The 108,494-nt window shown below is 41.1% G+C and overlaps 1 protein-coding gene across 2 annotated transcripts; it reads right to left on the reverse strand.

Moving 5' to 3' along the window:
• Positions 1-1,955: 1,955 nt before the first annotated feature.
• Positions 1,956-103,331, reverse strand: Pls1 (plastin 1). 2 transcript variants are annotated; one of them, XM_059268382.1, is made up of 16 exons: positions 103,238-103,331; positions 43,400-43,504; positions 35,275-35,438; positions 33,815-33,944; positions 32,127-32,259; positions 30,217-30,298; positions 24,028-24,193; positions 23,802-23,944; positions 21,821-21,913; positions 20,937-21,132; positions 16,497-16,575; positions 12,464-12,578; positions 8,577-8,710; positions 7,618-7,741; positions 3,881-4,005; positions 1,956-3,649 (listed from the first exon to the last, which is right to left on the reverse strand). In XM_059268382.1, exons 2-16 carry the CDS (start codon positions 43,467-43,469, stop codon positions 3,514-3,516), a joined length of 1,890 nt encoding a protein of 629 aa, XP_059124365.1. In that variant the 5' UTR covers positions 43,470-43,504; positions 103,238-103,331; the 3' UTR covers positions 1,956-3,513. The 2 variants fall into 2 exon arrangements, with proteins under 2 accessions (XP_059124365.1, XP_059124366.1); XM_059268383.1 differs by lacking the exon at positions 103,238-103,331 and adding an exon at positions 70,551-70,692.
• Between the last annotated feature and the right edge of the window lie 5,163 nt (positions 103,332-108,494).

Below are 108,494 nucleotides of genomic sequence, written 5' to 3' on the forward strand. Positions count from 1 at the left end.
GGCGGGGCTCCAGGCCTGACGCGCCTCCCAAGTCAGTCGCCTCGCGCCTCTGCAGCATCTTTGAGCACCCAAGGAGGGGCATGGGAATCGCCTCTGTTCTTAGGTTGGGGGTTTAAGATAATTTGCTGCAGCTTGTTGTTGTTGTTGCTGCTGCTGCTGCTGCTGCAGCATAGAAAGTAAATACGGGGCAGTGTGCCATTGAGCTTTTAAGGAATTAACGTTTAGTTGAAATCCCCCACAGAATAGTCCTAGAGCCCGGCCAAGCCACCGAATTTGGGAGTTTGTGTTTACATTACCCTTGTTCCTAAAAGCCATGAAAAAATTTCTTATTATCTACTATGGTCTAACATTCCTTATATTACTGAAGTCATTTTATACACATGTATTCATATGTAAGTCAAAAGTGACTTATAACCATTGCATTACATGGATCACATCTAATTTTAAGAGATTTGTTATTTAGACATCAGCTGACTGACACATAGCAAGTGTGACTTGAAATTACATCTTTTCAGTAATTTCTACCGTTTCCTACAGTCAATGTTAGGGGAAAATCTGAACCTTGGTTTAAGTTTTAGATTTTTAAGACAATGAATAAATTTACTTAGGAGTATCTTAAATTTGAGGGTAATACTTCCTCTCCCATACAGGCTGCTTTGTCCCATTACTTTCTCTACCAACATTTTAATTTCCTAATTTTTTAAATCAACATTCTCTTTAGATGTTCACTAAAAGGCCTTAGTAGATGCCAAAACATCTTTTCAAACAGCCAGACACAGTGGGAGATGATCATGCCATGTTAATAAATGTACTGCCATATGGCAGAGCATAAATAAGGAATATGGGTTAACTTAAAATGTTAAGAGCTACCTAGTAATAAGCCTGAGCTATTGGCTGGACATTTACAATTACTATACGTCTCTGTGTGGTAGTTTGGAAGCGGCTCCAGCGATGGAAAAATTCTGCCTACATGTAGCACATTCTCCTGTGCTTTGCATTATCACTCTTTCTTGCTTTATTTATTGCTATTTCTTTATTGGCTGACTGTCTCCACTAGGATTTGAACATTGGAGACAATAAATTTGTGCTAGTGAATTTTATTCATTCAAATTACTTCATCACAAACTAAATTTACCATAATCATGTAGTTAGTCTTTAATAAAATTCTTCATATGAGGGCCAGTGAAATGGTTCAGTAGATAAAAGTGCTGTTTCTGCAAACTTAAAGACCTGAGAGTTTGTTTTTGTTGATTTGTCGAGACCGGGTTTCTCAGTGTAGCCCTGGTTGTCCTAGAACTTGCTCCTTAGACCAGGCTAGCCTCTAGATTTGCCTGCCTTTGCCTGGCGAGTGCTTGGATTAAAGATGTGTGCTACCACGTCCTGGTGAAAACCTGAGTTTAATTCCCATAAAGGTGTAAGGAAAAAACCCAACTCCACAAATTTGTCTTCTGAGCTCCACATTTGTATGCATGCATGCCCATATATACACATCATCCACACACAATGATAAAAACATTAAAATTTTATAATTTATATTTTTCTATTTAAAAAAATTTTTATTTTATTGGTGTTTTGCTTGTGTGTATGTCTGTGTGTAAAGATGCTGGATCCCCTGGAACTGGAGTTACAGACAGTTGTGAACTGCCATGTGGGTGTTAGGAATTGAACCAGGATCCTCTGGAAGAGTAGCCAGTGCTCTTAACCACTGAGCTATCTCTCTAACCCCTAAATTTCTTTTCTTATATGAAAGAAAAAAAATCTCACCTACAAAGGAATAAAGTTTTTGTATTACTTCATTTAGGTGTTGTATTCTTTTATGGGAAATAAGGTTATAACAAACCAATACTGAAGGTTCTACATAATTCTTTAAATGAAATAAATACACATTATACATACACAGCATTTTATTAAATATACTTTGTGAGAAAAAGAACACTTTAAAGTACTAAATTCCATGTAAATCAGATTATCTCAGTAAATATTATGGTGAAAAAAAATCAAAGAAGCATGATTTAAATAATCTCAGAAAAAGAGCAAAAGCATACTTACATCTTCATATAAGAAAACAATCATCAAAATATAAAAGGCAAAGAAATCTCTTGTAGAAGAATATATTTTAAGAACTCCACCTGTTAGTATTTCATTAAAAAAAAGTCTACCCTAAACACACAGACACTCTCCCTCTTCACATAGTCTGTTTTGATCAGTGGAAGAGGAGGATGTAGACAACTCATTCACACAGAGATGAGTGCAGCACTTTCCTTGCATAGTAGGATTGCTCGCTGGCACTAAAGTGGAAGATGGGAACATATTTCCAGCTTCAACTATGAGCCAGATTTCTCTACCGCTAAAAATTCTGAAGAAAAGAGGTTTCAAGTTTTAACTCTTCCTAAGGAACACAGCCCTTAAATATTTCCAGTTTACACAGGGCCGTCAAAAACATGAAACTATGATGGACATTAGCTTTTATAGGCTTTCTACTAAAGTTATTCGGTGGGCATATTCTAATTCTGTAGGCATCATTACGACTAGTACTGAAACTAGTAAGTGTAATGTGATGCTAACAGGGCCATATCAATGTCTGTTGAGATGTTCTATCCAGTGTTTGGCTGCAAGTACTTTGAAAGGAATTAGGTGAAAAATAACTACATGCACGTTCATAATTAATATTTGTAAAAGATACCTTCACATATCCAATATCCACAAGCTGAAAGGTGTAACACACATTGTAGGGGCAAAATAAATACTTAATGGCTAGCTGACCACTTAATACATGCAATTTAAGAAAATCTGGGTAATTCAGATGCTTTAGGGAAATACATACATGTAAAATCTTACCAACCTTTAGTATTATGCTACATGTCAGAAATAAAGCTATATTATCAAACCAGGACATGTAAAGCAGCAAAGCAGTTACAGTCAAACTTTAAAAGTTCCTACAGCTTATGCAAGAGAGTGAACCTTGGGGTTTACTCAAGAATCAGTTTTCATATTAAAAAAGTTTAATGTTGATGAACTATACTTATCTCTTTAAATTTTTATACGAGATAGAAATTTACAGAAAGGTTACAGTTTTAGATCACTTTACATAGGGAAAAAAACAAGAGGATTAAGTTGGATTATGACTTTAGGTATATTTGTGATCAAAATTAAATAACACTTCAAAAAAAATCCAAACACATTTAATAGCAGGACCTGACAAAACTTTATACAGGTCTTTTTCAAGCTATGAAAAAGAATGATTAGTCTTATTTTGGTAAGACCTTTAGGAAATAAAATAATTCAATTATGAAATAGCAGCTTGATATTCCTGTATTGGTATTGATTGTTAAAGTAATTGTGTTATCCAAAAAGGTTGACAAATTCTAACTAGTATGGACAGGACATTATTCATTTCTGAATACAGAACCATTTTGAGCACAGACACTCTGATTTTATACCCACTACATTTTAAAATTCTGTAAACTGAGACATTCGATGTGTTTAATGTGGCAGATCATAGTAGATGTTTCATCATTTGAGTCTGTTCAGTCCTTTTCCCATTAAGCAGGCAAACACTGTCATAACCATCTTTGGTTTGACATCTACGAGGTCATCAGGTAGCGCATAGATCCGGGCACCAATCTTCCGAGCAACTGAAATGGCGTACCTTGAAAAGACAAGAAAGACATCTTGGGATTTGTTATCTACCATGTTTTTGATTAATACATTTTAAGAAAAGAACCTTTTTATGAAATTAACTTTACAAAAAGGTTTAGGATGTGATCTTTTAAAAATATATTCCCCATACAAATTGGACTTTAAAAGGTAAAAACATCCCTTGGGAGATTTTAGGTGACGAGAAGGTCACTGTGGTCTAATACAAACCAGAAGAGCTTACTTAGCATTGTTCAGCTTGTCTTCATCAGTAAGGTTTTCTCTCTTGATCATTTCCTGACGAACCGCATTTGGTGCAATGGCATCTATTAAATCTAAAACAGGCAAACTTGTACTAATAGATTTATCCTAGGAAATAAAGATAAACATGCATGAACATCTTACCTTTAATTTTCACAAATGTCAGCCTCTTCTGGTCATAGTCACATAACTGAAACTAACTTATACATTTTCTTTGTACTTAATATTATACTTTTTTGCAACCAACACATATAGTAAACCATTTAAATATGATTTTCCTTCAGTCTTCATGTAAATTATACTGTATAGAGAGTTGCCTCAGACCTGAATATGATTTATGTGTGTGATAGTTCCTACTTGTGCCAACTGTAACATCTATCCTATAGAAAACAACTTTGAGATGGAGTTGATGCGTTTTAAATTAATAATTTTATTTTTTGTGGACCATGAATTCCTAAGACTTCAGTTAGTATTTTGAGAAAGAGCAGTCAAATAATGAAAGGGACCCTCATGTTTATAAATACAGCATTCTTAGTGATTTAAATGTTTTGTCATTATTTTTCACTCCGACATCCCAGAAACAAGTGAACAATATCCTCTTTTAATGATGAAGTGCATAAGTCCAAAAGATCAAAGGGCTAACACAGCCAATAACTACAAAGTATTTGAACTGTGACAGTCTAACACTAACAACCAAGATACTCCATTTGCAGCTACTTCCAGAGTGAATTAAAATGGACTTAAAATTGAAAATTAAAAATTAGGGGATAGACTATTGGAGTTAAAATAAAAAATCCTGACAGGAACTGATTTTGTAACTTGCCTGCTCATGGACAGATGATCTGTTGTTCTCAGCTTGAATAATGGCCTCTATTGCTTGCCTACCCCAAACTGGCCCACTCCTTAGCTCTCTCAATTTTAACAGAACTCATAGTTTTGCTGTGTCCATAGCTTTCATGCGGACATGAGCTTCAAGGAAAGCTCTTACCATCCAGTGCGCTAGGAATGAACCTGCACTGAGTGTAAATCATGCATTCAAAACAAACCTTATGTGGAAAGAATACAACACATAACCAGAGGTACAATATAGCTACATATTAAAAATTCATAGGAAAGGGCTGGAGAGATGACTGAGCAGTTAAATAGCACTGGCTGCTCTTCCAAAGGACCTGGATTCAATCCCCAGCACTCATGTGGGGGCTTACGACTATCTTTTAACTCCAGTTCCAAGGGATCTAAGCCCTCTTCTGACCTCCACAGGCACTAGGCATGCACGTGGTGCATAGACTTACACGTAGGCAAAACACCCACAATTATAAAACGTTGACGGTGAAGGGGTAGCTAAGAAAAACCCGGGGCCGTCTAAGATGAACGGAGCAGTTCTAGCCTATTACCACAAGGAATTTACTCGAGCCTAAGTTAATTAGGCTTTCAGAATCAACAGCTTTTTCTGAAAGTGAATGAGAGGATGAACCGTCTGTCATAACCAGCACTGTAACTAAGAGGAGAATCAGCTCTGGCTGTAGTTGGCGTATTATAAATGGCAAAGCACTAATGGGGGTGGGGGGGGGGGGGACTGCTGGCTCCAAGAGTCCCGAAGTCTAACCAACCTCTACATTTCTGCTATTGTAGCCAGTACCTTCCTCTTTAATCTAAACCAATTTACATTTCTACTCTTGAATCCAGAAACACCTTTACCTAAGCTCTGGGATGGGAATGCCACAGGATTCTTGGCCATTATTATAATGAACAATGTTTTTTTTTCCCCCTCTTATTTTTCATGTTTTACCCTGAAGAAATTTTTTACTGAATTAAATGCAAAGTGTAAGTTTCTAAAGATTTTATCAGATCTTTAAATAATGTTTCCAAGGAAACAGACCTATCTTCTAACTCCCCTAACTTGGACATTATCATTGAAAGTCATTTTATTATTGCAAAGGGATAGAGGACATTGTAAAAAATCCCTAGTTCCATATATAAGTACATTTATAACACTTTCCCTTTAAGTTAAGCATAAAGAAATTATATAAGCAAAAAGTCTCTAGAATCTTAAAAGCGAATGAAACCTAGAGCTTAGCCTGATTCCCAAGATAAAGAATTGTAGCATCTCTTTCCTTTGATTCGATACTCTATTTCATTATTCTTCCTGTTGTTTTTAAAAATAAAAGTGGAAAAAACAGGGATATGACCAAGAGAGTTTTCTAAAAGACTTATCAGGAATCCCTCCACATCTGATGCCCTTTATATATATAGGCAGTGCCATTAGTATAGCAAGCCCCATTTATTGAGCCCTTACTGTGTGCCAGACATGCTTTTAGGGCAAATTTGTCCCCCAATCTTGACTTACTCTGTTTTGTACAATGTGCTTTAGAAACGGTCCTCTCAACATTGCCTTTACTCAAGATGGATGATTCTAGCTTGTTATCTCCCTCTTTTGTCCACCAGCTCAAATCGTTCATCCAGCTGATGTTCAGATCAACTTGCTCTTTTTTCCTTTTTTAGGTTTTTAAATGTCTATTATACTGAGTTACTTAAGGCCATTTTCCTGAAGGTACATAATGCACTTCAAGCCTATATCCCACCATCAAATCTGTATTCTCTGTCACTCTCCACTGACTACTGAGTTAGAAAGGTCCACCAAACTGTACACTTGAGAAAATCAGTTGTATTGCTTGAATACCTATTTTACATTTAAATTGTTTTATTTTATATCTAAAACATGGAGACATCAGACTGAAAGTTACTTTAAAAAAAATCAACAAACAATAGTGTTTCTAGTGTCCTCCAATATATATATATATAAAAAAAAAAGATGTAACTGAATTAGGCCTCAGAGAACATCTTTCCCAAGACCTATTCTGTTAAAACCATCTGGAGCCTTGCTTTTTGTAGTGACTTAATTTATCAATGTATGATGTTTCTGCTACTCTCAAATACTGTTAAATATATAGAGCAAAGGCAAAGAAAGGAATAAAGATGGATAGGTGTCTTTAAAAATAGCTTAGTGTTCCATCTATTGGCACTTTTAAAACTGTTTTGAAAAACAGAAATTGCTGTGTTTTTTTAAACATATAATAAAAATCACAAACATAAGGGTCACTGAATGATATGTTCAAGCAGACATGCTTATTTGTAGCTAACACCAGCTTGCATGCAACAGCAAAACACAATGAAAATGCATGAAAATTAGTGGGTATGTTTGTCAGATGACATTCTCCGTGCTTTATGAATCATCCACAAATGCTCAGAAGAAAGTGTTAAGTGCACTATGAAGCCGGATGATGAGAATCGTTTTTCCTACCAGTTTTCTCAATCCCCACTTGAATCGCTTTGGCTGGCTCTGTATGGCTCGGAAATGATGCCAATACAATTCAGAGACTGCTGCTAGGGAGCACAAAACATTACAGGTCCTATATAAACAACCAACACTTGGTAGCTTCTTTTTTCATTTGACAACTGGATTTTTGGCTCAATTCTATTTCTAACATCAGATTACCACATTAAGTGCACTAACCTGCATTTATATTCAATAGATAACCAATCAAAAATATAAGAATTCAAATTATTTCTAGTTTACACATGCCAGATAATTATTACCCCTATTCTGGGTTATATGTTTCTTTAATAAAATACTAACATAATTCTGAACCTCACTAATGTAATTCTCATTAGAAGTCCTTTCCATGAAACTTAGATAAAACTTTTAAAAGATCTTGTTACCTTGAAGCTGGAAATAGAAGTGCTTTTGTTTGCACTTTTGAGAGTCTGATTGACCCATTTAATAATAATATCATCACTGACTTTTTCACCTTCTCCAAGATCTGATAACACCTTCAATGTGTATCTGCAACAGAAACAATATGAACTTGAGATAAGGGGATAATCTGTTTTCATATCATTTATATCAACATTTAAGAAATAGCCAGGTGGGCTGGAGAGATGGCTCAGAGGTTAAGAGCACTGACTGTTCTTCCAGAGGTCCTGAGTTCAATTCCCAGCACCCACATGGTGACTCACAACCATCTATAATGAGATCTGGCACCCTCTTCTGTATACATAATAAATAAACAAATCTTTAAAAAAAATAGAAAAGAGAAGAAATAGCCAGGTGTGGTGGTGTACGCCTACAATCCCAGCACTTGGGAGGCTGAAACTAGAGCGTCGAAAGTTCCTGTCTCCAAAAATTAAATTTCTAATTTTTGGTTATACTCACAAGTTACAAAGCTCACTAATAAAAACCAAACACTGCCAGACAGTATTTTTAAAATGTAAAGCAATTCCTTACAAGGCCATTTTAACAACCATTAGTAGAAAGTGATTGTAGCCGGGCGGTGGTGGCGCACGCCTTTAATCCCAGCACTCGGGAGGCAGAGCCAGGCGGATCTCTGTGAGTTCGAGGCCAGCCTGGACTACCAAGTGAGTTCCAGGAAAGGCGCAAAGCTACACAGAGAAACCCTGTCTCAAAAAACCAAAAAAAAAAAAAAAGAAAGTGATTGTATTACTAGAGATGAACCCATTGTAATTTTTGAGAATATATAAGCAAATCTTTTACAGAATTAACTTATTTCACATTGTATATTTCTTATGTAGGTTCACGAGGCTCCAACACTAGCTACGTCTTTAGTTCCAGTGATTCGCTGAAGGAAACTCGGGGTTGCTATCAAGACAGGTGCCTTTACCTTCTCATCAGCTGCCACACCAGTGCCAGGGTCAGCGTTGCATTCCCCTCATTTAAGTCCTGCCCAGCAATGCCAACCAGAGAGAATTTGGCCTCGTTCTTCCCAAGCTCTACTGCGTAGTTACAGTTTTCGATCTGGAAGGAAGCAGAACGGTTAGTATGAAAACAGATTGCAGAAACACTCCTAGACTATGCCAACCTAGTCCAGCCACCTGAGAAGCAACGGCAATGGCACTGTGTGACCAAATTTCATTTCACAACAACCCAGTTGACAGGGAAGTGACCAAAACAACAAAGGGATTCATCTAGATTATGAAAATGGCTGAATAGGGTTACGCTGTCCTCCAACCCCAAGTCTTGACTGCAAATCACACCGTTTATTAATGAAAAGTCTATGACTAAAAACTCTTATTTCACGCGTTCTTCTGAAATTCAGGTCCTTGCCCACTTGATTCAGCAAAGGCTTTGTCAGGGCGTTTCTTCCTAGATAAGATACTCTACCTTGGAGGGAAGTTTCTTAAGACAGGGTGTTCTAAAGGGAAGCTCCTTAAAATTCAGGAAGTCTCGGAAACTGACCAGATTCACTGGGCTCCTCCCTCCCCAAGTAAGGGTGCTGAGAGATTGCGCCGGAGTAGCTGACCTGCTTAGAAGAGGCTGAGACCAGCTGAGCTGCTGGGAAAAGAACACTCTCCGCCCCCTTAAGCTGCCTGCAGGCTGTGCAGTGTGGGCCAGGTTTCCAGCTTTCGTGAGCTGTCACCCAAGCTGGGGTGGGCACTGGTGTCATTTCCGCTCCTGTGAGTAACCCCTCACTCATACTCTTGTAAGTAACCCCAATAAAACTCATTGGCTCACCAATTTGGACTGTGGTGGTGTCCATACTTTGGCCTGTCATCAGTATTCTATCTGAAGTGAGAAGATGCTTGCTTGCTCAAGTCACCCCAGGAATAAATAGTGTCACCCCACAGTAGCTCAGTGGTAGAGCACTTTCCTAGTATGTGTGAGGCCTGGAGTTCAATCCCAAGAATCACAAAACATAACTAAATAGTCTTAACTATACCAGCCAATTAGCTAACCCTTCTTAACTTCCTTAAATTCATGCATGGACTATGTTATACTTAGTTTTTATGTGTTTTCTTTTGTTATGTATCAATTCCCTATAAAAATGTTCAGTACAAATCCCTACCATTCTCTCCACACTTCAGCTTTTTTCTCAGCACAGTGCCATCTACAGTAAAAAAGACGACTTATGAACACTTGTGGCAGTTTGAATAATGTCCCCATAAGCTTATATATGTGCATCTTAGTCCCCAGTTGATGAACTGTTTAGAAGGATTAGGAGGTGTGACCTTGGAGGAGGCGTGTCACTGGGTTTCAAAAGGCCACAGCAAGTCCAACATCTCCCTCTGCCTGCTGCCTAAAGATCAGAATGTAAAGCTCTCAGCTACTGCTCCAACACTGCCCATCTGCTTTCTACCGTGATGATAATAAACTAAACCTCTGAAAGTATAAGCAAACCTCTAATTAGATGCTTTTTGTTTGTTTGTTTGTTTTGTTTTTCGAGACAGGGTTTCTCTCTATAGTTTTGGTACCTGTCCTGGATCTTGCTCTGTAGACCAGGCTGGCCTCGAACTCACAGAGATCCACCTGGCTCTGCCTCCTGAGTGCTGGGATTAAAGGTGTGCGCCACCACCACCTGGATAGATGCTTTCTTTTATAAGAGTCGCTGTGGTCATGGTGTCTCTTCACAGCAACAGAACATAAGTAATACAAATGCCAAGTAAATCATTCCCCCTTCTACTTACTCATTAAAAACTAGGTTAAGTCCTTTCTAAATGTTTGTTTTGGTCCAGTCTCTACAGAGGCTTCTGAGTGATATAGGTATCAGAGGTACGCTTTTTCTGTTTTTTCTGTTTTTGCTTTAGTTGTGTGTATGTGTGTGTGTGCAGGTGTATGTAATGTGGCATATGCATGTCACAGCACTCGTGTGGAGGCAGAGGGCAACCTCAGGCACCAGTCCCCCCCTTCACCTTGTTATTCTGCTGGGTACCCTAAAGCTTTGGTGATTCTCCTGCCTCCTCCTTACACTTCCCTGTAGGAGCACTGGGACTATAGACACTGATGCTGCACGTCCAATTTTTATGTGAATTCTTGGGATTTGAACTCAGGTCCTCACGCTTGTAGAAAGGACCTTTACTCACTAAACCACCATTGCAGTACTTTCCCCTGAGGTATTTCTACTCTGAGGAAACTGTAAGCTCTAAAATCTTTTCTTTTTCTTTTTCAATTTTAGCATTTGGGTGTTTTGCCACATGCATGTAGTATCTGAAGAAGCAAGAAGAGTGCATGGGATCTTCTGAAACTAGAATTACACATGGCTGTGAGCCAGCATGTGGCTGCTGGGAATTGAACCCAGGTCCTCTGGAAGAGCAGTCAGTGCTCTTAACTGCTAGGCCATCTTTCCAGCCCCAGATCTTAAAAACTTATCACACAAGTAGAAATAAAAGGTGTTTACTAAATACATTTTGGAATAAATACTAATTAAGAAAAATAGTATAATTGGATTCTCTTAGTTTTCTTTCCTAAGTTAGTCAAGACTCCATTCATTTGAGCCAGAGATGCGCACACACACACACACAACTAATATAATTTTTTTACTAAAGAACTAATTCTAGTACTCATAATTATCCCTTCTTAGCATATTTAGTATAAATAAGCACTACGGGGATGTATATAATTATGATAAGTGAAATAAACTTCTAGTTTACAAAATACATTTATTAGTATGAACAGGAAGAGAGAACAGTAGGGATGAATGGGAAACTTTTCCAATTAACTAGGGTCATGGCTTCTGTGTGAAATGCGTTTCAGTAAAGGCAAATTCTTAGGAAAGCTGATGGTAAGAAGGGCGATGGGGTTGCTAGTTAGAGTCTAAGATGATGCCGATACAACCAGTAAAGAATAGGAAGCCACAAATTAGTGCTAATGCACAGGAGGGGGTGGAGTCTATCTGGGGTAGCATTTGGTTTTAAATCTGCTACACAGCGCCACACCCAGCTTTTTACATAGGTTCTGGGGACCGAGTTCAGGTCCTTGTGTTTGTACAGCAAGCACTTTCCCAACTGAGCCATTTTCCCAGCCCGACTTTCTAGTTTTTCATGAGATTAATAAGCTGAATTTTTAAGGTCAAAGGACTTATTAAACATTCTTGTTATATATTACAAAGATTCTAGAAGTGTCATACAAAGGAACACTTTTTCTACCACTTCATTTCTCAGCAACGTGCTTCCCACCACTGTCCATTTCCTTCACCCTCCACCTCTCTTCTAGTTTCCTGTGACAAAATTCAAACATTTTTTGGATTCCGACTCAAATACAACCTCCTGCATGAAGCCAGTTGGACAGGGTAAGGCGTGGCCCTTTTCTCTTCAAAACCCACAGTACCCATTTTGCTCACGGTCCCTGGTACGCGTATCTTAGTACCGTCATTTCTATAGCACTTCCTAGGCAGCAGCTCCCTGGCTTTTTCCTATCATGCACTGCCCTGTGTGGGTAGTAAGAAGGCAGAATACAGCTGATGAATAAATGAATGAGTGAGCAGTTAAGATTCAGCAAGTTGTGGCAATTACGGCAGAAGAGTGCACTTAGGCTGCGTCTCAGTAACAGAAGTACCACAACCTGCTAGAGATGAAAACACGGTAATGAAGTGTCGGCCTGGGAGGACTGCCTTGCAGACACTTAATAACCGAGCTGATAAAGAACCCGTTAAGCTTAGCACATCTGGAGGTGAAATAAGTCTATAGGGCACAAATCACACAGCGACATCTCTAAGACGAAACCCTTGGCTTTACATCAGAGCAACAAGCGCAGAGCTACAGTCACTCCACTCGCCTTCTTCATGTTGCCCCCGAGAGCAGGGTAAGGAGGCTTGTTGACCTGGCTCCAGTTGACCGGCACTCGGATCATCTCATAGAGCTGAAAGATCACCAGCGCATCGGCAAGGTCACTAAAACAGGAAGGAAACGCGTACAAGAGAGTGAAAATTGTCCCTTACTATAATGACACTACAGATGGATATGTGTCTTTAAAACACAACAGTTATTCAAAGCTTATAAATGACAAGGCATCTCATTTGACCTCAAACTCAACCTAAGAATCTGTCCAACTTTTTCATGTTTACAAGGCATTTGTACATATACACACACTTGGATACATGAACACACACACACACAGATTCTTATTACCACTGTCTTTATAAATTTGAAAACAAATGTCTAGTATTATAAAGACAATTGAGTCAACTATCCTTACTATGGACTCCTGGGCTGCCCTCAGATATGTTAAATTTGGTCTGAAAATACTGATATAAAAAGTTCTACAAGATACATTAAGTATTTAAAAGCAAGTGGCAGGATACGCATATAGTTTGATCTCAAAGTTTTATACATATGTAAGGACTGCTAAGAGCGACCACTTGTGAGGGAAAAGGGGAATATGAGAGGGAACAAGGGGGAATTGCATGTTTTATTTTATCCAATACACTTACATTGTTTGAGACTTATACAATAGAATGAGTTCATGTGTTGATTTTTTTTAAAACTTTAAAAATAGTTATAGGAAAATTACAGCTATTCAGTGGGTAGCTGTTCCTGTTCAATAATAAATGTTAAGAGGAACGATTTTATAAGGAAGTAGGAGTTCTGAATGTAAGAATACTAAAGAACACTGTTACTTTGGATTCAGACAAATACATTCTCCAAGAAGCTTAAAGTCTCTCAAGTCTGTTTTCGGCTCTTGATGTGAAGGAAATTAAGCAATATCAATGCAGTAATTAGTAGTTCTGGGAAGGAATGCGTGGCCTTTCTCCTCCAATAGCTTATCCACTGGCTGTGTTCTGCTAAGGTTCTTATCAGAGTTGTTTCCTTCTCTGGGCACACACCATGCAGCAGTAAATGAATGAAGTCAGGCTCTGTGCTAAGCAATAGAGACATCTAATGTACAGTTATTAAGATCTTAATGGACTATCTAAAAGCACATGAGCATTTTGTATGTAAAAAGATACCACTAAAGTCTTTGTGTAAGTTCTGGAATTTCACCTATTTTTTTTCTTTCTTTCTTTCTTTCTTTCTTTCTTTCTTTCTTTCTTTCTTTCTTTCTTTTCTTTTTACTTTAAATGCATTCACCCTCCTTCTTATTTACTATGGTATTATTTTATTATTCATGTTCTGCACATTAGAGACTCAGAGAGCTGAATAATTTCCAGGGACTTCACAACAAATTCCAGAACCAAATGGTGGTAGAAAAGTTCCAGGACTAATAGTTCCAAACATATATTTAATAGCTTATTTAAAGAAAAGAATATTTAGTTAACATCAGTGTTATAGTCATCTTAGTTTCTTTGGAACCAACTAAGTATATTATAGGTGGGTTACTAAGTGCTAAGGATGGGTTAGGAATATAACCAGACCCAAATTCACAGATATATGCTGCTGCCTATTGTTTTTCTATCACCAACAGTTTCTTTAAGATTATGTTACTTTGGAGATCTTCTGAAAGTGAAGTATCTCTTTCTCAAGAAAAAAAAATGCATATGCCTTGATTCCTTTACTAATATTTCAGGAAAGATATCATAATAATAACCAAACATCCTTTAACTAAAAATTTGATCAATTCTCTTTTTTCAACCATTGAGAACTTTAGTGTTCTCAACATTTATAAAAGTTATCTTGACTCTCAAAACTCTTAATCCTTTTTTTACATGTGTGTGCGTGTGTGTTCACGCGCACATGCATATACATGCATTTACATGTGTGGGAAGTGTGTACATATTCATGTACACATGGCCACCAGAAGACGACATTAGGTGTTGTTTCTCAAGAGCTCTCTACCTTGTTTTTTGAGACAGGGTCTCTCACTGGTCTAGCATTCGCCAAATCGCCTACACTGGCTGGACTGCCTCCTTCTGGTCTCTGCAGGCACTGCACACACATAGTACCAAGACAAACAAGCAGGCAAAGCCACCCATACTCATAAAATAGTAGTAGTATTCGTAACAGCCTGAACCTGGAAACAACCTAGATGCCCCTCAACTACAGAACAGATGAAGAAAATGTGGTACATTTACACAATGGAGTATTACTCAGCAGTTAAAAAAAAATGACATCATGAAATCTGCAGGCAAATGCATGGAGCTAAAAATATCCTGAGTGAGGTAACCCAGACCCAGAAAGACAAACATGGTATGTACTCACTCATAAGTGGATATTAGGTGTAAAGCAAAGGATAACCATGCTACAATCCACAGCCCAGAGAAGCTAGATAACAAAGAAGACTCTAAGAGGGACGCATAGTTCACTCTGGGAAGGGGAAATAGATGAAATCCCCTGGGTAAACTGGGGATGGTTAGAGGGGGTAGAAGGGAGAGGATGGGGGATGGGAACATGAGGGATTTGAATGGTTGAGTTGAGGGAGGGACAGAGAGGGCTAGCAATGAAAGAGATATCTTGATAGAGGGGGCCATTATGAGGTCAGGGAGGAACTTGGTGCCAAGAAAACTCCTAGGAATCCACAAGGATGACCCCAGCTAAGACTCCTAGCAATAGTGGAGAGGGTGCCTGAACTGGCCTTCTCCTGTAATCAGATTGGTGACTATCCTAATTGTCATCACAGAACTTTCATCCAGTAACTGATGGAAGCAGACGCAGAGGTCCACAGCCAACCACTGGTCCAAGCTCCAGGAGTCCAGTTAAAGAGAGGGAGGAGGGATTATATGAGCAAGGGGGATCAAGATCATTGATGGGGAAAGGTCTACAGCCAAGCACTGGTCCAAGCTCCAGGAATCCAGTTAAAGAGAGGGTGGAGGGATTATATAAGCAAGGGGATCAAGATCATGATGGGGAAACCCACAGAAACAGCTAACTGGAGATTGTGGGAACTCATGGACTCTAGACCAACAGCTAGGGAATCTGCATGGGACCAACCTAGGCCCTCTGCATGTGGGTGACAGTTATGTATCTTGGTCTGTTTGTGGGGCCCCTAGCAGTGGGACCAGGATCTGTCCCTGGCACATGAGCTGGCTTTTTGGAACCTATTCCCTATGGTGAGATGCTTCACTCAGCCTTGATGCAGTGGGGAGGAGCTTGGTCCTGCCTCAACTTGATATGCCATGTTTTGTTGACTCCCATGGCAGGCCTTACCCTTTCTGAGTGGATGTGGGGTGGTAGGAAGAAGGTGGGGGAGGGAATGGGAGGAGAGGAAACTGTGATTGGTATATAACATAAATAAAAGAATTTAATAAAAAATATATATTTAAAGAAAAAATAAGTACACTTTATTTAAAAAATGTTTAGCCATTAATGATAAGAAAATACATGTTCACTGTTAGAAAAAAAGGCCAACCCATATTAAAATATTCTCTATTCCTATTACTTAGATTTATATAATTTGGTATGTACTTCTCAAGACTTTAAGAATTCATTTACAAATTTATATATAGTCAATTTGAAACTAAACCAGATCATACTTAGACCTATTCCTGGTTTATTCTCAATAACATACTATAGACATCCTTTCAAATGAATCCATAAACATCTAATCACATCTCTCTCCAGTGCTGGAGTTTCAGCTGCCCTATTCCTGTAACAAAAGCACTAGTTTAATTGCTGTACATCTCTTCATCCAGCTGGAAGTTACAGACTTTTGTTCCTAAATGTCTATTAAGATAATAGTTAATAAATAAGGCAATGCTGGTTTCAATTTTAATTAACATTTTAATAAATAGCAGGGGACAGAAATTCTTAGCAAGGACAACAGCAAATGTTGGCTAAATTCTTGTGGTTTGAGAAAACATCCTCATGTAAACATCCCTAGAGGGGAAACTTTAGTTAGATTATGATGGCCAGGCTGAAACAGTCAGCTATTTTACCTGTACAAATGGTTGATGTATGGGTTGACCCCCAGTGAATTCATCCAGTTCCGAAACGTCCTCTCTTCCTTGCTCTCTCCTAGGGTAGACAAAAGCCCAAATGATGATTCAGGCCGAAGTGATTAAGAACAATTCTTAAAGCATTCTGGTAGGGGTAAACTGGCCACTTTGGCATAATTTCTTTAAGGGGAAAATAGTTCTCATCCCAACTATCCAGGAAGCCCTCCCTTTGTTCTCTCTCCATCTAGATTCTCTTAGTTGAGGTCTATGAACTACTACTGAGCCATGGGTTTTTCTGTCCAGAGATGCAACAGATAGTAGAAATGCAATTTAAGTAGCATAAAGTTACAACTTGATTTGGCCAAACATAAAGCCAGGCTTTTAGCAGGCAAGGTAACAGTAAACAGACTAGAAAATTCTACCTTTCTCAAATGCAGCCTTTCTACATTTGGGTAGATTATGGTTACACAGGAATCTTCCTGGACATACAAATTTAAACTTTCCGAATAATGAAGGTGAGAGATTTCAGGTGATATAAAACACATGCAGTGAGGGGTATCAACATTTTCCAGCTTTCTGAGTTACTTTAGATTGCTGCTGTTGAAAATTCACAAGGAACACAGGCATCACAACATTTCATTTTGTTCTGAGATACATTTCATCACTGTAAGTTACTGGATACCAAAAATAACCTCAAGGGGATAACTCAACAGGTATTTCTGCTTAGCCTGTCTCCCTGGGTGTACACCATCTGTTTAAAAAAAACCATGAGTATGGGATGCACAAGTCGGGGAGAGATGTGAGCTCCCCCTGCCTATCTGCCTTACAGAATCTACTGACAGCAAATGGTTCTAAGTGATTCTATCATGTCTTACTCTTTGACAAAGTGGGGGGACAATAAAATAACTCAGACTGTATCTTATCATCAAACTCTAGATCTAAAGTTAGAACCTTAATGCTTGTTAAAACATTTCTATTTCTCATCACTTATAATGCACAGGGCAGTGTAGGTCACTCTAGACTTTGGTCTATGAGAGAATTGCAATGTCATTTGGCATAGGAATCTATAGCCACCTAAACAACAGGATTTATTCTTAGTCATCTGTACAGTCAACTTCAAATGAAGTGCCACAGAGAGTATGAACCTAAATATCCACAAAGGAGCGAAACCTTACACAATCTAAAGGATTCCATTTATTTCCATGTAGATTTTCAATACTATTACCTAACAGTTACCAGAATCTATATAATTCTAGATTTATTAACCAAATAATTTCTTGCTTAAATTCTATCCCTTCTAATCTCAAAAAGTAACTGATTGGTCTGTAATATCTACTACACTACTTTATAATAAACAATCTACATGGGAAAAGTCAAACTAAGTGGTGAAAATTAAATCCCTGAACCACTTCCAACACAGCATAAACATAAGCACATTATGTTTACTGTTTGATACATGTGACTTCTTTCTCTAACTTACTGGTACCATATCAAGATACATTTTCTCCCCAGTAATTGGGAAATGTTTGCATTGTTTCTAGTTAGGAAAATCCAAATTATGTTTTTAATTATAAAGATCAGAGTGTCACAATTTTTTATTAAAATACTCAAAGTCTATTGAAACTATTGATACAATGGTTATTTGAAAAGACATTAAACTTACATTTAAAAGTTTAGAAACTGTTTTAAGTTTTAGAGATTGGAATTTTTTCTGTTCTCAACTAAAATTGTGTTATTTTGATTTTTAACACATGGAAATTAAAACAGATTTTCTAAGTGAGCATTTATTTACCTAGTGTCACTTAAGTCACCTTGGTAAGTAGATGCTCAAAGCTGGAAGCACTACGCATTTGTGCAGGAGCCACATAAAGCATTTCAAAAACATATGTATTGCAGACTAGAAAATGCTTTTAGATTGCAGACAACTAAAGCAATCGTGTCACTAAAAAAAAATCTTAATTTCTAATTACTCGATAGTGCTATAAAATATTTTGATTTGCAAGTCAAATTGGCAAAAGTTTTAATAAGACAAGTATATTTTAAAACTACATTATTAAGAAGACAGGAAGAGAAATATCATACTCAACACCCACTGAATGTGCTTTCCTCCTCCCACCCTAACCATTAATAAGCACACACTGCCGATTAAATGCTTTCATTCGTGATCAGGTGAAATCTCTTCTGTGACTCTTCAGAGTAAATATTAGGACTTGTGTTTTCTGTATATAAGAAAGCCAAGGCTCACGGGGGTTACTCAGATAGTAAATGGTGGAACCATGATTTGAACAAAGTCTTTCTAATTTTATGGTCTATTTATTTTCTATCACCACAAACGAATTCTCAGATAGTTCTCTCTGTATGTAGCATAGGCATTTGGCACAATTTGATACGAAGGTTTAACGTTTAACTGGGCCTTTAAATTTCATTAGTTCCCGCTAGACAAAATTCTCTGCCAATGAGACATACTAATATATGAATTTGGGGGTGTGATAAGTTCAAAGTGAAAATTTCATAAGGATCTGTAAAAAACAAATTTACAGAGGAAAATAACCCATTGACAGCCAAAGTCAAATGCATTATTGGCAGCTCTGTCAGGACATACATATGTTCTAAAGAAAGATGATTGATAAATATTTCCCACAGTATCCTAACCAGGATAGGGAATACTCGAGGAAATATGTAGCAACCGTGTTCACACTGAAAACTCTCAAAAGCATGCTGAACACTAGCAAAGGAACCCACACATGACAGAGGAGAGCGAGCAAGTTGGAAAAGGCATTTAGCAAAGAATTCAGTGACTATAAAAAGCAGATCATTTTTAATATGCCACTCTAAACAATGCCTTCTGTTGTAAGACACAGAGGGATTTTGAAGTTTTCCAGACTCAAAGACAAAAGTTTTCCTTTGTGACTTAATTTTTAAAGTTCTAGTTTTGCTTTCCCTCATTTTTTTCTTTGCTTAAAAACTGAAATCTACGTTTTTGATATTAAAAAGACATAGTTACATGTCTTTGTGAAGAATACAGTCCTCGTTTGGCGGGACTCTCGCCAAGAGTGCAGTAGGTTAAACATCTAACTAAGACCACCTTCCATCTGAAATTTAGTGCTCGTGATGCTGTCCTGCTGAAGGGACAGGACACTGGAACTCTAGCCGTGGCAGCCCAAGGAGAAAGACTGACTGACTCCCTCTGTCTCACTGGGGAGGACCGCGAGAACAGCCTGCCAGGAGGGCATGCAGCAACATTCAGTTCTCGTTTCCCAAAGCAGGGCACCTAAGCCTCAGGGCTGGCTCTCCCTCAGACAGCCAGCAAGGCTGCCACTGTTTTGACTCCTCGTTTCCATGTTAATGGTGTCCACGTGGGTGATGGTGTGAAAATGGGAGAAAGTGGAAGAGAGTCTGGGTGACAGAGATGAGGAGAAGGAACTAGTTATTGCCAATGTTTTTGTCATTAAGACAATTCATATATTGTAAGCGTCAATGACATTTAGACTATGCAACATAAATAATATGAAACAAATTATGTTATAAACTGTAAATAAATCCTTTCAAAGACAGTTATGGTAAAAAAAATTAAGATTTGTCACAGGAGAGAGGTAAAGACTTTACATCAAATCATGAAGTCTAATTGTCAAAACTAGTTTCTAATATGTTTACCACAATATCCCATTGTTAAAGAAGGCAAATTAGGTAGAGTGTACATAATCAAAGCCTTGCTCTACTTAATAATTTCATTTGCATTTCTTGCTTGTAGTCATTCATTTTAAAGTTATATTAAGACAACATAGCATGAAAATGCAAAACAATAAATATCAACCCAGATGGAAAGTATAAATACCACTAATAAAAGGAAAATTCAGAATGAATAAATTTATAGAATATAGAAAAGTACTAAATACAGTACCTACATTAGGAGGGGTCAAATCTGCATTTCATGAAGCAAAATAGGAAAGTATTATATTATGAGACAGATAACAACCACCTACATACAATAAGTAATGAATATGATAATTTTTTCATATACTCTAAAAACATTAAAAAGAACAATAATAAAGTCAAACTTGCTTTCAAAGGCAAAAATGCTATCAAGAACTACTTTTCCTAGTAGATAATTCATTTTCTATATTGGTGGCAGAGTTATGTTACGGGATCATTTATGAGAATCCTTCAAATGTCTGATAGTTTTCACTTAACTCTTCTGGAGAAATGGCAGGTTAGTAAGAGTTACTAGGCATTTCCTTATAACAAACCCAGCAAATCACACCCTGTAACTTGAACGTTCTGTGACTGTACATGCTCACACACACACACACACACACACACACACACACACACACACACACAAAATCGTATCTCCCACCACAGTCCCCTACCCAGGATGGTGAAATAGGACAATACCACAAAAGAAACGCAATAAGTCAACTCAAGGCAGAAAGAACGTACCTTCCAATAAATTGATATCAATGTCATTATTCTCAGGCTTGTGTAAGCATGGGTATGTGTTAAAGAGATTCGCTACAAAGGCTAGATTTAGCTTGGGGTTTCCGGAAACCACATCTGCAGGAGTAACAAACTGCCTGCAGCCAAGCTTATCTGCTTCCTGAAGCATGAATCCGGCACGCTTCAGGTCATTTTTCTCCTAAACAAGGAAGCAAAGCAAAAATGGTCAATATCAAACTTTTACTGACATCATTTTATAGCTATGATATTTACAAGGAATTGTATTTCCACAAATGCATTAAATAATAGCAGAATGTGAAAGAATCACAAACCAACCTCCCATTTTATTTTAAATACTTTAACGTCTCTTGGGGGGCTAGAGAGATGGCTCAGAGATTAAGAGCCATCAGCTGTTCTTCCAGAGGACCCGTGTTCAGTTCCCAGCACCTCCATGGAGGTTACAACTATCTGTAACTCCAGTTCCAGGGCATCCAATGCTCTCTTCTGGCCTCTAAAGGTGCCAGGAACTTACTTGGTGTAAAGAGGGCAGGAAGAGAAGGATGGAGAAAGAAAGAGGAGGAGGAGGGGAAGGGGGAGGGGGAGAAAGATAGAGTGTGTTATGCTATAAATCGCTGCCCTCACTATTCAAATTCAGAGTTAAAAAGTAGAGCAGAAGAATCACGAGGAGTTGGGGGAGTGGATGGTCACTGTTGGATAGGAACAGTTTCACAACGAGATTAAGAAAATCCCTTGAAAAAGACAGTAGTGATGGTTACAAAGAACTGTGGATGTACTGAACAGCACTGAATATACACTCGGAAATGATCATTTTTCTGTCATGTGTACTATTACTACAGTGTATAAAACTAGTTTTAAAAATCACTTACATTAAATCCTGAAAGATCAATGGCAATGGCATCGCCATCTCGGTCACCTTTAGGAGCAATCTGATTAAGCAGATGAAAATAGGCTTTTGAGTCCTTCAAGAAAAAAAGAAAATAGCATTTTTAAATGAATAAAATACAAAATAAGTTTAGGTGAAAAGTGTTCTCATCTCAAAACAAAACAGTGCATGAAACACCTTAGTGCATCATTACCCAGGGGTTCCTGAACACGCAATACTATTTTATACTTCCGGCTTCAGCAATGCTCTTACACCCCGGAGCTCCTAGCAATGCCATCCCCTATACCTGGAAGTCCCTCCCCTTACCTTTTCCATGTGTCTACATCCCCGACCATCAGAGTTGTCTGGGCTCAAGTCAAGCATTTGCTCTGGGAAGGCTTTGCTGGCCTCTCTAGACCGAACCAATGCCTCCCCTAAATTATACTGCACCCTTCCCATCTCTATACATAAACTGTGACCTCGTTAGATTACATCATCTAATGTAGCTATCTCCAAAGATGGCTGCTATATTTTTTCTCCAAACATACATGTAGCTCTTCCCAGCAGGAAGCAGAGGCCATCTCCCTCCCTCTTATTTAGGCTGGCCTAGCTATTCACACAGAGCACTGTGAACGTTCTGTGATTTCAAGCTCCAGATCCCAAGGAGCCTCTAGTTCCTCCCTCTTGAAGTTAACCTCTACCTAAAATGTCCAACTATGTGATATTCTCCGAGTATGAGGAAGCCCGAGCTAGCCATGTGGAAAGGCATGGCAGAGGAATGCCGAGACACAGGACTGATGCCTTTGTGCACCTTTCAGATTAGCCAAACCGACAACTAATCCCAGAAGACAAATGTAGAGCAGAGCCATCGGCGTACAAAATTACGAAGAATACCAAATCATTGTTTTAAGCCGGTAAATTCTGCCTAGCTCGCTAGGTCTAGTTGGTCAACTTCTCCAAAGCCAGCCTTTACATTGCCATGCCCAGTATAATGTCAGGAGATTCTTAAGGAGATTCAGACTAATAAGCTTTTAAAACAGTAGTTAGTGCCCGAAAGCCGAGAAAACTGTCACCATAGTGGCAAAACATGACCGAAGCCATCATATTTCAAGAGGAAATGTGAATAAAAGGCAGCACTATTCTACTTTTTTCCCAGCTCCTTTTGGAAAATAAATCAGAGGGAAGAAAAGTCACAGGGTTGCAGTTTGGCGGTGCCCAGGCCAGCACGACCTCGGGAAAGTTACTGGGAAGTGGAAGTGGATGTTACAGTTTCCTCCACAAGGTTCTCCAGTGGAGAGGAAAGTGTTGCCAAGCTCCTCTGGTTAGGAGACACACCATAAGATCCCATAGTCAACTGATCCCCATGACCTCAGACAATCTGATTTTCTATTAGCTGGTTATTAGCAAAATGGGAGGAAGAGTGCTGAACCCACAGGGCTCCAATCCAGCAAACAGATGCAGTAATTCCTAGTTCATTATAATTCAGTGGGCCAGTGACGGGAAAAACGCTTTCATCTGTTAAAGCTATCATCCCCTTAATCTCACAGCCAGTTGTTAAGTCTTATTTTTAAAAGTCAATAAACCAGTGTACTATTTTAAAAGATTTTTGTGAATTTAATTGGAAGTATCTAACTCAGACAGTAAAAGATAAACCCTCATCTTTCATCCCAAGCATCTTTGTGGATTCAAATTTAAGTCTGAACCCCCTATTTCTTATAGCCTACACCCTTATTTCATTGTAAAATATCTGAATGTTAAAATCTAAGCCCTGAGCCAGTGAGATGGCTCGGTGGGTCATGTACTTGCGGCGGAAGCCTGGTGTCTCGAGTTCCAGCGGCAGGACCCACATGGTGGTGGGAGAATCAACTCCCACAGTTTGTCTTCTGGCTGCCACACACACATTATGACATATGCTCCCCACCAAAATAATAGTAATAATAGTAATAATAATAAGAAGAAGAATATAATTTTTCAACGATCTCAACCTTAATGTCCTGGCTGAAGTTGTTGATGGTGCGCCACCCTGCGTTGGTCAGATGGTAGTTCACCCAGCGCAGCAGCAACTCCTCAGGGGTAAGCTTCATCAGCTCCTCTAGCTCCTCCCCTTCATTCAGCAACGCAATCAGGGCTAAGAGGGAAACACGGAGGAGGTGTCAGCGCTTCCTTCACAGGCTATCTACAACTGAAGGGTAATGTAGTTGGCGATCTTACCTTCATTCCTAGAAATCTCAATATCAGCAAAAAGACCGACTTTGATGATCTGCCAGAGAAGCCCCAAGACCAAGTGAGGCTTTCCCTCTTTGAGGTCCTGTGCACCAATGTTGACCACGGTGCAACCAATGGCCGAGGCAGAATTCAGGGCTAGGTTCAGATTTTCCTGAAATGCCAAAAGAAACACACAAGTGAGGAAATATTTCTAAAGTCTTATCCACAGTTGTTTGTAACAACTGACTGGAAAAATTTCAGATTTTTAAACGTAATATTTATACAACTAGACTACTAGTAGTAGTAGTAAAACTCGCATGGTGAACCGTCATCTAGATAGGCCAATGAACATCAGATTTCCATCTTCAGTCCACACCCTCTGCAAGCACCCACTTCAAGCCCTATGGCTGTATATCCTTTTGGTTATATCTGCTGTGTGTTCTAAAAGCACCTCAAAACTCAAAATGTCCAGAATACTCACTCAGCTTTTCTTGCCATTCTTCCTCAATCTTCCTACCATCCCTATTAACGTCGGTTCTCACTGACCTACTGTCTCGGTTGCTGGGTAAAAGCTTTAATCTTGCTGCCTTTCTTCCCAAGCCAGAAGCCCAAGCAGGGTCTTTGCTCCTCCTCCTGGCCTTCCACAGCCAGGCACCAATCAATTTCTATCAATAATCAGAGGTATTTACCTCTAAAACCGCATCTTTCTTCAGTAGCTTCCTAATTTTGAGTGACCATTCTCACGTTTCCCCTGCCCAACCTGCTGTCAGCAGAGCTCTAATATCAGTTGTTCCAAAGAAATACAAATACTATTCATCGGGTTTAAAACCTTTCTGTAGTGGGTGGTCATTCCAGCTTTGATCTGGAAGTTCCAACCCCCATTGATGCTTCCAGCAACTGTCACGCCTATAAGGCGGGGCCAAGGGAGGACCCTGGAGACCCGAGATATGGGCCAGCTCTCTCTCTGTTCCTGGACCCTGGACGCTGGAGGTTGACAGAGCAGAGCTCCAGAGAACACCGCTGGACTGCGATACACCTTCCCCAGACCCTGCGACCTACCTATCCCTTCATTTGTAAGTTACGCCACTAACAAACTTTCCTTTTAACTACGTGGAGTGGCCTTAATAATTTCACCAATACCTTTCATAAGTTTCCTGTCAACACTAATACTCAAATTCTCTCGTTCTCCATCATTCTGTTGCTTTCTTGCTCTCTCTACTCAAACTGTACAGGACCTGTGATTCTGAGTCAGTGCTCTCCTCCCACTATGTGGAAGACCAATTTCAGCTAGTCAGGCTTGGTGGCAAGCACCTTTACCTGATGAGCCGCCTTGCTGGTCTACCCAGTTGCTTTGAAAATTCTGCTTAAACACATCTAATCTGCATTCTTCTCCATATATCCTACACAAAACAGCATCACCAACCACACTCTGTACTCTTCCTGACTTTACTCGTATCTCTCTAAAATATTATATATTACCAGCCAAGCAAAGTGGTACATGCCTACACTCTAACACTTGGAAAGCAAGAGGAGTTCAGGGCCAGTCTTAGCTACAAAGCAAGGTCAAGACCTGCTGATTGACATGAGTTATTGTCTCAACAACCAAAGCAACAAATGAACAAAAAAGACAAAACAATCCTCAGACCCATTCACACAAACAAGGTAATGCAATGCAATATTAATATACCTACTTGTTTCTTGTTATATCTCCTCCAGTTGAGAATTATTTTATATTTTTTCAGTGCTAGGGTTTAAACACTGGCACTCACTCATACTAGGCCAACACTCTACCTCAGAATCCCAACCCCTGTACCAGTTAAGTGTAAGCCCTTTAACAGAAAAAGCTTTGATCTGTTAGAGTCTTTCCTCAAGCCACCAGGCATGAGTTATATACCCAATAAACATTTACTGAGTAAACAGATGAATGGGTAAGAGTGAACAAGGCATGGAGGGAAAGGAGACGGTCAAGTTCAAATACTTAGTGGGGCAATGAGAAGCTTTCAGGAATTGACTATGGCCTCATTTTCGCCTCTGTGGAGAAAGCCCCTTTCCTTGATGTATGTCGCTCTCCACATTGCATGCCCACTCATTACCTTAAACACATCTCTTCCTCTGAAGAATCTCCACATACAAAATTAGCCACCCCTTCCCTGGATTCTCATGTTTACATGGCATATGCACAAAGGAAATTATTAATACCTTTATATAATATTGCACTTTTAAACATGTTCTACTGGTATTTTCCTTTAGAAATTTCAGCATTACTAGTTTATTAGGGTTGGGTAAGGAATCTTTATCTTTAGAAAGTTTCTATTTAGAAGCATTTCTTTCAAGAATCAGATGTGCAAAGAGGTTTCAAATTCGGGGAATTTTTCAAGGAACTCCTAAGATAGACCTTAAGATGAACAAAGCGAGATCTGATAAGCTACACCAAGGTTCAGCCTCTTGCTTTCCAGAGATACTGTCGTATGGCAGCAGTAACAACTTCATTATGTGCTGCTAACAAGAGCAACAACATAGAGATTTTGGAGTGGAGTACTTCAGTGGCTTCCTGCTACAACATATGGTTGTAATTGACCTTGCCACCTCCTCCAAGTAAACTACTAAATCTCCCAAGGAACCAGAAGTGATTAGAGTCAGGGTTTGGAATTGTGTTTGTAATGATGAAAGTTCTTGCCAGTATACTCCTCCCCAAGGCACCAGCAGAATAGGAAAACCCTTCAACACCTTTAGAACCTCACAGTTTGCTTCAAACAAATCTGGAAGTGCTACCAGTACCTGGTAAATACTGTAACTGGAGGCTTATAAAACATTCAATAGCTTCAGATGCTTTTAAACACCCAACATCAATACAGTTTTCAAGACACATCCTCTCTGCAAATTTAGGCTTGACCACTGACGGTTTCCTAGCTCCTCCTTCCAGAGTATAAAGGATGCTTGTCTACTTGTGACTCCCCAGAAGGCATCAGCAAGGGGGAAGAACTGGGTTTGCAATGATTACAACAAACTTAATTTTACAATAACTCACTCCATATTTGTTGACACCGTGAAGTTGTGTTCAAAAGAAGTATGCAAGTCCATTAAATTGATTGTAGTCATTACTAAGAGTCACAACTTTTTACCACTGTTCTTGGTCTGGACACTGACCCCCACCCCACTTTGTCTACATAGGCATGGCATCTGCTCCACTCCACTGGCATGAACTGACTCACCCTCTGTCTTCATTAATATGATTTTTTTTTCTTCCGAGAGTCTTTTCCATAGGCACTGTCTAACGGATTTATTAAAAAGATCTCCTTAGAGCTAAGAATCTTTTGATTTCTCACTTCAGAACTTCCCCATTGCTTCTACCTACCAGTCTCACATTGTTATATTGATACCTTTATCCAATCTGAATCAGGATCCTCTCCTCACTTCTTACATCTTAAACCATACGCAAATCCTCAGATTCAGCCTTCACATTCCCAGGTCCAAGACACTATAAAGGCTTTGTAAATGGGGATTTCCTCTTCTTTCAATAAGCTGCAAACCCAACTTTGTCTTATCAATAGGTTTTGATGGTAATATGAGGGTATCAGCTTTTAGTTGTTGTCCATTTCCCTTAGTTTTATAACCACAATACATCACAGTCATCCTTCATCCTTTATGTAGCATGGCATCACATAAATGCAATGTCACAAGGTGGAAAAGGTATTATTACAATCTTGTCTTCTGAAACAAATAAATTAGCTTTTTTTTTTGGGGGGGGGTGTCCGTGTGAAACTAGCAGCACCTGTTTTGTTTGTTTGTTGAAGTTGGGTCTCAGTGTAACCTAGACAGTCCCCAAACCTGTTATCCTCTTTCTCACACTCCAGAGTGCACCAGTACCCCAACAGTAATTCTCTAGAATATAGCTTCTGCTCTAGACTCTAAAATCTTAAACAACCAAGGCAGATTAACATCCATGGTAATACTTTTCCCAAAGTTCCCACACTTGTTTCATTTTACATCAATATTCTCAAGCATCCTAAAAGCTTAGACTAATAATCGCATAGGAAAAATGCTCTCTCTAAAAACAAAAGTATATGATATTTAGCCCCTCAGCTCCATTCTGTGGCTACTGTGACATCCAAAATATTTTATGTTATTTAATGTACTTCACACAAGTGTACAAGGAAGAGCAAACAGTAAGTTTACAAAAACACAGGAAATACTGAGTTTCAGGTTCAGCACCATAAAAACTTACAACCCATGTGTTTCTAAAGCAGAAGGCAGATGTGAACATTTTCAGTATTTATGCTTATCAACTGTAAAGTCTGTCACAAAACGTGAGAGAAAATAATCTGTTGGCAACCACGTTGGAAACAGTCTTCAAGAATGGTATTTCTAGTAGTAGATACAACATCATTGGCCTGTTATCAAGGAAGGGGCAGGAAAGCCTTGTGCCTAGCACCCAGTTTTCCATTTCTCAAGGATGACAATAAAAAGGAAGGCCTTTCCAGTTCCAAAAACAGCTCTGTGTCACTCTGCTGAGGTCATCACCTCCTTTAGAAGGAATGTAACACAAATTTAGCAAAATCAAGGATTGCACATTCTTAATCTGCAAAATCATAGTGTATACCTCATTATGAAACTTCAGGAAGAGTTAGGGAATAATTCACACAATGTGTTTGTTATTGTTCTTTCTTTGTTTAGTTGGTTGGTTTTGAGACAGGATCTCTATGTCACACTGGCTGGCCGGGAACTCAGTATGCAGACCAGGCAGCCTGACACTCAGAGATCCACCTGCTTCTGCCTTTTGAGTGCTGGGATTGAAAGTATGTACCATGGGCTGGAGAGATGGCTCAGAGGTTAAGAGCATTGGCAGCTCTTCCAGAGGTCCTGAGTTCAATTCCCAGCAACCACATGCTGGCTCACAACCATCTGTAATGAGATCTGGTGCCCTCTTCTAGAGTGCATGCGGGCAGAACACTGTATACATAATAAATAAATAAAAAGTATGCACCACAATGCTTAGTCCCACGTGATATGTTTTAAACAAACTACTCAGTGAATATTAATTATTATGCTTAGCAGTTTTGAAAGGGGAAATTGGCATCTATAAATTCAAATTTTGGTAAGGCCTCTAAAGAACAATTAGCACAGGAAGAATAAACACTTTGTGAGACTAGTAAAACATGACCTTACTGCACAGGGTTTTCTCTCTCTCTCTCTTTTATTTGGTTTTTAAATACAGGGTTTCTCTGTATAACTGCTCTGGCTGTCCTGGAACTCACTCTGTAGACCAGGCTGGCCTTGAACTCACAGAGATCAACCTGTCTCTGCCTCCTGAGTGCTGGGATTAAAGGTGTGTGCCACCATTCCCAGCTCACAGTGTTCTCTTTTAACCTGTACCTCTTGACTGGGTTAGCATGCTGCGTGCCCTATGTACAATCTTCAGTGTGAAAGAAAAGAAAGGAGTCTGGATAAGGAGGAGAGAATAGAAGGAGGAAAGGAAAGAGAGAGGAGATGAGAGAGGAAGGAAAATGGACAGACACTGGCATCAAGTAAACGACCATCAATAAAAGAACAACTGTAATATAAATCAAATACTATTAACTTCAATAAAGAAACATCCAAACTACTTAAAATCTTAATTTATTTTATTATGAATTACAGCTGATTTTTTTTTTCTTTTTTCTTTTTTTTTTTTTTTTTTTTTTTGGTTTTTCGCGACAGGGTTTCTCTGTGTAGCTTTGCGCCTCTCCTGGAACTCACTTGGTAGCCCAGGCTGGCCTCGAACTCACAGAGATTCGCCTGGCTCTGCCTCCCAAGTGCTGGGATTAAAGGTGTGCGCCACCACCGCCCGGCTGATTTTTTATTTAATAAAAAATAAAGGGCAGGGCTAGCCGGGCATGGTGGCCCACGCTTTTAATCCCAGCACTCAGGAGGCAGAGGCAGGTGGATCTCTCTGAGTTTGAGGCCAGCCTGGTCTACAAAGAGAGATCCAGAACAGCCAAACTATACAGAGAAACCCTGTCTTGAAAAACCAAAAGGAGGTGGGGGTGGGGAGAGCAGGACTATGGCTCAATTGGCAGAACACTTGCCTTGCAATCAAGAGGCCCTGGGTTCGATTCACAACACTGAAAATTGTTTTAAATGGCAAATTATCTTTAAGTTCCCAACAACACTAGATATTTTTTAGCCTAGTCACATATTACCAGCAAGAGTACTCACAGAAACTGTGAATGGAGTGAGCTTCTTCTTATTGATAGCTCTTTCATCGATGGTATCTGGTTCAGATAAGTTGATCATTTTGCTGAGGAGAAAACAGGAATCATTTAGATGAAAATTCCTAGAAATGTTTAATTCATTGGGGCAAGCAGTCAGATTACTTTCGAAAAGGAATAGTAAGCCTTTCCATTTTATTGAGCTACAGTTCATGGCAGGAGCTTCAATTGAAAACCTACAATGTTGTCCCTGGCCTGAAGCACACCTGTGCTCTCCACAGCATCCACCTGCACGTTCTGCACCTGTCCTGAAGCACACCTGCGCTTTCTGCACCTGTCCTGAAGCACACCTGAGCTTTCTGCACCTGTCCTGAAGCACACCTGCGCTTTCTGCACCTGTCCTGAAGCACACCTGCGCTTTCTGCACCTGTCCTGAAGCACACCTGCACTTTCTGCACCTGTCCTGAAGCACACCTGCGCTTTCTGCACCTGTCCTGAAGCACACCTGCCCTCTCCACAGCAGCCACCTGCGCTTTCTGATATGAGTCTTCACCAGGTGGTCATTAATATTGGCAACCTGAAATTGAAACAAATTCTGAAACAGCCAACTTTCACAGAAATCAAGACACTGTTTCTCAGAGGTAAAGGAACAAAAGCCTCGACTGAAGACTTCAATAATTTAGACATTTTAAAAAGAAAGAATATGGATTTTGTCTCTATGTTTCAGAATACATTTTATCTTTGGAAACTAAAATAGGAAGTATAGATTTGATTCATAGACATTCTCTACAAGTTGAAGGAAGACATAAAAAATTAAAAATGGAGGCTGAGGTATATTTTTTTTATTTTGTTTTGTTGTTGTTGTTTTTCAAGACAGGGTTTCCCTATGTAGCTTTGGAGCCTGTCCTGGAACTAGCTCTGTAGACCACGCTGGCCTGGAATAGGTATATTTTATAGATACCGATTTCCTATACTTGTGGGTAGGTTTGGGGACTTTGTTTCCTTTTAAGTAAACACACACACAAACAATAACAACAGCACTGAAGACAATGAGCCATAGTATTGAGTTAACAACAGGAGTATGTGTATTTGTGTGTATTTGTGATATGTATTTTCTACTTTGGAAGTGTACTATATATTTTTTAATCAAAAAAAACTTTAAAGACACCTGCATTATAAGAAGATGTATGCTGGGACTTGGTGATGAAAAGATGGCTCAGCAGTTAAGAGCACTTCCTGGCCTTTCAGAGGACCAGAGTTCAATCCCCAGCACCCACAAGGTGGTTCACGAGCATCCGTAACTGCAGTTTCCGGGATCTGATTCCCTCTTCTGTTCTCCACAATCACCAAGCATGGGCACAAACACATGCAAGCAAAACACACACACACACACACACACACACACACACACACACACACACACAGGAGAGGAAGAAATCGAATTTAAAATGTTTTCAAAAAGAAGTGTGCTGTGACTGTATACATGTGGTATATAAAGATAAATGCACTCTTAGGAAGTTTACAGTGTAGTAAGCAAAACAGACTGAAAAGAGCCAGGGCTGCCATAAAATACTGCTTCATTTAGGTTTAACGAAGGAGTATCTTCCTCCCTCTCCTCAGGCTCCGGCCCCCGTCAGCACTCTTTTATGAAGAAGTGAAAAGAAACCACATCACCATTTTGCAATGCATTAAAGGGTTCAGAAGCTTCCTGGCAGTATCATGTTAACAGATACAAAAGGCACCATAAAATAAAATATTATATTACGGGGGAAATTCTGAAAACTACACAGTACTCAAATTTTTAGACAATCGTTACTAACTCCGAGAAAACAGATCTTCCGGATTGCGGTGTTCAGGGAATGCTCATCACGGGGGCAGTGAGAGCACATGGCTCCTATGAGTAGAAGTTCAACTCACCAAAGAAGGATGCCATCTGCAAGCGATTTGAAAAGGCTGCCATCGTTGGGGTTCATGGGCAGAAGATGGCTACAGTCTGGGTCATTCTCTAGAGCTTTGTTTATCCAGTTAACAAAAGCTACTTTTTCTTCCTCTGAAACAGAAAATCTCGGTAGGCAAACTTCATTTCACAGCATTTATCACACTACAAGAACCTACTTGTTCATTTCTATTAAAAGATAATAAATGACACTATTAAAATACTACTGAGATACTCTCAAGGATTTAATATATGGAGAAAGGGGGATTCATTGCACTTTTTCACTCAACATATTAGAAGGGAAGAAGGAAGGTATGCATCTTTAGTTAGTATAAAATGTATGTGGTTTGGGGGACTGGAGAGATGGCTTGGTGGTTAAGAGCACTGGCTGTTCTTCCAGAGGACCTGGGTTCAATCCTCAGCACCCACATGGCAGCTCATAACCGTCTGTAGCTCTAGTTCCAGGGTATTTGGCACCCTCACATAAGCAGACATGCAGGCAAAACACCAATGCACATAAACCAAAATTAAAATTTTTTAAAATGCAAGTGGTTTGATGTTAAAATCTTTCCAAATATGAACTGCTCCTAAAATCTCATGAATTAGAAACACACCACATGAGGTCAAATACATATACATACCTACATATAGATTGTTTAAGTCAGAGAAAAAGGTTAAGAAAAAAAAAACCCTTGGAAATAAACTCTATCATCTAAAAAGATTAAGACTGCTGTGATCTGGGCTTATAAAAGTATTGAATTAGAACTGGGAAGGTGTCCGGTGAGAGTGGGAGGGGAACAATATGGTCCAAATACATGATACATGTGTATAAAAAGATCACAGTGAAACCCAGTACTGAATATGAACATATGCTAAAAGTATGCATGCGTGCGCGCGCGCACACACACACACACACACACACACACACACACACACGCACACGCACGCACACGCACGCACGCGCGCACACACACACACAGAATTGATGTGTTTATGGAGCAAAGCTCTTGTCCAACATGCAGAAGGTTTCTCAAAAGCATTAATGTTGCTTTGGGTTTCAAACTGAGCAAATGATCCAGTGATCCTATCAGATTGGACACATCCCTCTACCCACTTGGTGGCTTGATGAAAACAGAATCAAGTATCTCCACTCTTGGAAAACAGAAAGGAACAAATCCTTACCATAAGCCTCTCCATCATCCCTAGATCAGCTTTACAAGTCAAGCCTGCCATCATGATGAGAAACCCGCTCAAAAGTGGTGACGAAAGCTTGGGACAGCTAAGTGGGACAGTACTTCCCAAGTATGCATGAGGCCCTAGATTTGATCCTCAGAGATCACTCCCTAAAATCCTTCACAAATACCCCAGACATCATAACTAGACCCATCCAGAGCTGAAATACAAACAGCATCTGCTTCGTTTTCAGTGCCTTTGACTTGACATATAGTAGGAACATACAGCTTTCAGTAATTCTGCTGTTTTTCATGTTGGTAATGCTAACCTTGGGATATATTTAAATCTGATGTCACAGTATAATTAATAATTGTTGCTTTTTTTCTCCCTCCAGTGTATATAAAATGATGGTATGAATCACAGTGGCAGCTTAGCCTGGATGACATGTGACACTTAGTAAATGAATTAAGGACTAAAATTCAGAGAGGTAGATTACCTGAGTAAGAATGCTGTGTACCCTCGCTGGAAATGGATGAAGTTCCCCCAATAGCAGTAATCCCTTCTCTCTTGTTAATTATTTTTCGGAATGTTTTGCTGATATCTTTGCTTTTTAACTCTTGCATTAGCTGGAATGGAAAACAAGTAAAATTAAGACATTCTAGTGACATGAAGGATATTCAATACTTGCATTTATTTGAAATGACACCAACATAATATGAATTGGGTGTCCTCATACTTAACACTTGTCTAAACAGATAATTCTGCCATTTTACCAATTATACAAACTGGACTAATGCTTGTAACCCAACAACTGGAACACGTTACAACTGAGCTGAAACTGAACACACTGGAAAATATTATTGACTAGCCAAGGTCTTTTATACTACAACCCAAGAAACCACTGCATGATGATGACTTTAAAATACTTTAGTGAAGGCAGACTCCTGCCTGAACATCAATCCATGTTTAAATAAATAAGTCAGCTTTGTAGGAAATACTAGAGGCCTACAAAAACAAGTTCTCCCAGTTATTCACTGGGCTCTAGAGACCAGCAAGGCTAAATTAAATCATTTCTCCATGCAATACCAGCCATGATTTTTTAATGCAAATCTAATCAGATCACTTCATTCTTCCCACTTCAGAGACTTCCTGTTGTGATTAGGATAAAAACAAAGATATGACGTGGCCCTCTACAAGACCAGATTCCTGCTCACTTCTCCAGCTGTACTTTTTACCTCACTTCTTCAGCTCTGGCCGTACTAATCATCTTTTAGATTGCTTGAGAGATCCAGCATCTCCGATACCACAGGGTCTCAGGGCACACTGCCACTACCTGCTTCCCACCTTCTTTGCCCCTCCTTTCCTATTTAACTTCTTCCTTCAGATGTCAGCTCCTCTTCACAGATTGAAGGAAACTTCCCTGAGTCCCTGGGTCCTCCAGTCTCCCGCTCAAGCTCAGCTCCATGCATCCTAAGTGCTCATGGAGCCTGTGCTGTCCTACCACAGCAGTCACCATGCTTGGCATTTCCATCCATTTGTGTGATCTGCCTTCCCCACCTGTACATACCACAAAAGCAAGCGCCATGTCTCCTTCTGCTCATCACATTATTCACAAGGCCCAGAGCTCAAATATTAATAAAGAATATAAAACTAGAAGATTCATATTTTACAAATACTTCTTCAATTATGCTAATGGTCAATAATATTCAACTTAAGTACAGTAATTCTAGGGCATGAACAACTATTATCTGAATCAGATTTCCACTCAATAGTCTCCTTTGCTCTATGATCTGTGGAAATCATTTTCACAATAGCATTTGTTATTAGCATCATCACCGTCATTTTAAAAGCAGTGTTTTGTCTGGCCTCTGCAGCCAGGTCAGACCAAAGATAACACTATGGAAAGTCTCCTTGCAGCAAATGATGAATAACTTAGAAGAGTACTGGATTACTTACAGACACAAATTCTTCAAAACTGATCTTGCCATCTTTGTTGTTGTCAGCAACCACTAAAATTTTCTCCACAATCTCGCGCACCTTGTACCCAGGAAGAGGAAGACTTGCCTCCTTAAACAGGTCCTGAAGTTCATAGTCGCTGACATAGCCACTGTTGTCAATGTCTGTAAAAACATATGGTCAACTGTCAAATGCAGGAAATCCAGCGCTCTGAAAGTTTGTTTCATGAGTAGCAGGAGCCTTTCTTCCTATACCTGAACAACACAGGGTGTGTGTGAATTAGTTACTTCTCTATTGCTAGGATAGACACCGTGACCAAGACCACTTAGGGAAGAAGACGTTTATTTGGACTTACAGTTCCAAAAGGTTAAGAGTCCATCATGGCAGGAGCAGGAACAAGCATGACCAAGAGAGTGAACTAAAAACAGCCTGAGTCGTTAACTTCTCAAAGACTACCCCTAGCAACATATGTCGTCTAGCAAGCCCACACCGCCTAAACCTTCTCAAACAGTGCTACCAACTGGGTGCCAAGTATTCAAATGCCAGAGACAATGGGGGACATTTCATTAAAACCATCATACTGTACAATACACTTAATCAACACTCATGTTTAAATAGAGTTCATCTCATAGATTTAGAGATCATGTATGTATTTTAAGTGTACAGTATGGACAGAGCTCTGACAGAAAACTCAGTTTTGACAATTGACTAAATTTCAGAGAAATAAGCCCGGAGAAGTGTCGGATATATATTAAAAGAAAAATATCAGCAAAGGTCAAGATGGAATAACCAATCAGACTTTGTGCTGATAAATTTATGAAATGAATCTGTTGGCCCCACATTTCTTATAAAATATCTATCTGCAACATATAAAACATATGTAATCAATAGAACTCAACTCCTAAAAACTGTATGTAATCACTTTTCTCTATGTTTTACTTTTGGTGGCAGTTTATTTATTGATAATTTATTGCTTGCTATAGATTTACCAAACTATTATGTATGTTCAATCACGTTTGATGACATCTTGAGATTAGGTAGTCAAGAAATTTCACCTCTACATTTAGACTTTTGGAAATGAACTTGTAAATCCTTTCTTATTATCACTAAGATGGCCTTGGGCAGGTTGTAGGGTTCCCTGGTGACTGGGAGCACCTCTGGACTCAGAACAGAGATAGCATAAAATAAGTCTACAGAGTTGGCAACACATCAAGTTGCCAAGTTGGCTGTTCTGAATATGGCACGGAGTCACCTCGTGCAGAATCTGTGATGCTAATTATCAGAGGCCAAAGTGCTAACCATTACACCAGACAACCATATATGTGAAGCTTCATCTTTACATCAACTTGAGAATTCAGAGCCAGGAACCACACCTCTGAGTGTGTCTAGGAGGTGTTTCTGCAAAGTTTAACTGAGAAGGGAAGACTTAGCCCAACTGTGGCCGGCACCAGTCCAGAAGCTGAGGTCCCAGCTGAACAAAAGGAGAATGTGAGCTGAACACCAGCACACACACCTTCGTTAATGTCCCCCTTTTCATTTTATTTTACTTTTACATCTTGCACTTTTCTCTTCCCCTTTGTAACAATATTATTTCCACATTTAAACAAATGTTTTGACTTCACCCAATGCTCTGCATTAGTTTCTCTGACTGGCACTGGAGAATGAGCCCTCAGGAGTAGGATGCTGAGTAAAAAACATCCCCAATAAAAAGAGAACAGCTATCCAAACTATCAGCTCTGTCAGAGCAACAAAGAAACAAAAAAGCAAGACAAGATGGCGTCTCCAAAAGATCATAACTCCCCAACTACTGAATTCAAAGGTATTGAAATGGAGGTAATGATGGATGAAGACCTCCTAAGTTCACTAATAAAAATGGTCAATGGGGCTGGAGAGATGGCTCAGAGGTTAGGAACACTGGCTGTTCTTCCAGAGGTCCTGAGTTCAATTCCCAGCAACCACATGGTGGCTCACAACCATCTGTAATGAGATCTTGTACCCTCTTCTGGCCTGCAGGAATACATGCAGGCAGAACACTGTATACGTAATAAACAAATCTAAAAAAAAAAAAAAAAAAAGGTCAACAACTTCAAATAGGATTTCAAACAAGCAGGTGCAGGAAGGAAGGAAATCAGTCCAGAACACAGCAACACTGACGACCAGGTCAAAAAACTATGGGTAAATCACCCATGTATATAAAAAGTCAGAAACAAGGAAAAGAAAGTCAGCAAAAATATTAAGGGTTCGGGGGACACTAAATGAACAGAAACTGTGGAAATTAAAACTTTATGAATCAAAAATACAGTGGAAAGCACCCAATGTCAACAGACTCAACCAAGCAGAAGAGAGAAAATCAGGGATGGATAACAATGTCGATACAGTACTATAGTCAAACATTAACAAATCAGAGGAAGGAGAGAGAATGACCATAATGTCTAAGAACTCTAAGATAGTGATCAAAAGATTAAAACTAATAATCGACAGAGTAGAAGAAACTCAGATAAAAATTAAAGATACAGAGAATCTATGTAATAGAATTGTAACAGGCAATTTCTGAAGTCTATAAAAAAAAAAGGACATCTAAACATAAGCAACACTGAGAACCCCCAGATAAGCATGATGATAGAAGAGTGTCTCCTTAATATATTTTCGTCAAGATGTTAAAAATAAAATATTAAAAGCTGTAAGGGAAAAATATCAATTCATCTATAAAAGAAAATATATTAGAATAATGTCAGATCTCTTACTGGTACCCCTAAAAGCCAGAAAGCATAAAATGTCCTATTTTAAGCCCTTAAATAACTGCCAATCAAAAATGCTATGTCCAGCACAGCTATTGTTTAAAATTGATAGAGAAATAGGAACTTTTCAAGACAAGCACAAATTAATACAGTTCACTAACCATCAAGCCCGCAGAGCAAAAATTACCTAAAGGAATACTAAGCAAAGAGAGGAAAGAGGAGCTGGGCACTGGTGGCGCACACCTTTGATTCCAGCACTTGGGAGGCAGAGGCAGGCAGACTGAGTTCAAGGCCGGGCTGGTCTACAGAGTGAGCTCCAAGACAGTCAGGGATGGAGAAACAGGACAGAGAAATCCTATCTTGAAGAGAGAGAGAGAGAGGAGGGAGGGAGAGAGAATGAGGGGGGGAGAACAGGACAGAGCACAGGAAGAGTAATTTAATGATAAGAGAGATGAGCAGAGAATCTACTGAGAATCTGCCTAGTTCAACACAGTAAGCCAGCAAAACCCTACTACTAATGGGGGGGGGGTGGTCAAGAATCTAGTTAATCCGAGAATTAATTGGCAAACTCATGGGAATTATCAAACATCTTTAAATAATAACCTTAAATGAAAATAGTTCCATATCCCAAAAAAAACGCGGTCTAGCTAATCAGGTTAAAAAAATAAGATCCACCTAAGTGCCATGCCTGGCTCCGCAGTGGTCGCCACTACAATGACCAAATATGTGATGGAGAGATGGGGAAGAGAGAGGAAATGGGAGAGAAAGAGAAGCAGAGAGGCTCGCACTCTGTGGAGAGAGGTGGAACTGGAGACTCAAGTGAGGAACAGGCTGGTGTGAGTAGCCTGTGCTGCCACCTGAGGCCAAGGTGATGCCCATGACTGTGTTTCCACCAAAGGCTATTCAGATGCCTGTGGTCTGGGCTGCTGCCTGAAGCCATGTTGATGTTGGAGCACTGAATTGAGCTGGTTCTGCTCCTCATCTATCACAGCACTCATGAGAGCTGGCCCCGCCCCTCACTGGGGGAAAAGTACAACGCACCACATCTAGGACCTTAAGTAGGCTCACCCCAACATCTACCCCACTTATGAGCTCCTGGAACACATGAAGGGGCCCGTCCAGAGGAGTCTGGGTGAGGGTCCAGCATTGATGGTGTACCAGAAGCCAGAGGCGCTGAACCAGACCAACAACTCATTGCGATGAACAACTTCAAATAAAGCCGTTTGGGCAAAAGGGTATATTGCATGACGCACAGAAGCTTCCAATGCCACTACGACGAATGAATATGTGATGGTGAGGCAGAAAAGACCGAGGAGCAAAGTGGTACAAATACGGAGGAACTGGAGACATGACAGCTATGACTGGTATGTGAGAGATGGCTGAGATGAACAGAGAAGCAGGTTGTTGCCTAGGGGGGTCAGCGAGATGTTTTATTTCTTTTTTTAATTTTAATTTTTAGTTTTCTTTAATGGGAGAGGTTACAAGGGTGGATATGGAAGGACTGGGAAATGAGTAGGACTGGGGTGCATGTGTGAAATTCCCAAAGAATCAATTAAAAAACATATTTCAAAAAACAAGATTCAACATTTGCTATTTCAAAAAAAAAAAAAAAATCATAGCTCACTGGCAAAAAAACATCCACAGACAGGCAGACGAAAGATGATGTCAATCTATCAAACACATAAGAAATCAAATACAAGCTGGCATAGCTACTTCAATGTCTGGTAAAGTAGATTTTAAACCAAGTTACTCAGAAGAGATCAAGAATGCAGCTACAAATTAATAAAGGGAATTATTCATCAAGATGATAAAGGGATTTTATACAAATATGTATATATATATGTATACAAATATATATATATATGGAGAGAGAGAGTGAAAGAGAGAGAGAGAGACTGAGACTGCATGCTGGGGTTCTCAGTTTCATAACACAGACACTAATAGCAGAAGTCAATTAGGTCCTGATACAATAACAGTAGAAGACTTCAATGCCCCCACTCATCTTTAGGTACATCCTCTAAATGAAATCAACAATAAAACACCAGAGCGAAACCATACCATAGGTCAAATGGACTTAGCAGTTATCTCATAACAGCTTTAAAAAACAAAAACAAAAACCTTAGCCTAACCAAGGAGACAAAAGACCTCTATAATGAAAACTCTGAAACTCTGAAGAACAAGTCTGGAGACACTACATGGAAGAAAGACCTCTCATGCTTATGGATGGCAGAATTAATGTTATAAAAATGACTAAATTGCTAAAAAAAAAATCTACATGTTCAATGCAACCTCTATCAAAATTCCAATGACATTTTTCACAGAACCAGAAAAAAAATCTTAAAATTCATATGGAAACACCAAAGACTCCTAATATCCAAATCAACCCCAAACAGAAGGAACAGTGCTGGAGGCCTTACAGCGTCCCAAACTATACTACAGAGCCATAACAACCAAAACAGCATGGCACTGGCACAAAATCAGACAAATAGACCAATAAGATGAAATCTAGGTCCCAGAAATAAACTCATACATCTATAGCCACCCAATCTTTGACAACAGTGACAAAAATACATTGGAGAAAGATCCTGCTGGGAAAATAACACCACCGTGTTAAAAAGAAAGAAAAAAATGTAGGGTCGTTATCGCTCACCCTGAACAAAAAATCAATTCAAGACAGATCAAAAACCTTAACATGAGACCCCAGACTGAAATCATCAGTGGGAAACACAGGCAAAACACCCTGAGATAGGCAAAGGGCTTGAACATACATTTCTTCAGACAAAGCATACAAGTCACCGTACAACTGTTTCAACATCTGTCCTTACTTGGGGAATACAAAACCACAACAAGATACTACTCGTAACCTTTAAGGGTGGCTGTCACACAGCAGTAACAGAGCAAGTACTGGTGAGGATGATCAGCAGTGAGAACACTTGTGTCATGTCGACAACAGAAAACAGTCAGCTGTACACCAGAAAGTTAAATGAGGCGCTGCAGTATGACCCTGTAAGTCCACATGGGGAGTACACCCTGCACTGACGGTGGGACACGAGCAGATATTTGTGCACCTGTTTTCACAGCAATGAAATAATCAGCAACCCAGCCGGCTACCAGTGAAAGCACTGGCCAGCAAAACGCTGTTGTAGACACACACACAATAGAACATTATTCGGGCTTTCAAGGGAAGACAGTATGACACATGCTGCATCATAAAGGCATCGTTTCACGCTAAGTGACAAAGCAGTCACAAAACCACAGATGCTGTATGGTTCTATTTGTGCAGGGTACCTAGAAGAGGAAAATTCAGACAGAAAGGAGAGTGGTAGTCTCCAGGGCTGGAGGAGAGGGGCGTGGGAGCGGCTGTCTAACAGATGTGGAGTTGAGTGCGGCAGGTTGAAAAGGACTTCCGGGAAAGGATGGTGGTACTGGATAATGTGGCTGTACTCGATCCCACTGAACTGTACACTCACGGTGGTCAAAACGGTCTGTGTGTTTTAACCCAGTTTGAAAAAGAAAACAGGACAGATATTTTTAACTTCCCGCTTTCCCCAGTGACCTCAAAATGCTCCCTCCAGCGAGGCTGCATAGGTGTGTTCTCTGTCGCTGAAGGAGCTGCTCATGCTTGCTGAGCTCAGGAGTCAGTCAGTCCATAAAGCCGGGCGGTGGTGGCGCACGCCTTTAATCCCAGCACTCGGGAGGCAGAGCCAGGCGGATCTCTGTGAGTTCGAGGCCAGCCTGGGCTACCAAGTGAGTCCCAGGAAAGGCACAAAGCTACATAGAGAAACCCTGTCTCGAAAAACCAAAAAAAAAAAAAAAAAAAAAAAAAAGTCAGTGAGGACATACTCTGCGGGTCCTAGCGGCTCCTCACAAAGCAGGCTATCGTGCTGTCCAAATTATTCCATCAGTGGACTGTCTATTCAAAATATCATTAATTAAATATTACAGGATTATGTTTCCATGAGTCAGAAAGATTAAAGTTGGCATGCTCGACAGAGAAAAATAGATGACTGACTCATTTCACTGAGGCCCGGGAAGGGTCTCCTTCATCAGAAGGCGTCTGTAAAATGACGGCGATGCCAAACCGACAGAGCCGTTGTTATCACCTGGTTTTGGATGCCTAAAATAGGAAAGAACAGTCAATAACTGCCCAACTCGGCTTGAGAAAAAAATGCCGAGCACAGCAGACAATATTCTAAAACATTTATTGCTAATAGCTTTCTGCAAATCATGCCATATGCGTGCAGTGTTCCAATGACAAGTGAGAATGCTTCCACTTCTGTCTCCAGGCGGCAGGGCAAGGCACAGAAACTTTTTTTTTTTAGAAGTGCTTAATTACACACCAATGATGCGTGAATCCCTTTTTGGAGACAAGCTTAGCTATATTTTTTAACAATTATTATTATTGTATTCTAAGGTTCGCCCTACATGAATTTTAGTCATCGTTCGGGAGGCTGGTGAGAGATCCAAGAGTGAGACCACCCACGAGCATGATATCCTGCTCCACCACCTGACTTGTTTTCCACAAAGTGCTTCCTTACCCAAGAAGTCTGCTGAGGACAGGGGAAACACTGAGCTCAGCTTTCACAGGGTTCACCTTTACTTGCATACATTTACAAACTAAGCAAAACAATAACAAAGAAAGAGAGAGAGACAGAGACAGAGACAGAGAGAGAGGGAGAGACAGAGACAGAGAGAAAGCATGCAAGCAAGCAAAGGGGTGCTCACATTCTCTCACATTCTCCTTGTTTACCTGAGTTTTCAAAGGGGAAAGTGGGAAACTGAGTTCAGACAGACAGCAAGGAAAAAAGGAAAAAAAGGGTTTCTAGAAAAGTACTAAGCTGCTAAGCTAATAATGTCAAAGACAAAACGCGGATGACTTCAGAGAGTGAAAGAAGAAAAAAGGAGACAGTCAGTCTTTGAAAACAATACGGAGCTTTTAAAAAAGTATGATGGGAGGGAAAATGAGACACACAGCCTTTAAAAACAAAACTACTTTTAAACGTTCTGCATTAAGGTAGAAAGTACTGTTGTCAGTGACAGAGACATGAAGGCAGAGTTCGGTTTATAGACAAGGAAGTGGTTCTGCATTTTCTCCTCTGTGATGAGGGATACCACGGGAAGTGTATTCAGTTACACTGTCACTCATTAACCTGGATTATCCTCTGCGAAGTCATGACCAAGAACTAAAGTCCAGTTCACCTAGAAATGCAAGCTCCTCGTTAGCTTATCTTTCAGAAAGAATGCTGCGAAATCCTGATTTTAAAAAAGGAAAGGAATGTCCTGGAGGAGAGCTGAGTGGCAGCAGAAGTCAAAGGCGTGGCTCCATCCCTGAAGTCCGGCAGCAAACAACAGGAACACCACGGCTTGGCTAGGCTTCCTGGACTTACCTATTTTATTAAATGCTTCTTGTAGCTCCTCAAGCTCCTCCCGAGAAATGGTGGTGGTACTGTTTTCCATTTTTAGACAAGAAAGGCTACTTCAGGTCTTTATATCTAGAAAGAATGTATCACAAAAAGAATATTAGCTCTTGGGGAACACTTGGCTAACGCATGTAAGGCATGGATGGAGGCAGCACAGTCTCTACAAGAAGGTCTCGTGACAAGGAACAAACAGCAGGGTCTCCTGGGGACACTTCCAGAACAGGCCAGGAAATAACAACAGACTCAGTATTGGGGGGTGCAGGAAGGGGGTAAGCCTTGTTTTTCACACCCTGTGCTTCCACAAGGCATGAACCTTCTCAACAGTCTGTACAATTTTCATTTATATTTTACCTGACTATTTCAGTTTGAAGGAAGCATAGCATTTGCAAAGATGAAGAAAGTAAAACTTAATGACATGTGTAACAGCCACAGAAAGGGTTCGAGTCTGCCCACGCAGAGATGCATTTATGGTTGAAATGTTCACCAATAATCCAACCAGAGCCACAGTCTTCCCCCTTCCCTGGGAGAGGTCAGTCCAGGTTAGTGGGGCCCTTCTCAGAATAGGGAAAACAAACTAAAAAGGAAAAAAAATGTGTAAAATTAAGCTATAAGAAAGTAAGAAGCGGGCTCGGTGGTTAAGAGTATTTGCAGAGGCCCTGGGTTCAATTCTCAGCACCCATACCGAGTGGCTCACACCTGCATGTAACTACAGTTCCAAGGGATCTAACACTCTCTTCCGGCCTCTGCAAGTACTGTACACACATGGTTCACATACAAACAAGCAGGGGAACACATATAAATAAATAAAAATAAGGAAAAAAAGATGGTGTTGATTGTATAAAGTACACACAGAAAATTTAAATTATATTCATCTTACTATCCAGAAATAGCACCTAATATCTTCTTTATCTTTTCTCAGATCCACTTTCTAAACACAGGTACCTCTGTGTAAAGGGGTGGTAAAATGTGAGCATACTGTCATATTTAGTATTAATGCATTATTAGTATGCTTCCATGTTGTCTATTGTAGCATGAATCTTTTTTTTTTTTTTTTTTTTTTTGGTTTTTCGAGACAGGGTTTCTCTGTGTAGCTTTGCGCCTTTCCTGGGACTCACTTGGTAGCCCAGGCTGGCCACGAGCTCACAAAGATCCGCCTGGCTCTGCCTCCCGAGTGCTGGGATTAAAGGCGTGCGCCACCACCGCCCGGCTTGTAGCATGAATCTTAAAAGGTCTTATTAATAAAAAACAAAACTGGAGCCAGGTATTGGGGTGGGTGCTGAAAGATCAGAGAAGCAGACAAGCCACAGCCACCTCATCTCGCCAATTCCTCAGTTGATCCTGTTTCCTCAGACTGGAAGCCTCTTAGTCCTCATCCAGAATGGATCTCATCTGAACTGCTTCCTCGAAAGCCTGAAAGCTTAACCAGCTCTAGTTCCTCGTCCTCACGCCTTAAATACTTTTCTGCTTTCTGCCATCACTTCCTGGAATTAAAGGCTCTTGTTACCACGCCTGGCTGTTTCCAATGTGGCTTTAAACTCACAGAGATCCGGATGGATCTCTGCCTCCAAAAGGCTAGGATTAAAGGTGTGAGTGCCACCATTTTCTGGCCTCTTTTGCCTGTCTAGTGTCTGTTCTGTTCTCTGACCCAGATAAATTTATTAGGGTGCACAATATTTTGGGGAACACAATATCACCACAGTTTAATATAAAATATTTAATGACCACATATTACTATCTCATAATTTACTTGGTGAACCTCGCGTTGCAGGGTATTTACATGTTTTCCAATTCTTACACACAATGCCTCAAAGAACATCCTTGTTCATATCCATGCTTGCTTCTGTACAATAAAAATCTAAACTTGTAAGTTACTTGCATGTTTAAGACGTCTGATACATAACAGTTCAACTTTTTTGTTTTGTTTGTTTTTGAGACTAGGTCTTACTATGTAGCCCAGGCTAGCCTGGGAAATCAAAATAATGCTGCCCCCTCCTCCTAACTGTTGAGATTGTGGGCATACACTACCACGCCCACCACCACTCCTCTTTTTAGATGACTTAATGATTCTTATAGTCGGCACAGACGATAAATATAAATTGTATTATGTTCCTCTCATGTATACCTAGTTATACAAGACAGTTAACATGTACAACAGAAAATAAGCAAATATTTGCACCTTATAAGGCAATAGAAACCGAAGCTTAGTGGGAGACCCCATTTCATATTCTTTTATACTTATATATGATTTCATTTATATGAGCTTCTATATGCCCAGATTTTCAAAAAAATCATACCAGTTATCAAAGTAATTCATTCGCTGAAATTTATCACTGCCAATTTAATATATCAAGTCATATGAAACACTCAAAAAGTGCTATGACCTAAATATGGCGCCTACTTCAGCAGCACATGTACTAAAACTGGAGTGATGTGCACACCAGCTTGTTCATAATCTTTGATGTGTTCTCAAAATGATAGGTTTTATTAGAGATTAGTCCTAATTTAATGTAATTATACGTGGTTTTAAATATTATATTGCCCACTATTTAACCTTACATTATTCTTTAAAACTCCAATGTTGGATGTCAGCACGTAGAAGAATGCAAATAGACCCATATCTATTGCCCTGCACAAAACTCAAGTCCAAGTGGATCAAAGACCTCAACATAAATCCAGTTACACTGAACCTGATAGGAGAGAAAGAGGGAAATAATCTGGAATGCACTGACACAGGAGACAACTTCCTGAGTAGAACACCAGTAGCAAGGACACTGAGATCAACAATCAATAAATGGGACCTCCTGAAACTGAAAAGCTTCTCTAAGGCAAAGGATAATATGAATAACACAAAACGGCAGCCTACAGAATGGGAAAAGATCTACACCAACCCCACATCTGACAGAGGACTGATCTCCAAAATATATAAAAACCTAAAGAAACAAGACATCAGAAAACCAAATAATTCAACTAAAAAATGGGATATAGACCTAAACAGAGAATTCTCAACAGAAGAATATCAAATGGCTGAGAGACACTTAAAAAATTGTTCAACATCCTTAGTCACCAGGGAAATGCAAATCAAAACGACTCTGAGATTCCATCTTACACTATTCAGAATGGCTAAAATCAAAAACACAAATGACAGCTTATACTGGAGAGGATGTGGAGCAAGGGGAACATTCCTCCATTCTGGTGGGAATGCAAACTTGTATAGCCACTTTGGAAATCAATATGGTGGTTTCTCAGAAAATTGGGAATCAATCTACTTTAAGACCCAGCTATACCACTCTTAGGCATATACCCAAAGGATGTTCAATCATTCCACAAGGACACTTGCTTAACTACGTTAATAGCAGTGTTATTTGTAATATCCAGAACCTGGAAACAACCTAGATGCCCCTCAACTGAAGAACTGGATGAAGAAAATGTGGTACATTTACACAATGGAGTATTACTCAGCTGTTAAAAACAATGGCATCAGTAAATTTGAAGGCAAATGGATGGAACTAGAAAAAAAAACAAAAAACAAAAAAACATCCTGAATGAGGAAACCCAGACCCAGAAAGACAAACGTGGTATGGACTTACTCATAAGTGGATATCTATAAAGTAAAGGATGACTATGTTACAATCCACAACCCCAGAGAGGCTAGAGAGCCTTCATCTAGTGACTGATGGAAACAGATGCAGAGATCCACAGCCAAGCACTGGGCAGACTTCAGGGAATCCTGTTGAAGAGAGGGAGGAAGGATTGTGTGAACCCTGTGTGTGTGTGTGTGTGTGTGTGTGTGTGTGTGTGTTGTGGTCAAGGCCATCACAAGGGAACCCACAGAAACAACTAACCTGGGCTCACAGGAGCTTACAGAATATGAACCAGCACCTAGGGAACCTGCACATAACTGACCTAGGCCCTCTACATATGTGTGACAGTTGTGTAGCTTGATCTACTCGTGGGACTCCTAGTGGTGGAAGCAGGGCTTGTCCCTAAGGCTTTGACTGGCTTCCAGGAGCCTATTCCTCACACTGGGTTGCCTGGCTCAGCCTTAATACAAGGGGAGGAGCTTAGTTCTACCTCAACTTAATATGCCATGCTTTGTTACACCCATGGGAGGCCTGTCCCTTTCTGAACAGAAACAGAGGAGGAATGGATGAGGGGGGGGAATAGGAGGAGGAGAGGAGGGAATGGAAGGGAGAAGGGAAGGAAAATTGCAGATATAAAATAAACGAATAAATTTAATTGATGAAAATAATAAAACTATAAAAAACTCTTAATAAAAATATTAAGAACCCCCCCCAGAAAAAAATTACAAAGATCTCATATCAGTCAGTAGGGGAGAAGATAAAGGTATAACTGGGTGATCCTACTCACTCAAGAGAGTTCCTTACATCTTAGCATTAAGCATTCATTTTATTAAATCCTCACTTTTAGACATTTTTCTAGAGTTATGAATTGTTTTTTTAGACAAATTCTCACTGTGTAGCTCTGGCTGTCCTGGAATTCATTATGTAAACCAGCTGGCCCTCAGAGATCCACCTGCTTCTGCATCCGAAGTGCTGGGATTAAAGGCGTGCACCACCATGCCTGGAGGTTATGACTCTTTATAGGCACAGTTATTTTGTGTTGAAAGAAATTAATTAGTATGACCTCTAAGCATAACTTGTTAGTTTTTCAAAATGCTATTCCAGTGGTGGTTGCTGTGAATCTCTGTGGTCTTGGTCATCTTGCATGTCTGAATCAAAATTATCTCTATCACTTAACAAAGTAATTCACTTAACAAAGTAATTCAGCCAATGGGCTCTCTACAATCTGGAATTCCTCTGCCTACTCTGTTACCAAAAGGATGGCCTCTCATAGTTATTGATTTAAAAGACTGTTTCTTTTCAATACCGTTACAAGAAAAAGACAGAGAAAGATTTGCTTTCACAGTGCCTACTTATAATAATTCTCAACCGGTTAAAAGATTTCAATGGAGGGTCCTCCCACAGGGAATGTTGAATAGCCCAACTCTGTGCCAATATTTTGTACAACAGCCATTGGAAGTGATACGTAAAAAATTTCCTAAATCTATAATTTATCATTATATGGATGATATTTTACTAGCTGACTCAAATGCAGATACTTTAGAAAGAATATTTGAAGACGTAAAGAAAATTTTGCCTTGCTGGGGATTACAAATTGCTCCTGAAAAGATACAAAGAGGAGATTCTATTAATTATTTAGGATATAAAATAGAGCTACAAAAAATTAGACCCCAAAAGGTGCAAATTAGGAGAGATAGACTACAGACTCTTAATGACTTTCAAAGATTATTTGGAAATATTTCTCATCTACGAACTATTGTTGGGGTAAAAAATGATGAACTGCATAATTTGTTCAAAACCTTAGAAGGTGACAAGGACCTAAATAGTCCAAGAGAGTTATCACCTGAAGCTGAGAAAGAATTGGCCTTGGTAGAAAAGAAAGTACATGAAGGGCATATCGATCGTATTGATCCAAAGCTGGATTGCATTTTGGTTATTTTACCTTCTAGGCATTCTCCTACAGGAATATTAATGCAGAGGGAAGATATTATATTAGAGTGGATATTTTTACCAAATAAACCAAACAAAAAATTAAAAACTTATGTGGAAAAAATCTCTGACTTGATTTGGAAAGGAAAATTGAGACTTCGTCAATTAGCAGGAATAGACCCAGCAGAAATTGTCGTACCTTTAACTAAGGAGGACATTGAAAAATTATGGACAAAAAGTGAACCTTGGCAAAGAGCTTGCAGTAATTTTTTTGGGAGAAATTAACAGCAAATATCCCAAAAGCGATAGAATTGATCTTATAAAGAGAGCTGATTGGATCTTGCCTCGAATTGTACGGGTAAAGCCCATATCTGGAGTTCGTACATTTTATACAGATGCCAACAAACAAGGAAAGGCAGGTTACAAATCAGAAAATTTAAGTAAAGTGGTTCAAAGTCCTTATAATTCAGTTCAAAAATCAGAATTATATGCTATTCTGTTGGTATTAATGGATTTTTCAGAACCTCTCAACATAGTAACTGACTCTCAGTATGCTGAAAGAGTAGTATTACATATTGAGACTGCAGAATTTATCCCTGATGCTTCAGAATTAACTTCATTATTTATTCAATTACAAGATACAATCAGAAAAAGGAGTCATCCTTTATATATAACTCACATTCGATCCCATACTGGTCTGCCAGGCCCTCTAGCACAAGGCAATGATGAAATTGATAAGTTATTAATAGGAAATGTGCTGGAGGCCTCAGAATGTCATAAAAAACATCATGTCAATAGTAAAGGTTTAAAAAAGGATTTTTCCATAACCTGGCAACAAGCCAAAGAAATAGTAAAGAAATGTCCTACTTGTTCCTTCTACAATCAAACACCATTACCAGCAGGATGTAACCCAAAGGGTACTCAAAGGAATGAAATCTGGCAGATGGACGTGTTTCACTTTGCAGAATTTGGAAAACTGAAATATGTACACCACACTATCGATACTTATTCAGGATTTCAGTGGGCAACTGCTTTGAGTTCTGAAAAAGCTGATTCTGTAATCACTCATTTGCTAGAAGTTATGGCCATCATGGGTATACCTGCACAAATCAAAACTGACAATGCTCCATCATATGTCTCTGTTAAAATGAAACAGTTTTTTGCTTATTACAATATAAAGCATATTACAGGCATACCACATAATCCTACAGGTCAAGCAGTTATAGAAAGATCAAACAGAACTCTAAAGGATATGCTAAATAAACAGAAAGGGGCAACAAAAACCCCCAGAAATAGACTGCATAATGCTCTATTAACTTTGAATTTTCTTAATGCCAATGAGAAAGGAACAACAGCTGCAGAGAGACATTGGATAATAGAAAAAACTACAGAATTAAATCAGCCTATATATTTTAAGGATGTGCTGACCTCAGAATGGAAACCAGGGTATGTGTTACATTGGAGACGAGGTTTTGCTTTTATTTCTACAGGAGAAGATAAGTTGTGGGTACCATCAAAATTGATAAAGGTTCGATTTGAACAAGAGAAACCTCTTAATTAGGTTTCTTAATTAAACCAACATGAACATCCAATTTAAACTAACTTATACCAGTAACACATGTCTTTTCATTTAATCAGATAATAACTTGCCAAAAAGGAACATCCCCAAAATTAGTCTTGGGGAAAGGTTTTTGTTTTTGTCTTTTAGGAGAATGAAGGTTAAGGAATCTGAAGAACACTGGACAAATAAGACAACTGAAGAAAAGGGACAAATCATCTATCCCAGGAAGCAGAGTGAAATGGCGTATGGGTATATATTATCTAAAAAATTTTATGTCTTCCTAAATGTTTGTTTCTGCTTTTCTCTAAAGATTTAACACTATTGGTCTTCTAATAGTCCCAGTCCAATTAAAATTTAAAGCTGACTTTGGAGTTGGAGAATGGCTCTCTCCTTCTTTAAACTCAAGCATGTTGTTAAAAGAAAAATGCAAACTCCCTGTATCATGCCAGAATAAAAGAGCCATCTTCTGCTATGAGACAGGAGAAAAGCCAAATTAATTAAGGGACTATTCTATTACTAATCTCAACTCTTTGATTCTATTCTGATTCTTTAAACTTTTCTTAAAGTATAAATTTTATATCAAAACTTACAAGATTAATATATATAGATATATAGATATATAGATATATATACATTTTAAACTTTGCTAAGATATGAATGGTCATATAGAGTACTGATTAATTCTAAAAAAAAAAGCTTCAATTAGCTGCATATATATGTCTTTGTGTTTGAGTCTCTTATCAGTTTTCTGCAGGAATTGATGGCCAGGCCTAACATCAACTGAAGTCTCCAGGAAGAAGTTGGGGCCCCACAACAACAACAATTCCACGTGGACAATAATAACATCACTAAGCTGACAAACATCATCTACAGATCAGCTTTGAACTACAAGGTGCTCAGAGCAATTTTGAGATGACTAGCTGAGATGATCCAGTCTCAAAGACGACTTGAATAAGGACTTGAGATAAACCCTGAACTTTGGCATTATACACAGAATGGATAATGAAGGATATAGTTACCTTTCCTAGAATTTGACAATTAACCTAAAATTTTTCTTTCAGGATAAAGATAACTTCGCCCATACCCAGCAGGAAGCAATTTTAAGAATACGACGCCCACATTCCCAAAGAGGTGGTGTGGGGTGGGTGGTTTTTTGGTCTTTTTAATGGGTTTTGGGTCTGGGATAATTTTCATTGTTTAGGGGGGTTGGTTACAAGTTGTTGTCAAGGGTTAGGAAAAAGACTAAGCAGATTAGATTTAAGGTTCTTATTTAAAAAAAAAAAGAGAGAAAGAAAGAAGAAGAAAAAGACAATTACTAGTTTTAAATACTTTACATTGGATTGGATTGTTTTATATTGTATACAAATTATATATATTGAAATTGATATTGTTAGAAAATGCTATATGTATATTTCTAATTGTACTTATATCGTTCATTTAACAATGCAATTTTCTGATCCTTGAATATTATTATTACTATTAGGATATAAAGAAATGATAGTTAGTAGTTAGACATTACAATAGAACTTGTAGTCATATTAGATATGTTTTAAAAATTGAGCAGATATATTTTAGATAGGTCATCTTCAAACCCTTCAGAGATCTACAGAATATGGCATTTAAAATGTTTTAATAACTTAGAAAATTTTTCTTTTTTGTTATGACTATGAGACATGTCGGCTCCTGGCAGTACCAATCTACTTCAGAGAAAATATGGGCATTGAAGAAACTGCGTATGGAGTTAGCTTTCATTGTGGCAAAAGTTAGCCACTGGACAACAAAGTATCCTCGAATCAACTGATGACAAAATGGACAGACAGGACATGAAACAAAGGACTACTGATTCTTGCCTAAACAAGTGTGGTTATGGCTTTATCAAAAGGCATCTTCTGAGGCCAGGACAATATGGCACCATCCCTGACGTGGCCTTCGCAACTCGGAAAAGGTACAGTGCCCTTTTCTTCGAAGGCAGCTGAACAGGCAGTGGGCCGATGGCTTCTGATGTGCTATGGAACAGCAGCTGAAACAGTTATTCTTGAAGAGTAACTAAGCTCACGCCTCTCAATAGTAGACTGGCATTTGATAGAGAGATGTGGAGAAGAACGGGATGCTGAGATGAAGCCATATGTACACAGCCAAGAAGAATGGAGAGCTGAACTAAAAAACCATCAACATTTTCCAGAATTTAAAATCCTGAATCATGACATGACATTAGTGGAATTCAGGTGTTTCTGGTGCATGGACTGCTCTCACCCAATGTGAGGTTGAACTGTTGACCTTGTGTACATCCTACTTCACAAATGAGTCTGTCAGATATGCTAAGCCTATATAGGCTGAAGATGATGCCCCAGCATTGCAGAGAAACCTCAGGTGACTGTCCAGGCAGTTGGCTGTTTCTGTCAACTCACAAATTTTTTGGAAGTTGCTTGCATGCACTTTCTGTTTTTATTTTTGTTAGCTAATATTATTTCCTTCTTGGGTCTCTGAGGGAGTTGAAGATTAGTTAGTTATAGTTGAAGGTTAGTTAGTTGAAGATTAATTAGGATAGAAAGTGAATTAGATACATTTTGGACTTAACAAAATAGGATAATGAAATTATCATCTCTGAATTTGTCAAATACAAATGGACTAGACATTGTTTAGACATTTATTATTTGTATATATTGTATATAGTTATTGTACTTTTGTATATAGTTTTTCTTTTGTTAGTTATAACCTTTTTCTTTTTTTTCTTTTTATTAAAATAGAAAAGGGGAAATGTGGTGGTATTTTACTTGTACTGAAATGTGATTTTAATTGTATGTTAATAAATAAAGTTGCCTGGGGGTCAGAGTTATAGAGCCATAGCAAGTGCGTGGCGGTGGTGGCGCACGCCTTTAAGGACCTGGAGGGCGGTACATACAGGCAATGACAAGGCAGTCACGTGTTTAGTTTACAACCAATGAGAAGGCAGAACATCTGGAGTATTTAAAGACGTACACACAGGAAGTAGGCCTCTTTTTCGGAGAGCTCTCTTGGCTGAAGCAGGATAGCTGAAGCAGGAAGGGTAAGGCTCTTAGTTCTGACCTCTTGGCTTTCTTCTCTGAATCGGCTCTGTGTTTCTTATTTAATAAGACGGTTGGTTACATCTACACTACAGTTTTAAAGGCTCTTAAAGCTTTGCCTAAATGCCCAACATGACTGGCTGGATCTACCTGCCTCTGAACAGTCTGAGGGGAAAAGCATTAGAAACAGACCTGAAGCCGGGCAGTGGTGGCGCACGCCTTTAATCCCAGCACTCGGGAGGCAGAGCCAGGAGGATCCCTGTGACTTCGAGGCCAGCCTGGGCTACATAGTGAGTTTCAGGACAGGCGAAAAGCTACACAGAGAAACCCTGTCTCAAGGGAAAAAAAAAGAAGAAATAGATCTGAATTGCCCTGAAACTAAGAAAAATGGCATGCCTTTTACCAGCCCTAAAGCCCCCAAAAAACCTTCAGGGGCCAACACTGTTTCCTCTGCTGCAGAGACACTTTGTGAGTTCCCAGAGGCTTTATTTCCCATCTCCCATCTCCCACATGCTCCAATTCTGAGTTCTCAAACTCCTCTGACTCGGTTTGGCCAGCTTTTCCCTCATCCACCCTCCAAAAGTCCCCTTTCCCTTACCCCCCCACCCCCACCCATCCCCTCCACCCACCACCCACCCCCACCCCCGTCCACAGGAACCTAAAGCATGATGTCAAATGTTTACAAAGAGCTTTCAACGGGCCTGGAATTACACCAAACTCCTCACACACATTAATCAGTTCTACTGACAGAGCATGCGCGATCCCTCAAACGTGAGTGTGAGGCCCACAAAGATTAAGTAGACTGCCTTGAGACTGTCTAGCCCTGCCCCACTTGCTGTTCACTCTCTCCTTCCTGACAGTGGATGCTGGGACCAGCTACCTCCTTCCCTGTCGCCATGACTTCCCTGCCAGGAAGAACTGTATCTCCTTGCAGGGTTCCGTCGCACAGGACACACCCTTCTTTCCTAAAGTTGCCTTGTCAGCGATGTGTTTACAGCAACAAGAGAAGTAACTACCACGGGAACATTAGTGTTTGGTCAGTAGATATTTAGAGGTCACCAGAAAAATCCCGTCTTTATTACTAAAAAAAGGAAGTGGAAAAAGAAAACTGCTAAAGGATGCATACAGCATGCCATTTATTATAAATCATAAAAATGCAACACTATAAATGTTGCTTATGATACCGTATGCATGCAATAAAGCTAAACACGTAAGAACCACAAACAAGTTGAGAAGAGTGGCTGAATCATGGAGAGGGAGGCAGGGTCGAAGTGTGGGGTAAGACTGACTTAATCTATGACTCTTAAAAAAAGGTATGTTTAAGGGATCATGGCAAAAAGTTTAATGTATGGTCAGTGTGGGAAGCTAGGTGCTAGTCCACAGAGTTACACTGTGTCTGTATTTTTTCAGGCTTTAAAAAATAACTCTTAATGTTAAAAAGTTCTTATACAGAAAAAAGATACTTCTTAAACCAAAGTCACAAACTACTAATTAAAAGAAATGGGTTAGGGCCGAGAGGATAGCTCAGTCAGTAAAGGACTTGCAAAGGCACGCATGAGGACCTGAGTTCAAGTCCCAGTACTTGCAAAGGCACACATGAGGACCTGAGTTCAAGTCCCAGAACTAAGGGTGGAAGGAGAGAACCAACTCTCCAAGGTTGTCCATCACCTGACTTCCTCTTAGCGCAACGCACACACAGACACAGACAGACAGACAGATACACACACATTAAGTAAAAAGAAGTTGGATGGCACCTGAAGAACTACATTTGCTGTTGTGCTCTGTCCTCCACATGGACATGTACACATGGGCACCTACACACATACAAATATGAACACACACACACACACACACACACACACACGCACGCACACGCACACGCGCGCGCGCACACACACACACACACACACACACACACACACACGCGCGCGCACACGGACACACAAAGAAAGAAATTGTCTGGAGTGCAGCCCAGGGGTACAGGTGGAGGAGAAGGTGTCTTAGTGCCCATGAGAGGGATGGGGGAAGCAGATGGAAAGGGGAAGGGAAAAGAGGCAAAACCTAAAAATAATCAACAAAATATAAAGACGACCTCTTGGCCATCTCTCTTTGAACAGGGGAAACTTTCAAGGCTTTGGAAAACTGCAAGTACTTCAATCTTCAGCAACTGCAAGCTAATATTATGACAGAATTTACTGAAATATTACATTCCGCTTAGTCTTTTCCCTCCTCCTTTAAAGCAGCAGCAATATCTTGCCTTAGGGTCCTGGAAACAAGATCAGTCAGAAATCCGTGGTCTCCTCCGTCCTTGGAAAGCATAAACCTAGGAAAAGGTTTACCGAGGTTGAGTGTTCAGGAACTGGGTTGGGGCTGGCAGACAAGGCGTAGATGAAGAAGGCAGGGAAAGAATGAGAGATTACTTTGAGGGGAAGGAAGGAACACTGGCAGATGCCAGCAAGGAAGGCTGCTGCCCTAGTTGGCAGCAGGCACAGAGAACTTCCACCAAAAAGAGCCTGCCGACTGAGCCAAGGGGTGATTCCCACAGCGCCCCTGCGGACTCACGAGGCGGACAGAACTTGAGCATTTCTGGTGAGAGGCAGTTCTGATGGTACTCTGTACCCTCCTCCACTTCTCTTATCGCCCAGGACAGCCTTCCCTTTTCCTGATATTTCTATTTTCAGCGCCCCCATTACAAGTTTACAGATCTCAGTGTCACCGGAATCTACCACCACGTGACAAACACAAGTAGCTAAGAAATAAAATGTAACTAAAAGCGTTTCCTTTCTAGCTTAAGGCAAACCTAGAAAGTATTTTCATGTGTCTCTAGTCTTCCCACAGTCTCCTTATGGAACTCCATTTCTTTGCAGGGGCTCCATCATTCATTTTGTAAACACTCCACAATCATAGTCTCTTTAATCCTGCTATTCTTAATCAGATTTTCTCTGGTTATTTGGAACGTGTAACTCTTGACTATAAGTAGGAATTGAGATATTGCTTACTTGGTTAAATACGAGTTTCCTATGCTATAGACCAGCACAACTGTCCTTTGGACAGAGGTGCCAGGTATTAAAAAGGTTCACAGTCTCCCCAAGAACCCTTCAGCTCTGAAAGAATTGAGGTTGGCTTCTTTTTTTCCGTAAGGAGTCGCTACATAAACTCTTCTTTTAAATGCAGTTTTACTGTCAACAGCCTGGATTTGCCAAGTCCCAAACTATTTTTAAAAAGAAAAGATTTTGCTTGTTTGAGAATTGCCTCGGCACTTGGACAGCCCCAGAGACCCTGAGAATACCAATGAGGCACCATATAAAGAATGAAGGCCTATACTACACAGGGTGAAGTGACACTGGATTCCAGACTGACTCACTTTGTGATCTCCAAAATGGATGCCTGGCAGCTTTCCACAAAACAACAAAAAATAGCCTAGTGTTTGCTTCATAGCGGGGCTTTTCCTCTCCGACCTTTACACTTTCATCACGCCCTGCACTACCCCGTTAACATCCTTCCTGCGTGCTCCCTGTTCAGTTCCTCCTCACAGGTACAGGACGCGATACTTCTGCATTCCCTTAGTCCTTCCCCTCTTCCGTACTGTTCAGTTAATGTACAGTAAGTCACTCCCGGTCATACGCTGCATGCATGAGCTCACTTTGTTCTTTTGTCTCATCTCATCTTCCCAACCCATTGCTTGCTCCTCAGAAGGGGGACCAATCTTCCTTTGTCACCCCAGTCGCCTGAATGGGCTCTGCACATGGGAAAGGTTTAATAAGGTTCATCAATAGCCTGTCCTGCTAGCTCCCTTCTTCTGACCAAACCGCTCCCCCTTGGACTTTCATTTCATTTTAATCCAGATTTCACAAGAGAGAAAATGTAGGGGTTTTGTGTTTTGTTTTTCTCCTGAATTTGGCTTATTTTGCTCAATGCAATAACAATCTGCAGTCCCACATACATGTTTCTGCAAATGGTAGTCTTCATTACTGCTTTAGAAAGCTTGAGGACTACTGGCTCCCAGTGCCCTCTGACCTTACTGATGAGGAAAACCCTTATCCTACCTGTAATTTGTACCAAGTTTTCTGACTATTGATAAAGCAACAAGATAGAAACAAAAAAGAAAAGCTCATTGTGTCGACATTTTTCAAAAATTAAAATGATTGTACTGGGATGATAGGGGTGAGGGTGCTTCTCAAGGGAAGGCTGAACAACAGAATCCAGAAGGCAAGTCCTGCGCAGCTCCCGGGAGCTCTGCATCGGACCTGTGAGGTGCTGCTGTGGAGCATTCCTCCCTGCTGTGGAGCACTCCCCTCTGCTGTGGAGCACTCCCCTCTGCTGTGGAGCACTCCTCCCTGCTGTGGAGCTCTCCTTTCTGCTGTGGAGCACTCCTCCCTGCTGTGGAGCACTCCTCCCTGCTGTGGAGCTCTCCTTTCTGCTGTGGAGCACTCCCCTCTGCTGTGGAGCACTCCTCCCTGCTGTGGAGCACTCCTCCCTGCTGTGGAGCACTCCCCTCTGCTGTGGAGCACTCCTCCCTGCTGTGGAGCACTCTCCTCTGCTGTGGAGAACTCCTCAGTGTCTTCATCATCACTTTCGGATGACAGTCTGACTCAGTGGATTGGAGACCCTTGGCCACACGCCCCATTCCTATCGTCAAGGGAATACCAAAAACACAAGACCTGCAGCTCCAGAGATCTCTGTCCCAGGGTCCGTGCCTTCTACACAATCCTTAGGCTTGCACAAAGCAATGTCATTTTCTTTTTTTTTTTTTTTTTTTGGTTTTTTTTTTTTTTGGTTTTTTCAGACAGGGTTTCTCTGTGTAGCTTTGCGCCTTTCCTGGAACTCACTTGGTAGTCCAGGCTGGCCTCGAACTCACAGAGATCCGCCTGGCTCTGCCTCCCAAGTGCTGGGATTAAAGGCGTGCGCCACCACCGCCCGGCCGCAATGTCATTTTCAATCTGACTCTTACCCACCTATAAGCACACCATTCTAAAAGTGTGGCCATCAGTGCTTGGTACCTAGTCATGAACATCTAAAGATTATGAAAATACAGTTCACAAAATCTCCCACAAGCTCGCTCCCCTAAAACACTAAGCACAGTACTCACACAATGGCAGTCCAAACAAGGCAAGTGGGGGGCTTTTCTTACTCTTTTTACAACAAATCTCATGAGTGTTCACCATAGACCAAGCCCTCTCCTAGGGACTACACATATAACCTGCCTCACAGCAGCTCTGTAAGATTGGCAGCATTCCAACTCCCACTTTACAGTTAAGGAAACTGAGGCCAAAGTATGTATAGTAAATAAAAAAGTTGGATGCTGTACCCAAGAAACCTGTCAAATTCAAACCGAGTTATTTACCATCTTAACAGAGGTCACTCTATGTCTCTTTCCATGCCCACAGCTCAAGCCAAGCTTCTGTGATCTTTTCCCATTCAAAGATGGTCTAGGACGTAACTTTGCAGTGCAGAACTGTTAGACCAAAGTGTATGCACTGTGTGATCTTTCTAGAAACTGAGAAAATTGATGGGAAGATTTAACTAAGCTTTGGGAAAATGACATGAATTATTTTACAACACTCTTTTTGGTCTCTGAAAAGTACTTTGCTCCTGTTTTATGTATTGTATAGTCACAGGAAATTATACACTGCGGGGTGGGGGTGTATGGGGGGGGTGATTGCCTGGACTGTAATTGTCTATAAATGCCAAATGCCTCAGAATGAATGTTTCAGTACCACACCAAAGAGCTCTCAGAGAACAGGAAACAGTGATTGCTGACTCACAATTCCCATACGAATATTCTAGAATAACCTAGGTGTAACTGCCTGGCTTGGCAACCTTTTCCCAGCTCTAGCCCAGAATTCACAGAAATCACAGAAATGCAAATGAGCCTCTGGGTAACTGGTGCCAAGTGAGCAGACAGGCCTCCCCAGGGCTGCCATGTCAGGGCATGACCTCTAACCTTCAAAACACACACTGCCTCAAAAGGGAAGCTTTCCATTTTTGACATTTAAAAAACGTCTTCAGGAGATGAATTACTGAGATGATATTTTTGCAACATGCAAGATGCAATTCTATTTGTCCCTATTAAAAATCAAAGGAAGAAATTTTCATGTGGTATATGCTTGTATTTTTTCAAGGATTCATAAAAACCTCACATAAAATCCTAAGTTTCTAAAGGTTACGGATAAGAAAAATAAGGATTTTTAAAAATATATATTATCAATGACAAAGGGAAGTCATAACAATTAACAACTCTCAAACTATTATCACCCTTCTTAAAAAGCACACTGAATTAACATTATTCTATGAATAAGCGGCATGCCTCCACTGAAGGCTTTTACCCAACAGCAGACAGGAATTTTCTTACTGAGGTAAGACTGATTCTCTATGCACCAGCAGGGGCTTGCCCACAAACTAGGAAGCATCCATCTTGTTTGCTACTGCAGAATTAAAGAAAGCAGTATTCACAGCTCTGGAAGTTTCTCCTCTCTAGAATTTCAACAATAGAGAAATTAATGACTACAGTACACACACACACACACACACACACACACACACACACACACACATATATACATACATATATATGTATATATATATATATATATATATATATATATATATATTGTTTTTGTTTTTCGAGACAGGATTTCTCTGTGTAGCTTTGGCACCTTTCCTAGAACTCACTCTGTAGCCCAGGCCAGCCTCGAACTCACAGAGATCCGCCTGGCTCTGTGCACCACCACCGCCTGGCCAACCACACTTTACATCAAACAGTTATTTTATACCTCCCAAAGCAGTTCCTACCTGCTAGCTAATTATTAGACATAAGTCACCCAACAGAGAAATTAAGATACAATGTACCATTTACTCAGATGATTCTGAGGATTTCCCCTATTAGGATCTTGATTGATGATTGATGTAGGAGGGCCCAGTTCATTATGGGTGGTACCACATCATTGGGCTGGTGTTCCTGGGTGCTATACCAAAGTAGGCTGAGTAAACAGTGAGGAGGAGTAAGCCAGTAAACAGTGTTCCTACATGGCCTTTCCTTGAGTTCTTGCCCTGGCTTCCCTCACTGATGGACTGTGCTGTGGAGGTGTAAGCCAAGTAAATCCTTTCCTCCCCAGTTACTTTTGATCATGTTGTTTATCCTAGCAATAGAAACCCTAAGACAGTGACTATTGTCACTACAGAATAGTTTGTATTCTTTAAAATCATTAACAACATATTCTTTTGAAGTTTTTTCATTCAGCATAAATATTTTCATAGTATTCAAATCTTTTGCCTACCATTTTACTGTGCAGTAGCTTGTTATTGGGTTTTACAGGTTGCTCCCAGCCATAATACGGGCTGAGCATCCATTCTTTCATCATGAAGCACGCTGTCAAAGAATCCATGGAAAGCCTGCATGTATCAGATTGAGGAAGCGTCTCCCATCTAGTCTAGTTAGTTGGAAGGTCTGGTCTGTGTGTGTGTGTGTGTGTGTGTGTGTGTGTGTGTGTGTGTGTAGGGGGTTCATTAGTCACCAATGGATGTTAAACTTATAATGTTTTTGTGTGTCTCTAAAATGATTATACACTTTTGCCTGTTAAAATTTTGAGTTGCAATTACTGATTTCAAATGTAAACAGTTGTACGTTCCTGGAATAAGCTTTTCTTGATTAGGATGCATTACTCTTTAGTGTGATTATTGATATGGTTAGCTTTAAGTCTCTTCCAGCTGTCTTCTGATTCTCTCAATTTTCTCTCCCTCTCTTTTATCTTTTTTGGGGATTACTCAAACATTTTTAATTCCAATTTATTTCTTTTCTTTGATTATTAATTACAAAAGTTTTTGTGGTTACTTTTAGATTTATAATATGTTTTTTAACTTGTTACAGCTTATCTTCAAAAGATTCTTACTCCATGCCATACATAGAGCACTAGAATGCCACAATGGTAGGGAGGTTGAACATTACTAATCTGAAAACCTAAACCTAAAATGTGCCAACTGGTACAGCTGGGATGCTTCAAGAGAAAGCCTGTATAGACAGTCCAAAAATCTGAAAAGCTATGAGATCTGAAACACATCTAATTGCAAGTATTTCAGATAAAGAATACTCGATCTATACTTCCATTTTCCCCCTTACTCTGTGTTATAGAATATTATTTTAAGGTTAATTTTGTTTATGTTGCATTTGTTTAACTCTGTGAACCTGTGTTACTGTGCCTGTCTGAAACACCTGACTGGTCTAATAAAGAGCTGATTGGCCAATAGCAAGGCAGGAGAAAGGCTAGGCAGGGCTGGCAGGCAGAGAGAATATAAAGGAGAAAACTGGGAGGAGAGAGCTAGGAGCCAGAGAAAGAGGAGGGCTTCAGGGGCCAGTCACCCAGCTACACAGCAAGCCATGAAGTAAGAGTAAGATTTACAGAATTAAGAGAACAGAAAAAGCCCAGAGGCAAAAGGTAGTCAGAATAATTTAAGTAAAGTTGGCTAGAAAGAAGCCAAGCCAAGGCTGGGCATTCATAAGTGTGTGTTTACTTGGGAGCTGGGTGGTGGGCCCCCCAAAATGGAAAAAACAAACAACAAGTCTGTGTGCTATTTTTGTTATAAAGCCCATACCACATCTTATCATTCTAAAGTAATTACCTTTTTATTATCAAATATATATGCTTCTTATAAGTTGTGTCCAATGAAATAAATTTAACTTTAAAAATTAATAACCTTTAAAAATATTAATAGCCAAGTGTGATTGTGCATGCCTTTAATCCCAGCACTAGGTAGGCAAAACAGGCAAATCTTTGGGTTCAAGGCCAGCCTGGTCTACTGAGCAAGTTCCAGGATGGCCAGGGCTGTTACACAGAAACACCCTGTCTGGAAAAACCAGAAAAGAAAAGAAAAATACCAATAAACAATTGTATGTGACCACCCACGGAGCACCACGTTCTGCACTTTGTACAGATCTTTATTTCCACAGTATCTTGTTCCTTCTGCCTGAAGCACTTCCTTTAACATGACTTGTACTATGGAGAGCTGGTTTTATATCCACATCTGTCTCATCCTTGTTTGGAACACGTCTTTGTTGGGTTTAGATCTAAGTCAACTGCTTGGCTTCTGTGCCATTAGCGATGCTCCTGCACGCCCTGTCCGCACTTTTCCCAGCAGGAAACCTATATCCCAGTCTCTACCACTGCTACCTTTCTTCTTCTATACGTCACATCTCCTTTCTTTCATTGAGTTACTTTAGGATTTTACTCTTCTCACTGGTTTTAAGCAATTTAATTATGATATGTCTTAATGTTATTTAATTAATGTTATAATGTTATTTAATGTTATTTACAGTGTGTCTTCCTAATATTTTCCTCTATCTTTTTATTGGGGTTTATCGAGTTTCTTGGATCTATTCATCTATAGTTTTCATCCTGATTTTTTTTTTTAGCTCTTTTCTCTGCAAGCATTTCTTCTGTTTTCACCCATTTTGGAAGGATGATGAGTACATGTATGAGACCATGTGAAACCATCCACATATTTATTGATACTTTAAAGTTTTAAAATTCTTTTCTCTGTTTCAATGTGGGTAATTTCTACTGCTGTGACTTCATGGTTACTAAGCTTCCCTTCTCAAGTGTCCAATTTGTCCCTAACTTTATCACTGTAGCTTTTATCTCTAGAACTTCTATTTGAGTCTTTAAAGATATTATGTTGCTATTTAACTTTTTCAGGTAACAATCATTCACTTACCACTGTCTGACAATGTTAACATCCGTGTCACTTATGAATCCATTTTGATGCTAATTTCTTTGCCCTTTCCCTATCGGTTACATATTTGCCTGTTTCTTTGTGTGTTTCTTAGCTAATAATGATAACAAACTTTATAAAAGAAAGAATAAATTTGACCAGATGTGGTACCATACACTTGAGAGCTAAAGACAGGAGGATCAGGAGTTCAAAGTCATCCTCAACTATACAGTGAGTTCAAGGACAGACAAGGTTTAAGATGCTGTCTCAAATATTGGAAATAAGTTTGCTAGAAGAATTTAAGGCTCATGCTTAAGTGTTTACTAATTTATAAGATATTTTCACATGTATTATTGCACCTGATTCTCACATACCCCTGTGTGAGAGCCCACAGAGGTTTCCTAATGAGATCCGAGTTTGCTTTACCCAGCAGGGCTGCATAAAGGGATGATTTGACCACAGGTGTGGTTACCAGGTGTTTGGAAGGGTCTGTACTTGGTTGTGCAATATGCTTTGATCTAGCAAGGGGGGAGGTCTTTTGCCCTGCCCCTTAGCATTGTTATAAAAAGCCCTTTTGAAGAGACAGAAGGGGCCATTGGGTATTGACCCAGGTCCTTCTGAAGCAATCCTGTGTTTCCATCTGTCTCATCTCCTCTACCTTTCTATCTACAAGTTTCTTATTCCTCTCTCCTCCTCATAGGAACCCTGTAAAAGGTGGGAGCTGGCCTCCCACAGATGGTGCCCTGAACAGGGACTTAGGTTCAGGCAGTCCCACACTCCTGTAGGGAAAGCAGAACTAAATTGAAATTTCATAATATATGTGTGTGTGTGTGATAGGAATAAATACTACATAAATTACTATGTTCATAAACCCACTCATTCCTGATTTGTACATGAGGAGGCAGTGTCAGAGAGGCCAACCTACTGAGCAGGTCAAGTGCTACCAAGTGTCAAAGCTAGGACTATTTTCAGTGTGCCCGAGTCTTTGTCCCGTGTTCCTTTCAATAAACCACATGATTCTTGGCCAAGAGCAATGAAGTCATGCATCAGGTTCTCAAGGGAAACAGGGAATCAGCTTTCTGCATGATATTCAAGAGCGAGATCTGAGCCTCTTTTGTGTAAACGGTGAAATGAGATGACTCAGTATAGAGGTTTACAAAACAATTCTGTACACAGTTCTTTTTACTTTATCAATTATAATTTAAACCTGAATTCTCTCTTTTTACTAGTAACTAAAGGCTATTTTTATTACATATAACAAGAATTAAATAATGAACTGGGCAAAGTGGTTGTACAAATATAATCTTCTCAGCACCCACAAGAAACACAAGTTTCTGGTCAGCTTGGGCGATATAGTAAGTTCCAGAACAGATATTTCTAAAAGATAAAGAGTTATTATCTTCAATAAACCAAACACTATCAGGAGTGCATATATTAGTAGGAATAAAGCAAGGCAGAGTTGGGGTATTGTAGAAAGTACTGTTAGTACAACTACTGATTTTCATGGTAAGGTTAAAAGAGTTGAAAACATTTCAAGGTGGTGAAAATTAGATGGAAAGTAAAGATAAATTTAGATACCTGTACTTCCTCTACAGAATTGATCCCTTGCTTGTTTTGTTTTGTTTTTGTTTTTGTTTTAAACAGGGTTTCTCTGTGTAGCCTTGGTTGTCTTGGAATTCACGCTGTAGACCAGGCTGGGCTTGAACTCAGAGACCAGCTTGCCTGTGCCTCCCAAATGCTGGGATTAAAGGCATGCACCACCTGAATAATTCTTAAAGTCTTCTGAGATTTAGTCTTTTTAGTAAATTACACACAGATTACACAAAATTACATATTGATCCAAATTCTGCACATAAATTCAAGGAGTTTGTGGACATACACCTTACTCACAAGCCCATTCTTGGACTTTTTACAGGTCCATGGGTTCTGAAGTAATAACTGCAACTATGCATATTCATATGTATAACACGGCTTATGTGTGTGTGCACATGTGTTCCGGTGAGCACACACCAGTGTACGCATACATTTGTGTAAGCATGTGCACGTAAAGGTCAGAGGTAATAATGAGTGCCTTCCTTGGTTAGTTGGTTGGTTGGTTGTTTTGAAGCAGGGTTCCTCAGGGTACCTTTAGCTCTCAGATTTGGCTTTGCTGGCTAGCCAACAAACTCCAGGGATTCTCCTGCTTCTGCCTCCACGGAATGAACAGCCATGTCTGTCTTTTGAACGCATATTGGTAATCTAAATTCAGGTCCTCGAGCATACGCAGCAAGCATATCACCCACTGAGCCATCCCCAAGGCCCTCTTCAGTATTTTAAGTGGAAAAGTTAATCAGCAAGACTTCCTATCATAAGACATTATTAGCGGGCTGGAGAGATGGCTCAGAGGTTAAGAGCACCGACTGCTCTTCCAGAGGTCCTGAGTTCAATTCCCAGCACCCACATGGTGGCTCACAACCATCTGTAATGAGATCTGGCACCCTCTTCTGTGTACGTAATAAATAAATAAATCTTTAAAAAAAAAAAAGACATTATTAGCAAGCAGATATGCTTTGTAAGTGGCAGATATGTTCACACATAACCATAATAACAAGTCTACTGACTAACATACAAGTGGAGTTCCACAGCAAGAAAAATGAAGGGACAAATACTTCAAGCATGAGTTCTGACAAAGCTGAGTGGCCATGGAGAGAGGTGAGGCATCTACATTTCTGACTTGGGTGTAACCAACATTTCTAAGGTCTTGACTTGAAAAGCAAATATTAATGTGTCACTTTATTCTAAACATACTTAGTGCTTTCTTTTAGACTGATTAACTTACCCTCACAGCAATGCTCACTGCCTGGAAGTAGTTTCTATAAAGAATTAAAGTGGTAAATTACACAGGTTAAACATCTCACTTCTTCTCCCCAAACAGACAAAACAACAAACAACAACAAACCCCTTGAATCTTAAAATTCATCTACTCTGACTTCTTTTCATAGACGAGAGTACTGAGACCACGCTCTTGTTTCCTAATAACACAACATGGTCACCAAGAATCCCTTTCTCTGTCAGGGTGCAAGAGGTAAATATTAGAACATCTTAGGTTTACTTTTAAAACTAGAGGAGGCACCAGTTTAGCTTCAAGAATATTTAACAGGTACGTTTTCAACAGCTCGGTAACCTGGTGCTTGTGGTAGATAATTTTATGACACAAACAGCTAAAGAGATCCCCCATGAGTGGAGAATGCATTCCACAATGAAAAGGTTGGTGTGGTGATAGGTTGTGTACCCTAATAAACTTGCCTGAGGATCAGAGGACAGAGCCAGCCACTAGACTAGACATAGAGGCCAGACAGTGGTGGCACACGCCTTTAATCCTATCACTCGAGAGGCAGAGATCTGTCTGGATCTCTGTGAGATCAAGACCACACTGGGCTACATGAGACTGATGCAGTCTAGGAGAGAAACAGAGCCAGGCAGTGGTGACACACGCCTTTAATCCCAGGAAGTAATATGTCTGGGCAGAGAAAAGTATATAAGGTGTGAGAAAACAGGAACTCACTCTCTTTAGGCTATGGATTTCCTAGAGGTAAGAACTAGTAGCTGGCTGCTCTGTTTCTCTGAACTTTCACCCTGATGTCTGACTCTGGGTTTTTTATTAATAAGACCATCTAAGATTTGTGTTACAGGTTGGGGGCAGAAGAGATGGTTCAGGGCTTGCTACTATTTCAGAGGACTGGAGTTTGGCTTCCAGGTACCACTTAGGGCAGCATACAACCTCTTATGACTAGCTCCAAGGGATCTAATGCCCTCTTTCTGGCCTCTGTGAGCACTTGTACATACACACATACACAATTTTTTTTTAATTTTTTGAAAAAAAAAAGGTTGTACTGTGAGCCATTATTCATTCTTTCTTTTCTCTTTTTTTTTTGTTTTTTATTATTTTTTACTTTCAGTATTTGCAATATTCTGCAGTTTATATATGCCTGGAAGAGACTGTGCAATCCAGCTGATATCTAAATTACTTTCACTAAATGAACAAACAGCTTTCCCTATGCTAGAAAATGAAACAAAAGCAAATTGTGATTATGTATTAGGAAAAAATTTCAAAATTATCAAGATTATTCAAAATACTTTAAATTCAGCCATTGGCAGTAAACATTATCCTGTGTATATATGTATATATGTACCATGAAGTATTAGTTAAGGATACTACAAAGTCCTTATCACTAACAATATATTTTCTTTTTCTTTTTTCCTTCCTTCCTTCCTTCCTTTCTTTCTTTCTTTCTTTCTTTCTTTCTTTTTATGGTTTTTCAAGACAGGGTTTCTCTGTGTAACAGTTTTGGCTGTCCTGGAACTTGCTTTGTAAACCAGGCTGGCCTCAAACTTACAGAGATCCGCCTGCCTCTTCCTCCCAAGTGCTAGGATTAAAGGTGTGTGCCACCACCGCCCAGCAACAATACATTTTCCAGATCAAATTTTTACTACATTTTATTTCGTTATTTTACAGGCATACACAGATGGGCCACAGCACACATGTGGAGGTCAGAGGACAACTTGCAGAAGTCAGTTCTAGTTCTCTCCTCCCAGCATGCGGCTCCTGGGGATGAACTCAGGATGTCTGCCTTAGATGTCTGGCTTGGGGGAAAGCACTTTACCCACTGGACCATCTCACCAAGACACAGTAAGTTGAACGTGAGTACAGTAATAAATTTAAAATATATACAGGTTGGACATTCTATATCTGAGTGTCTCAGATTCTGAATTGTTTCGGGTTTTGGAAAGTTTGCATGTATCTAACGAGCTACTGGAGAGAAGACCATTTTAATAAAATCTATTTCTTAGAAGTAGCATGCGCCTAGTACGCTCTTACTGATGAGGAAAGGTGAGAAATTTAAAGGCCTGGGGCTTTCTCAACTGTTTTTAAGGAAACTGTCTTTCTAAAAATCATTAAGTTGTTTTTCCCAGATTCAATGAATAGGGAAATCATTTTTAAGTAAGAATGCTGGTCCTTTCTAACAACTTTTTTAGATTTATTCATTTAACTTTATGTGTATGATGGTTTGCCTTCATGTATGTATGTGCACTACACACATGCAGTATTCACAGAAGTCGGAAAGGGCGTCAGATCCCATGAATTGGAGTTACAGATAGTTGTGAACCACCACGCGGGTGCTGGGAATTACACCCAGGTCCTCTGCAAGAGCGGTGGGTGTATTTAAGGACTGGAGCCCTCTCTCCAGCTCCGAACACTTGTTCCTAAACATAAGATCATTTGTGTTTCATATGTCCCTTATACTGAGGGCATGAGGCCATTTCATACAACCTTCTGCTTAGAAGTGGGGTGTGCCCTGTGTTTTCACTGATGAGGAGAGCTGAGAAACTGCAGATGGGCTCATTAAGAGGGACTTCTGGGAGAAACAGCTCAGCTTCCCACTTTGTGAACAGGTGAAGAAATAAGAATCCTTGCACCATTTGCCTCCCGTGGTTTGCTGGATGTTTCTGCCCCAGGAGGATGAGAACTGCATGGGAAGCATTTGGAAGGAGAGGGAACAATAGAAACTTTGATTTTTAGAAGAACATGATCAGAAACAGCCATTATCTTTCTCCATTCTTTTAAGAACTCAGGTCCAGAAACATTGAGCTTGAGATTAAAATCAGCACTTAAAAGGAAAAACCAGGCCAGTCCTCTGGCGGAGTACTTGAGAGCTGAAGATATGTGCATTTTCAGCGCCCTTTGGCCCCAGCGCTGCCCCAGTCTCCGAGACTCCTGTTACCAGGATCCCAGCAACAGAACCCTTTCCTGCAGGGACTGTGGGTCGGTAAGGATGTGGACTTTTTCAAAAGGCTTGATAAGGCTACACCACGAACAACATTTGTAGCTACGCAAAGTAACCTAATAAGGGTCATCAAATATCATGCTTTGGGTGGTAAGGTGATCTAAACGGAGGATCATAAAGGAATGTTATCCCCCAGCTCCACAAGAACACAATTGAGCGACTGGCTAGTTCATTAAGAGAGGAGCGCACAATGAATGGTACAGCCTTTGTTGAAGTCTGGGCATGACATAGGAAAAGCAATTTGGGTTCCAAAGAAAGCTCTGAGGAAGGCTTGGCTTGGCTTTGTTTTGTTTTTTTTAAAACGATGTGACATTTTTCTATGGCACTCACTTTCTAGGGCTAGCTGGTCATAATGAGTTTGCTTCCCTAAGAAGAGCCACGGAGTCACTCTACACTGTAATTCACACAGAATTGCTTTAAATGTGTGCCTGCTTCCCAAAGCAGAACAGGTTGCATCCTAACTTTATGCCGAGGTGTTAAGTGTTCACCATTACTGCACAGAGGAACATGCTTAACTTCTGAAAGGCGTCTCCATTTTGAGAATGCACGAGTCCTTAATTCTGTGGTACTAGGGCCTATTCAAACTGCAGTTGTATCACTTTCCGAGTCTCCTTGACATGCATCATTCAAGACCGTCTCAGCTTCACGTGGGCTGGGAACTGCTCGATTTCTGCTTTAGCGAGAAAACAGCCCAACTAACAGACCATCTTAAATGACCAGAGTGAAAGGTGACATGCTCACACAGAAACTGCTTAGAAGGAAACTTTCTAAAAAATAAAAAAATAAAAAAAAATAGATTGTGGTCCCCAAGGCAATGCAATGGTGAAATCCTTATGCAAGAACACGACCTCCTATTAATCCTGGCTCTTCGAGACTTAGAAGGGCAAAAATGAGAATAAAGAACTTATTGCAATTTAGATACTCTCTCCACTGCCTAGAGGCACAGACACAACACTGCATCACTAGCAATGCCCTGCTCTCAGCTTTAAAAAACAAAACCAAAAACATAACTGTAGAATCTCTTCAGGGAAAAAAAGAAAAAAAGGGAGTTTTACTTAGCCACAATAAAACTATAGACTGTAGGAGCCATTTCATTGGTCTGAAAGCATCAGGCTTCTAAGCAACAGTACATATACCTTCTGGAAGGCAACACCAAGTGGATACTGAGTTACTTCAGCACTTCTCAAATAGTTCATATCCATTCCTGAATAGAAAATCAAAGTCTACCCAAGAATTACATGCAATTTTTAAATCCAACCCTGCATAAACCAAAGCCATCCTTTCTTATTAATTTGGAAGACACAATTAAGAATTGTGTGACCATCATACCAAAGCTATCATTTGTATTGATTATGCAAAGTAACCCCAGAACAAGGAAGTTTAGTGAGAAAATCTGTAAGGCAGTTTAGCTCAAATCAACAATCTCAGGGAAACGCCAGCCGCCATGTCTGGGACTGCCATGGGCATACGTACCTGCTCCCGAGGGTCTTAGCACCTGGCAGTTGGAAGTCCAGAGAAACAAACAGATTTAAAATTCAGTCTCTCCGAGCTGTGCCTGTCCTTGGATAACCATCTGCATAAGGCAGTGTTTGAGCAAAGAAAACAAGCAACTCACTCTACGCTGAAATGAATGTTCTGCCTGCTAGTACAGATTTTAATCACAAAAGAATTTAGCCTAGGTAGAAAGGCCAACCTGAAACACGGGTGTGGCTTGGAACTATAAAAAAAAAAAAAAATCAAGAGGCAACACTGTGGATGACAACACCATGTCTAATCTATTATAGCTAGAGTGCTTAAAATATATTGTGAAACTGCACCCAACCTCGGAGAGTGTGTTCACACAGGCTTTGAAATGGGACTGTCCTATGAACTCCTGCATTATTTTTATATACATTCCTTCATCACTTTAATTGTAAATTCCAATTTTTTTAATCATGTGAAAAACCATTAAGCAATTAGCATTAATTTGTGTTTCCTAGAAAGAATTAAGAAATTGTGTTAAGACAACAATAATAATAATAATAATAAAAATCCTAACCCCAGAGTCACTGGACTAATTTCAAACCAACATAAACGTTGTCTTTAAATAGTAACTGGAAACAATATACCACTTATGCAGTGTTAAGCTAGGAAGAACCTCAGGGGTTAGAGTCCAAGTGTACTTTTGAACTGGCCTGAGAACAGTTTCCTTATCGACTCTACAATCCACATTTATGGTGTGGTGGCAGCACATTCTGAGGAGGAAGTCTGAAACCTCTTTTATAATGTCTCCATAAAAAAATAGACATTACAAAACAGCTTTACAAAGTGAAAGAAAAAGTAATTTTGAAAGTACAAGCAACCTTAAAACAAAAGTATGTACTGCATGCACTTTTTGAATTTCATGTATATGAATGTGAAATTCTAGACATGCAAACTAACCTGTGCAGACAGACAGCAGAGTAGCCATTGTCAGAACACAGGGATCGCCTAGGAATAACATGCAAAGGGACACGAGGCGACTTTCAGTAGCAATGCAAATACTGTGTGTCTCTGATTGTGATTTTATGGTTGTATACACCTGTCAAAACTGCCACTTAACACGGATGCAATCTCCTATTCCAACAGTACGTCTCCATGAAAATAGACACAGGCATTTAAACAAAGGGATATTCTTTCCTATAAGGCCACAAGCTGGTTGAATTAGAAGAGGTAGGAAGAATTCCAAGGGACAAATGTAAGGAAATATATTCTGTCTGGGTGGCCCAGAACCACTCCAGGATAGCTCTGGGACGTAAGATTAACTTCATCGGTCCATCTCCAACACAGGCTCAGAGTGTTTGGGGTAGGAGCACTGAGGATTTTCTTTGGGAATTCATAAGTGAGTGAACGTGAGGACATGACTGCTCCAAGCACGGTTGAGGAGAAAGTTTTATTGTAGATATGAGGGAGAGAACAGTCATAGGCACAGGGAAGGGTCCAAACTGAACAGGGCCAGCAGACTGAACCAAGCCATGAGAGGAGAGAGAGGCAGGAGGGCCAGACAGGAAGAGAGGAGGGAGGAGGGGGCCAAGAGAGGAACCGGGAGCCAAGAACACCAAGAGAGAAACCAAGAGAACCAAGAGGGCAAGTAGCCAAAATGGCTGGGTTATACAGGAGAAAAGAGAAGCTAGGAGAAGCCACTCAGGGGCTGGAGAGGTCTAGGATAGGGGGTGGGGTATGCCAGCAGGATGACTCTGTGACAGGTACTTGTGAGTAGGAGTGAGGGAGATTGGCAGCCAGAGTCCTCTTTGATGTGTTAAAGAGGCACGGCACGTCAGCCATTTGTCCTGAGTTTGAGACCTAAGGATAGATAGGAAGTTGGATGAAGTAAACGTTCTTGCACCAAAAATTGTATTTCATGTAACATTTAGAAAAATTAGGTCACAAGTAAGGACAGAAGGCCGGGTTAGAGGACACGAGTTGTGAAAGACTATCTAAACTGTGCTGACTAATTTTATGTAAACCTAACACAATCTAGACTCATCTGCTCCAGTGGAGAAAACGCCTCCATCTGAGCAGGCTGTAGGCAAGCAAGCCTGTAGGGCATTTTCTCAAGCAATGATTGATGTGGGAGGGCCCAGCCCATTGTGGGTCCTGAGTTCTATAGGAAAGCAGGCTGAGCAAAGTGGCCTCAGCATCAGCTCTGCCTCCAGGCCCCTGTCTGGTTTCAGCTCCTGTCTTGGTTTCCCTCAAAGGACTGTCACTTGGGATATGTGAACCTAATAAACGCTTTCTTCCCCAAGTTGCTTTTGGTCACAGTGTTCGATCACAGCAATAGAAACCCTAACTAAGGCAAAGGCTATTTTTCTACCTTCAGTCTGTCAGAGTAGTTTTCTCTTCTTTCTGATTTACAGTACATAAAAATGTAACTGATAGTAAAGCGTAAAGCCCTTGGTGAAGATCCATGGCTTCAGAACAGCCATTACAGAAGTTCACTGGGATGTACAGAGTTTGGAACTGGGCAGTGTTTCAGTGTCTACCTTAATCTAGCTGTGTGATGTTTTTATTCATGAGGTCAGCACACTAAAGTGATTTTATCTAATAAGTTAATAAATATATATAAAATAAAATTTAAAAAATAAAAATTCTGCTCTTCTAAAAAGACCATTTGTAATGTTTGTGATGCCACCACTACAGCAGGGAACTGTGCTTATGTGTCTGTACTGGTCAAGTCTGATTTCCCCTACCACTATCCCACAAAGACAGAAAATCAAGTATCTGTCCTGGGTGGCTCTTCAAATATTGATCCGGAGTAGTTACTCTTCTTTAAATTTGAAAATATAGAAAATCCTTTAATCCCAGCCCTCGGGAGGCAGAGGCAGGCGGAGCTCTGTGAGTTCGAGGCCAGCCTGGGCTACAGAGTGAGTTCTAGGAAAGGCGCAAAGCTACACAGAAAAACCCTATCTCAAAAAACCAAAAAAAAAAAAAAAAAAAAGAAAGAAAGAAAATATAGAAAATGATAAATATCTATAAAATAAGCAAACCATTTAGGGGAAAACAGACTCAACGTTAAGAATGTCTAAAGTAGCAATAATAATAATAGTAGTCAGGCATAGGGGCACAAGCCTGTAACCAGCACTTGAGAAGTGGAGACATAAGGACCAGGAGTTCAAGGTCATCCTCTACCACACAACAAGTTTGAGACTAGCCCATGCTACATGATATCCTATCAAACCAAAAAACTGCTGCTAAAAACTGTATAAAGCAAAATGATGCCAAGTCACTGGTAAGGCCAACTGTATAATGTGGTTTTAACACTTGTAAATATCTGAGGGAACCGTAATTTCAATGATCACAGTGTACATTAATTACTAGAAAACAAAACGTCTGTGTCAAGGGCTGACATGATAGCTCAGCAGGTAAAGGTGTTTGCCACCAAGCTGGACACTGACAACCTGAGCTCAATCCAGAGAACCCCCATGGTAGAAGAAGAGAATCAATTCTTGCAAGTTAGTCTCTGACCTCCACACTCACACACACACACACACACACACAAATACATGTCCAATTTTTTTTTTTTTCAATTTGAATCAAACTGTGTATGTGCCGGGCGGTGGTGGCGCACACCTTTAATTCCAGCACTCAGGAGGCAGAGGCAGGTGGATCTTTGTGAGTTCAAGGCCAGCTTGGTCTACAGAGAGAGATCCAGGAAAGGCACAAAGCTACACAGAGAAACCCTGTCTCGAAAAAAAAAAAAAAATTGTGTATGTAACTCAAATATTTGGCGAAACAAGAACATTTAGAAAATGTGTGACTGCATCCTCAGGACAGGAGCCTCGTCTTTAAATTTTTGTAAACACACACACACACACACACACACACACACACACACATACACACACACACACACCAGCTGGCCAGCAAGCTCCTGGGACCTGCCTCTCAGCACCCCTCAGCCCTAGCTTTGTAGACATGCGCTGCCCACCTGGCTTTTGATGTGGTCCTTATGCCTGCATAGGAGACACCCTCGAATGAGCCATCTCCCCAGTTCTCCATGTCTTAAAAGTCGTCCATTTCTCCAAAACTTCTAAAGCACCATGGTGGTAGCTAAGAACTTGGTACTTGGTGACAGAAGCAGTTGGTGAATTCATCGAGCTCTATATTTACAATTTATGACATTGTCTGAATGGCTTTATTAATTAGAGTTTCGAAAATGGGAAACAATTTCAGTGTCCTTGCACTCAATATATTTAACAGGTAATCTAACAGAATATGAATTAACACAATACTCGGTAAAATAAGAAACTGGAAACCTCATCTTTAACAACCCTGGTTTTACCTACTTATATTAGACATTTTTAGCAAAGTTCTTTTGACAAAAATGTTCTAAGGAGACAATGCACATATCTTGCAGAACTTGGATATATAGATAACATTATTTAAATTAAAGTTATTTTAATTCAATACTTCATCTCAGTTCAATCAGTGATTATTAAGTGTCTACTATATCCAATGCGCTGCAGGGACTTCAATGCTGCAGAGACTGGTGGAGGAAGATGTCACACAGAACTCGAAATCAGCCTTTGAAAAACTGGCAGATCACAGGGATTCTTCTCATCTTAATTCAGCAATTGGAAAAAAAAAAATAGATGCCAGATTTTTAACATCTGGAAAAAAAATGTATCCCTTAGAATCAGTAGGTGTCAAACTTGTTGTGAACAGAATACATATGGGTAGCTAGACGGTAGGGCAGGGTTAAGTATCTAAGGAACATGAACAAAGGTGCATTGGCAGGGGAGTCCACGGCGTGCAACAAACACCTGAAAGCAAATACACTGGCCGTGGGAGGGTGCCTACTTCAAATCATAACGCTTCTCCTGAACCCAAACTACCAAAGAACAGGCACAGTGGAAATCGCCTCCCCTTCCTGCGTGTAGGTAAGGGATGCTGCAGCTCTGCCTGACTTTGAAGTCTTCAAACAGACCTCTTAAAAGTGTTTGTTTTGAAGTCTGGCCCAGATGTGATTTTAATTTAGAAGAATATCTAGCTAAGTCACATTTTCTTGTTTGCTTACGATGTATCTATGGTTATCTTATAGAAAGAGGGTTTTTGCCTGTAAGTATGCACCTGTTCCACATGCATGCCTGGTGCCCGATGGAGTCAGATCCCCTGGAACTAGAGATACAGGTGGTTGTGAGCTGCCATGAGGGTCCTGGGAACTGAACCCAGGTTGTCTGCAAGAGCAACAAGTGCTCTTCACCACAGAGTCATCTCTCTAGCCCACGGTTTTTAAATCAACATGAATGCTCATCGCCCACTGGAAGCAATAAGCACTACTGTCTTCCTTGTCAAAAGCAGGTAATGTCAATTTTATATGTCAATATGCAATAAGCAAATATGTCAATATTAGGCAAGAAAATACCCTGAAGCTACCTCTAACATGATCCCCAGGATCTGTAAATACACTCGGGACTTTTGCAGCTGTTGGTGAAGGGCAGGGGCCTGGGGAGAGGGAACTGTGCCCTGGGTTATCTCTGCGGGCCCAAGTGTCTCTCGAATCAGAAGAGGAAAGAGGTTCTAGTGCTGAGAAGCCTGACCTGTCGTCCCTAACCGTGACTATGGAGGGAAGGAGACCTGAGTGAAGGTGTGTGGGCGGCCTCCAACGCAGGGAATGACCCCCACGTTTACATGCAGCAGGAAGGGGAGCCTCAGGGAAGCGACTTCCGCCAACATGAACCCTGAAACGATCCTTCTATAGACCCTGTAGAAAGGAATATAGTTCTGCCCGATACCTTAACTTGGCCTGGTGGCACCTAAGCCAAACTCCTGACCTATAGAACGGGAAGGTAATAAATCGGTGCCAGTTACCCTGCTAGATTCGTAGCAATGGGAGCAATTGAGAGAGTTAATACAGACTCAGGCGGGTTTTATTCCAGAGTCAGCTAATTTTATCACCTTGGCCTTGGACTGGTCACAAGAGAGAACAGCTATTACTTGGAGGACTGGGAGGAGAGAGCAGAACAAGGTGTCTTGGGAGAGGACCAACGTTTTCTTTACAGTTCTCCTTACATAGATTTTCACTCCATCACATTACATAAAACATAGGAGTACTGGCTGGGGGCCAGAGTGATGGACAAGGACCTGGGATCAATCCTCAGGGTAAAAAGAACAACAACAACAAAAAAAAAAACCCTCAGAAGTTAGGCGAGGATTTAGTTTAGCATCTTAAAATGGGAAATAGTACAAAAATGTAAATAATCAGGAGTCTGCCAATAATGCCAAGCAAAGGCCTTTAATCCTAGCACTCAAGAGGCAGAGACAGGCGGATCTCTGTGAGTTCAAGGCCAGCCTGGTCTACAGAGCGAGATCCAGGACAGGCACCAAAACTTCACAGAGAAACCCTGTCTCAGGGGGAAAAAAAAAAAAAAATGTGCACTACCATGACTTAGCTAAGGCCTTTGTCTTATCTTTTTATTTTTTGGAGGGGCAGGGGGGCTCTCACTTTGTAGATGAGGCCGGCCTCAAACTCACAAAGATCCACTTGCCTCTGCCTCCCAAGTGCTAGGATCAAAGGTGTGCCCAGCCTGTCTTATCTTTCTCAGTGGATAAGGCCCAGAGATCATTCCTGCCACCCTGCCTTTAGGTACCATTCTCATTACAGTCCTAAGAGCAGACCCAGGGGTGATATAAATCAGATTCCTAGACCCCAAAGATTCTCCTTTAGAAGTTTTAGGACAGGATCCAGGAATCTGAACAGGAACAAAATTTGGAAATTCTGAATTTCGTCCTCTAATAAATGGCTGGAAATGCTGAGGCACTCTTATATCTCCTCTAATCACCGGAGACCTCGGCTCCTCTGAGCAAGACTCAAAAAGCCACTCTGGTCAGAGATCACCCTGGAAGCTAGTCCCTCTAAGAGCAAACTAATTGGTTAACTGCGTAGCTTTGACAGGAGCAGATCAGATTCTGCTCTGACCATACAACGTGCTTTGGGCAATTCACATTATGTTCTGTGCCTTCGTTTTCTCATTTGCATAAGGGCAGTGAAAACCTACCAACCACCAGTGTTGCCATGGCAGCTTTAGCACAGTCCTTGAAGCATCTAAATACTACGACTACCAGCATGCTGCACTTACACATTTAGATGAAATCTGAGCAAAATAAGCATTTTGAAAGCTTTAATGTTTTTACTCTCCTAACAGAATCTAGGAAGATGAGATATTTTAGTGGAAACAAATATTAGCTTCCATCCTGAACAACATGGGAATCAAGGTGTTTTCTGAGGCATGTTTGAAAAGGAAAAGTGAGCCATCCTCTTTGAGGATATATATATATATATATATATATATATATATATATATATATATATATATATATCGAGAGGGGAGGTGTAATTTTATTCCAAAACTCTAAAAATGTTGGCTGCAACAAAAAGATATTTTTCCTTATTCACAAGTATCTAGGAAATTGGCCTTTTATTTTTGACCTTTGGATCTTAAGTGCCAAGCTCAGGAATCACAGAGAGGCTCCCACGACAGGTTAATGTATTAGCTAAGTGGGTGGGCCTCCATTCTGACAGGAAGACGGTTGAAAGTGAACTGAACGACTTACTGACAGTTACAAAGCAAGTTGAGCAGTCTCAACCACCAGGTGCATCTGAAACACATGTATATCAAGTCATTAAACGTACCCAGTCATTAACACTAAGATGAGCAGGTATGAGAGCAAACAGCACAGCAGATGCTGGGACACGTAACAGCATTGCGGTTAGATGACATGTAGTGGAGTGAGGTCACAACTACAAAAACGAAACTGCCTAGGACTTAATTAATAATATCAATAACTGATGAATTTGTGGTGAAGAACGAAGTAGGAGGTGATGTAATAGATGCTGGGTCCAAAGCAGCTCCCCTAAATGGCATTGCTGGTGACAACATTCTATGCAAAGTTCTGGCCGGATAAAATAGGTTTGTTATTGGGTAAACTGAGGCCTAAAGTCAGGTTTCCGTTAACCAGGAGCCTCCCTTAATCCACCCGCAAAGGTCAACTACTTTGGACAAGGACATCCAGTTCTGGATCAATCTAAACCGCCTGTATCAGCTCAAAGACCCTCCACAATGCTCAGCCGTCATATAAAATCTTCTTGCTTTCCAACCATTTTGCTTTTCTCTGTCCCTGAGAAACAGCCTTGGCGGTTTGATCCCCACAGAACCTTTCTTCCTACCCATGGAGTGGTCTGGTTCAGTGGTTTTACTGTGCCCTCACTTATGATAGATCGTTCCTTTCCTGCACCCCCCCCCCCATCATTTAGCATTGTCTCCTTACTTACGTTCACTGTTGTGCTGGATAATTTTATGTCAACTTGACACGAGCTAAGCCATCTGAGAGAAGGGAACCTCAACTAAGAAAATGCCTCCACAAGATTGGGCTATAGGCAAATCTCTAGGGCAGTGGCTCTCAACCGGTGGGTCAAGACCCCTTTGGGGATCAAATGACCCTTTCATAGGAGTCGCCTAAGACCATCAGAAAACACAGATATTTACATTACAATTCATAACCGCAGCAAAATGACAGTTATGAAGCAGCAATGAAAATAATTTTGTGGTTGGGAGGGTCACCATAACATGAGGGACTACACTACATTAAAGGGTCACAGTATTAGGAAGGTCGAGAAATACTGCTTTAGGGCATTTTCTTAATTAGTGACTGATGGATCCAGCCTCTTGTGGGTAATGCTATCTCTGGGCTGGTGGTCTTTCATTCTATAGGAAAGCAGGCTGAGCAAGCCATGAGGATCAAGCCAGTAAGCAGCACCCCTCCATGGCCTGTACATCAGCTCCTGCCTCCAGGTTCCTGCCCTGTTTGAGTTCCTGTCCTGACTTCCTTCAATGATGAACAGTGATGTGGGAGCATAAGCCAAATAAACCCTTTTCTCCCCAAGTTGTTTGGTCCTGGTGTTGCATCACATAAACAGTAACCCTAACTAACACAACTACTACATCAAATTTTTCTCTCCTTTATTCTTTACAGAGAAAGACAGAAACTTTGAAAGACAAGAAACTTGAGTTGATGGAACTGTCAGGGTTTTGTAGGTTGAGCCAGGGTCTCACTGTGCAGCCCCAGCTGACCTTGAACTCCCTATGTAACCCTCAGTGTTGATCTCTTTTTCACCCTCCTCAGAGCTAGATCACTGGCACCTGCTACCATGCCCGGCTCAGTAGAACATTTTTATGGAAAAGTTTCATGAAAGCACTGAAGAGAATTAGTTTAGAGCATTCATGTTAAAAAATATACTATGAGCTTAGCTCAGTGTTAGACTTATTTTCAGAATTGGCAGCCAACAGACTTGCACAGTCTTAAATTGCATACGTATGGATCTATAATAGCTACTTTTCTCATTTCGAACAAAAGTAACAAGCAGGGAGAGATTATTTTGGCCCAGTGTGAGGGTACATTCCATCGTGACAGGGACAGTATGGTGGCAGGAACACAAGGTGACTGATCACATTGTATGTGCAGACAGGAATCAGAGAAAGATAAATGTTTGTGCTCAGCTCACTTTCTCCATTTTATTCACTCCCAAACCTCACCCTCTGGGGTGATGTCATCTAGACAGATCTTCTCTCCTAAATTAAGTTGTCGAATTACATGAATTAGTGTCAACACCGAGAACCTGGCACATAAAGATACCAAATACAAAGCTATGCAGTTAACTGATTAGCTTAATCATCAGGGCCATCACCTGAAGGACCATAATATGAAAAAAGGAAACTTGATTGTTACTCCTTGGAAGATGTAGCCGTGTCTGGAAATGAAAATCAAATTGCTAAATCAACCACAGACACATTGGAAACTTTATTAGTTGATGGTAAAACTCACTTATAATTGACTAGCAGATTATTATCAGGAAGTATTTCAGTTCACGTTTCCATCCTTTCAGGAGACTTGTGGCCAGAGTTGCAAGTTCACAGGTTGACATGATGCAGTAGTGGCCCAGGCAAAGCTGGCAAGCTTCTCCTCTGTTAGCAGTCAACAGGTGTGCCACTAACTGGAGGGACTGACTGCCTACAGCATGACACAGGGAGATGCTACCCAAGGCCAGGTAAGATAAGGACTTTCCTAAATCCATCAATTCTTGTTTTAGATTAACTTCCAGAGCCTGGGGGGGGGGGGGGGCGCCTCAGATCCACTACTGTCAGGCTGTGTATCTTGGGCCAAATATCTTGACCTCTCAGAGCCCCAGATCCCTCCCCACTTCACAAGGCATTGGTTCAGAGTTCTAGAATTAACTTAAATTGGCAGCTCTCCTCCACAGTGCTGGGGAATGAATGTGTCTAAGAGTTAATCACCTGCCTTCGTGACTTGACACATGCAAAACATTGTCTGTTACACTCAAAACAGGAGAAAATTCACCTTGGCCTTGACACTGGATTCCCCAATGACTGTCTCAAAGATAAATTCTGTGACATACTCTGGTCCTCTTCCAACGGAGTCAAGACTTCGCTAGGAAAATACACCTAGAGTTCAATTTCTGCTCATCTTTCAAAAGCAATTGAAGTTTTCAAAGGCTTGAGAATTGTCTATAAACCTTATTTTACTGATTGCTGATTCTGATTATGCATTGCTAAATTCTACGTGAGTTTCTCTAATACTAAAAACCAACGTCACCACAGTTTGTTTCATTAAAAAAAAAAAAAAAAAAAACACCCACACATTCTTTATTACAGATCAGAAAAATCCCAACAGAGGAGCATCCTGCAACTTCAGCATTCTTCCTCCAAATTCTCAAGATCATCAAAACACAACACAAGGAGACTATGAGAACTGAGACAACCAAAGACAGCCTAGGGTGCAGAGTTACATGCGGAATGGGATCCTGGAACAAAAGGCCATAGGTAAAACAAGGGAGTAATAAGTACCCTGTGCATTCTAGTAACAATATGAGCTCACTCATCATAACTAATAGAGCAGGCAGTATCAGACGTTAATAATAGGGCAATGTGCCAGTGAGGGGGCACAAGGAATACTCTGCACATTTATCTAAAAGATAAAGCCTATTAATAATTATTTAATGTCACTACAATGAGATACCATCTCACAGCTGCCATAGTGGTCATAATTAAGGAGACAGATAACAAACACTGGTGAGTACGTACTATGTGGAGAAATGAAAACCTTCTCACACTGCTGCTAGGTACAGCACCTTTGGAAAAGTTTGGCAGTTCCTTGAAATGCAATTACCATGGGACTCGGCATTTCTACTTCTGGATACTATAAACACCCACAAGAAACAAAAGCAGAGTCTGTAGAGATAACTTAGTGGGTAAGAGCAATGGCTGCTTTTCCAGAGGACCCAGTGTCATATCCCAGTATTCACATGGTGACTCATAACTGTCCCTAAATCCCGCTCCAGGGGGTCCAACACTCTTCTGACCTCCTTGGGTCATCACAGACAGACATATGTGCAGGCAAAACACCCACATGTATAAATTTTTAAATTAAGAAATGAAAACAGCCGGGCAGTGGTGGCGCATGCCTTTGATCTCAGCACCTGGAAGGCAGAGGCAGGCAGATCCCTGTGAGTTCGAGGCCAGCCTGGTCTACAGAGCAAGTTGTAGGACACGCTCCAAAAACGACACAGAGAACCCTGTCTCAAAAAACCAAAAAGAAAAAAAGAAATGAAAACAAAGCCAGGCAGTAGTAACGCATGAACGGGGATTAAGAACTCCTTAATCCCAGCCCTTGGTAGGCAGAGATCTCTGTTGAGTACGAGGCCAGCCTGGTCTACACAGCAAGTTCCAGGACAGCCAGGGCTACATAGAGAAACTCTGTCTCGAAAAAACAAGAAAGGAAGAAAGAAAGAAAGAAAGAAAGAAAGAAAGAAAGAAAGAAAGAAAGAAAGAAAGAAAGAAAGAAAGAAAGAAAAAAGGAAGGAAGGAAGGAAAGAAGGAAGGAAGGAAGGAAGGAAGGAAGGAAGGAAGGAAGGAAGGAAGGAAGGAAAGAAGGAAGGAAGGAAGCCTCAAAACATTCCTAAATGTTCCTAACAGCATCAATCACTAGGATTGTGCAGCTCAAGCTCTGCCCCACTCTGAGTTCCTCCACACTGCACAAGGCAGAAGGCAGTGTCCTCTGCCTCCATTGGAATACAGGCACGGAGAAAGAATGACTTCACAGCTTGTTAATGCACACTACCTGTTTTGCATGAACCATGAGGCATGGAGGGATGACTTACTTATGCAAATGAAAAGGTTAACGCCTACAAACTTATCAAAGCAGACCGGGCATACACAGGCACAAGGGCATATTAAAATCATATCTAGAGACTGAAGAGATGACTTAGCGCTTAGAACACTTATCCTTGCAGAAGACAGGGTTCTATTCCCAGCTCCCACATGGTAACTCACAACTATCTGAAACTCCAGTTCCAGGGGATCCGATGTCCTGTTCTTACCTCCACAGGCAGCAGGCATATACGTGGTGCACATAGATATATGCCAGCAAAATATTCATACACATAAAATGAGGTAAATAAATCTTAAAAAATAAACTTACTTTTTTAAAATAAGTGTGTGTGTGTGTGTGTGTGTGTGTGTGAGAGAGAGAGAGACAGAAAGAAAAACAGATAGACAGATACCAGGTTCATGTGCTTAATGACCACACCAGATCAATGAAGGGAGCAACGTCCACCTGGACCCCATAAGAGCACCTCACATTGCAATGGCTGTACCCACACCAACCTGTCATCTCTGCTATTCTGGGACACTGGGGATATCAAAAGGCAGAGAACTCCTGAATGTCCCCAGGGCTTGAGCTCAGAATGGTGCTCTCTAGAAATGCCATTTATCCAGCCATCCCTTTGTCTACTGACTCTCTGGATTCAGTCCTTCATCTATGCCTCTGCCGCCAGTAGTGCTCTTTGAACTCTGTGTTCATTAATCTGTGTGTACGTGCCTCAAGTAGAGTGCATGGCCTGAGTCCTTTCAGTGATTCAGATTGGAATAAAAGAACCTGTGTTTGCCAATGGCCAGCTACCAGAAGGAAATCAGGACTACTTGGTAAATTGTAGCCAATGAAACTGAAATAGGTTGTGAATTTATTATTCAATCAATTCTGATGTTGTAGAAAGATGCACAAAGTGTCTGTGCTTCTAAAATGGCATGCTCATGACAACAGCCTACAAGAGGAACCTCCAAACAGATTGAACAAATGGATTTTTTTAATGCGGTGCAGCCATACAATGGAATATTACAGCCATAAGGTAAGTGTTAATATATACTACAACGTGGATGAATCTGGAAAACATTATGCTATGATAAGCCAAAGGGGTCTCGTGCTCTGTGATGAGCATGGCAATACACACCTCCAGCAGCACAGAAACGGAGGCAGGAGAATTAGAAACTGACCATCCTGACAGGAATGAAGATATTCTAAGACTAACTCTGTCTCTTCCTTTGGCTATCAGACTAACGTTAATACAATGGACCCCAAGATTTTGTAATTCCCCCAGAAGTCTCCTACTGAGAGCCTGGTGCTAGCCAGAACCCCGGAGGAAAAGGCTGGAGCCTGGTGCTAGCCACAGTCCTGGAACAGACATCACACAGTTCTGATAGCTTATCAGACCACCTTGCAGGGGACACAAGAAGACAATGAGAATGGAGGTTATATTGACTGGGACTTCTTAGCGATGCATACTTGTCCTCTATGTAAACCTCGACCTCCTGCTAGGACCTCAAAGTTGGATGTGGGGATCACTAAACCTCTTTGTTCCTCTTCCCAGTGTAACCACATTGAACAGATCTTATTTTCCTGCCTTGAATTATTATTTGATTTTTTTCTTTTTATTAAATAGGACTATTAAAAATGTATATGGCCTGGTCTAGTTTGTTGGGGCTGCCTGGGCTCAGAGTCTGACCTTAATGATTCTGGTAACAAGAAATTCAAGGTCATCCTCAGCGACATAGAGTTTGAAGCCAGCCTGAGCTATTTGAGACCATCTCAAATAAATAAATAAATAAATAAATAAATAAATAAATAAATAAATAAATAGGATCCTGCTGTGGGATGTTCTGTATGGCAAATGTGTTGCTGATTAGTCAATAAATAAAACACTGATTGGCCATTGGCTAGGCAGGAAGTGTAGGCGGGACAAGGAGGAGAATAAAGCTGGGAAGTGGAAGGCTGAGTCAGAGAGACATTGCCAGCCGCCACGATGACAAACAGCATGTGAAGATACCGGTAAGCCACGAGCCATGTGGCAAGGTACAGACTTATAGAAATGGATTAATTTAAGCTGTAAGAACAGTTAGCAAGAAGCCTGCCATGGCCATACAGTTTGTACCCAATATAAGTCTCTGTGTTTACTTGGTCGGGTCTGAGTGGCTGGGGGACTGGCAGGTGATAGAGATTTGTCCTGACTGTGGGCCAGGCAGGAAAACTCAAGCAACAGGATCCTTGGGCAAAGTATAAGGTAAGTCTCTACACATGGGGACAGAGAGGTGGTGGAGATGGGAGATACAGTTGGAGAAGAGGAAGGGATCCTAGTAAGTACAAGGCAAAGAAAAGATTTTAAAATTGACCATCTACTTTAACTTTTCTGGTTTTGTTTGTTTGTTGAGACAAGGTCTTTCTATATAGCCTTACCTGGCCTGGAACTCAGTATGTAGACCAGGCTGGCCTCAAACTCAGAGACTATGTAAGGTAAAGACTTTGACAGTGAGCAGTTAATATGGAACCTCTAATTTCCCTGGAAAGCCCTGCTTCCTGGTTTTGTGACACTCTACTTCAGTGCCTCAGTCCATAACAGAGTGGAGAGAGCCTGTGCATGAGCGAGCTTTCAGTGTGTCTCGATGTCCTCATTAGATTAAATGAACATGAATGGCCAAAGGCCCCTTCACATCTGCACAGGATATGAAGCCATATACAGGACATCTTCACGGATACTTAACAAATATTCACTTGCAAAAATGGGTATCTTAGATGTTTCCTTTGAATACTGCTTCTAAATGCACTCATTCCCTCTTAATTACTAGAAAATTAGGCCAGTTGGTAAATATGTTTGCTGCTAAGCCCAACAGCCAGAGTTCAAGCCCCAGGGCCTACAAAGCAGAAGGAAGAAAACTGACTATGTTGTCATCTAACCCCAATATGTACAGGATGATGGCACAAACACATTCTCACACACACACACACACACACACAATAAGGAAATACAATACAAAATAACTAAAAAGAAAAACCACACTATTTTCCACTCTCCCTTTTTAAAACATTCTAACCACACTGGCAATATTAGCCTTGTAAAAGTATTTCAATTAAGGCTCTGCCTCCTACAGCATGATAAACTTATTTACACAGGAAGATACAGAATAAAGAAACTCTTGGTCCTCCATTCACTTACAGCAGGAAAATGAACTGCAGCCAACTAGTGTACTAACATTTCTTCAAGCATTTGTAAGCTACTCTCCCAGTCACTTTCAATATGGTTTCTCTCGACACAATAATAACATATTTAAATCAAGTATTCATTTATTTTAAAGGTGAAATCAGTTTCACATGCAAGCATGATCTCCTACATGTCAACCACTGTTACTACATATTACTTTATTCATATTTGGAGTTGGTTTAGAATAAATAAAAATTGCAGTAAAAGTATTGTGAATTCAAGTTATTCGGCTCACTCTAGGGAAATGTTAAAGTAGCCCTCAGGACTTCCTGTTGATAAAGCCCAGATGTGGGCTTAATAGTCTAATTGTTCCCTTCATCATGGAAGATATGTTCCAAGACACAACGGACTCCAGAAACTGTGAGCAGCACTGAACCACCAAATCTATATTATGATTTTCCTACAGAACTTTTGCTGAAAGTTTAATTTATAAAGTAGGCACAATGTGGTGGTTTGAATATGAACGGCTCCCATAGGCTCCCATACTTGAATCCTTGGTCACCAGGGAGAGGTACTATTTGAGAACGAGTAGGAGGTGTGGCCTTGTTGGAGGAAGTGTGTCACTGGGGATGGGCTTGGAGATTTCAAAAGCATATGCCAAGCCCAATCACCCCCCTCCCCTGCCTACGATCAGGATGTAGGACTCTCAGCTATCTCTCCAGCACCACGTCTGCCTGCACGCTGCCATGTTCCCTGCCACAATGACAATGGACTAAAGCTCTGACACTGTAAGCCACCACGTCAGTTAAATGGTCTCCTTTATAAGAGCTGCCCTGACCAGTGTCTCTTCGCAGCAGTAGGACAGAGACTATGACTAAGACACACAATAAGAAATTAACAACAAGGACCCACAAAGTCAGGCAAACATACTGTAATAAAAATCATATCAGTGTTCTTAGTCATGGTGGCACACACCTATAATCCTAACGCTGGGAAGATGGAGGAAAGGAGCCTCGGGAGCTCAAGTTCAACCTTGAAACCTATGTAGTAAGTTCAAGGAGAACCTGAGCTATGGGAAACTCTCTACCAATGTGTCTCACTTCACACCTCATTTGCCTGGCTTCTCATAAACCGATGAATGGGAGAAAAAGTGAATTAATGAGCAGCTAAATATATACCTCCCCTATTCACATGCTGTGGTGGTTTGATTAGGAATGACACCCATAGGCTCATATACTTGAATACGTGGTCATTAGGGAGAGGGGCTACTTGACAGGGATTAGGAAGATGTGACCTTGTTGGAGGAAGTGTGTCAATAGGGAGGGCTTTGGGGTTTCAAAGCTCAAGCCAGGCCCAGTGTCTCTCTCTCCCTGCAGCCTGCTGATCCAGATGTAGGACTCTCAGCTCCCTCTCCAGCACCATGTCCGCCTGTGTGCCACCATGCTCCCCACCATGACGATAATGGACTAAACCTCTGAGCTTGTAAGCCAGCCCCAATTAAATGTTCTCCTTTATGAGAGTTGCCATGGTCATGGTGTCTCTTCACAGCAATAGAACACTGACTAAGACACATGCTTAATAGTTTATTACATCTGCCATATAAGAATAAGTTCTTTAGCATCTATTTTTGTACTATAGTTGTTTCCTCTTATTTGTGATTTTGCTTTCTATGATTTTGGTTATCCATGCTAACTGTGATCCAAAAATAGGAAATGGAAAATTGCAGAAATAAGTCATAAATTTTAAGCTGAACACCATTCAGGGGATAACTTGAACATAGTACTGAAATACTACAGCAATCAATCTAACAGCCAAGGTGATAACTCAGTGTCAAAGGATGGATAGTATACAGAGCAGTGGTGTTCTGGACAAAAGACTCATATGGTAAGGTGGAACTCAAACACACAAAAATTCATGCTGATACTACAATAGTTTCTTGGTATCAGCAGAGGTCAGTAGTAGCCTAAGGCTGCATCATACTGCTGAGGCCATTCACCTCACTTAGGCTTATCAGGGAGGCACTCTCCTCAACTCCCATCACCAAAAAGAAGAATAAGCTCAATAGTTATTACATTTTAATAGAGTTTATTAGTATGCATGTGATGTGTGATGTATGTAGAAGTGTGCGTGTGATAAGTATGTGTGGGGATCAGGGGACAACTTTCAGGAGTTGGTTCTCTCCTTCCAATGTGGGTTCCGAGGACCAAACTCAGGTCATCAGACTTATACAGCAAGTACTTTTACCCACTCAGCCATCTTGCCAGTCCTACAATAAAATATATTTTGAGAGACAGAAAACACACGAACTCTGATTTATTTATGTGTCTTTTGGAATAATAGCTAGTTGTCCTCTTACTAGCTTACATATTTTTAAATTCTTAGAAACATCTAGTAATGAATTAATTTGTATGAGCCCTTAAGTCACTTTATATACACATTAAAATCAGAAGTAGAAAAAAAACAGCATTTTAGGAGCTATTTCAAATGGTATTATCCACATATGAGTTTAAGAACTAGGGTACTTCCTACTAACTATAAGAACAGGAGGAACCTCTAGTCTGGTAAGCCTACGATAAGCCTATGACTAAGTTACAGAATAGTCCTATGACTCAATACAAACTGCAGAACAATGTCTGAATCTACAACCTTGCACTTCCAACAGTCTCTGACACTAGAGGTCTTGCCATGGGCGGAGCCTATCCTCTGTCCTACCATTGATCTGAGGTTCAGCTGCCCTTTGGAAATCTCTCCTCATTACTATTCCTCGGTATGATTTAAATATGGCATAAGTGTATTGCCCAAAAGGTCACGGGCTGGAAGCTTGTTCTCCAATGAGGCTGTATTGTGGTTAGAACATTTAACAGATGGTGCTTAGTTCAAGATAATAAAGGTATTTGGGCACTGCTCCCAGAATAGGATAAACGCTGGTCTCATAGTCAATCAGTTCTCTCAAGTAGGTTGTGACAAAGAAAGACACTCGCACATCAGGTCCTTCAGCACATAACTGCTTCTTAGGTGTTTTTACAGAGTCAAAGAGACTGTCACCAGAGGCTGCCTAATTTCCAACATTCAGCCTATAAAAATGGGAGGCAAGGGCCTGGTGATGGCTCAGTGGGTAAGAACACTGACTGCTCTCCCCTAGGACCAGGGTTCAATTCTCAGCACCCACATGGCACCTCACAACTGTGACTCCAGTTCCAGGGGGCCTGACACCCTCATACAGACATGCAGGCAAAACATCAGTATACATGAAATATAAATAAAAATTTTTTAAAAATGTGAGGCAAATAAACTACCTTTCCTTATCAAATACTCAGATTTGGGCAACAAAAAACAAATTAATACATTCCCCCTGCCAACCACTCACAAGATGATGAGCACCTTCCTGTCCTTTAATGCCGACATTAAATGCCCTCTCTTCACTGAGGATATAGCTCAGTGGTAGAGAACAATTGCCTAGCATGCAATAACCTGGATTCAATTCATGGTGCTACAATAATAAATATCCCTTCCTCTAGTGTTTTCTTTATATAATAAATGTGTGTCAGAAGAGAATAAGGACTCCCACAAGAACTGTGACAGAAGCCATCCTGCTTACAGACTGGAAAAGAATCCCCTGCATCCTTTCCACGTCCTAAGAACTTGAGTGGGGCTGAATTTTAAAGTAATGAACTCATGAATGTGTCTGTTGACAAAAACCCACAGCTCTCCTCTAAAAGGAAGTAAGGGATAGCTAATTCTGGAGCCATTTTGAGTGACCATGTCCCAGGAACATAGATTTAGGTTGCCCCTAAATTCCACGTTCCAATGTGGAAGCAGTTTCCCAAAGTTTTTATAGTTTTACAGAAGAGAGAAAGTCATCAATCAAGGCAAGCTGAAGACACTTGGCAGGTAAATCAGAGGCAGGTACAGGATGAGGGTGCTTTCCTCTAGGCTCAAATGCTAGCTGACAGCATTCTTAGCTTTTGGATTGGTATAAGTCAGTTGCCTGCTAAGTCAATAGATTCTAAAAGGTTTTTTTTGGGGGGGAGGGGGGTGTTTGTTTCTTTGTTTGTTTTCCCCCTATTGTCACAAGTTCCAACACAGGGAGACAAACAAGTAACGCTGCTCAGGAGGGCCAGAATTTAGCCCAGGATAAGGTAACTAGCCCATGGGCCTGCAATGTTCCGATCTCTCCTCCGCAGTACCGAGATTCTAATCAGCCAGCTGGTTACTGCAGACACAGGCTCCTTTCAGGACTTTTCCTTCACATTCAGGGGCAGCTTCTCTTCATTGACGTGGCAAAGGAGAACTGAAGAATAGATAAGATTCTGTCTAAAACAGCATTATTCACCGCTTTTACCCAGGTCTGCAGTACAAAGGAAGGAGTATGGCCAACGGATATAAAAAAATGTACAGTTTATGGAGAAAAAGAGCTCAAAAAATTATACCCAAGGCATGTGCTAAAAACACAGTGGTGACCATAAAGAGAAATCTTCTCTCCACACTGGGAAAAGAGGCAAAGCCTCATAGATCAAAGACTCCAACTTCAGGAACACAAATTCACTTGAAAAGAGAGAGCTGAGCTCAAAAGGCCGAAGGCATTCCCTGATTGTCAAAAGCAGCTGAAGTCAGGTGTTTCCCAGGTCAGCAGACCAAAGCTGCTGCAACCCAGGTGCCAAGGGGCCAGGCTCCATTCTGACTCAACTCCAGAGTCCCGGAGTCCTGTCCCATGGTTCCAGAGCTACCAAGGCTCCCCAAGGTGTAGCAGGCCTGTAGTCTCTACAAGGAAGCCCTGAGAAGCCACTGTGAGAAACTGTGCCGATGAATCTCAAGTTGCCATGAAGACCCCAGGTTGTTGGAAAGAGGCTGCCACCATGGGACAATCTGCCAACAGCTGAACATAAACAAGGTGAGTTGCCCTGACCAGCAGCCTCAGCATAATCTGGGAACTAGTTAACATGTAAATTCTCCAGTTGGTTATGATCAAGATACATTGTCTACAAGCATGAAATGTCAAAGATAAATAAAAAAAAATTTTTTTTAAATTCAGAAACTCCAGAGTTAAGACACAGAAATGGTTTTTGTTTTTAACACGCTCTCTAGCTGATTCTTACATGTGCCATGCTCGGCCCTTTTTAGTAAATCTTTTTTTCTTTTTTTTTTTGTTTTTGTTTTTGTTTTTGTTTTGTTTTGTTTTTTTCGAGACAGGGTTTCTCTGTGTAGTTTTTGGTGCCTGTCCTGGATCTCACTCTGTAGACCAGGCTGGCTTCGAACTCACAGAGATCCACCTGGCTCTGCCTCCCGAGTGCTGGGATTAAAGGCGTGCGCCACTGCTGCCCTCTTTAGTAAATCTTAATCTTGTTAGTACATGAATTTAAAAATAGATTCAGGCTGGAAAAATGGCTCGGCAGTAAAGCTCACCCACTGCTTTCCCAGAGGACCCAAGTTTGGTTCCCAGCACCCACATAAACTGGCTTACAACTAACTATAACTCCAGCTCCAAAGAATCCAACACCCACTTCTGGTCTCTGAGGCGTACACACACACACACACACACACACACACACACACACACACACACACGTACACATACACATACCCAGAAATGAAAACTAATAAATCTTTAAAGAAATGTTTAAAAACTACTCTGTAGGATGCTCAAAGACCATTTTAGTAATAGTTTGAGAGAAAAACAACAGGGCAGGCAAGCTATAAATCCTGGCCACTGCCTTGAGGAGGGAAGTGGAAAAGAGAAAGAGAGAAAGCTATGTCCGTTAGTAAGCAGCCCCATGACTAAAGGGGAGTAGTGTCAGAGGAACGCGCTGAAGCTCAGGCTGGCACATGACAGAAAGAGGCAGGAAAGACAAGGGAATTAGGATGCAGAAAAGCAGAGAAGGGGCTAGTCACCTGAAACTTTCCCCTTCCCCCTCCTATTTAAAACTTTATCACATCAGCCGGGCGGTGGTGGCGCACGCCTTTAATCCCAGCACTCAGGAGGCAGAGCCAGGCGGATCTCTGTGAGTTCGAGGCCAGCCTGGGCTACCAAGTGAGAAGGCGCAAAGCTACACAGAGAAACCCTGTCTCGAAAAACCAAAAAAAAAAAAAACAAAAAAAAAAACAAAAAAAACAACTTTATCACATCAATATAGTCTGCTAATTAATATGTAAGCTGCATTGCTACCCGTAAAGTATGGTTTCAAAATGCAGACAGATGTAGCAGAGACACAGGGCAGTGGATCTGGACCTGACTACACGGAGGGCGGGGTTTCTGGAGAGGAAAAGTATGTTACCTCATTAAGGGTGTACTTACTCCTCTCATTGGCTCAGAAGACTGCCTGCTCTAGGGGTGGTCCTTTAGCAGGGTGATTGACAGGCCCTGCTGGATTAACTCTGCTGGCCTGGAATTTAATATGTCAATGGGGTTGTCCTCAAACTCAGACTCATCTTGCCTCTGTGCCCCGAGATTAAAAGATTAACTCTTAAGAGAAGAGATAACAGTATTTGATGTTTAATTTTTGGAGCAGATCAGAATGTCATGTCTCTACACAGAACCCGAAGTGGATTCCTTTAGAAAGGGATCCATTCTCAATGGCCTATAAGGCTCCTGGAACAATTTCTCTTCTGAGTGGGTACCCTAAAACCATTAGGAGATGTGCTAAAATTAGAAAATAAATATAACCCAATTTACCATGAAAATGCAGAGATCTAGTTCCAAAGTTGTTCATCGTCAGGTCTCAAACCTGAGGTGCCTATTTAGTATATCAAAGTGGACCTGGCTGCCAGGTTCTCCCAGCATCCCTCAGTCCCTGCCCCTTACAGGGTTTGGCTGGCATACCCTGCCCCCTACCCTAAACTTCACTAGCCCACATATTGGGTTGGGCTTCCCTCCCTGTTGGTTACCTGCCCCTTTGGTCCACCCTTTACCTTCCTGGCCCCTTGGTCTGGCTCTACCCAGATGTCTCTGTCTCTGGCTATGCTCCCGCCACCCTTTTTACTTTGTTTTGTTTTGTTTTTCAAGACAAGGTTTCTCTGTGTAACAGTCCTGGCTGTCCTGGAACTCTCTTTGTAGACCAGACTAGCCTTGAACTCACAGAGATCTGTCTGCCTCTGCCTCCAAGCACTTGCTGAGAGCTTACATCCTAATCCCACAGGCAGGAAGCAGAGAGAAAAACTGGGTCTGGTATGGGATTTTGAAACCTCAAAGCCCACCCCCAGTGACATGCCTCCTCCAACAAGGCCAAAGGCTACACCTCTTAATCCTTCCCAAACATTTCCCCCAGCTGAGAACCAAACATTCCAATATATGAGCCTATTGGGGCCATTCTCACTGAAACCACCACAGGGACCATTACCTGTGACATGACTGCACTAGGAGGGACGGCCATCAGGAGGGACAGCCATCAGGAGGGACAGCCATCAGGAGGGACAGCCATCAGGAGGGACAGCAGAATTAAAGGCATGCCCCACCACACCCGGCTTATGCTCTCCCTTTTGTCTACAATAAACCTTCTCCTCCACCATACGGAGAAGCAACCATGTCCTTTCCTTTTCATTTTTTCATTCATTCACAATATGAGATTAGTATCTGGAATCTGAGTCACACCCTTAGGCATCGCTTCAAAGTAAAGGAGCTCATTTAGGAGGAGAAACAAGGAACTAGGAACCAATCTTCAGGCATGTCCAGCCCCCAGCAAGGATATTCCCAGAGCCACTGCTTTCCTGGCCCTTGCCCTAAGCTTCCTAACCAGTTCATCTCCTGGCCTTACACTTTTTCAGATCATCTCCAGTTTAAAGCTCTCCTTAACCTCCTGGCCAGAGTTACCTGTTCTCTATCAGAGTTCCCTTCCTTGGACTGTCGTCCTTCCTGATGGCTGTCCCTCCTGATGACCGTCCCTCCTCATACACAGTCATGTCACAGGTAATGGTCCCTGTGGTAGTTTCAATGAGAATGGCCCCAATAGGCTCATATATTGGAATGTTTGGTTCTCAGCTGGGGGAAATGTTTGGGAAGAATTAAGAGGTGTAGCCTTTGGCCTTGTTGGAGGAGGCGTGTCACTGGGGGTGCCCAGTTTCTCTCTCTGCCTCCTGCCTGTGGATTAGGATGTAAGCTCTCAGGAGGTGCTCTAGCACTATGTCTACCTGCCAGCTTGCCAGCACACTCCCCCACTATGACGATCACGGACTCACCCTCTGAAACTGTAATCAAGCCGGCAACTAAAGGCTTCCTTCTGTAAGCTGCCTTGGTCATAGTGTCTCTTCACAGCAATAGAATAGTAACTAGTACAGTCCCTGTGTCTACTCCCTCCACCGAACAATCTCAAATGTAAGCCCCATGTCACACATATCCACACACTCGGCCCTCTCCCTTTATCTTCCTTGAGCAACCTGTGATTAATAAGAAGGCCAGTGAGACGCCACCAACCCGACTCCATACTAGAGATCAATACACGTGGTTGTCAAGGGAGATTCGGAATGGAGGGGGCAGTTATTGAAGGCAGCTTTGACAACAGAGAAATCACTTAAGGCACTCCACAGTTGAGGCTTACCACAGAACGCAATTTAGAATTTTGGAAATGTCAGATATAAATTTCACAGAGAAATTATCTCTATGAAATTATCAGAAAAAGACACGGAGTGACTGGAAAAGCACTAGACTCAGGGTTTCTAGTCAGGGTCCCCCCATATACACTGAGGCAGGTCATTCTCAAAATACTAGCCGCTTACCAATGGAAGGATGCAAATTCCCACATACTAAAAAATTACAGCTATCGATAAAAGCTTTTCCTCCGTCTCTCCAGTTTCAGCTTCCTTCATATTCACTGTTACTTATTGAAGGTTTCCCTTCTCCCGGCGTCAGAAACGACCACAGACTTTGACTTCCCTGGTGCAAGCCAATTGATGGCTCGTATTAAAAGTTTGAACTGCCCAAAGGCTCATTTTGATGGACCATTAAACAGCGGGAGATTTTTCAGGCTTTTTCCACCGGTAATAATCTTGGGTTTAAATGGCTGCTTAAGAAGAAGATAAGGAGGTCTGTAAGGTAAGGTGGTTCAGCAGGTAAAGGCACTTCTTGCCAAGCCTGAAGACCTGAGTTTGACCCCCCAGGTCCCTCCCACATGGTGGAAGGAGAGAACATGATTTCCACTCACACCCTGTGGCACACGCATGCATACACACAAAATGAATAATAGAATATAGGTTGATTCCAATGACACACATGTACAAAAATGCTATAATAAAATACTTTAAAAAGAAGAAAAGGTACGGTGAGGGGGTGGCACACACTCCTGGATTTCTGTTGGTTCAAAGCCAGCTAGGTCTGAAGACAGAAAAGAAAGAGAAGGGACCAGCCTGAGCCACACAACACTCTGGAAGCTGAGGCTGAAGGAGGGCTGAGTGGTCAGGGGTTCAAGGCCAGCCTCACGTACTTAGCAAGTTTGAGGCCAGTCTGAACTATATGAGAACCTATCTTTAACAAAACAAAACCGCACGCACGCACGCACGCACGCACACTCGTGTGCACAGGGTGGGCGGGGGTGAAGAAAATTGCCCCTGCCATTACTGTTTTCTTTCCGATGTTAATTCACTTGCAGGACAGCCACTGTTAAAAAACATCAGTAAGATTTTTATGAGCTGCTTTTCACGGCTGGCACCTCACTGACCCGATAACAAAACTCTGTTAAGAACTGGGCCACTCTTTAAAAATATGCCCTGGACCAAGTGGGTGCCACAGTAAACTAAGCCTAAGGAAAGAGGTAGGACACGGGGTCTTTGCAAGATTTAAAAAAAAAGAAAGGAAGGAAGAAAGAAAGAAAGAAGGAAAATCTGAGCAAGCTCTCCAGTGGAAGAGCGCCAGAACCTGAGAATTTCTGGTTCGTTCACAGAGGTTATAAACACTAACTTGATAGCAAGCTACGGGTTCAATTATATACTAACTTGATATTGTCTTTCCACCAAATTATTGATGAACAGCATTAAGACACTCAGCAGACTCAATTATCAAACCTCAAAACTCTAGTTTGCATTGATTTTCATCTATAAACAGTACACAGCAAGTGTATATTTATCAAGGACAAAAAACACGGAGGAAAAAAGGGATCGATACACCTATAAAAGATAGCATTGCAGAAGACAACGGGAACTAATCCGAAGAGCCCGCTCACGTTATTGGGCATTCCCCACAAAGACTCAGCTCTGGGCCTGCTTTTCTTTCACTTGGAAACTTTAATCTTTCCATCGATGGGAACAATATGTGAATGCTGCCTGTACCTGCCAGGGGCCCGGACTTCCTGATGAGTACTGGTTCTAGGCCGCACACCGCGATGCCTCCACTCCGGCCCTGACCACTGGGATCTGTGAACGCTGACTTACCTGCAGAGTACAGAGGGCCCGGAAGCACATTAAATGGAGAGGTGGGGTCAGATGAGAAGATACTGATACAAGAAAAACGACAATGATGTCTTAAATCTAATCCAAACTCTATTTTGGCAATACTCCTAAAATCTTTTACTTCTTGGTCCCAAAAGGTTGAAGAGACTTTTTTGTACTGTCCCTTACTGTTTTTGAAACCAGGTCTCATGTAGTAGCTCAGGCTAGCCTCTTTCAATTGGATGTGCTGTGTAGCCAAGGATGCCCCTGAGGTTGTGATTCTTTAGCCCCTGTCTCCTCGGTGCTGGGTTTTCAGGCCAGCACCACCACACCCAGTTTATCCAGGGCTCTGTGAGTGCTAAGCAAATACTCTACAGACTGAGCTATAGCCCCAGGCCCAATCATCTTTTTTTTTTAAAGTAAGTTATTTCCTAGATCTGTATCTTTCAACAATTTAAGATTTTCTTAACATAATAAAACTGATTTCCTCAAGTGTTTTTAGTTAAACATACCTCCAAACCCTTGGCTTTTTGTCATAAAGGAGTTCCCACCCTCAACATACACACTTACTACATTACTAAATCATCTACCTCCTCTAATATCAGAAAAGACTATGGTTCTTCATTCTGTCTTCATTCTCTCTTTCTCTCTCTCTCTCTCTCTCTCTCTCTCTCTCTCTCTCCTCCTCCTCCTCCTCTCCCCCCCCCCCCGTCTCTCTCTCTCTCTCTCTCTCTCTCTCTCTCTCTCTCTCTCTCTCTCTCTCTCTCTCTCTCTCGTGTGTACACATGTGTGTAGGTAAGAAGCCAACTTTCAGGAGTCAGTTTTCTCCTTCTACCCCATGGTTTCTGAGGATTCGAACTCAGGTAGTGAAGCTTACCAGCAAGCACCTTTACCTACTAAGCCATCTCGATGGCCCCAGATTGGATCTTTTAAAGAAAACATGCCTATAAAATGAGTTATAATCCAAATATTCTTGTGGGTTTTTTTTTTTTCTTGCAACTGAATTGCTCTAAAACTGAAAACAACAACAAAGCCCCTCTGCTTATGAGGCTGGAATTTAGCTCAGTGTTAGAAATTCACATAGCAAGCACAAGGCCCTGGGTTCAGATCCAGCACTGGGTAAAAAAAAGAAAATCAGTTTATCACTTTACTATAAAAGATAAAATCCTCTTCATAACTGGATCTTATGAACGAAACTATCTAGAGCTCTCCAAAAATATTTTCCAATAAAATGAATGTTTTAAGAGGAAAAACATCCTGCCAATCTAATTCTTCACTGTTTCTGTGTCCACGGTATTATTAAGACTCAATTTACCAAAGAAGAGAATAAAATAGAAAATAATAGAAAACAATTTGCTTTTACAGAAAGCTGTAAAAAGTGTGCGCTTTTACACACACACACACCGAACAGGCTCTTCCAGACACAGGAGTAATGAATAGAAATAGGGTGATCAAAGCTGACACAACCTCACATCTCATGTGACCCTACACGGTAGCAAAGTTCCCAGCAACTGACATCATATAATCATTTTATAACCAATAAACATGGGTGTAGCACAAAGACCTCTTTCTGTTTCTCCAGTTTTAGCATCACCCACAGTAAAATGTTCATTCCAACCCCTAGGACATCAGGAGCCTTTGGATGTTAAAACAGTAATAGGTGATGGCCGGAAGCCACTGGCCCTTCTTCAGACTCAGATTAAATGCCGCGAAACACCCAGAACTCGAGGGAATTCCAATCTGCCTTCCATTTCAAGACTCTCAGGAGAGGGTTGGTGGTTCATCAGGAGGAAAAGAACACACTTCCTCACAGGCAACTCAGTAGATCACCTGTAGTCAAATCTTGGGCCTCACAACAAGGGGCTATAAATTACCTTTCCCTGAACTGACACCTTCCCTGAGCTATCTGTGCCCACCCCAACTACTGACTCAGCATTCTCCATCCCCTCTCCCTCCCTCCCTCTCCCTCTCTCCCTCCCCCTCTCTCTCTCTCTCTCTCTCTCTCTCTCTCTCTCTCTCTCTCTCTTTCTCTCAATGTGCATGGGTGGGTGTCTTGCCTGCATGTGTGTCTGCTCTGTGTACCACTTGAGTTGTGTGCCCGTTTCCAGAGGAGGCCAAAAGAAGGCACAGATCCCCTGGAACTGGAGTTACAGACAGTGGTGAGCCACCATGTGGGTGCTGGGAATTGAACCCAGGTCCTCTGGAAGAGCAGCCAGTGCTCTCAACCTCTGAGCCATCTCTCCAGCCCTTCAATCTTGGGGATGCATGGAGACACTCTTCATGTAAGGATTCTCACTCGGGGTTTATGAACACAATCCTTAGGCCTGAAACTAAGGCCTGCACATAATTCAGAAGCTTCAAGAAAAGGACTGTCAGGAAAGAAGGATCCTTACCAAACCTGATCACCCAGAGGTTCTTATATACATGCATGTCTTCCCTGCGACTCCAGGGGCACTATATGGATCACTACCCACACCCTGCACTACCCAAAAGAAAGCCAGGGCCAATCAGAAACTCTTTTAATGTCCTATCCAGAAAAAAAGACTGTTGTCTCTTGTCTCTAGGAACGCTTCAAAGCAAAAGTGATAAAAAAGACTAAGTGGAACAAAAATAAATCACAGAAAGATCCGTTACTATTGTCTGGCTTCCTCAAACTAAAGTCTTGCTCATGGAATACTGAAAGTCATAGCCTTTGGCCACTCTAAGCACCTGTTAGAGCACCCACAGATAGAGACATGGGATTGAACTCTCAGGGCCTGAAGTCAGGCCATCCTGGGGTCAAATCTCAGCTCAATCACATGTTGACTGTGTGGCCTCACACAGATAATTTTCAACACTCTTAAGCTTCAGTTTTCTCATATGTAAAATAAGGGTAATAATTATATCTACTTCACAGGATGCTTTGTAAAGGTTAAATGTACTATTATCTTGAGAAGCTACATAATACAGACATCTTAGATCTTAAACAAGACCATGGTAAATTCTAACTTACCATATAAAATACTATCTGGGCATGTTTAAATACATGGAACATCAATTCAAACATACTGAATGATTTGCCATTTATCTAATGTGGTTTCCTTTGTTTTGTTTTGTTTTGTTTTGTTCTGTGTAGCCCTGGCTGATCTAGAACTCACTCAGTAGGCCAGGCTGGCCAGGCTGGCCTCGAACTCAGAGATCTGCCTGCCTCTGCTTCCAAGTGCTGGGACTAAAGACGTACACCACCATTGCTCAGCTAAGAAGCTTTTAATTTTTAAAGAAACCATATTAGAGTTGGGCCATGGTTCCTAGCACTGGGGAGGCAGAGGCAGGTGGATCTCTGTGAGTTCGAGGCTAGCTTGGTCTACAAGGTGAATTCCAGGACAGCCAGGGCTGTCACACAGAGAATCCTGTCTTGAGAACAAAAAAAGTTGAAAAGTTTCTCCTCCCTACCCCCAGTAGGGTTTCACCAAAACTGGCCTCTGGCCTCTACTTCCTAAATGCTGGGATTACGGGACTACAGCACCACACCCACTTTATGGAGAGATGGGATCAAACCCTAAACCTGGTGCATGCTAGGTGAGTGCTCTGCCAACTGGCCCATCTCCTCAGCCTCGTAACCTCTCTTGACTGGGCCAACCCTTCATTTCCCTGCTGCTAAGCACCAAAGCTCTTCTGGCCGGTCCCTCAACAGTTGTCTCTCTCTCTGCCATTTTTATGAGAACAGCTATCAGCTGCCTGTCAGAAATGAAGGTGGTGGTGGATCATACCACGAATGTCAAGGGCGAGAATGTTCCCTCCAACAGTTTCCTTGGTGCTGTGTGTGGTTACACAGAAGGATCGTGCTTTGATTTGCAAAATAGCCATTTGCAACATCTGTCCCAAGGCAACAAGGACACTCCAAACACTTCTCCAGCTGTAATTTAGGTTTAGCATCATTGCTATCTGTCTGATTTTTCTAGGGAGAGTCTGATCACACTTTTTTCATATTCTCTCCCACCCTGCCCCATATTGCTAGGTCAAATGGACTACTTCAGTATTCCTCTGAGAGCATGGACCTGTCACAGTTGAGTACTCTAAGAGTACAGTACCCCACTGTCCAAAGGCCCTGGGCTAACCTGCTTTTCTTTCTCCTTAAGTAAGCTAAGCTAGCAATGGCCTTTCTAGACTGCTCCCAACTGCCACATGTACAAGCTTCCAGGTCCCAGGCCTCACCCAACGCCCCCCCCCCCCCCCAACTCACAATCCGTACATCTGATTATGGACTGGCCAGTGATTCTGTGTCTCTCATTTCTTCCAATGACACAAAGAGTCTCTCCTTCATACAGTGAGGTCAGGGGCTAGACAAAGCACTATTGTGTAGTTTATCAGCCTAACTACCCACCTTCCTCATGCCAAAGCACTATTTATCCATGCAGTAAGTGTTGAGTATCTCATGCAAAGCAGTAGCACCCTTGGGAGGATGGAGTGTAATGACTGCCCTTCAGAGTTCATCTTCTGGAATGAGAAGTATGACTACTACATACACAGTAAGACAGACAAGAAACAATGTTCTGATGGGAAGTGCCTGTAAGATTTTAAAAAGATATTATAAACCCACTGCCAACACCCCAATCTTGAAAGAGGAATTTTCAACACCTCTCCCCTCTCTCCACCTAATCTATTTACCACATTTTTAGTTTACATAATTTCTTTTTGTTTTTTTTGTTTTGTTTTTTTTGTTTTTTGTTTTTGTTTTTTGGTTTTGAAACAGGCTTGAAACTCATTATGTAGACCAGATGAACCTCAACTGGTAGAGCTCTCTCTGCTCTGTCTACTGGGTACTGGGATTACAGGCGGGCATCACACATGGCCTTTACACCATCTTTTTAAAAAATATTTTATGTGTCTGAGTGTTTCAACTGCATGTATGTCTGTGCACCAGGTGCATGCTGGGTGCCAGAGGAAGTCAAAAGAAATCACTGGATCCTTTAGAATTGGAGTTACAGATGTTTGTGAGCCAACACATGGGTTCTGGGTATCAAACTAAGGTCCTCTGGAAGAGCAGCCAGAGCTCTTACCCACTGAGCCTTCTCTCCAGCCCTGCCATTTCTTAAATCTGTGTTCTCCACTCGGCATTTATGGTTAATCCAAGTCCTGGCAAACACTCCTCTCTTGTGTTTTCATCCCATCTCCAGCGCTCCCAAATAATCTGTGATTTCTGGATTCATAAATCTCTCCAACTTGCTTTTTGCCTTGGCTGACCTCTCGTACTGCTTTAAGGTGACCTCTCTGTCACAGAACATCCACACCAAATCCCTTCAAATGTCCTTCCTCCCTCAAATGTCCCTCCTCCCCACAAACAGCAGCTGGAAGGAGTCTGAACTTAGTACTGGGTGGGATCTTTAAGTCATGCACTTTCCGGAGTTTACACACCTAACAACTTTCGGGTCAGAAAATAGGAACATGTTCTAAAACATGACTCATATATCATCTGTATCCAAAGGGGAGAACAGCACACAGACAGAAGCCATAAAATACCTTGGGTTCGGGAAGAGAGCGAGCTAGTCGTGGCTGCCGCTAGCAAAGGAAACTACCAAGAAGAGGCTATGCCTGAGCAATGAGTTCAAACGGAAGGGAAGCCAACAAGCAAAGAGAGGCCACAGGGGTTGGTTTCTGAGACCAGCAAACCCATAATGGAGGCTTGAGTGGTGGGTCTTTGTGAATGGGTGCATGAGGCAGGAGCAAAGTACAAACAACTAACTTCCTGCCTCAATCAGACTGAGAAGGTGGAAGAGAAGGCAAGCTTTAATCATCTCATCAACAGCGAGGAGAGGATCAGAGAGACCCAGTAAAAAGATCCCTGAAATCAGAAAACCAGCTGCCCAGGCCCAGCTTTGCCCAGAGGGGCTTGGGCGGGCACAGCGAGTCACCCAACCTCCCTGGTCTCAGCTTTCTCATTTGTAAACTGAAGCAGTTGAACTGGCTGACCTCGAAGGTCCCTCAGTACCAAACTAGACCAACTGTATATTATTTCTGCCATTAGAACACTCATCACGGCCGAAAAAGGAGGGGAGAGGGGGTCCCTTCCAGTCTCTTTAAGGTTTTTTTCTTCTTCCTCATCTTCAACTTTCTGTTTCCTAAACTTACTACAACGTTGTGCCTCCCACATCACAAATTTAACACTTTCCTATAGAATTTCACTAATGAATTAAGTTTAAAGAGGAGTTGATTACAAGAGGTGGGGGTGTAATTAAACGCCCTTGCTTCACCTTTGTGGGACCAAAATTCATCTTGAAATTCTAGTTATGATTTTACAGTTTTGTCCATTAGTTGTTCGCCCCATATACACACAGCTTTAAGGTCAAAATACTGTCCATATAAGCCACAAAAATGTGAAAAACCAAGAAGGGCTATTTCCTTCTTTTCAATATTACCCACTGAAGCCTGGGAAGCGGGTAATAATGTGGAAAACAGGGTTTTGTGTTTTGTTTTGTTTAATTTGTAAAGCATGTGCAGCTTGCTGAACCGCACAAAATTCTTGGCACTGACTTCCACTGAAGACATTTCTTACGCTGCATCCAGAGGCCCCAGAACTCCAGGAAAGGCACCAAATCCAGCAAACACGGATGCAATTTCAGTCTGCCCCTGTTTGATCCTATGCACCAGGGGCAGAACGGAGTAGTCACACAACTTGAGAGAAGCACAATGGTTCCGAAAGCCTCATCGACAGTCACGCAAAGTTTAAAACAGAAAACTTGGTACCCTCCCTACCTAGATGCAGGGTATCACGACGCGCTTCCCGGGCAGTGGTTTAAGCTGCTACACACGGGACTGCACACCTGAGCGCCCGACTCCCCCCGCAGGGCAGCAGCGCGCCCGCAGGTGCAGGAGACGCCCGGGGCGAGGAACTGAGCCCCACGCCGAGCGCCGCGAAGCCAAGCTTGGCTTTCCCGCACAGCCTCCCTCTCTCGCCCCCCGCCCGCATGCGCGTCCCGGCACCCGGTACCTGCGGCGGCCGTTCGGCAGCTCCCGCCCGCGATCCCCGCGCCCGCTCGTCCGCTCCGCTGCAGCTACCTCTCGCCCGCCTCTTAGCCGCTGCGCTCCGGCCACTGCGCATGCTCCGCCCGCACCCCCGCCCTTGGAATCCACTTGCCGGGTTTTAGTTGCTGCACCCAGGGGAGAGGCCGCCAGACCTTTGGGTTCAGGTAAAAGGAGGCTGGCAGGAGCCGGAAAGGATTAGGCGAGGTGGACCGGCGCAGCAGGCGCGTCATCCCTCTTACCCACACTTTACTCAGCTTAATTACGACCGTCTGCACCCCTGCGATGAGTTTAGCACGGCGATTCTCAAGCAAGGGGGCATCGGGATAACCCGGAGGCTTTACTCAACCAGCTCTCAAACCCAGAGTTTCCACGTCTGTCTGCGCTTTTCTAATGCGTTCCCTGGTAGCTGGTGCCACTGGTGTGCTTACCACTTTTGAAAACTGCAGCCCGAAAGACAAAATATGTATTAAAGTAAAACAGTTTCTCTCTTCCTTCTCCCCTTTGGAGAATTCAGATAATCCTTCCTCTTCATTTAACGGCCACACCCATTTAAAATAAATAACCAAAGCCCACACTCAAACAAAGGTGGGATCTTTTGCTAGCGCGTGTGAGTCGAGCAAATGGAATGCGGCTTCCAGGGTTCTTGTATACTTTGCTGGTGGCATGATCCCTAGCTGTGCAGGGAACCCTGCCACCGTTTCGCTGCCCTTAGACCTAAGGTCCTATGTGCCTGTCAGCATCTAGTCCAGAAAAGGTAGCAATCAGGAATACGGCTGGAGAAGGTGACTGAAATTATTTAAAGTCCAAAAGAACTGGATGAGTAAATAAATATGGAAGTGGACCAAAGAGGAGTGAGTGAGAAAAGGATCTCTCCCTGCCTAGAAAACCCCATACCCTAGAAAGTCCCATAAACTTCAAGTTTTTATCTGAGCTCGGATCTACAAGAGGAGTTGTGTTCTCACAAAATATTTACTTAAACTAAACATGTATGTACAACTTGATCCAGCCACCCAGCCATTTTATTCTTAGCTATTATTATCCAAGAGAAATTAAAATATATGACCACACAAAGATTTGCATACTAATGCAGCTCTTTTTTTATTTTTTGTTTTTTTTTTTAATTTTATTATTTTTTTTTTTTTTTGCCAAAGTCTGGAAGGAATTGACCATGAATAGGTTAATGAACAACAAATTGTGCTAGATCAGTACAATGGAATACTACTTGGTACTAAAAAAGAATGACATACTCATATGCTTCAGTATAGATTGTCATGTCTTTCTGTACCTGGAGGGCAAATACACAGAGACACATGGATAGAAAGAAGCTGAGATTGGATGGTCTGGGCTCCAGAATGGAGAAGCCAAGGCACCCTGAAAGCTGTGTGTGTGTGTGTGTGTGTGTGTGTGTGTGTGTGTGTGTGTGTGATGTATGGTTGAACGGGGAGGTGTGGTTATTGCATAGAGCTGAAGGAGGCAGGCTTAGGAGGTCTCAGCAGGAGAGCAGTCTTTGTAGGGAGGCAGTCTTCAGGCAGAAAGCTATGGTGACACCTTCAGCACACACTATCAACCCTGTAAATGGTCCACAGGAAGGCTTGGCTATCCCTTTGAGCCTGACCCAGGGAAGGCTTTGCCACCTCTACAGGGCTGAGGCACTGGAGTCCTTGACATGGCCCACCTGAAGTCAAAAACTACACCTTCACTCAGGACTTCATTTGTTCCCCACGACAGATAAATCTCAGAATCCTAATGCTGAACTGAAGGGACCAGAGAGGAAATACACAGTGTAGAGCTTCATTTCTGTGAAGTTGAGCCTCTAACGACAAAAAAGAAGTCAGTAATTGCCTGGGCCAGAGGTGACAGGACAATGAGAATCTTTTGGGGGTCATAGAAACGTTCTCTTTACTGACAATCATAATGATGATTTTCATGGATATATCCAAATGAACATAGTTCATTTTCTATAAATTATTGACCAATAGCCTTGGAAAGAAAATAACCAAGTACACTTATATTCTATGTATGTAGTAAAAATATTGACCAAGATAAGTCCATGAAAAAAATGCAGAACCCAAATGACATCACTTGATTTGGAGGGAAGGCAAAAGAAATTCATTCCCTCTAAAGGAAGGTAAAATAATCAGTTTTTAATCATTTGCAAAAGTAACTAGCCCCAAGACACAAATTGTTGATGATGAAAATCCAAGTATTTCCCAGAAATTTTTCCCGAATCTAAAATAGCAGAGTATATCATTAGAAATGCACACGATTATAAATAAAATTGTAAGTGGGCCTGCCTGGTGATTTAGGCCTATAATCCCAGCTACTGGAAAAGCTGAGGCAGGAGGATTACACATGGAAGACCAGCCTGGACAACATAAGGAGATTTTTACAAGAACGTGGGCTGCATCCCAAGTACGAGGAAGGGAAAGAAGGAGAAAACGGTTGCCTGCTCAACTGACTATCTATATCACCACAATGAAACATAAGATTTTCAAACTCAGGGAGAAGGCTGGGCATGATGGCACATGCCTTTAATCCCGGCACTGGGGAGGTAGAGGCAGGTAGAGATCTCTGTGAGTTCAAGGCCAGCCTGATCTACATAGTGAATTCTAGGATAGCCAGAGCTACATAGAGAGACATTGTCTCAGATAGATAGATGGATAGATAGATGGATAGATAGATAAATAGATAGATAGACAGACAGACAGACAGATAGATAGATAGATAGATAGATAGATAGATAGATAAATGCCTCATTGAGACAAAAAAAAGGAGGTTCGAGGTCAGAACTCTCAGCTCAGATCATATTTGATAAAATTACTGAGAATCCATTAAAAGTAATTAAAGCCATGCCTGCCTGCAATCCCAGTACTTGGGAAATAAGGCAAGATTAAGAGTTCTAGGCCAGTCTTTGCTACATAGCACGTTCAAGGTCTACATGATACCCTATCTCAAATAAACACACAATGGGGGGGGGGAATGACTGAAGTAGTAGCCTCAGTAGCAAGAATTCACAGGGAAGAGATGTTGTACTTAGTAAGCGCAAGTATACTGTTTATATAACCATGAGCTGGAGAGATATCTCAGTGGTTAAGAGCATTTGTTGCTCTTGCAGAGGACCCGGATTTGATTCCCCTCACCCACATGGTAGTTCACAATCATCTGTAACTCCAATTCCAGGGGATATGATGCCTACTTCTGACCTCCTCAGACACCAAGCATACACACTGGTGCATAGACATACATGCAGGTAAAACACTCACCCACAAAGTAAAATGAAATCTAATTTAAAGTGTTTTAAAATATGTGTCAAAATTAGCCAGAGCTCCCTAGAGGCGCAGAACCAATAGAGTGAATATATGTTACAAAGGGGACCTATTAGATTGACTTGCAGCGTAGTTTGGGTAGTCAGCAAACGCTGTCTACACACTGGTGAGGTTGAGAGCGCTGTAGCAGCTCCAGTCCCTGAGGCTGGAGGTCTCTGCAATCCCAATCTGTCACTGGATTCCTGGAGAGACGCTGTTCTTTCGTCCACATTGGAAAGCTGAAGAGGCTGAGCTCTGATGGCAGTAAAGAATGGTACCACCATGGCAGCAGCAAAGTAGATACACTCACCAGCAAGCAGCAAAGTCATGCAGGTGAGAAGCAACTTTTCGCTAGGGCCTTCTTATATCTATCTGCATGCCACTCGGTGAGGGGGCATGCCTTAGAGGAGGCTTTCCCATCTAGGTTAATCCTTCCAGGAAATACACATCTTTACAGTTGATTCCAGCCAGAGCCAATCAAACTGACAGCCAAGATTAATTACTATACCATATGCTCCAGTTTTTCTAGATAATTCCCAATTTTGAATATTTGCTATCACATAAATTAGGTTCAATCATATATACTAGTCATTGTTTTAAAAAGAAATGTTATCAACTAAAACCAAAATGGGAATACTTTCTGTATCTTCTATTGCTTGTGTAAAATAATAATAATAGCTAAGTTATTAGGCTCCTATTTAGTAAAAGTCACGGTTTTCAGCATTTTCAGTGTTGGGGTTTTTTTTTCATAGAATATCCATAACAGCCCTAAGAAATTATCTTCATTTATATGTAATTTTTTTTTGGGGGGGATGAGTCAGTGGGTAGAGTATTTGCCGCACAAGCTTTGAGGACTAGAGTTGAGATCCTCAACAGGGTAGCCAATATAGGTGGGTGTGACAGCCACCAGTCATCCCAGCCTGGGGGAGGTGGGGATGGAGTCTCTCTGAAGGAAGCTGGCTAGCCAGTCGAGCTGAATTGGAAAGCTCTGTGTTCAGGTGAGAGGTTCGTGCCTCTCTATATAAGGTGGAGAGCACTCAAGGAAGACACCCCATGTCAGCCTCTAGCTACCACACACAGACACACACGGACAAAAAAAAAAAAAAATCACACTTTTGCATAACAAAACTAAGTAAAAACTAAAGGCAACTAAATAACTAAATTGTCTTTTATATAAAGACAATCTTTTCTGATTCCACACTTTGCAAAGATTCAGATGGATTATGAGTTTATTTTGCTAGGCTCTTTGGTAAGGGAAGAGCTACCACAAAGAGAAACCTCTAGTGTTCACTACCATCACTGGTAATGTTCAGCCATGGGTTTGGTTTTGTTTCTTGTGGATTTTTTTTTGTACTAACTACTGCACAGACACACAAGCACAAAAGACTAGGATTCCAAATCAAGTTCAATTCCAAAGTTCTGTTATTACCACAATATTAGTCCTTGAAAGGGTATGTCTTTATTCTGTCGACATCCTGGACTCTTAGCTAGCATTTACTTCCCAGAATCCAAGGTTTCAAAAATACTTATAACTACAACCAGTGGCTGTCACAGGCACCAGATTCACTTTGAATTTCAGTAAAATCAGATCCATTAAAAACAGTTTAGCGTGCTGGAGAGATGGCTCAGTGGTTAAGAGCACTGGCTGCTCTTCCAAAAGTCCTGAGTTCAATTCCCAGCAACCACATGGTAGCTCACAACCATCTATAATAGGATCTGATGCCCTCTTCTGGCATGCAGGTATATACATGTAGAGTATTCATACATTAAAAAATATATAAATAAAATTTATTAAAAAAAATAGTTTAGCATATATTAATTGCACAAAACAATGGATTTCACAGCAACCTTTTCATTCATGTACATAATATGCTTTGATCATATTTCAACCACCCCCATTACCCTCTCTTGTCTCCT

Source organism: Peromyscus eremicus, chromosome 7 (assembly GCF_949786415.1).
Source record: "Peromyscus eremicus chromosome 7, PerEre_H2_v1, whole genome shotgun sequence".
NCBI lineage: Eukaryota > Metazoa > Chordata > Mammalia > Rodentia > Cricetidae > Peromyscus > Peromyscus eremicus.

Excerpts from the sequence above, each read along its gene's own strand:
- Pls1 (XM_059268382.1), bottom strand. The coding sequence starts at position 43,469 with ATGGAAAACAGTACCACCACCATTTCTCGGGAGGAGCTTGAGGAGCTA. Across the intron at positions 32,260-33,814 it reads TACACAGCATTCTTACTCAG|AGGAAGAAAAAGTAGCTTTT; the intron begins GTAATCTACCTC and ends TTTCTGTTTCAG. Across the intron at positions 24,194-30,216 it reads TCACTCCATTCACAGTTTCT|GAAAATCTGAACCTAGCCCT; the intron begins GTGAGTACTCTT and ends TTGGCATTTCAG.